The following is a 144,179-nucleotide window of genomic DNA, read 5'->3' as shown; positions in this document are numbered from 1 at the left end:
ATTGTGGAAGTCCAACGTGCACCACTCTGGTCCTCGTCAGTGGTGGCATGAAATTCCTGCTCCAACTCCAGCTGTTCCTCCTCCTCTTCTTCGTCATAGCTGCTGGGGCCAGCGTTCCCTGAGGCGGATGGCCTGATGTTGGTACCATCACGCTGATCGTTTTCTCCTTCAGATTCCCCCAGTTGCATCATGACAGCTGTTTCCTTGATTTTCAACATTGACCTCTTCAGTAAACACAGCAGTGGTATGGTAATGCTGACTGAAGAGTTGTCACTGCTCACAAGCAACGTGGATTGCTCAAAATTTTGGAGGACTTGGCAGCGGTCCAACATGTTGGCCCAATCGGATCCACAGAAGCTTGGCAGCTGTCCGGATGCGCCTCGGTACTGCACCGTCATGTACTGGACCACTGCACTCTTCTGCTCACAAAAGCGGGCTAGCATGTGCAGCGTAGAATTCCAGCGCGTAGGGACATCACACAGCAAGCGATGGTGGGGGAGATTGAAGCGCTCCTGCATCTTGGCGAGTGCCCCCGAAGCAGTACTGGAATTTCTACAATGTTTGGCCACTCGACGCACCTTCAACAGAAGATCGGCCACGCCTGGGTATGTCCTCAGGAACCGCTGAACTACTAGGTTCATCACGTGCGCCAGGCAAGGGATGTGTGTCAGCTTAGCCAACCTTAAAGCGTGAATGAGATTACTCCCATTATCACACACAACCATGCCCGGTTTCAGGTCCAGCGGTGCCAGCCACAACTCCGTCTGTTCCTTTATTCCCTTCCAAATTTCCTCCCCTGTGTGCTGCTTATCCCCAAGGCAGATCAGCTTCAGCAACGCTTGCTGACGCATGCCAACAGCTGTGCTGCACTGCTTCCACGATCCTACTGCTGCTGGGTTAGCGTTTCCGGATGAGGTACAGCTTTGAGATGCGTTGGAGGAGAAGGAGTCAGAGAGGTAGGTGCTGCTGTTGTTATCCAGTGGGAGGGATGGCGGTGCAGCTGTTTGTGGCGTGGGCAACACCCGCGCCGTAGCAGGTGAGGAATCGCTGCCAGGCTCCACAAGGTTCACCCAGTGCGCGGTAAGGGAGATGTATCGACCCTGGCCGAACGCACTCGTCCAGGTGTCAGTGGTGAGGTGAACCTTGCAGGCAACGGCATTCTTCAAGCTTCGGGTTATTTTGCTGACCACGTGCTCATGCAACTCAGGCACTGCAGAGCGTGCAAAGTGGTAGCGGCTGGGAACCACGTAACGTGGGATGGCCACTACCATCATGCCCTTGAAGCTGTTTGTCTCCACCACTCGATATGGCAGCATTTCGCAGGCCAGAAGCTTGGCTATGCTGGCTGTTACTGCCACGGCCCGGGGGTCATTTGCTGGCAATTTCCTCTTGCGCTCAAACATCTCCGACACAGACAACTGAACCGTAGCGCTGCACACGGAAGGGCTGTTGGTTGTTGTGTTTAATGAAGACTGGGAGACCTCAAGAGCACTACTCCGGAAAGTGACAGTGTCAGCGTCGTCTGATGTTTGTGAATGTTGTGAACCATGCATTGGCTGGGCTACCGCTGCTGCTGAGGCGGGTCTGGTGGTGAGTCTGGTGAACCCAAGGGAGGCAGTGTTGCTGGTACCCTGTCCTGCCGAGTTTGCCCACAGAGTGGGATGTTTGGATAGCATGTGGCGGCTCATGCTGGTGGTGGAGAGGTTGTTAATACTTTTCCCCCTGCTCAGGCGGGTCTTGCACACCTTGCAAATCGCCATGGTAACATCCTCAGTGCAGTCTTCAAAGAAAGCCCAGACTTTGGAGCACCTGCCTTGCTGGCGATTTCTGTTTGCTCCTCTTTTGCCTCTCACTTGAACTTCCACGCTTGTGGTGCCTGAAATTGCGCGCCGCCTACCTTGTGGCACAAGGCGAACTCGTGCAGCAGTGGGTTCTTCAACAGACTCATCTGTGCTGCTGCTACGATGGCGATGTTCTCGTTCACAAACAAAATCTGGGTCTCTGTCCACATTGTCCATACCCTCCTCTTCCATCTCCTCAAACTCGTCATATGTCATTGTGGGGGGCCGCCGCCGTGGAGTAGAGCTCCCCAGAACAACCTCTGCGCAGCTCACTCCAACGTCGTCTTCCAGATCTTGTCGGCCGACCTCCTGCAATTGCAACCCCTCCTGCCCAACTTGCTCTGGGATTTGGGTTTCCGAGTCCTCCTCGGACTCGCCTTGTATTTCAGTGCGCGGTGCATTTCCCACAGTTAATGGTTGTGAATCCGGGCACAACATTTCTGGCTGTTCCTCCATTGACCTTTGAAAGGTGGAAGTTTGTTGGGCTGGGAATAGCTCCTGCGAATACCCCATTGTGTCCTGAGGTAATTCATCGGACTGGTTATCTGGCAGTTGTGTGCGTGGTGTCGCTGCCAGTTGTGTCAGCTTTGTGCCCACTGGCTCCTTGTAACTGGCTGAGGACTCGGACCTCGTGCGTGATGTGCTGGTGCTGCTTAACCCACTGCTGGACGCTTGAGAGGTCATCCAAGTAATTATCTGGTCCTGTTCTTTTGGATTTGTGAGGGTTGTTGTCCTGGACAACATGGGCGGTATTGAGTGGGTTTTCTTGGGTGCTCCCCTGTGGCCTGTACGTGAACCGTCAGGGTAAACACCTTTTCCCTTGCCCCTCCCTCTTTCACCGGATTTCTTCCTCATTTCACTTATCCTTACAGTACACGCTGACTGGCAGCAGTACAGTGGCAGTACAGAAATGCTATACAGTACCACTATTCCCAGCAGCGACACAGAGCACAATGCTATACAGTGGCGGGTGAGCGGTGTACCACTATTCCCAGCAGCGACACAGAGCACAATGCTATACAGTGGCGGGTGAGCGGTGTACCACTATTCCCAGCAGCGACAAACAGCACAATGCTATACAGTGGCAGGTGAGCGGTGTACCACTATTCCCAGCAGCGACACAGAGCACAATGCTATACAATGGCGGGTGAGCGGTGTACCACTATTCCCAGCAGCGACACAGAGCACAATGCTATACAGTGGCGGGTGAGCGGTGTACCACTATTCCCAGCAGCGACACAGAGCACAATGCTATACAGTGGCGGGTGAGCGGTGTACTACTATTCCCAGAAGACACAGAGTGGCAGTAAACAGAATGCTATATAGTGTGGCTGAGCGAGGTACACAGAGTGGCAGTAAACAGAATGCTATATAGTGTGGCTGAGCGAGCGGTGTACTACTATTCCCAGCAGACACAGAACAGTAAACAGAATGCTATATAGTGTGGCTGAGCGGTGTATCACTATTCCCAGCAGCGACACAGAGCACAATGCTATACAGTGGCGGGTGAGCGGTGTACTACTATTCCCAGAAGACACAGAGTGGCAGTAAACAGAATGCTATATAGTGTGGCTGAGCGAGGTACACAGAGTGGCAGTAAACAGAATGCTATATAGTGTGGCTGAGCGAGCCGTGTACTACTATTCCCAGCAGACACAGAACAGTAAACAGAATGCTATATAGTGTGGCTGAGCGGTGTACCACTATTCCCAGCAGCGACACACAGCACAATGCTATACAGTGGCAGGTGAGCGGTGTACCACTATTCCCAGCAGCGACACAGAGCACAATGCTATACAGTGGCGGGTGAGCGGTGTACCACTATTCCCAGCAGCGACACAGAGCACAATGCTATACAGTGGCGGGTGAGCGGTGTACCACTATTCCCAGCAGCGACACAGAGCACAATGCTATACAGTGGCGGGTGAGCGGTGTACTACTATTCCCAGCAGACACAGAGTGGCAGTAAACAGAATGATATATAGTGTGGCTGAGCGAGCGGTGTACTACTATTCCCAGCAGACACAGAACAGTAAACAGAGTGCTATATAGTGTGGCTGAGCGAGGTACACAGAGTGGCAGTAAACAGAATGCTATATAGTGTGGCTGAGCGAGCGGTGTACTACTATTCCCAGCAGACACAGAACAGTAAACAGAATGCTATATAGTGTGGCTGAGCGAGCGGTGTACTACTATTCCCAGCAGACACAGAACAGTAAACAGAATGCTATATAGTGTGGCTGAGCGAGGTACACAGAGTGGCAGTAAACAGAATGCTATATAGTGTGGCTGAGCGAGCGGTGTACTACTATTCCCAGCAGACACAGAACAGTAAACAGAATGCTATATAGTGTGGCTGAGCGAGGTACACAGAGTGGCAGTAAACAGAATGCTGAGCGAGCGGTGTACTACTATTCCCAGCAGCGACACAATGACTGGGGGGACCCTGGCTAGCGTGGCTGGAGCGCGAACTACCCTGCCTGCCTACCCAAAGCTAAACCCACAGACAAATGGCGGAAATATGACGTGGTTCGGGTATTTATTTACCCGAACCACGTGACAGTTCGGCCAATCAGAGCGCGTTCGGGTCCGAACCACGTGACCCGTTCGGCCAATCACAGCGCTAGCCGAACGTTCGGGGAACGTTCGGCCATGCGCTCTTAGTTCGGCCATGTGGCCGAACGGTTTGGCCGAACACCATTAGGTGTTCGACCGAACTCGAACATCACCCAAACAGGGTGATGTTCTGCAGAACCCGAACAGTGGCGAACATTGTTCGCCCAACACTACTCTCACTGACCTCACCAAAAAAGGGGCGGACACTTATAACTGGCCAGAAGAAGCACATTCTGCTGTTACATAGTTACATAGTTACATAGTTATTTTGGTTGAAAAAAGACATACGTCCATCGAGTTCAACCAGTACAAAGTACAACACCAGCCTGCTCCCTCACATATCCCTGTTGATCCAGAGGAAGGCGAAAAAACCCTTACAAGGCATGGTCCAATTAGCCCCTAAAGGGAAAAATTCCTTCCCGACTCCAGATGGCAATCAGATAAAATCCCTGGATCAACATCATTAGGCATTACCTAGTAATTGTAGCCATGGATGTCTTTCAACGCAAGGAAAGCATCTAAGCCCCCTTTAAATGCAGGTATAGAGTTTGCCATAACGACTTCCTGTGGCAATGCATTCCACATCTTAATCACTCTTACTGTAAAGAACCCTTTCCTAAATAAATGGCTAAAACGTTTTTCCTCCATGCGCAGATCATGTCCTCTAGTCCTTTGAGAAGGCCTAGGGACAAAAAGCTCATCCGCCAAGGTATTATATTGCCCTCTGATGTATTTATACATGTTAATTAGATCCCCTCTAAGGCGTCTTTTCTCTAGACTAAATAAACCCAGTTTATCTAACCTTTCTTGATAAGTGAGACCTTCCATCCCACGCATCAATTTTGTTGCTCGTCTCTGCACCTGCTCTAAAACTGCAATATCTTTTTTGTAATGTGGTGCCCAGAACTGAATTCCATATTCCAGATGTGGCCTTACTAGAGAGTTAAACAGGGGCAATATTATGCTAGCATCTCGAGTTTTTATTTCCCTTTTAATGCATCCCAAAATTTTGTTAGCTTTAGCTGCAGCTGCTTGGCATTGAGTACGATTATTTAACTTGTTGTCAATGAGTACTCCTAAGTCCTTCTCCAAGTTTGATGTCCCCAACTGTATCCCATTTATTTTGTATGGTGCTAGACCATTCGTACGTCCAAAATGCATGACCTTACATTTGTCAACATTGAATTTCATCTGCCATGTATGTGCCCATATAGCCATCCTATCCAGATCCTGTTGCAATATGACACTATCTTCCTGAGAGTTAATGATTCTGCACAATTTTGTATCATCTGCAAAAATAGCAACATTGCTCACTACTGCATCTACTAGGTCATTAATAAATAAATTGAAGAGCACTGGACCCAGAACAGACCCCTGTGGGACCCCACTGCTAACAGTCTCCCATTTTGAGTATGATCCATTGACCACAACTCTTTGTTTTCTGTCCATTAGCCAGTTCCCTATCCATGAACACAGACTCTTCCCCAGTCCTTGCATTCTCAACTTTTGCACCAGACTTTTGTGGGGAACAGTGTCGAAGGCCTTTGCAAAGTCCAAGTATTTCACATCTACAGCATTCCCAATATCCATATTAGCATTCACTACCTCATAAAAGCTGAGCATGTTAGTCAAACAGGACCTGTCTTTAGTAAACCCATGTTGATGCTGAGAAATAAGATTATTTTCTACTATGAAGTCATGTATAGTATCTCTTAGTAACCCCTCAAATAGTTTGCATACAACTGATGTTAAACTTACAGGTCTATAATTTCCTGGATCAGATTTTTTGCCCTTCTTAAATAATGGGAAAACGTGGGCTGTACGCCAATCCACTGGGACTCTGCCAGTTGCAAGAGAGTCACAAAAGATAAGATAAAGGGGTTTATCTATAACTGAACTTAATTCCCTTAGGACCCGAGGATGCATGCCATCCGGGCCAGGTGCCTTGTCTATTTTTAATTTATTTAGTCTTGCCTTCACTTCTTCCTGCGTTAAGTATTTAATATTACAGTTAGAAGATTGAGACTCTTCCGCCTCTGTAGTTTGCAACAGTGCTGTTTCTTTTGTGAAGACAGAAGCAAAGAAAGCATTTAATAACTCTGCCTTACCTTGGTCATCCACCATTGAGTTCCCATCCTCATCCTTTAGGAGTCCTATACAGTCAACCTTTCTTTTTTTAGAGTTAATGTACTTGTAAAACTTTTTTGGGTTAGATTTGATATCCTTAGCGATTTGTTTTTCAGCTTCAATCTTTGCCTGCCTAATTTCTTTTTTACAATTTTTATTGCACTCCTTATAATTGCTTAGTGCAGCCTCGGTCCCCTCCTGTTTTAAGACCTTATAGGCATTCTTTTTCCTCTTCATTTTATCTTTAACCTTTCTATTCATCCATAGAGGCCTTTTTTTATTCCTAGACATTTTGTTTCCATATGGGATATACATACTACAGTATTGATTGAGTATAAGTTTAAAAGCTTGCCATTTCCCTTCAGTGTCTTCCCCTTGTAGTACATTATCCCAGTTCACCAAACTTAGTGCCTGCCTAATTTGAGTGAACTTTGCTTTTCTAAAGTTCATAGTTTTAGTGGTCCCGCTGCCCCTTGGCCTATCAGTCACCAGCTCAAACGTTATCATGTTGTGATCACTATTTCCCAAATGTTCTTGAACCTGCACATTTGATACATTATCTGGTCTATTAGAAATGATCAGATCCAGTAACGCATTCCCCCTAGTTGGTTCAGTTACCATTTGAGTCAAGTAATTGTCCTGTAGTGCTGCCAGAAATCTGCTGCTTTTACCAGAATGGGTAGCCTCAATACTCCAGTCAATGTCTGGAAAGTTGAAGTCGCCCATAATTATGACCTCATTTTTACCTGCAGCTTTTTCAATCTGCTGTAGTAATCGCAGTTCTGCAGCTTCATTAATAAGAGGTGGCCTGTAGCATACCCCAATAAGCAATTGGCAACTTTTATTTCCACCATGAATATTTACCCAAACGGACTCCACATCTTCGCAATCTTCCTCCATCTCATCGTTGAGGACAGCTGTAAGAGAATTCTTAACAAAGAGACAAACCCCTCCACCTTTTTTCCCTGTTCTATCCCTCCTAAACACATTGTATCCTTTTAAATTAGCTATCCAGTCATGGCTTTCATCCATCCATGTCTCGGTTATTCCCACAATGTCATAGCCTTTGTCATTCAGAATGAACTCTAGTTCGTCTATTTTATTTGCAAGGCTCTGAGCATTGGTTACCATGCACTTTATATTTTTACCACCACATTTACCAATTTTGTTTACATGAAATGGGCTACTTGAATTTTTACCAACCTCCTTAATCTTTACACTGTCCCCACCCCCCTCTCCACCCTCCATAATGATAGGTTCCCACTGTCTTTTTACCTCATCTTGTCTATGTATTGAGACTTTATCCTCCCGCCTCCCCCCAGATCCTAGTTTAAAATCTCCTCCAACCGTTTAGCCATCTTCTCCCCCAATGCAGCTGCACCCTCCCCATTAAGGTGCAGCCCATCCCTGCTGTAGAACCTGTAGCCGACTGCAAAGTCTGCCCAGTTCTCCAGGAACCCAAACCCTTCCTTCCTACACCAATTTCTCAGCCACTTATTTAACTCCCTAAGCTCCCTCTGTCTCTCAGATGTAGCACGTGGCACTGGCAGTATTTCAGAAAACACCACCTTGGAGGTCCTTGCTTTAAGTTTATCTCCAAGTACCTGAAAATCATTTTTGAGGACCTTCCATCTCCCACTAACTTTGTCATTGGTGCCAATGTGTACCATGACAGCCGGGTCTTCCCCAGCCCCACCCAGTAATCTGTCAATTCTTTCCGCTACATGCCGAACCCGAGCACCCGGGAGGCAACAGACTGTACGGCATTCGCGGTTTCTTCGACAGATTACCCTATCTGTGCGCCTAATAATTGAATCCCCTACCACCAGTACCTGTCTAGCCTTAGCTGCACTCCTATTCCCTTTCTCGTTACAGCAGTCTGCCCCTTGGTTGCTAAGGAGCACATCCTGCTGCAGCATTGCTACTCCTGAATCATCCTCCCCAATATTACGCAAACAAGCATACTTATTAGTGAGGGACAACTCGGGACTAGCCTCCCTGCCACTTTTTCCCCTACCCCTTCTAACTGTGACCCAACTAGCGGCTGCCTCTGCTTCTTGGTCTGGCTGTACTCCACCCTCCTCATCTTCAACGGTTCCATCCATGTTTCATCATTAAAAAAATTGTTTTGCTCCTCTCTTATTTTGCGGCATGTGGACGTCACCTGCCCTTTCATTGTAGAGGTGGATGCATCCGAAAATGGGGTTGGAGCTGTGCTTTCTCAGCATTCCGGTTTCCAAGGCAGATTACACCCCTGTGCCTTTTTCTCCCGTAAGTTCTCTCCCGCCGAGAGAAATTACGACATTGGAAACCGAGAACTGTTAGCCATCAAACTCGCGTTTAAGGAAAGGCGTCATTGGCTCGAGGGAGCAGAACACATTATTACGGTCTATACAGATCACAAGAATTTAGAGTACATTGAGGGGGCCAAGAGGCTCAGCCCTGGACAAGCTCAGTGATCTTTATTCTTTTCAAGATTCAGATTCATAATTACTTACAAGCCAGGAAACAAAAACATCAAGGCAGACGCCTTGTCTATATGTTTCGAACCTGAGACAGTACAGCCTCCAACCCCTGAGAACATCCTACCTGAGAAGGTGGTTTTAGCAGCCACTGAAACATGGGAGGATTGGTCACTCACTTTGGGACCCTATCAACAGGATGCTCCAGAGGGTAAACCAGAAGGTGTTTTCTTCATCCTGTTGCACTGGCGCCTGCAAATTTTACAGTTGTTTCATTAGCATAAAAATGCAGACCACCCTGGGCTTGCGAGAACTCAGGATTCGCTCTCCAGATACGTTTGGTGGCCATCTATCACTTTGGATTGTAGGGAATTTGTGAGAGATTTTTCAGTCTGTGCTAGAAACAAGCCCTCTAGACAGGCCCCTGCTGGTACCCTTCAGTCATTGCCAGTGCCTGAATAACCATGGACCCACTTGTCCATGGATTTTGTGGGCGAACTCCCTCCCACAGACAGGACCTTTACGCGGGGAGGAGGCGCGTCAGCTGACCAGCCGGTTGGCTGACGTCAGAGGAGACGCTCACCGCTTACCATTGGCTGATGGGTGGGGGCGTGCCTCAAGGGTCTCCTCCGGCTCTTAAGTCCGGTGGAATCACTCGCAACTTGTCTGCTGTTGCGAATACCTCGTGTTAGCGCTCAGACCTTTGATAGCTGTAATCATAATTATTGAAGACTGTATTGTATTTCTGTGTATGACTTTGGCTCGTTCCTGACTATTCTTCCGCTCTATGCTCTTGTACCTCTGCCCATCTGATCTAGTTGCCAACTCTGCCTGTTAAACCTTCTGTCTCTGCCTTCCGATTTTGTACCTGATCTGTCTGTCTGTTGCCAACCCGATCTGTCTGACCATTCTACTCTCACCAGTGAACTCCTGTCACTGGTGAAGAGCTCTCAGTACTGTTAGTGCCCACTAGCTCCTCTGGTGAGGCATCCCTGTGTTATTATCAGTACTTACTGTTGCACCCAATCACTACCTGTGCATATCAGCTATCACACTTGTCCGCATCACTATACTTGCATTATTGGTGATTCTGCAGACCATCACATAATCAGGTATAATATCTGTATTATTGGTGATACTGCAGATCACCACTTAATCAGAAATGTGTTACTAGCTGACACCAATCGTTACAATTCCCTTTTAAAATCAATAGGTGAATTTTGATTGGCTTTTGTAGGCTCCACCCACTTTTCTGAATATTAATCCCAGTCACCCAGTAACCAACTGTGCAAAGTTTGAGAACCCTGGTGTTGGCTGTGCCCACTTTTCTAACCCTAACACACAATTAATCAATTACTCAATTTCCAAGTTTGTGAGCTTTGCGGCTTTTGACATCAATAATTTGCATTGGAATGAAACAAATCTTATTATTTGTTTGTGGCTCCACCCCCCTTTCTGAAATTGAACCCCAGTCACCCAATGATCAACTGTACCAGGTTTGAGGCTTGTGCCGTTAACAGTGCAAGAAGGGCAGCAATTACATATTCCCTTTGAAAATCAATAGGTCAATTTTGATTGGTTTTTATAGGCTCCACATATTTTTCTGAATATTAATCCCAGTCACCCAACGACCAACTGTGCAAAGTTTGAGAACCCTGCCATTAACCTCCTTGGCGGTAACCCCGTGTGTGACACGGGGTAAGCCGCCGGAGGGTGCCGCTCAGGCCCTGCTGGGCCGATTTTAATAATTTTTTTTTTGCTGGACGCAGCTAGCACTTTGCTAGCTGCGCCAGCACTCTGATCGCCGCCGGCCCCTTTGCGATCGCCGCTATCTGCTGCGGCGCGGGCCCCCCCCCCTCCAGACCCCAGCGCTGCCTGGCCAATCAGTGCCAGGCAGCGCCGAGGGGTGGCCCGGGACTCCCAATGACGTCCCGACGTCAGTGACGTCGGTGACGTCATCCCGCCCCGTCGCCATGGCGACGGGGGAAGCCCTCCAGGAAATCCCGTTCTATGAACGGGATTTCCTGATCGGAGATCGCCGAAGGCGATCGAAGCGGGCGGGGGGGTGCCGCTCAGCAGCGGCTATCATGTAGCGAGCCCTCGGCTCGCTACATGATTAAAAAATTTTTTTTTTTAAAAAAACCTGCTGCGCTCCCTCCTGGCGGTATTTTTCATACCGCCAAGGAGGTTAACAGTGTAAGAATGGCTGCAGTTTACATTTTCCAGTGAAATTTGTATTTGTCTCCACCCCTTTTTGGTTATGGGAATAAAAAGTATCCTATACTTTATTCCAGGTAATGTACTATGTGTGTGCCAAATTTTATTCAAATCCGTTCAGCCATTTTTGAGTGATCGAGTAACAAACATCCAAACATCCGAACATCCGAACTTTCCCATTTATAATACTAGCTGGTCCTCCGGCGTTGCCTGGGTATGTATTTGGCTAGTGTTGTCTCTGCACACTTTTCTAATCCTAACACACATTTACTCAATGATCTAGTTTGTGAGCTTTGCGGTCTTTGGCATCAATGATTTGAATTGAAATGAAATAAATCGAATTGGCTGTGGCTCCTCCTCCTTTTCTGAATTTGAACCCCAGTCACTAAAAAGCCAACTGCACCACGTTTGAGGCTTGTGCCATTAACAGTGCAAGAATGGCAGCAATTAAATATTTCCCCTTGAAAATCAATAGGTGAATTTTGATTAGTTTTTGTAGGCTCTGCCCACTTTTCTGAATATGAATCCCAGTCACCCAATGACCAACTGTACAAAGTTTGAGAACCCTGCCATTAAAAGTGTAAGAATGTCTGCAGTTTAAATTTTTCCAGTGAAATTTGTATTTGTCTCTGCCCACTGCCACTGATGACCTGGAATTTCCTGGGAATGTATTTGGCTGGTGTCAGCTGTACCCACTTTTTCTAAAGGGGCCCATACACCTAATGATTTTCCCGCCAATATACAGCCGTTTCAATCACAGTGATCGAAACGGCTGTGAAATCGCCGCGCACACCGCTGACAGAACGATGGATTTCCGTCCGTCGACTCCCATCGATCCATCTGTGAGGAAGATTTTTTTCGAGCGTCGGCGAGTCGGGAGTGTGTCGATAGCGACCGACACAATACAGCGGCAATACATTACCTGTTCCGCCGGCACAGGTCCCGCTGTCACCGCTGCTCCGTCTCCACGCTGGTCTGGTCTTCGGCATGCTTCACTTCTTCCTGCCCGGCAAGAAGTTTAAACAGTAGAGCGCCCTCTACTGTTTAAACTTCCTGCCGGGCAGGAAGAAGTGAAGCATGCCGGAGACCAGACCAGCGCAGAGATGGAGCAGCGGTGTCCAGGGGACTTGCGCCGGCGGAGCAGGTAATTTATGCGGGGCGGGAAGCGGCGGCAGCACCACCACCACCACCACAGATTGTGAACAGTTCCAGGCTGAAATCGGTTCACAATCTGTTTGCAGTAAAGGTGGCCATACAATGCCTCTCTGATCAGATTCGATCAGAGAGGGATCTATCTGTTGGTCGAATCTGATGGCAAATCGACCAGTGTATGGCCACCTTAACCCTAACACAAAATTACTCAATGACCAAGTTTGTGAGATTTGTGGTTTTGGCATGAATAATTTGCATTGAAATTAACCAAAATCTGATTGGCTGTTTGTGGCTCCACCCCTTTTCTAAATGTTTAACTCCAGTCACCCAATGACCAACTGTACCAGGTTTGAGGCTTGTGCCATTAACAGTGCAAAAATGGCAGCAATTAACCACTTAACGACCAGCTAACGCCCATAGGCGTCAGCAGGTCTTAAGTGGGTTACCATGGAAACGGCCGCTCGATCGAGCGGCCTTTCCATGTCAGTTCACGGAGGGTGTCTCCATGAACAGCCGGAGAGCCGCCGATCGCGGCTCGCCAGCAAAATGTAAACACGCGGGGAAGAAATCCCCGCTGTTTACATCATACGGCACTGCGTAGCAGCGCCGTAAGGCAGATCAGCGATCCCCAGCCTCTGATTGGCATATGATAGGCTGAAGCCTATCCTACAATGCGCAGGACAGATATCCGTCCTGCGCCTCTCACAGGGGGAGGAAGAGGGAGGGAGAGGGACGGAGCGCCGAAAACGCTGTGGAGGGGGGCTTTGAAGAGCCCCCGCTGCAAAGCGCAGTAAGCCAGCGGCGATCAGACCACCCCAGGAGGACATCCCCCTAGTGGGGAAAAAAGGGGGTAAATCTGATCGCCCTGGCATAATCCTGATCTGTGCTGCGGGCTGGAGAGTTAACGCAGCACAGATCAGGCAAACCACCCCTGGTCCTTAAATATTTGCCTTGAAAATCAATAGGTGAATTTTAATTGTTTTTTTGTAGGCTCCACCCACTTTTCTGAATATTAATCCTAGTCACCCAGTGACCAACTGTGCAAAGTTTTAGAACCCTACAATTAATAGTATAAGAATGGCTGCAGTTTACATTTTCCCAGTGAAATTTGTGTTTGTCTCCACCTACTGATGACCTGGCATTGTCCAGTTATGTATTTGGTTAGTGTTCGCTACAGCCCCTTTTTCTCACCCTAACACACAATTACTTAAAGTCTGTAAGCTTTGCAGTCTTTGTCATCAATAATTTTCATTGACATGAAACAAATCTGATTGGCTGCTTGTGGCTCCACCCCTTTTCTGAATTTGAACCCCTGTCACCCAAAGACCAACTGTAACAGGTTTGAGGCTTGTGCCATTAACAGTGCAAAAATGAAAGCATTGAAATATTTCCCCTTAAAAATCAATAGGTGAATTTTGATTGGCTTATGCAGGCTCCACCCACTTTTCAGAATATTAATCCCAGTCACCCAATGACCAACTGTGCAAAGTCTGAGAACCCTACCATTAACAGTGTAAGAATGGCTGCTGTTTACATTTCCCAGTGAAATTTTTATTTGTCTCCACCCACTTTTTAGTTATGGGAATAAAAAGTATCCTATACTTTATTCCAGGTAATGTACTATGTGTGTGCCAAATTTCATTCATATCCGTTCAGCCATTTTTGCGTGATCGAGGAACAAACATCCAAACATCCAAACTTTCCCATTTATAATATTAGTAGGATACAGTGGGATGCGAAAGTTCGGGCAACCTTGTTAACCACTTCCCGACCGCCGTATATACAATTGGCGGCCGGGAAGTGGACGCCGCAAGGACCGCCATAATGACAATTGGCGGCGGTCCTTGTATGGGCATGGGCGGAGCGATCGCGTCATCCGTGACGCGATCCTCCGCCTCCGCCTGGCGCCGCTCACCCGCCGCAACATCCCGCCGGCCATACGGAAGCGCCGGCGGGATGTTAACCCGATGATCGCCGCATACAAAGTGTATAATACACTTTGTAATGTTTACAAAGTGTATTATACAGGCTGCCTCCTGCCCTGGTGGTCCCAATGTCCGAGGGACCACCAGGGCAGGCTGCAGCCGCCCTAGTCTGCACCAAGCACACTGATTTCCCCCCCCCCTGCCCCAGATCGCCCACAGCACCCATCAGACCCCCCCTGCCCATCCCCCAGACCCCTGTTTGCACCCAATCACCCCCCTAATCACCCATCAATCACTCCCTGTCACTATCTGTCAACGCTATTTTTTTTTATCCCCCCCTGCCCCCCGCTCCCTCCTGATCACCCCCCCACCCCTCAGATTCTCCCCAGACCCCCCCCCAAAATGCCAGGGCGGTATAGGAACCCCACAAGTGACCCCATTTTAGAAAAAAAGACACCCCAAGGTATTCTGTTAGGTGTATGACGAGTTCATAGAAGATTTTATTTTTTGTCAAAAGTTAGCGGAAATTAATTTTTATTGTTTTTTTTTCACTAACTTGTGACAAAAAATAAAATCTTCTATGAACTCGCCATACACCTAACGGAATACCTTGGGGTGTCTTCTTTCTAAAATGGGGTCACTTGTGGGGTTCCTATACTGCCCTGGCATTTTAGGGGCCCTAAACCGCGAGGAGTAGTCTAGAAAACAAATGCTTCAAAATGACCTGTGATAAGGACGTTGGGCCCCTTAGCGCACCTAGGCTGCAAAAAAGTGTCACACATGTGGTACCGCCGTACTCAGGAAAAGTAGTATAATGTGTTTTGGGGTGTATTTTTACACATACCCATGCTGGGTGGGAGAAATTTGTATGTAAATGGACAATTGTGTGTAAAAAAATCAAACAATTGTCATTTACAGAGATATTTCTCCCACTTAGCATGGGTATGTGTAAAAATACACCCCAAAATGCATTATACTACTTCTCCTGAGTACGGCGGTACCACATGTGTGGCACTTTTTTACACCCTAAGTACGCTAAGGGGCCCAAAGTCCAATGAGTACCTTTAGGATTTCACAGGTCATTTTGCGACATTTGGTTTCAAGACTACTCCTCACGGTTTAGGGCCCCTAAAATGCCAGGGCAGTATAGGAACCCCACAAATGACCCCATTCTAGAAAGAAGACACCCAAAGATATTCCGTACGGAGTATGGTGAGTTCATAGAAGATTTTATTTTTTGTCACAAGTTAGCGGAAAATGACACTTTGTGAAAAAAAACTATTAAAATCAATTTCCGCTAACTTGTGACAAAAAAATTAAAAAACTTCTATGAACTCACCATACTCCTAACGGAATACCTTGGGGTGTCTTCTTTCTAAAATGGGGTCATTAGTGGGGTTCCTATACTGCCCTGGCATTTTAGGGGCCCTAAACCGTGAGGAGTAGTCTTGAAACAAAAATGACCTGTGAAATCCTAAAGGTACTCATTGGACTTTGGGCCCCTTAGTGCAGTTAGGGTGCAAAAAAGTGCCACACATGTGGTATCGCCGTACTCGAGAGAAGTAGTACAATGTGTTTTGGGGTGTATTTTTACACATACCCATGCTGGGTGGGAGAAATACCTCTGTAAATGACAATCTTTTGATTTTTTTACACACAATTGTCCATTTACAGAGGTATTTCTCCCACCCAGCATGGGTATGTGTAAAAATACACCCCAAAACACATTGAACTACTTCTCCCGAGTATGGCGATACCACATGTGTGGCACTTTTTTGCACCCTAACTGCGCTAAAGGGCCCAAAGTCCAATGAGTACCTTTAGGATTTCACAGGTCATTTTGAGAAATTTCGTTTCAAGACTACTCCTTACGGTTTAGGGCCCCTAAAATGCCAGGGCAGTATAGGAACCCCACAAATGACCCCATTTTAGAAAGAAGACACCCCAAGGTATTCCGTTAGGAGTATGGTGAGTTCATAGAAGATTTTATTTTTTGTCAAAAGTTAGCGGAAATTGATTTTAATTGTGTTTTTTCACAAAGTGTCATTTTCCGCTAACTTTTGACAAAAAATAAAATCTTCTATGAACTCACCATACTCCTAACGGAATTCCTTGGGGTGTCTTTTTTCTAAAATGGGGTCATTTGTGGGGTTCCTATACTGCCCTGGCATTTTAGGGGCCCTAAACCGTGAGGAGTAGTCTTGAAACGAAATTTCTCAAAATGACCTGTGAAATCCTAAAGGTACTCATTGGACTTTGGGCCCTTTAGCGCAGTTAGGGTGCAAAAAAGTGCCACACATGTGGTATCGCTGTACTCAGGAGAAGTAGTATAATGTGTTTTGTGGTGTATTTTTACACATACCCATGCTGAGTGGGAGAACTATCTCTGTAAATGGACAATTGTGTGTAAAAAAAATTAACAAATTGTCATTTACAGAGATATTTCTCCCACCCAGCATGGGTATGTGTAAAAATACACCCCAAAACACATTATACTACTTCTCCTGAGTACGTCAATACCACATGTGTGGCACTTTTTTGCAGCCTAACTGCGCTAAGGGGTCCAAAGTCCAATGAGCACCTTTAGGCTTTACAGGGGTGCTTACAATTTAGCACCCCCCAAAATGTCAGGACAGTAAACACACCCCACAAATGACCCCATTTTGGAAAGTAGACCCTTCAAGGTATTCAGAGAGGGGCATGGTGAGTCCGTGGCAGATTTCATTTTTTTTTTTTGTCGCAAGTTAGAAAAAATGGAAACTTTTTTTTTTTTTTTTTTCCTCACAAAGTGTCATTTTCCGCTTACTTGTGACAAAAAATAATAACTTCTATGAACTCACTATGCCTCTCAGTGAATACTTTGGGATGTCTTCTTTCCAAAATGGGGTCATTTGGGGGGTATTTATACTATCCTGGAATTCTAGCCCCTCATGAAACATGACAGGGGGTCAGAAAAGTCAGAGATGCTTGAAAATGGGAAAATTCACTTTTTGCACCATAGTTTGTAAACGCTATAACTTTTACCCAAACCAATAAATATACACTGAATGGGTTTTTTTTAATCAAAAACATGTTTGTCCACATTTTTCGCGCTGCATGTATACAGAAATTTTACTTTATTTGAAAAATGTCAGCACAGAAAGTTAAAAAAATCATTTTTTTGCCAAAATTCATGTCTTTTTTGATGAATACAATAAAAAGTAAAAATCGCAGGAGCAATCAAATAGCACCAAAAGAAAGCTTTATTAGTGACAAGAAAAGGAGCCAAAATTCATTTAGGTGGTAGGTTGTATGAGCGAGCAATAAACCGTGAAAGCTGCAGTGGTCTGAATGGAAAAAAAGTGGCCGGTCCTTAAGGGGTTGAAAGCCCTAGGTCCTCAAGTGGTTAACTGTCATATTTTCCTGTATAAATCATTGGTTGTTGCAATACAAAATGTCAGTTAAATATATCATATAGGAGACACACACAGTGATATTTGAGAAGTGAAATGCAGTTTATTGGATTTACAGAAAGTGCGCAATAATTGTTTAAACAAAATTAGGCAGGTGCATAACTTTGGGCAACAAAAAAAATAAATGAAATCAATATTTAGTAGATCCTCCTTTTGCAGAAATTACAGCCTGTAAATGCTTCCTGTAGGTTCCAATGAGAGTCTGGATTCTGGTTGAAGGTATTTTGGACCATTCCTCTTTACAAAACATCTCTAGTTCATTCAGGTTTGACGGCTTCCGAGCATGGACAGCTCTCTTTAACTCACACCACAGATTTTCAGTTATATTCAGGTCTGGGAACTGAGATGGCCATTCCAGAACATTGTACTTGTTCCTCTGCATGAATGCCTTAGTGGATTTTGACCAGTGTTTAGGGTCGTTGTCTTGTCGAAAAAATCCTGCCCCAGCGCAGCTTTAGCTTTGTCACTGATTCCTGGACATTGATCTTCAGAATTTGCTGATACTGAGTGGAATCCATTTGTCTCTCAACTTAAACAATATTCCCAGTCCCTGCACTGGCCACACAGCCCCACAGCATGATGGAACCACCACCATATTTTACTGTAGGTAGCAGGTGTTTTTCTTGAAATGCTGTGTTGTTTTTCCTCCATGCATGACGCCCCTTGTTATGCCTAAATAACTTGATTTTAGTTTCATCAGTCCACAGCACCTTATTCCAAAATGAAGCTGGCTTGTCCAAATGTGCTTTAGCATACCTCAATCGGCTCTGTTTGTGCTGTGGGTGGAGAAAAGGCTTCCTCTGCATACAGGATCTCCTTGTGTAAAGTGCGCCGAATGGTTGAACGGTGCATAGTGACTCCAGGTCTTCAGGTCATTTGAGAGTTGTTTTGAGACCCCCATGTTGCTATTCTTCAGAGAAACATAAAAGAGGAGGGAGACTTACAACCCCCTTAAATACTCTTTCTCATAATTGGATTCGCCTGTGTATGTAGGTCAGGGGTCACTGAGCTTACCAAGCCAATTTAAGTTCCAATAATTCGTTCTAAAGGTTTTGGAATAAATACAATGACAACAGTGCCCCAATTTAGGCACCTGCCTAATTTTGTTTAAACCATTATTGCACACTTTCTGTAAATCCAATAAACTTCATTTCACTACTCAAATATTGCAGTGTGTGTCTCCTATATGATATATTTAACTGACATTTTTATCGTAACAACCAACGATTTATACAAAAAATCCTGACAATTCACAAGGTTGCCCAAACTTTCGCATCCCACTGTATATATATATATATATATATATATATATATATATATATATATATATATATATATATATATATACTAGCTGGAAGCCCGGCTTTGCCCGGATATGTATTTGGCTGGTGTTGGATCCGCCCACTTTTCCTAACCCTAACACACAATTACTTAATGACCAAGTTTGTGAGCTTTGCAGTCTTTGGCTTCAATAATTTGCATTGAAATAAAATAAATCTGAATGGATGTGGCTCCACCCCTTTTCTGAATTTAAACTCCAATCACCCAATGGCCAACTGTACCAGGTACAGGTGATTAACAGTGCAAGTAGTAATCAAAAATCAGAAAGCGCTAATGGATAGAACTGTATAGTTACAAAATATAAAACGATAAAATCTTGACCAATGTTAAATCACATGCATGATATTGCACATCTTTAATAATCCTCAATGGTATAAAATCATCAAATAGATAAAACAGATAAAAGTCGTCAAGCTTAATGGAATGGTAACATGTAAGTCTGTGCAATTGGCACTCGGAAGTGGTGATCCACTAATTGGTAGTAGTGCAAACGTTTGCAATTGATTCTCATAAGAAAGTAAAGAGGCGCCTCTCACTGTATGCGTAGTAGATGATGAGCAGTGTATTCCAATCTAATGAGAATAGATCTTGCTCTTTAAAGCACATGTGCACTTTTAAAAGTTTCACTAAGCTTAGCTTATAGAGATGACAATATCAGTGCGGGTAGTTGCTGTTACTCACGATCCCCATGGTAGAAGACACTTGAGCAGCTGGTGTTGTACGGGTGTTGCAGGGGAGCCGCTCGATCTCACTGGCCCCGGCCGGCAGCACAATGAGAGAGACTGGACGTACTGCAGATTGGTAGCTGCAGGGTCGGGCAGACAGCCCGGCTCCCGGGAGAGATGCGCTGTTGCTGGAGATAGATTCCGTTCATCCAACAGTGCGTGCTCACTGTGAGCAGCTTCCTCGTGTTGTGTGACGTCACACGCGATGCCTGAAGCTGACGTTTCAGAAGGAACGCCTCCCTTCGGAAGGAACAATAACCACATTTGTGAGCTTTGGGGTCTTTGGCATCAATAATTTGCATTGAGATTAAACAAATCTGATTGTCTGTTTGTTGCTCCACCCCTTTGTCTGTATTTGAACCCCAGTCACCCAATGACCAACTGTACCAGGTTTAAGGCTTGTGCCATTAACAGTGCAAGAATGGTAGCAATTACATATTCCCCTTGAACATCAATAGGTGAATTATGATTGGCTTTTGTAGGCTCCACCCACTTCTCTGAATATTAATCCCAGTCACTCAGTGACCAATTGTGCAAAGTTTGAGAACCCTACCATTAAAAGTGTAAGAATTGCTGCAGTTTACATTTTCTCAGTGAAATTTGCATTTGTCTCCGCCTACTGATGACCCGGCATTGCCCGATTATGTATTTTGCAGGTGTTGGCTATGCCCACTTTTCCTAACCCTAACACACAATTAATCAATGACTCAATGACCAAGTTTGTGAGCTTTGCGGTCTTTGGCATCAATAACCTGCATTAAAATGAAACAAATCATATTGGCTGTGTGTAGCTCCACCATGTTTTATGAATGTAAACCCCAGTCACGCAATGATCAACTGTACCAGGTTTGAGGCTTGTGCCATTAACAGTGCAAGAATGGCAGCAATGAAATATTCCCCTGAAAAATCAATAGGTAATTTTTGATTGCCTTTTTAGGCTCCACCCACTTTTCTGAATATTAACCCCAGTCACCCAGTAACCAACTGTGCAAAGTTTGAGAACCCTACCATTAGCAGTGTAAGAATGGCTGCTGTTTACATTTTCCCAGTAAAATTTGTATTTGTCTCTGCCCACTTATGACCCGGCGTTGCCCGCTTATGTATTTGGCTGGTGTTGGCTGTGCCCACTTTTCTAACCCTAACGCACATTTAATCAATTACTCAATTACCAAGTTTGTGAGCTTTGCGGTGTTTGGCATCAATAATTTGCATTGCAATTAAACAAATCTAATTGGCTGTCTGTGGCTCCACCCCCTTTCTGAAATTGAACCCTAGTCACCCAATGATCAACTGTACCAGGTTTGAGGCTTGTGCCATTAACAGTGCAAGAATGGCAGCAATGTAAATATTCCCCTTGAAAATCAATAGGTGAATTTTGATTGGCTTTTATAGACTCCACCCACCTTTCTAAATATTAATCCCAGTCACCCAACGACCAACTGTGCAAAGTTTGAGAACCCTACCATTAACAGTGTAAGAATGGCTGCAGTTTACATTTTCGAGTGAAATGTGTATTTGTCTCCGCCCCCTTTTTGGTTATGGGAATAAAAAGTATCCTATACTTTATTCCAGGTAATGTACTATGTGTGTGCCAAATTTCATTCAAATCCGATCATCCATTTTTGCGTGATCGAGTAACAAACATCCAAACATCCAAACATCCAAACATCCGAACTTTCCCATTTATTATATTAGTAGGATTAGTAGGATATATATGTAGCAGCATGCATGAATAATCCATGATTTATAAATGTTTGCTATGGAGTGATAAAGGCTTTCTATTCTGCAGATCAGTTATGGGGCCACAGACTACTCTCTAACCAACAGGCATCTTTATCCTCGTGTATTCCGCATGGTTCAGAATGACCATGTCCACTATCTGCCTGTAGTTAAGCTGCTGAAACACTTTGGCTGGACCTGGGTTGGAATAATCACATCACAGGATGAGGCTGGAGAGAGAGAAAAAGATCTAATGAGGAAGTATCTACATGAAAATTGCATTTGCGTTGAGTTTACAATGACAATATCAAATATTAACATTCACAAAAATATGGAAAATATGAACATTTTCACGCTTGAAAAATCTTTTAGTAAAGTTATTCTTCTATATGGAACTTTTCTTCACTTATGGGCTTTGAACCGAGATTTTGCTCCATTTTTACATGATAAAACATGTATTTTTCCTCCTGTGTTGGATTCTATTAATACACAATATTTAGGCTATTTTGTGGCATTGAATGGTTCTTTGGCTGTGGAGTTAAACCCTTTATTGATCCCAGATAAAGAACATTTGTTTGACGGCATTGAGAAGCAGAATAGCTTGCACACAGTAGGAAATACTCAATATTTCATCAATGCATTGAAACGAATGGCTAAGCAGAAGAGGGAAAAGGCTCTAAAATCCGATGTACCTTTTTGTGACTTTTTTGAAGAGTCTTACATAGAGCTTGGCATTTCACCACGAGTGTATTACGCAGTAGAAGCCATGGCTAGGGTTCTTCACAATACACTTGTATTATCTAAAGGAAGGCTTATGTACAAGCAGCATAAACAGCAGGTACAACACAAAGCCCAGCTAGGACGTATAGTAGGGTCCAGAGCTGTAAGAGGGCTTCAACTGCTTCTACGTCACTCCCTATGATAAAGGGGTCCATTCTTCAGATCAGGTGTTTTGTGGCTAGTGGCTACGTTTGTTATGGGTGTGCAGATTATAATGTCCACACTTATTTTATGACCTTTGCAAGGTGGACTCCAAGGCTGTGAGGGTCACAGGGGTAGACAAGGGAAAGGGTGTGATTTGGGGAAGGGAAGGGCATGCTTTGAAGTTACGCCACTGCTGGGGAGCGACTTGTCATAGAATCTGAAAGCCTGAAGGGGGCAGCAAGATACCAGCCAGCACACATGGAAAATTGAGTATTCCAATGAAAGGTTAAGAATTAAAAGTAAAACACGCACACATATGAAGGAGGAAATTGCTTTAAGACAGTCAGGAACACAAGCTGTAAGAGTAGCCAAGTCAGGAGCCAAGATGTTGATTTGGGTGTTGTCAGCATATAGATGGTACTGTAAACCAAAGAAACTAACAAGCTGACCAATGCCATAAGTGTAGCTAGAGAAAAGGAGAGGTCCAAGGACTGCACCTTGGGGAACTCCAACCATGAGGGGACGGGGAGAAAAAGGTGTTGCCAGAGTGAGATGATCCTGAAAGTCCTATCTGCAAGCAAGGGGAAAATCAGGAAAGGTCAATACCCTTAATGCACAAGGATGTGAGGATTTGGAGAAGGAAAGTAAAGCCACTGTGACAAAGCTGAGTAGAGATCTAGGATGATGAGAATAGAGTACAAGCCTTTAGATTTATACAATTGGTAAGTCATAGGTTACTTCCACTATGGCAGTTTTGTTTGAGTGGAATCCAGATTGGAGGATATCAGACAAAGAATTAACTGTGATGTGACAGACTAAGTCTGAGTAAATGTGCCGTATAAGTAGCTTGGAAGAGAAGGGTAGGAGAGAGATAGGATGGTAGCAATGTTGCTTGCAAATTTTCACCAAATTTTCACATTGAAAATGCCATTTTTGTTTGAGATTTTTTTCCATGCAAATACGGTTAAATTTGCACATTTTTCGCTTTCGAGATTTTCATGTAAATTTGCAAAAATTTTTGCACTTTTGCCTAATGGCTGCCGACTTTCGCGGCTAATACCAAAGCCCCCTGAACAGCTAGAATCACCAAATTTGCAGGCTATGTTAAGGTGAAGTGGGTATAAGATGAAAAAAAATATATATTATAAAAAAAGACCTTACACTTTTGGAGAAAAAAAAGATTTTAAAATTATGAAAGGAATAAAGTAAACATGTAAATGTGGTAAATGACAGATAATGTATCAACATACCGGTAGTGTAAATTTACATAAATCAAAAGAAAGAGCAATTCATTTCATGATGGGGCTTCCAGGGGGTCCGTACTAGTGATGTCGCAAACCTGAAATTTTCGGTTCACAAACGCAAATTTTCGCAAATCAAGTGAACCGCCATAGACTTTAATGGGCAAGTGAATTCTAAAACCTAGAGGGACTTTTTCTGGCCACAAAAGTGTTGGAGAAGTTGTTTAAAGGGGCCTAACACCTGGACCGTGGCATGCCCGGAGGAGGATCCATGGCAAAAGAAACACGAAAAATTACATAGCTGACCCAAAATTGTGTTTTAATCTCTAAAGGGCAGTTATCACATTACATTCCTAAATTTGTGAAATAAAGTGCTTTAAAACGTCCAGCATTACCAGGGATCTTTATACAGCCATATTGCGGCCAAAGCTTCCACTTCCATGGAGTTACCAGGGGGTCCATATGCAGTTATCACTAAAGCTCTTTGCGGTAGTTTGTGGTGCGGTAAATGTGGCGTTCTGTCTGTCAGTGTAAACCAGCCCTAACCCTTACACTACCTGATCAACGTGTACACATGCTGGACACTTAGCCACTTCAGGATCACAAGTTTTTTCCCTTAAAAACCAAAACAATTTTCACATTTCAGCACTCCTCCCATTCATTCACCAATAACTTTATTGTTGTTTATCACACTGACATGATCTATATATTGTTTCCTTCGCCACAAATTAGGCTTTCATTGGGTGGTAGTTTTTGCTATGAATGATTTTATTTTATATGCATTGTAAAGGGAATAATGAGAAAAAAAAAAGACAAAACAATCATTATTTCTCAGTTTTCAGCCATTATAGTTTTAGCATGTGCTTCAATACATTAAACATACACATTTTATTTGCCCATTTGCCCCGGTTATTACGTATAAATTGTGTCCCTAGTACAATGTATGAGGATAATATTTTATCTGGAAATAAAGGAGCATTTTTTCCATTTGGACATTTTAATACTATTTCGCTTATTACAAGATTTTTTTTTGCAAAATTAACAGTAATATACTCTCATGGCATACATATTAGAAAAGTCCTTAAGGTAACTATTAATGTAAAAAAAATGTTTACATGTAGCAAAAAAAGTAATGGTCCGCACCAACTTCATGGAAAAAAACTTCATCTGTTTATTAAGGTAAAGACATACTCGATCACGCAAAAATGGCTGAATGGATTTGAATGAAATTTGGCACACACATAGTACATTACCTGGAATAAAGTATAGAATACTTTTTATTCCCATAACCAAAAAGGGGGCGGAGACAAATACAAATTTCACTGGAAAATGTAAACTGCAGCCATTCTTACACTGTTAATGGTAGGGTTCTCAAACTTTGCACAGTTGGTCATTGGGTGACTGGGATTAATATTCAGAAAGGTGGGTCTATAAAATCCAATCAAAATTAACCTATTGATTTTCAAGGGGAATATTTACATTGCTGCCATTTTTGCACTGTTAATGGCACAAGCCTCAAACCTGGTACAGTTGATCATTGGGTGACTAGGGTTCAATTTCAGAAAGGGGGTGGAGCCACAAACAGCCAATTAGATTTGTTTCATTGCAATGCAAATTATTGATGCCAAACACCACAAAGATCACAAACTTGGTAATTGATTAATTGTGTGTTAGGGTTAGAAAAGTAGGCACAGCCAACACCAGCCAAATACATAAGCGGGCAACGCAGGGTCATAAGTGGGCGGAGACAAATACAAATTTTACTGGGAAAATGTAAACAGCAGCCATTCTTACACTGTTAATGGTAGGGTTCTCAAACTTTGCACAGTTGATTACTGGGTGACTGGGATTAATATTCAGAAAAGTGGGTGGAGTCTATAAAAGCCAATCAAAATTAACCTATTGATTTTTAAGGGGAATATTTACATTGCTGCCATTCTTGCACTGTTAACTTGGTAATTGAGTAATTTAATAATTGTGCGTTAGGGTTAGAAAAGTGGTCACAGCCAACACCAGCCAAATACATAATCGGGCAATACAGGGTCATAAGTGGGCGGAGACAAATACAAAGCCTCAAACCTGGTACAGTTGATCATTGCGTGACTGGGATTTACATTCATAAAACAGGGTGGAGCCACAAACAGCCAATATGATTTGTTTCATTTTAATGCAGGTTATAGGTGCCAAAGACTGCTAAGCTTACAAACTTGGTCATTGAGTAAATAATTAATTGTGTGTTAGGGTTAGGAAAAGAGGGCGCAGCCAGCACCTGCAAAATTGCTGCCATTCTTGCACTGTTAATGGAACAAACCTTAAACCTGGTACAGTTGGTCATTGGGTGACTGGGGTTGAAATTCAGACAAAGGGTGGAGCCACAAACAGACAATCAGATTTGTTTAATCTCAATGCAAATTATTGATGCCTAAGACTGCAAAGCGCACAAACTTGGTCATTGAGTAATTGTGTGTTAGGGTTAGAAAAAGTAGGCGGAGCCAACACCAGCCTAATACATACCTGAACAATGTTAGGAAATCAGTGGGTGGAGAAAAATACAAATTTCATTGGGATAATGTAAACTGCAGCCATTCTTTCACTGTTAATGGTAGGGTTCTCAAACTTTGCACAGTTGGTTACTGGGTGACTGGGATTAATATTCAGAAAAGTGGGTGGAGTCTATAAAAGCCAATCAAAATTAACCTATTGATTTTTAAGGGGAATATTTAATTGCTGCCATTCTTGCACTGTTAATCACCTGTACCTGGTACAGTTGGCCATTGGGTGATTGGGGTTCAAATTCAGAAAAGGGGTGGAGCCACATCCAATCAGATTAATTTTATTTCATTGCAAAATATTGATGCCAAAGACTGCAAAGCTCACATACTTGGTCATTAAGTAATTGTGTGTTAGGGTTAAGAAAAGTGGGCAGAGCCAACACTAGCCAAATACATACCCGGGCAACGCCGGGCGTCCAGCTAGTCCTACTAATATAATAAATGGGAAAGTTCGGGTGTTTGGATGTTAGGATGTTTGGATTTTTGGATGTTTAGATGTTTGTTACTCGATCACGCAAAAATGGCTGAACGGATTTGAATGAGATTTGGCACACACATAGTACATTACCTGGAATAAAGTATAGGATACTTTTCATTCCCATAATCAAAAAGAGGGCGGAAACAAATACAAATTTCCCTTAGAAAATGTAAACTGCAGCCATTCTTACACTGTTAATGGTAGGGTTCTCAAACTTTACACAGTTGGTCATTGGGTGACTGGGATTAATATTCAGAAAAGTGGGAGGAGCCTACAAAAGCCAATCATAATTCACCTATTGATTTTCAAAGTGAATATTTACATTGCTGCCATTCTTGCACTGTTAATGGCACAAGCCTCAAACCTGGTACAGTTGATGATTGGGTGACTGGGGTTCAATTTCAGAAAGGGGAGGAGCCACAAACAGCCAATTAGATTTGTTCCATTCCAATGCAAATTATTGATGCCACACACCGCAAAGCTCACAAAATTGGTAATTGAGTAATTGATTAATTGTGTGTGAAGGTTAAAAAAGTGGGCACAGCCAACACCAGCCAAATACATAAGCGGGCAACACGGGGTCATAAGTGGGTAGAGACAAACACAAATTTTACTGGGAAAATGTAAACTGCAGCCATTCTTACACTGTTAATTGTAGGGTTCTCAAACTTTGCACAGTTAATTACTGGGTGACTGGAATTAATATTCAGAAAAGTGGGTGGAGCCTACAAAAACCAATCAAAAACTTCCTATTGATTTTTCAGGGGAATATTTCATTGCTGCCATTCTTGCACTGTTAATGGCACAAGCCTCAAACCTGGTACAGTTGATCATTGGGTGACTTGGGTTTGAATTGATAAAAGGGGATGGAGCCACAAACAACCAATCTTATTTGTTTCATTTTAACGCAGGTTATGGATGGCAAAAACCGCAAAGCTCACAAACTTGGTTATTGAGTAATTGTGTGTTAGGGTTAGAAAAAGTAGGCGGCGCTAACACCAGCCACATTCATACCCTAACAATGTCAGGAAATCAGTAGGTGGAGACAAATACAAATTTCACTGGGTAAATGTAAGCAGCAGCCATTCTTACACTGTTAATGGTAGGGTTCTCAAACTTTGCACAGTTGGTCACTGGGTGACTGGGATTAATATTCTGAAAAGTAGGTGGAGCCTACAAAAGCCAATCACAATTCAACTATCAATTTTCAAGGGGAATATGTAATTGCTGCCATTCTTGCACTGTTAATGGCACAGGCCTCAGACCTGGTGCAGTTGGTCATTGGGTGACGGGGGTTCATATTCAGAAAAAGGGTGGAGCCACAAACAGCCAATCAGATTTGTTTCATTTCAATGCAAATTATTCATGTCAAAGACCACAAATCTCACAAACTTGGTCATTGAGTAATTGTGTGTTAGGGTTAGAGAAAGTGGGCACAGCCAACACCATCCAAGTACATTCATAGGAAACGCCGGGTCATCAGTGGGTGGAGACAAATACAAAATTCACTGTAAAAATGTAAACTGCAGCCATTCTTACACTGTTAATGGCAGGGTTCTCAAACTTTGCACAGTTGGTCACTAGGTGACTGGAATTAATATTCAGAAAAGTGGGTGGAGCCTACAACAGCCAATCAAAATTAACCTATTGATTTTCAAAGGGAATATGTAATTGCTACCATTCTTGCACTGTTAATGGCACAAGCCTTAAACCCGGTACAGTTGGTCATTATGTGACTGGGGTTTAAATTCAGAAAAAGGGTGGAGCCACAAACAGCCAATCAGAACACCAGTCAAATACATACTCAGGGAACATCAGGACATCAGTGGGTGGAGAAAAATACAAATTTCACTGGCAGAATGTAAATTGCAGCCATTCTTACATTGTCAATGGAAAAGAGATCTCAGTCTTTGCACAGTTGGTCACTGGGTGACTGGGATTAATATTCAGAATAAGTGGATGGAGATTACAAAAGGCAATCAAAATTCACCTATTGATTTTCAAAGGAAATATTTCATTGCTGCCATTCTTGCACTGTTAATGGCACAAGCCTCAAACCTGGTACAGTTGGCATTTTGGTGACTGGGTTCAAATTCAGAAAAGGAGCTGGAGCCACAGCCAATTAGATTTATTTCATTTCAATGCAAATTATTGATGCCAAAGACCACAAAGCTCACAAACTAGGTCATTGAGTAATTGAGTAATTGTGTGTTAGGATTAGAAAAAGTGGGCACAGCCAACACTAGCCAAATAAATACCCGGGCAACGCTGGGCGACCAGCTAGTATATATATATATATATATATATATATATATATATATATAGTGGCTTGCAAAAGTATTCAGCCCTGTTGAACTTTTCCATATTTTGTTACATTACTGCCACAAACATTAATCAATTTTATAGGAATTCCACGTTAAAGACCAATACAAAGTGGTGTACAAGTGAGAAGTGAAATGAAAATCATACATGATTCCAATTTTTTTTTACAAATAATAAACTGCAAAGTGGGGTGTGCGTAATGATTCTGCCCCCCCCCCCCCCCCCCCCCCCCGAGTCAATACTTTGCAGAACCACCTTTTGCTGCAATTAAAGCTGCCGGTCTTTTAGGGTATGTCTCTACCAGCTTTGCAAATCTAGAGACTGAAATCCTTGCCCATTCTTCTTTGCAAAACAGCTCCAGCCCAGTAAGATTAGATGGACAGTATTTGTGAACAGCAGTTTTCAGATCTTGCCACAGGTTTTCGATTGGATTTAGATCTGGACTTTGAATGGGCCATTCTAACACATGGATATGTTTTGGTTTAAACCATTCCATTGTTGCCCTGGCTTTATGTTTAGGGTCGTTGTCCTGCTGGAAGGTGAACCTCCGCCCCAGTCTCAAGTCTTTTGCAGACTCCAAGAGGTTTTCTTCCAAGATTGCCCTGTATTTGGCTCCATCCATCTTCCCATCAACTCTGACCAGCTTCCCTGTCCCTGCTGAAGAGAAGCACCCCCCGAGCATGATGCTGCCACCACCATATTTGACAGTGGGGATGGTGTGTTCAGAGTGATGTGCAGTGTTAGTTTTCTGCCGCACATAGCGTTTTGCATTTTGGCCAAAAAGTTCCATTTTGGTCTCATCTGACCAGAGCACCTTCTTCCACATGTTTGCTGTGTCCCCTACATGGCTTGTGGCAAACTGCAAATGGGACTTCTTATGCTTTTCTGTTAACAATTACTTTCTTCTTGCCACTTTTCCATAAAGGCCAATTTTGTGCAGTGCATGACTAATAGTTGTCCTATGGACAGATTCCCCCATCTGAGCTGTAGATCTCTGCAGCTCATTCAGAGTCACCATGGGCCTCTTGACTGCATATCTGATCAGCGCTTTCCTTGTTTGGCCTGTGAGTTTAGGTGGAAGGCCTTGTCTTGGTAGGTTTACAGTTGTGCCATACTCCTTCCATTTCTGAATGATCACTTGAACAGTGCTCCGTGGGATGTTCAAGGCTTTGGAAATCTTTTTGTAGCCTAAGCCTAACCACTTGCCGACCAGGGCTTTCTGCACTGATCAGTGCTGCGTGGGCTCTCCAGCCCGCAGCACCGATCAGGAGTGAGCCTTGGCGATCAGACTACCCCCCTTTTTTCCCCACTATGGGGATGTCCTGCTGGGGGGGTCTGATCGCCGCCGGCTTGCTGCGCTTTGCGGGGAGGGGCTCTTCAAAGCCCCCCTCCGCAGCGTTTTCGGCGCTCCGTCCCTCTCCCTCCCTCTCCCTCCCCCTGTGAGCTGCGCAGGACGGATTTCCGTCCTGCGCATTGAAGGATAGGCTTCAGCCTATCATATGCCGGCGATCCCCGGCCAATCAGTGGCCGGGGATCGCCGATCTGCCTTACGGCGCTGCTGCGTAGCAGCGCCGTATGATGTAAACAGCGGGGATTTCTTCCCCGCCTGTTTACATTTTGCCGGCGAGCCGCGATCGGCGGCTCTCCGGCTGTTCAGGGAGACACCCTCTGTGAACTGACATGGAAAGGCCGCTCGATCGAGCGGCTGCTTCCATGGTAACCCGCAGACGACCAGTTTACGCCAATCGGCGTTAGCTGGTCATCAAGAGGTTAAATTTCTCAATAACTTTATCCCTGACCTGTCTGGTGGGCTTTTTGGACTTTACGGTGTTGGGTTTTATAGGCTGCACCCACTTTTCTGAATATTAATCCCAGTCACCCAGTGACCAACTGTGCAAAGTTTGAGAACCCTACAATTAACAGTGTAAGAATGGCTGCAGTTTACATTTGCGCAATTAAATTTGTATTTTTCTCCACCCACTTATTTCCTAACATTGTTCAGGTATGTATTTGGCTGGTGTTGGCTCCGCCTACTATTTCCCTAACACACAATTACTCAATAACCAAGTTTGTGAGCTTTGCGGTCTTTGCATTGAGATTAAACAAATCTGATTGGCTGTTTGTGGCTCCACCCCTTTGTCTCAATTTGAACCCCAGTCACCAATTGACCAACTGTACCAGGTTTAAGGCTTGTGCCATTATAATAATAATAATAATACGAACATTTGTATAGCGCTTTTCTCCTGTCGGACTCAAAGCGCTCAAGAGCTGCAGCCACTGGGACGCGCTCAAGAGGCCACCCTGCAATGTTAGGGAGTCTTGCCTTGAACTCCTTACTGAATAGGTACTTGACCTAGCCAGGATTTGAACCCTGGTCTCCCATGTCAAAGGCAGAGCCCTTAACCAGTACACTATCCAGCCATCCCATTAACAGTGCAAGAATGGTAGCAATTACATATTCCCCTTGAAAATCAATATGTGGATTTTGATTGGCTTTTGTAGGCTCCACTCACTTCTCTGAATATTAATTCCAGTCACCCATTGACCAACTGTGCAAAGTTTGAGAATCCTACCATTAAAAGTGTAAGAATTGCTGCAGTTTACATTTTCTCAGTTAAATTTGCATTTGTCTCCACCTACTGATGACCCGGCATTGCCCGATTATGTATCTTGCAGGTTCTGACTGTGCTCACTTTTCCTAACCCTAACACACAATTAATCAATGACTCAATGACCAAGTTTGTGAGCTTTGCGGTCTTTGGCATCAATAACCTGCATTAAAATGAAACAAATCATATTGGCTGTGTGTGGCTCCACCCTGGTTTATGAATGTAAACCCCAGTCACGCAATGATCAACTGTACCAGGTTTGAGGCTTGTGCCATTAACAGTGCAAGAATGGCAGCAATGAAATATTCCCCTGAAAAATCAATAGGTAATTTTTGATTGCCTTTTGTAGGCTCCACCCACTTTTCTGAATATTAACCCCAGTCACCCAGTAAGTAACCAACTGTGCAAAGTTTGAGAACCCTACCATTAACAGTGTAAGAATGGCTGCAGTTTACATTTTCCCAGTAAAATTTGTATTTGTCTCCACCCACTTATGACCCGGCGTTGCCCGCTTATGTATTTGGCTGAAGTTGTCTTTGCCCACTTTTCTAACCCTAACGCACAATTAATCAATTATTCAATTACCAATTTTGTGAGCTTTGCGGTGTTTGGCATCAATAATTTGCATTGGAATGAAACAAATCTAATTGGCTGTTTGTGGCTCCACCCCCTTTCTGAAATTGAACACTAGTCACCCAATGATCAACTGTACCAGGTTTGAGGCTTGTGCCATTAATAGTGCAAGAATGACAACAATGTAAATATTCCCCTTGAAAAACAATAGTTTAATTTTGATTGGCTTTTATAGACTCCACCCACTTTTCTGAATATTAATCCCTGTCACCCAGTAACCAACTGTGCAAAGTTTGAGAACCCTACCATTAACAGTGTAAGAATGGCTGCAGTTTACATTTTCCCAGTAACATTTGTATTTGTCTCCGCCCACTTATGACCCCGTGTTGCCGCTTATGTATTTGGCTGGTGTTAGCTGTGCCTACTTTTCTAACCCTAACACACAATTAATCAATTACCAAGTTTGAGATCTTTGCGGTGTTTGGCATCAATAATTTGCATTGCAATGAAACAAAGGATTTGGGCCCAGGTATCCGGGAATCCGAATTCGGGCGGATAGCTGAAAACGGTTCGGATATCCGGGTTACCCGGATATCTGGAATCCGGTTGAGCAACACTGAATTTAAACATACAAGAAAGGTCAACCTGAGATAGCACACACCAAATAGAACTGGAACTCTACTTTTCCGTCAGGGAGATTTTATATGCATTTGTGTTTGAATAGTGTATATGCATCTGTACAGGACTCATAAGCATTGTTTAACGTGTTTTATATTTATTCATTTTAGCATTTAACAAACACCTTTGGCTGAAGCGCTTTCTTATATATTTTTGATAACACCTGAAATCTTTACATATTTGAAGAAATTTACACATTTGATACTATGTAGAGGAAAGGCGTCAAGCTGTGTCCTCTGATGTGGGGTTGTGCATTTAGTTTTTTTATGTATAAACTAGCTGGTTGCCCGGCGTTGCCCGGGTATGTATTTGGCCAGTGTTGGCTCTGCCCACTTTTTCTAACCCTAACACACAATTACTCAATTACTTAATGACCAAGTTTGGGAGCTGTGCAGTCTTTGGCATCAATAATTTGCATTGAAATAAAATAAATCTGATTGGCTGAGGCTCCACCCCTTTTCTGAATTTGAACCCCAATCACCCAAAGGCCAACTGTACCAGGTACAGTTGATTAACAGTGTAAGAGGCTTGTGCCATTAACAGTGCTAGAATGGAAGCCATTAAATATTCCCCTTGAAAATCAATAAGTGGATTTTGTTTGGCTATTGCAGGCTCCACCCACTTTACTGAAAATTAAGTCAGTCACCCAGTGACCAACTGTGCAAAGTTTAAGAACCTACCACTAACAGTGTAAGAATGGGTTCAGTTTACATTTTCCAAATGTAATTTGTATTTTTCTCTGCCCACTGATTTCCTGACATTGTTCAGGTATGTATTTGGCTGGTGTTGGCTCTGCCTATTTTTTCTAACCCTAGCACACAATTACTCAATGACCAACTTTGTGAGCTTTGTGGTCTTTGGCATCAATAATTTGCATTGAAATGAAACAAATATTTTAGGCTGTCTGTGGCTCCACCCCTTTTTCTGAATTTGAACCCCAGTCACCCAATGACCAACTGTACCAGATTTAAGGCTTGTGCCATACAGTGCAAGAATGGCAGCAATTATGTATTACCCTTGAAAATCAATAGGTGAATTTTGATTGTCTTTTTTAAGCTCCACCCACTTTTCTGAATATTAATCCCAGTCACCCAGTGACCAATTGTGCAAAGTTTGAGAACCCTATCATTAACAGTGTAAGAATGGCTGCTGTTTACATTTTCCCAGTGAAATGTGTATTTGTCTCCGCCCACTGATGACATGGCATTGCCCGATTATGTATTTGGCAGGTGTTGGCTGCGCCCACTTTTCCTAACCCTAACACACAATAATCAATTACTCAATGACCAAGTTTGTGAGCTTTGAAGTCTTTGGCATCAATAACTTGCATTAAAATGAAACAAATCAGATGTAACTGTTTTTGGCTCCACCCCTTTTATCAGTTTAAACCCCAGTCACCCAATGATCAACTGTACCAGGTTTAAAGCTTTAATTGTGCAAGAATGGCAGCAATGAAATATTCCCCTGCAAATTCAATAGGTATTTTTTTAAGAATGGCTGCAGTTTACATTTTACCAGTAAAATTTGTATTTGTCATCTGCCCACTTATGACCCGGCATTGCCCAACTATGTATTTGGCTGGTGTTGGCTGTGCCCACTTTCCTAACCCTCACACACAATTGCTCAATTACTCAGTTACCAAGTTTGTGAGCTTTGCAATGTTTGGCATTCATAATTTGAATTGGAATGAAACAAATCTGATTGGCTGTTTGTGGCTCCACCCCCTTTCTCAATTTGAACCCCAGTCACCCAATCATCAACTGTACCAGATTTGAGGCTAGGGTCATTAACAGTGCAAGAATGGCAGCAATGTAAATATTCCCCTTGAAAATCAATGTGAGCACCAATGTGAATAATCGAAAATGGTGTGCCACGGTCCCACCCCAGTACTCAAGGGGTCACAACCAGTGGTGCTCAGCAGAGCTCGAATATTCGAGTAGCTCGAATATTCGAGCTCTTTTCCAGCTATTCGAGCTCGGTATTCGAGCTCCGAATAGCTGTAGCTATTCGAATGGGCTATTCGAGTACACTCGAATAGCCCATTCACTATTCGAGCTATTCGAGCAAACGGCGCTATTCGAGCTCGGTACCGAGCTCGAATAGCGTCATAGCCCAGATTGATGTCCTTAGAGCCAATCAGAGGGCTCCCAGGCCCTCTGACGGCAGCCAATCACAGAGGGGGACCCTGGCCAGCCCCTACCCTATAAATAGCGGCCGCCATGTTACGTTTCTCCGTCCTTGCCTGAGACTTGCATAGAGAGAGAGTTGCTCCTTTGTGCTTTGGCTTAGCAAGAGCTTTATTGTGGTCATTTACCTAGCGTTTTTGCTCACATACACCTCCTATACACACCTATATTGTTGTTAGTTAGTTAGACATTGTATTTTAGTTAGTAGCTTTTGTGTTACATACTAGACAGAGACAGCTGCTGCAAGCTTACAGCTTTAGGCCTCAGGGCCTGCCTGTGTGGGCAGCTGTTCTCTCCTGTCCTCTCTGTTTATTTCTCTCTATTCTATACCAGTATTTCTGCTGTCCTTTACTACTGATTGTATTAGTATTGTAGTTATATACTGTAACTGTACTAGGACACTCACTGTCACTGTTCATAGGCTACTAGCTGCTCCTGCGTGTGTGCACTCACTGTCTGTGTACACACTACACACACTCTATTTCCAAGTTCTGATAACTGATTGATTATTGTAATTGAATATTGTAATTAGTTAGTTGTACTCACTGTTACTACTTACTGTACTAGGAGTCTAGGACACTCAGTCACTGTTCATAGGCTACTAGCTCCTGCGTGTGTGCACTCACTGTCTGTGTACACACTACACACACTCTATTTCCTTCTGATAACTGATTGATTATTGTAATTAGTTAGTTGTACTTACTGTTACTACTTACTGTACTAGGAGTCTAGGACACTCAGTCACTGTTCATAGGCTACTAGCTCCTGCGTGTGTACACTCACTGTCTGTGTACACACTACACACACTCTATTTCCTTCTGATAACTGATTGATTATTGTAATTAGTTAGTTGTACTTACTGTTACTACTTACTGTACTAGGAGTCTAGGACACTCAGTCACTGTTCATAGGCTACTAGCTCCTGCGTGTGTGCACTCACTGTCTGTGTACACACACTACACACACTCTATTTCCTTCTGATAACTGATTGCTTATTGTAATTAGTTAGTTGTACTTACTGTTACTACTTACTCTTACTGTACTAGGAGTCTAGGACACTCAGTCACTGTTCATAGGCTACTAGCTCCTGCGTGTGTGCACTCACTGTCTGTGTACACACACTACACACACTCTATTTCCTTCTGATAACTGATTGATTATTGTAATTAGTTAGTTGTACTTACTGTTACTACTTACTCTTACTGTACTAGGAGTCTAGGACACTCAGTCACTTTTCATAGGCTACTAGCTCCTGCGTGTGTGCACTCACTGTCTGTGTACACACTACACACACTCTATTTCCTTCTGATAACTGATTGATTATTGTAATTAGTTAGTTGTACTTACTGACTGTTACTACTTACTTACTTACTGTACTAGGGACACTCACTCAGTCACTGTTCATAGGCTAGCTCCTGCGCGTGTTTGCGCGTGCGTGCACTCACTGTCTGTAGTGTACACACACTAAATTTACTTGTGATTACTACTGATTATTGTAACTGCTAGTTGTACTTCCTGACTGTTACTACTTACTTACTGTACTAGGGACACTCACTCAGTCACCTCACCCACCAACCCACTCCATTAAAGTACCCCACTTTTCACCCGCCCTTTTAAAAAACTTTTGTCTATACGCCCAAAACATCGAAGATGTCTGGAAGTGGCAGCCAGCGCGGTTTGGGCAAGGGGAAGGGCAGCAAGGGAATCAGGAGGAGAGGGAGCAGCATTGTGGCAAGCTGCGGGCGCGGGCGCGCCACCATGCACAGTTCCGCAGCAGCAGCGTCAGTGGCTAACATTCCTCCCATAGCCACTGGCCGTGGACGCCTTGGGCGCCGCCCAGCAGGAGCATCTGCAACTCACGCTGCAGAGACACAGCAGCAGCAGCGTGTAGCACCTGCTCCGATTTTCCTCCAGCCGGGTCGGAAACGTCCCATTGAGGAAAAGCATGCAGACACTGTGGTGCAACTCATGACGGAGGATGAGCAGCCCGCCATCAGCTCTGCATCTGAGGCCTCCACCCTCACCACCACCACCCCTGTTCGCAGCAGCCGCCCAGCAGGGTCTGGGGAGGAGGCCAGTTCACCGTCACTCGCCGACCTGTCATTCAGCAGTCTTTTGACCCCAGGCATCATGAGTAAATTGTCTGCTGTTGTTGGCGATCTTGAGGAGGAGATGCTGATGGGCACTTTGTGGGATTAGGGATTGGACAGCAAGACTGTGGCGACAGTCAAGCAGCCCATCCATGCATCAGGAGAGGAGTTTGGGGGGTCCTCATCCCAGCAGGACATGTTTCAGGAGGGGGAGGATGTTGATGACCCGGTGACAGACAGAGACTGGGTGCCACCACCTCCAGGGGATGTCGCCCTCAGCAGCTCTGAGGAGGAGGAGGAGGATGCTCTTGTGGGCCTTGCAAGGAGGCGCATCATTGCAAGCATTGGCAGCAGCAGTAGGCAGGTCCCACAGCCTGCTGGTGTCTCAGGCTCAGCAGCAGCAGCAGCAGCATCTGCCAGTACCACCACCAGCCGCACCCAAGCCCCCCAAGCCCCCCCCCCCCCAACCACCACAGGGAGACAGGCAGCAGCGCTTCCATGCCGTTGGGGGATGTTTCTGTCACCAATCTGGCGCTTTTTCACCATGCCCACAGTGTACAGCAAGTACGCCACTTGCAACCACTGTCAGCGGAAGTTGAGCAGAGGTGCAGACCCCTTAAAGTTCTGCACCAGCTCGCTCATCAACCACCTTGCTGCGAAACATTTCCACCAGCATCAGGAGTTCCAGAGGCTGAAGGCATCTGGTGCTGGCAGTGGCACCACACCCATCACTGCACAGCCTTCAGCAGCAGCAGCAACAGCAGCCACCCGCCCTCCTGCTCCTCCAGCAGCACCAGCAGGAGTGCGGAAACGCACTGCTCCTCCCCCCTCTGCAACTCCTGCCGCCGACACTGAGGCCTGTTCTGGCAGCCAGTCCTCAGTGGCCTCCTCCGCTGTGTCTGCTGATTCCCGTGCCAGCAAAAGGCCACGCCAGAGCCTTTTGAGCGAGTCCTTCCAGGGGGTGGTTAGGGCTCTGCCTCCCAGCAGCCGTCGCGTGCGGCAGCTGAACGGCTTGCTGGCACGGGCCATGTGCTCCCGACTCCTGCCGTACACGCTCGTGCAGGAGGGGAGCGACATTCGTGCGCTGCTTGCTTGCGCAGCCCCAGACTGGCAGCTCCCCAGCAGACACTTTTTCTCCCGCAAGGCCATTCCTGCACTGCACCGCTTTGTGATGGCCAATGTGGAGCGAGGGCTGGAGCACGCGGTTGGTGAAAGGGTCCACGTCACCATGGACTCCTGGAGCAGCCGCTTCGGGACAGGCCGCTACCTGTCCTTCACTGTCCACTGGGTCAGCTTGGTGGAAGGGGGTGAGGATGGGAGAGCAGCAGCGGGCACAGCAGCAGCAGCAACACAGTGGGTGGTGCCACCCCGCAGGGTCAGGGGAACTGCAGCAGGTTCCTCCGATCCTCTGCCATCCTCCGGCACACCTGGCCAAACCCCCCGCCTCAGCAGCAGCGTGAAGGCCCGCCACTGCCAAGCGCTGCTGCACTTGGTCAGCCTTGGGAAGACCAAGCTGACGGCAACCCATGTGTTGGCCAAACTCCAGGAGCAGGAGAGGATTTGGCTGACCCCCAGAGGCCTCAGAGTCGGAGAGGTGGTGGCCGACAATGGGGCCAATCTGGTTGCCGCAATAGACAGGGGAAACCTGACCCACATCCCCTGTCTTGCCCACGTGCTGAACCTGGTAGTGCAGAAGTTCTTGCGCACCTACCAGGGGATGGGCGAACTGCTGGAAACGGCAAGGAACGTTGTGCGTCACTTCCGGCGCTCGGCTGCAGCCTGTGCGAGCCTGGAAGACGTGCAAAAGGAGCTGGATCTGCCACGCCATCGGCTGATCCTTGACGTTCCAACTCGCTGGAACTCCACCGCTGGAACTCCTCCATGTTGGAGCGTCTGGTTGAACAGAAGCACGCTGTCAACCAGTACCTTGCCCTGGCCACAGTTTCCGTCCCTCAGAGAAGGGACAAGACCAGCAACATCCCGTCCATCGTCCCCGATGATGACTGGAGGCACATGCAGCAGGTGTGCTTAGTGCTGGCTCCCTTTCTGCAGGCCACTAACATGGTGAGCAGGGACCATGCTATGGTCTGCGAGTGGGTGCCCCTGGTTTGTCTGCTGAACAGGGCCCTCGATGCTTTGCTGGAACAGGGAGCGGCAGCCTTGGACCAGCAGGAGCGGCAAGCAGCTGCACAGTCCACCTCTGAGGGGGAGGAGGAGGAGGACTTGGTGGAGGTCCCTGACCTTGCTGCTGATGAGGGGGAGCAGCACAGTGCAGCTGAGTTGGTGAGGGGGTGGAGAGAGGATGAGGCTGACGAGGCAGATGAGGAGGATGAGGACAGCAGCACTGCCGTCGATGTGCCAGCAGACGTGGCCCGCCTCTTCCCAATGGCAGCGCACATGCTGACGTGCCTGCGCAGAGACCCCAGGGTGATCCAGATGAAGCAGAGGGAGGACATCTGGATCAGCATGATGTTGGACCCACGCCTCAAGGGGAAGTTGAGCCAGTTCCTGCCGCCTGCAGGAGGAGACCCAGCGCAACAAATAAGGAGCTTGCAGCAGGCCCTTGTTGAGTGCTTGGAGGAAGCCTTCCCCCAGCCTTCCACCCCCACTGTCCAGCAGCCAGCACAGAGGCAGCAGCAGGTGCCTGCATCCAGCAGCAAGCGCCCCACAGACCTGCTGTCTCTCAGCCACGAGCTCTACAGGACTGTAGAGGCTCCGGCAGCAGTGACTAGAGAGGAGGTGCATGCAGCAGCATCCTCCACCGGTCACAGCCAGCGCCTGACCCGCATGGTGGCTGACTACATGGGGTCCTACAGCGGGCTTGACAGCGATGCCCCTGTTGATCCCATGGAGTATTGGGTCAAGCGCCTGGAGATCTGGAGCGAGCTGGCGCAGTACGCCCTGGAAGTGCTGTCCTGCCCCCCTTCCAGCGTGCTGTCCGAGCGCTGCTTCAGTGCAGCTGGTGGTGTGGTCACCGAGAAACGCTCACGTCTGTCTCACAAGTCTGTGGACAGACTGACGTTTCTCAAGATGAACCAGGCGTGGGTGGAAGGCGAGTTCCTGGCCCCTGTTGTCGGCGAGAGGGGGACATGAACTGGCTAAGATCCATCGTTAATGTGCCTTACCACCCTTTACCACCTCCTGGCTCCTGCTCACTAAGCCAGCTTGGTTCACTTTGACTATTACGTCGCCTGCAGCCACACATTTTACACCTACAGTGGGCTGCTGTGTACTGCCCTTCTGCTGTCTGTCTGTGTTTCCCACTGCCAGGGTACACAGATTTACCTTCTGCTGCCACTCTGCCACCAGCTATTACGTCAAACAATAGCTATATATCTGTGTAATTTGTTTTACAAACAAAACCAAAAAACCATAAAAAAAAAAAAAAGGTTTAATTTTTCTGAGGTGCCCGGGTTGAAAACTGTGTTGTCCCAGTTGTGTATTGGACACGATGTGGGCTGCACGACCGCTGTCTGGGACCTCCTGTTGTGTTCATTTACGGCCTGGTATCACCGCTAGGTACCAGGGCTATTATGTCACGCTGCCTGCCTGCTGCCACACTCACACTACTCCTCCATTCCTCCTGCTGATGCTGCTGTCTGTCTGTGTTTCCCAACGCCAGGGTACACAGATTTACCTTCTGCTGCCACTCTGCCACCAGCTATTACGTCAAAAAATAGCTATATCTGTGTAATTGGTTGTAAAACCAAAACTACAAAACCATAAAAAAAAAAAAAAAAAAGGTTTAATTTTTCTGAGGTGCCCGGGTTGAAAACTGTGTTGTCCCAGTTGTGTATTGGACACAATGTGGGCTACACGACCGCTGTCTGGGACCTCCTGCCTGCTGTGTTTATTTACAGCCCTGGTATCACCGCTAGGTACCAGGGCTATTATGTCACGCTGCCTGCCTGCTGCCACACTCACACTACTCCTCCATTCCTCCTGCTGATGCTGCTGTCTGTCTGTGTTTCCCAACGCCAGGGTACACAGAATTACATTCTGCTGCCACTCTGCCACCAGCTATTACGTCAAAAAATAGCTATATCTGTGTAATTGGTTGTAAAACCAAAACTACAAAACCATAAAAAAAAAGGTTTAATTTTTCTGAGGTGCCCGGGTTGAAAACTGTGTTGTCCCAGTTGTGTATTGGACACAATGTGGGCTACACGACCGCTGTCTGGGACCTCCTGCCTGCTGTGTTTATTTACAGCCCTGGTATCACCGCTAGGTACCAGGGCTATTATGTCACGCTGCCTGCCTGCTGCCACACTCACACTACTCCTCCATTCCTCCTGCTGATGCTGCTGTCTGTCTGTGTTTCCCACTGCCAGGGTACACAGAATTAGCTTCTGCTGCCACTCTGCCACCAGCTATTACGTCAAACAATAGCTGCTCACATTACTCCTCCATTCCTCCTGCTGCTGCTGCTGCTGTCTGTCTGTCTGTGTTTCCCAACGCCAGGGTACACAGATTTACCTTCTGCTGCCACTCTGCCACCAGCTATTACGTCAAAAAATAGCTATACCTGTCTGTGTAATTTGTTGTAAAAACAAAACTACAAAACCATAAAAAAAAAAAAAGGTTTAATTTTTCTGAGGTGCCCGGGTTGAAAACTGTGTTGTCCCAGTTGTGTATTGGACACAATGTGGGCTGCACGACCGCTGTCTGGGACCTCCTGCCTGCTGTGTTTATTTACAGCCCTGGTATCACCGCTAGGTACCAGGGCTATTATGTCACGCTGCCTGCCTCATTGACTGCCTGCTGCCACACACTCATCCTCCTCCTCCTGCTGCTGAATTTACCTCCTGCTGTCTGTGTGTTTCCACTGCCAGGGAGCACATACAATGGCGCTTCCAACATGCGTGCGCCACCAGCTATTTGTTACGCTCAAAAATAGCTGCATTTCTTTAAAAAAAAAAATTTGAAAAGAGAAATAAGTGAAGAAGAAGACGATATAGAAGAAGATGAAGAAGATGAAGAAGAAGAAGATGAAGAAGAAGAAGAAGAAGATGAAGAAGAAGATGAAGATGATGAAGAAGAAGAAGATGAAGAAGATGAAGAAGATGAAGATGAAGAAGATGAAGAAGATGAAGAAGAAGAAGATGATGAAGAAGAAGAAGAAGATGAAGAAGAAGATGAAGAAGATGAAGAAGATGAAGAAGAAGAAGAAGATGAAGAAGATGAAGATGAAGAAGATGAAGAAGATGAAGAAGAAGAAGATGAAGATGATGAAGAAGAAGAAGATGAAGAAGAAGATGAAGATGATGAAGAAGAAGAAGATGAAGAAGATGAAGAAGATGAAGATGAAGAAGATGAAGAAGATGAAGAAGATGAAGAAGAAGAAGATGATGAAGAAGAAGAAGAAGAAGATGAAGAAGAAGATGAAGAAGATGAAGAAGATGAAGAAGAAGAAGAAGATGAAGAAGATGAAGATGAAGAAGATGAAGAAGAAGAAGAAGAAGAAGATGAAGAAGATGAAGAAGATGAAGAAGAAGATGAAGAAGATGAAGAAGAAGATGAAGAAGAAGATGAAGAAGATGAAGAAAAAGAAGATGAAGAAGAAGAAGATGATGATGAAGAAGATGAAGAAGATGAAGAAGAAGAAGAAGACAATATAAAAGAAGAAGAAGATATAGAAGAAGATATAGAAGAAGAAGATATAGAAGAAGAAGATATAGAAGAAGAAGAAGAAGAAGAAGATATAGAAGATAAAGAAGAAGAAGAAGAAGTATATACAGTACTGAACAAATTTCTGGACACAACTTCTCTTTTCAACTTTTTTTTTTTAAAGGAACATCCCCACATAATCACTTGCTGTTGTTACTTGGAAAAAAAGAGGTTTCTTGCATCATTCACCCTCAAAACAAGTGTTGGACGCTATTTAAGGCCATTTCGAATAGTCAGCTCGAATAATGAGCTCGAATACCGACTCGAATAGTGAGCTCGAATTCCGAGGTCGAATCGAATAGTAAAAATTATTCGACTCGAATATTCGACTGATCTCGAATAATTTACTATTCGAATTCGACCTAACTCGAATTTTGAAAAGGGGTATTTGAGCACCACTAGTCACAACAGTTTCCAACTCACGGACCGGCACCACACAAGGCAAAGTAAACTCAATTACTTTATTCCCATAAAGACAGCAACAACAGACGCTGTTTCGGCCACAGGGCCTTTCTCAAGTTCTTCTTCTGAGCAACTTGAGAAAGGCCCTGTGGCCGAAACAGCGTCTGTTGTTGCTGTCTTTATGGGAATAAAGTAATTGAGTTTACTTTGCCTTGTGTGGTGCCGGTCCGTGGTACCATTAACAGTGTAAGAATGGCAGGTGGATTTTGATTGGCTTTTGTAGGCTCCACCCACTTTTCTGAATTTTAATCCCAGTCACCCAGTGACCAGCTGTGCAAAGAATGAGAACTCTACCATTGACGGTGTAATAATGGCTGCAATTTACATTCTGCCAGTGAAATTTGTATTTTTCTCCGCCCACTGATGTCCTGATGTTTTCTGGGTATGTATTTGGCTGGTGTTAGCTGTGGCCACATTGTCTTAGGGTTGGTTCAGATGGACGTTTGGAGGCGTCGCGTTCGTTGGCGTCACGGTGGCAATGCGGTCGGGCTTTCAGCAGCGTTCGCATTGCGTTCGGATGCAGTTGCGTTTTTTCTTCCCCTAGGGGAACATTACCCGTCGCGGTTAACCGCCCCTGGAAGCAACATGTAGCTTCCAGGGGCTCCTTAAATGCCATTGAAAATCGGGACCCAAATGCCGCGTTCGTGTAAATGCGCGTAAAAGCTTGGTACAAACGCTCCCATTCACTTGAATGGGAGCGTTTAACGCCAAGCCCCGAACGCTGGCGGTAAACGCTGCACAAACGTCCGTCTGAACCAGCCCTAACCCTAACACACAATTACTCAGTAACCAAGTTTGTGAGACTCGTGGTTTTTGGCATGATGATGTTGCATTGAAATGAAACAAATCTGATTGGTTCTTTGTGGCTCCACCCCCTTTTCAGAATTTGAGCCCCAGTCACCCAATGACCTACTGTAGCAGATCTCAGGCTTGTGCATTAACAGTGCAAGAATGGCAGCAATTAAATATTTCCCTTGAAAATCAATAGGTGTATTTTGAATGGCCTTTGTAGTCTCCACCCACTTTTCTGAATGTTAATCCCAGTCACTCAGTGACCAACTGTGCAACATTTGAGAACCCTACCATTAACAGTGTAAGAATGGCTGCAGTTTACATTTTCCCAGTGAAATTTGTATTTGTCTCCACCCACTGATGACCCGGCATTTCCTTGGAATGTACATAGCTGGTGTTGGCTGTGCACACTTTTTCTAACCCTAGCACACAATTACTCAATGACCAGGTTTGTGAGATTTGTGGTCTTTGTCATGAATAATTTGCATTGAAATGAAACAAATCTGATTGGCTGTTTGTGGCTCCACCCACTTTTCTGAATTTAAACCCCAGTCACCCAATGACCAACTGTACCAAGTTTGGAGCTTTTGCCATTTACAGTTCAAGAATGGCAGCAGTTACATTTTCCCTTGGAAATCAATAGGTGAATGGTGATTGGCTTTTGTAGGCTCCACTCGCTTTTCAGAATATTAATCCCAGTCACCCAACGGCCAACTGTGCAAAGTTTTAGAACGAACCCTACCATTAACAGTGTAAGAATGGCTGCAGTTTAAATTTCCTGGTGACATTTGTATTTGTCTCCACACCTTTTTTGGTTATGGTAATAAAAGGTATCCTATACTTTATTCCAGAAGTCAGGACGATGATGGAGGCTGGCACATCCAGATAAAAGCTCTTTATTATGAAAACATTAAAAGCAGTGGTAATACAGCGACAGCCCGCTGTTTCAGGTGTCAGCCCTTTCTCAAGCTGTTTCAACCACAAGTCCTGAGTCAAACATGCATGTATATATACTGCCCGCCCTCAGCAACATCCAATGGATTCAAATCCCCAACAGCCAATCAGTTACCTGTATTGTTCTGCGGACCTGAGTGGAAACATGTCTCTAACATGCAAATGCAGCCGCTATGGCATTCACCGGAGGCTCTGTGTCGGCATCACGCCCAACAGACACACCATCCGGCTTCCTATTCGCCGATGTAGGTACACGTGACACACTATCACGTGGCGTCACCACGCTGGCGCCACGTAGGGTGCGCTCATGCGTATTGAATACTACGCTGAAAACAATACACGTAACTGGATGCCGCCCACTGGGCGGGACTATCCACACGTAACTTGTAAACACAAGACTGCCCTATCAGCGGCAGTCTTAGCAGGCGAACCCAAACGTAGCGTCCCCATGGCAACTCCACATATAAATATAAACAACCTCACCATGTTCCTCAGCGGCGAATCAGATGTCAGTAAGTTTGTAACCCCACAGTCCCCAGATACAGGAAACCAAAAGCTCTAAAAAAAAAGAGCAAAATAAACATCAGAACATACGGCATCAAATTGACTAAACATTAAATACAGAAACCCAACTCATACTCACGATTGAGACCTCCATTCCCCAAAACCCACAACCTTCTTATCCACCCCGCCTCCCTCCGCAACAGTTCATTGGTCCTACTGTGTTTCCCCCTCCATGAGCCTGGTACCCCATCAATAATTTGTATTTTCAGTTGTGATACACTGTGACCCATCTGTGTAAAGTGAGACGAAACTGCTTGCTTCATATCACCATTACGGATGGCACTTTTATGGGAACAGATCCTGTCCCTGACCTTTTGTGTAGTCATGCTCACGTAGCCTAAGCCACATTCGCATTTCAAATAGTAAACTACAAAGCTGGATACACAAGTATATAAATCCCTAATCCTATATTTAGTGCCTTTTGTAGGATGAAAAAATTCAGGGCCCTTATTAATATGTCCACATAAGTGACAACCCATACAGGGATAAGTACCCACTCTCCTGTTGGACTGCTGTTCCACAGGGGAGTTATAAAAAACCTTATCCCTGATAGTAGGTGGTCGTTTGAAAGATTGAAGAGGGGGATACCTAAATTCTGGAATATTGGGGAAGGCGCCACTTAAAAGATGCCAATGGCGTCTAATGATTTTACCAACCTGGGCACTACAGGTATTATATGTTGACACAAATGGGAGGTGGAATTGATTATTACATTTTTTCTTTTTTAGTCTAGTACTGGGTGTTAAAACTTGCTGAGGATATCCCCTCTGCTGGAATTTATAGGACATATCCCTATGTCGTTCCTTACGGCTCTCTGGGCAAGTTACTATTTTGTCTAATCTGGTATATTGACCTTTGGGGATTGCATCTTTGACATGGGGAGGGTGAAAGCTATTATAATGCAATAAAGAGTTGCAATCTGTGTTTTTCACATACACATCAGAAATCAGCACATTGTCTTTTTTAGTGATCATAGTATCCAAAAAGGTTACCTGATCATTGCTCACATGGCTGGTAAGTCTAATTTCCCTGCAGCATTGGGACAAGTCAATGAGGAACTGATCCAGGGCCGAACGTGGCCCCGCCCATACGCAGAAAATATCATCGATAAATCTATACCAACATTTTGCATATCGCTGATAAAGACAATTTGAGTAGACAAAAGCCTCCTCGAAGAGTCCCATGTACAAATTAGCATACGACGGGGCCACATTCGACCCCATCGCCGTGCCCCGCAGCTGCAGGAAAAAGTCGCCCTGAAATGTAAAGTAATTAAGACGTAAGACAACATTCAGTAATTCAAGCACAAACAATCGCTGATCATGAGAGAGATCAGACCTTGTCATGAGGAACCAATCGATAGCCTCCACACCCCCATCATGTGGGATGAAGGTGTAGAGGCTCTCAACATCGAAAGTGACCAGGAGGAGATCATCTCCTCCCACGTCAAGGCCCCCAATCTTTTGCAGAAACATGCCCGTGTCCTTGATATAAGAATCAAGTGTCATAACTAGGGGCTGCAATAACTTATCAATAAATTGTGCAATTGGAACAAATACTGAACCCGTGCCGGCCACAATGGGTCTTCCCGGTGGACGGCACGGGTTCTTATGTATCTTAGGTAGAGTGTAAAATTTAGGCGTCATAGGATTTTCCTGTACAAGAAATGTCATAAGATTATCATCAATCACCCCTCGAGTTTTAGCTTTCTCAATTATGCCTTTAATTTTCTGTTGAATAGAAACTATCGGATCCTGTGCAATTTTACAATACACCTCAACCTGATCTAATTGGCTTCTGATCTCATCCTCATAGTACTTAGTGTCCAACACCACAACGGCCCCGCCCTTATCGGCGGGTTGTATCGTGAGTTCAATTCTTTTTTTAAGATTCTCAAGTGCAAGATATTCATCCTTAGTAAGATTAAACTGTACTCTTTTAGTCTGTTGCTCCTTCTCCAATGCCCCAATATCTTCCATCACCAATTTACAAAAATTCTCAATAATAGTATTCCCAGATGGCATAAAGGTGCTCTTGTTTCTCAGTCCCAGATTTTTTATGGGATTGAGAAAGCTAAAACTCGAGGGGTGATTGATGATAATCTTATGAAATTTCTTGTACAGGAAAATCCTATGACGCCTAAATTTTACACTCTACCTAAGATACATAAGAAGCCGTGCCGTCCACCATGGAGACCCATTGTGGCCGGCACGGGTTCAGTATTTGTTCCAATTGCACAATTTATTGATAAGTTATTGCAGCCCCTAGTTATGACACTTGATTCTTATATCAAGGACACGGGCATGTTTCTACAAAAGATTGGGGGCCTTGACGTGGGAGGAGATGATCTCCTCCTGGTCACTTTCGATGTTGAGAGCCTCTACACCTCCATCCCACATGATGGGGGTGTGGAGGCTATCGATTGGTTCCTCATGACAAGGTCTGATCTCTCTCATGATCAGCGATTGTTTGTGCTTGAATTACTGAATGTTGTCTTACGTCTTAATTACTTTACATTTCAGGGCGACTTTTTCCTGCAGCTGCGGGGCACGGCGATGGGGTCGAATGTGGCCCCGTCGTATGCTAATTTGTACATGGGACTCTTCGAGGAGGCTTTTGTCTACTCGAATTGTCTTTATCAGCGATATGCAAAATGTTGGTATAGATTTATCGATGATATTTTCTGCGTATGGGCGGGGCCACGTTCGGCCCTGGATCAGTTCCTCATTGATTTGTCCCAATGCTGCAGGGAAATTAGACTTACCAGCCATGTGAGCAATGATCAGGTAACCTTTTTGGATACTATGATCACTAAAAAAGACAATGTGCTGATTTCTGATGTTTATGTGAAAAACACAGATTGCAACTCTTTATTGCATTATAATAGCGTTCACCCTCCCCATGTCAAAGATGCAATCCCCAAAGGTCAATATACCAGATTAGACAAAATAGTAACTTGCCCAGAGAGCCGTAAGGAACGACATAGGGATATGTCCTATAAATTCCAGCAGAGGGGATATCCTCAGCAAGTTTTAACACCCAGTACCAGACTAAAAAAGAAAAAATGTAATAATCAATTTCACCTCCCATTTGTGTCAACATATAATACCTGTAGTGCCCAGGTTGGTAAAATCATTAGACACCATTGGCATCTTTTAAGTGGCGCCTTCCCCAATATTCCAGAATTTAGGTATCCCCCTCTTCAATCTTTCAAACGACCACCTACTATCAGGGATAAGGTTTTTTATAACTCCCCTGTGGAACAGCAGTCCAGCAGGAGAGTGGGTACTTATCCCTGTATGGGTTGTCACTTATGTGGACATATTAATAAGGGCCCTGAATTTTTTCATCCTACAAAAGGCACTAAATATAGGATTAGGGATTTATATACTTGTGAATCCAGCTTTGTAGTTTACTATTTGAAATGCCCATGTGGCTTAGGCTACGTGGGCATGACTACACAAAAGATCAGGGACAGGATCTGTTCCCATAAAAGTGCCATCCGTAATGGTGATATGAAGCAAGCAGTTTCGTCTCACTTTACACAGATGGGTCACAGTGTATCACAACTGAAAATACAAATTATTGATGGGGTACCAGGCTCATGGAGGGGGAAACACAGTAGGACCAATGAACTGTTGCGGAGGGAGGCGGGGTGGATAAGAAGGTTGTGGGTTTTGGGGAATGGAGGTCTCAATCGTGAGTATGAGTTGGGTTTCTGTATTTAATGTTTAGTCAATTTGATGCCGTATGTTCTGATGTTTATTTTGCTCTTTTTTTTTAGAGCTTTTGGTTTCCTGTATCTGGGGACTGTGGGGTTACAAACTTACTGACATCTGATTCGCCAGCTGAGGAGCATGGTGAGGTTGTTTATATTTATATGTGGAGTTGCCATGGGGACGCTACGTTTGGGTTCGCCTGCTAAGACTGCCGCTGATAGGGCAGTCTTGTGTTTACAAGTTACGTGTGGATAGTCCCGCCCAGTGGGCGGCATCCAGTTACGTGTATTGTTTTCAGCGTAGTATTCAATACGCATGACGCATGAGCGCACCCTACGTGGCGCCGGCGTGGTGACGCCACGTGATAGTGTGTCACGTGTACCTACATCGGCGAATAGGAAGCCGGATGGTGTGTCTGTTGGGCGTGATGCCGACACAGAGCCTCCGGTGAATGCCATAGCGGCTGCATTTGCATGTTAGAGACATGTTTCCACTCAGGTCCGCAGAACAATACAGGTAACTGATTGGCTGTTGGGGATTTGAATCCATTGGATGTTGCTGAGGGCGGGCAGTATATATACATGCATGTTTGACTCAGGACTTGTGGTTGAAACAGCTTGAGAAAGGGCTGACACCTGAAACAGCGGGCTGTCGCTGTATTACCACTGCTTTTAATGTTTTCATAATAAAGAGCTTTTATCTGGATGTGCCAGCCTCCATCATCGTCTTGACTTCTGGATAGGATTCCTGGATGCGAGGATCCATTGAGGCTTGGGCACCCATTCCTCCAGCCAAGAGTGCCACTCTTTTTACCAGTGTATTGGGATACTTTATTCCAGGTAATGTACTATGTGTGTGCCAAATTTCATTCAAATCCGTTCAGCCATTTTTGCGTGATCGAGTAACAAACATCCAAACATCCAAACATCCGAACTTTCCCATTTATAATATTAGTAGGATTGTCTCTCCTCACGTATGAATGTAATGTTCTCATTTTTTTTGTCCAGATGTATCATCAGCTAAAACTGATACGACATTTGTTTGAGTCAAATAAACGTATGCCTTTATTTAATGAACAAGGAGAGTTTGTTTATCACTACAGAATATCAAATGTGATACATGAAAATGAACGTTCTGCCACTGTGAAGACTGTAGGTGTATTTATCCCCTGGGCTTCTGAGGATCAACAGCTTCATATCAACAGAACGGCCATAGGATGGAAATTCACCACAAAGGTAGAGCTGTAATGTCAACTGGGAACTGAAGTCAAACCATAGAAAATGTCATATGTCGGCTTTTACCTCATCACCCCCTGACTTCTTGTTGTGCTCCTCATCATCTGACACTCCTATACCTTGTCTTCCTCCTCCTCATCGCTCAGTGACACAGTAACCACCATAAAATGGAAAAAGTGGGATAAAACTCTGACATAGCATTCAATAAAAATGTGTTTTCCTAATTTTTATTAACCACACAGTTATCATATTTGCTTTTGTGCACAAGTAATATTGTTTGTTTACAAATTCCCAAAGTACTGTTTATCTGCTCTGAAAGCGGTCATTGCAATTTATTGTATAGCTGCTCTATTTACAGCATATATTCAAATCTATTTATTGATAACTTCTCAGCTGCAGACATACTAGAAGCAGAGAGAGCTCAGATTTAGCGTTTTGCTAATGTTTACTAATTGTATCTGACAAAGGAAAATACACAAAAAATGTTATCACCTCTTCGGATGTGGCCAGAAGCTTTCCACTGAAGAACAAAGTGCTATGTTAAACTGAATGTTGTTCTGCTACAATTGTTTTTTTGTTGTTGTTGTTGTTTTGTTTTTTGGAAGGGAGCTGGTAGCAGATTTTATGCTGTAAAGAAAGTTTCTTGTACCAAAATGAAATGCAACAAATTCAAACAGATGAGAACAGATACTATGCAAAGCATAGATCTGTTTGTTCCGCTCTAACAAACGGAATGCAAGTTTAAACGCCCACACAGAAATATGAACAGATGGTGGCCCAGGGTAATCCTCATACCAGGATGTCTCCATTGAGGGAAGATAGCTGGTAAACATATGTAAGTAAAGGGGAAAAAAGGACAAAAGAAAGGACAGGACTTAAAGACGGCAACCTCCTAAGTCCCAACCCCTAGAATGCACATTTTAGTTCCGGGAACAAATACATTGGTCAGTTTATTATGCCCATCTCCAGGAGATTTTATCATTAGAATTCCTAAGAAGGCCCTACAATTGTTGGGCGAACAGTGTTCGCCACTGTTCGGGTTCTGCAGAACATCACCCAGTTCGGGTGATGTTCGAGTTCGACCGAACACCTGATGGTGTCCGGCCAAACCGTTCGGCCATATGGCCGAACTAAGAGCGCATGGCCAAACGTTCGGCTAGCGCTGTGATTGGCCAAACGGGTCACATGGTTCGGACCCGAACGCGCTCTGATTGGCCGAACGGGTCACGTGGTTCGGGTAAATAAATACCCGATCCACGTCATTTCTCCGCCATTTGTCTGTGGGTTTAGCTTTGGGTAGGCAGGCAGGGTAGTTCTCTCTCCAGCCAGGCTAGCCAGGATCCCCCCAGTCATTGTGTCGCTGCTGGGAACAGTAGTACACCGCTCACCCACACTATATAGCATTGTGTTTACTAGTGATGCTCGGATACCCCTTTTTATTATTCGAGTTTGGTCGAATTTGAATAGTAAATTATTCGAATTCAGTCGAATATTCGAGTCGAATATTTTTTACTATTCGATTCGACCTCGGACTTCGAGCTCACTATTCGAGTCGGTATTCGAGCTCATTATTCGAGCTGACTATTCGAATTGACCTTAAATAGCTTCCAACACTTGTTTTGAGGGTGAATGATGCAAGAAACATCTTTTTTTCCAAGTAACAACAGCAAGTGATTATGTGGGGATGTTCCTTTAAAAAAAAAAAAGGTGGAAAGAGAAGTTGTGTCCAGAATTTTGTTCAGTACTGTATATACTTCTTCTTCTTCTTCTTCTTCTTCTTCTTCTTTTTTATCTTCTATATCTTCTTCTTCTTCTTCTATATCTTCTTCTTCTATATCTTCTTCTTCTATATCTTCTTCTATATCTTCTTCTTCTTCTTCTATATTGTCTTCTTCTTCTTCTTCTTCTTCTTCTTCATCTTCTTCCTCTTCATCTTCTTCATCTTCTTCATCATCATCTTCTTCTTCATCTTCTTCTTCATCTTCTTCATCTTCTTCTTCTTCTTCATCTTCATCTTCTTTTTCTTCTTCTTCATCTTCTTCATCTTCTTCTTCATCATCTTCTTCATCTTCTTCTTCTTCATCTTCTTCATCTTCTTCATCTTCTTCATCTTCTTCTTCATCTTCTTCATCTTCTTCTTCTACATCTTCTTCATCTTCTTCTTCTTCATCTTCTTCATCTTCTTCTTCATCTTCTTCATCTTCTTCTTCTTCATCTTCTTCATCTTCTTCTTCTTCATCTTCTTCTTGTTCATCTTCTTCTCCTTCTTCTTCATCTTCTTCTTGTTCATCTTCTTCTCCTTCTCCTTCTTCTTCTTCTTCTTCTTCTTCTTCTTCTTCTTCTTCTTCTTCTTCTTCTTCTTCTTCTTCTTCTTCTTCTTCTTCTTCTTCTTCTTCTCCTTCTTTTTCTATATCGTCTTCTTCTTCTACACTTATTTCTCTTTTATATTTTTTTTTAAAAGAAATGCAGCTATTTTTGAGCGTAATAAATAGCTGGTGGCGCACGCATGTTGGAAGCGCCATTGTATGTGCTACCTGGCAGTGGAAACACACAGACAGCAGGAGGTAAATTCAGCAGCAGCAGCAGGAGGAGGCGGATGATTGTGTGGCAGCAGGCAGTCAATGAGGCAGGCAGCGAGACATAATAGGCTGTGTGGTACCTAGCGGTGGTACCAGGCCGTAAATACACAGCATGAGGTTCCAGACAGCGGTCGTGAAGCCCACATCATGTCCAATACACAACTGGGACAACACAGTTTTCAACCCGGACACCTCTAAAAATAATATCACACAGTATTAATAAAAAGTATATATAATTTTTTTGTTTTTTTAAAGAAATGCAGCTATTTTTGAGTGTAACAAATAGCTGGTGGCGCACGCATGTTGGAAGCGCCATTGTATGTGCTCCCTGGCAGTGGAAACACACAGACAGCAGGAGGTAAATTCAGCAGCAGGAGGAGGAGGATGAGTGTGTGGCAGCAGGCAGTCAATGAGGCAGGCAGCGTGACATAATAGCCCTGGTACCTAGCGGTGATACCAGGGCATAAATAAACACAACAGGAGGTGGCATAGTGGCAGCAGAAGGTAAATCTGTGTACCCTGGCGTTGGGAAACACAGACAGACAGCAGCAGCAGCAGGAGGAATGGAGGAGTAATTATGTGAGCAGCTATTGTTTGACGTAATAGCTGGTGGCAGAGTGGCAGCAGAAGGTAATTCTGTGTACCCTGGCAGTGGGAAACACAGACAGACAGCAGCAGCAGCAGGAGGAATGGAGGAGTATTGTGAGTGTGGCAGCAGGCAGGCAGCGTGACATAATAGCCCTGGTACCTAGCGGTGATACCAGGGCGTAAATAAACACAACAGGAGGTCCCAGACAGTGGTTGTGCAGCCCACATTGTGTCCAATACACAACTGGGACGACACAGTTTTCAACCCGGGCACCTCAGAAAAATTAAACCTTTTTTTTTTTATGTTTTTTTGGTTTTGTTTGTAAAACAAATTACACAGATATATAGCTATTGTTTGACGTAATAGCTGGTGGCATAGTGGCAGCAGAAGGTAAATCTGTGTACCCTGGCATTGGGAAACACAGACAGACAGCAGCAGCAGCAGGAGGAATGGAGGAGTAATTATGTGAGCAGCTATTGTTTGACGTAATAGCTGGTGGCAGAGTGGCAGCAGAAGGTAATTCTGTGTACCCTGGCAGTGGGAAACACAGACAGACAGCAGCAGCAGCAGGAGGAATGGAGGAGTATTGTGAGTGTGGCAGCAGGCAGGCAGCATGACATAATAGCCATGGTACCTAGCGGTGATACCAGGGTGTAAATAAACACAACAGGAGGTCCCAGACAGCGGTCGTGCAGCCCACATTGTGTCCAATACACAACTGGGACAACACAGTTTTCAACCCGGGCACCTCAGAAAAATTAAACCTTTTTTTTCTGTTTTTTTGGTTTTGTTTGTAAAACAAATTACACAGATATATAGCTATTGTTTGACGTAATAGCTGGTGGCATAGTGGCAGCAGAAGGTAAATCTGTGTACCCTGGCGTTGGGAAACACAGACAGACAGCAGCAGCAGCAGGAGGAATGGAGGAGTAATTATGTGAGCAGCTATTGTTTGACGTAATAGCTGGTGGCAGAGTGGCAGCAGAAGGTTATTCTGTGTACCCTGGCAGTGGGAAACACAGACAGACAGCAGCAGCAGCAGGAGGAATGGAGGAGTATTGTGAGTGTGGCAGCAGGCAGGCAGCGTGACATAATAGCCCTGGTACCTAGCGGTGATACCAGGGCGTAAATAAACACAACAGGAGGTCCCAGACAGCGGTCGTGCAGCCCACATTGTGTCCAATACACAACTGGGACAACACAGTTTTCAACCCGGGCACCTCAGAAAAATTAAACCTTTTTTTTAATGTTTTTTTGGTTTTGTTTGTAAAACAAATTACACAGATATATAGCTATTGTTTGACGTAATAGCTGGTGGCATAGTGGCAGCAGAAGGTAAATCTGTGTACCCTGGCGTTGGGAAACACAGACAGACAGCAGCAGCAGCAGGAGGAATGGAGGAGTAATTATGTGAGCAGCTATTGTTTGACGTAATAGCTGGTGGCAGAGTGGCAGCAGAAGGTAATTCTGTGTACCCTGGCAGTGGGAAACACAGACAGACAGCAGCAGCAGCAGGAGGAGGAATGGAGGAGTATTGTGAGTGTGGCAGCAGGCAGGCAGCGTGACATAATAGCCCTGGTACCTAGCGGTGATACCAGGGCGTAAATAAACACAACAGGAGGTCCCAGACAGCGGTCGTGCAGCCCACATTGTGTCCAATACACAACTGGGACAACACAGTTTTCAACCCGGGCACCTCAGAAAAATTAAACCTTTTTTTTTTATGTTTTTTTGGTTTTGTTTGTAAAACAAATTACACAGATATATAGCTATTGTTTGACGTAATAGCTGGTGGCAGAGTGGCAGCAGAAGGTAAATCTGTGTACCCTGACAGTGGGAAACACAGACAGACAGCAGAAGGGCAGTACACAGCAGCCCACTGTAGGTGTAAAATGTGTGGCTGCAGGCGACGTAATAGTCAAAGTGAACCAGGCTGGCTTAGTGAGCAGGAGCCAGGAGGTGGTAAAGGGTGGTAAGGCACATTAACGATGGTTCTTCAGTTCATGTCCCCCTCTCGCCGACAACAGGGGCCAGGAACTCGCCTTCCACCCACGCCTGGTTCATCTTGAGAAACGTCAGTCTGTCCACAGACTTGTGAGACAGACGTGAGCGTTTCTCGGTGACCACGCCACCAGCTGCACTGAAGCAACGCTCGGACAGCACGCTGGAAGGGGGACAGGACGGCACTTCCAGGGCGTACTGCGCCAGCTCGCTCCAGATCTCCAGGCGCTTGACCCAATACTCCATGGGATCAACAGGGGCATCGCTGTCAAGCCCGCTGTAGGACCCCATGTAGTCAGCCACCATTCGGGTCAGGCGCTGGCTGTGACCGGAGGAGGATGCTGCTGCATGCACCTCCTCTCTAGTCACTGCTGCCAGAGCCTCTACAGTCCTGTAGAGCTCGTTGCTGAGAGACAGCAGGTCTGTGGGGCGCTTGCTGCTGGATGCAGGCACCTGCTGCTGCCTCTGTGCTGGCTGGACAGTGGGGGTGGAAGGCTGGGGGAAGGCTTCCTCCAAGCGCTCAACAAGGGCCTGCTGCAAGCTCCTTATTTTTTGCGCTGGGTCTCCTCCTGCAGGCGGCAGGAACTGGCTCAACTTCCCCTTGAGGCGTGGGTCCAACATCATGCTGATCCAGATCTCCTCCCTCTGCTTCATCTGGATCACTCTGGGGTCCCTGCTCAGGCACACCAGCATGTGCGCTGCCGTTGGGAAGAGGCGGGCCACGTGTGCTGGCACATCGATGGCAGTGCTGCTGTCCTCATCCTCCTCCTCTGCCGCCTCATCCTCTCTCCACCCCCGCACCAACTCAGCTGCACTGTGCTGATCCCCCTCATCAGCAGCAAGGTCAGGGACCTCCACCAATTCCTCCTCCTCCTCCCCCTCAGAGGTGGACTGTGCAGCTGCTTGCCGCTCCTGCTGGTCCAAGGCTGCCGCTCCCTGTTCCAGCAAAGCATCGAGGGCCCTGTTCAGCAGACAAACCAGGGGCACCCACTCGCAGACCATAGCATGGTCCCTGCTCACCATGTTAGTGGCCTGCAGAAAGGGAGCCAGCACTAAGCACACCTGCTGCATGTGCCTCCAGTCATCATCGGGGACGATGGACGGGATATTGCTGGTCTTGTCCCTTCTCTGAGCGGCGGAAACAGTGGCCAGGGCAAGGTACTGGTTGACAGCGTGCTTCTGTTCAACCAGACGCTCCAACATCGCCAGGGTGGAGTTCCAGCGAGTCGGAACGTCAAGGATCAGCCGATGGCGTGGCAGCTCCAGCTCCTTTTGCACGTCTTCCAGGCTCGCACAGTCTGCAGCCGAGCGCCGGAAGTGACGCACAACGTTCCTTGCCGTTTCCAGCAGTTCGCCCATCCCCTGGTAGGTGCGCAAGAACTTCTGCACCACCAGGTTCAGCACGTGGGCAAGACAGGGGATGTGGGTCAGGTTTCCCCTGTCTATTGCGGCAACCAGATTGGCCCCATTGTCGGCCACCACCTCTCCGACTCTGAGGCCTCTGGGGGTCAGCCAAATCCTCTCCTGCTCCTGGAGTTTGGCCAACACATGGGTTGCCGTCAGCTTGGTCTTCCCAAGGCTGACCAAGTGCAGCAGCGCTTGGCAGTGGCGGGCCTTCACGCTGCTGCTGAGGCGGGGGGTTTGGCCAGGTGTGCCGGAGGATGGCAGAGGATCGGAGGAACCTGCTGCAGTTCCCCTGACCCTGCGGGGTGGCACCACCCACTGTGTTGCTGCTGCTGCTGTGCCCGCTGCTGCTCTCCCATCCTCACCCCCTTCCACCAAGCTGACCCAGTGGACAGTGAAGGACAGGTAGCGGCCTGTCCCGAAGCGGCTGCTCCAGGAGTCCATGGTGACGTGGACCCTTTCACCAACCGCGTGCTCCAGCCCTCGCTCCACATTGGCCATCACAAAGCGGTGCAGTGCAGGAATGGCCTTGCGGGCGAAGAAGTGTCTGCTGGGGAGCTGCCAGTCTGGGGCTGCACAAGCAAGCAGCGCCCGCATGTCGCTCCCCTCCTGCACGAGCGTGTACGGCAGGAGTTGGGAGCACATGGCCCGTGCCAGCAAGCCGTTCAGCTGCCGCACGCGACGGCTGCTGGGAGGCAGAGCCCTAACCACCCCCTGGAAGGACTCGCTCAAAAGGCTCTGGCGTGGCCTTTTGCTGGCACGGGAATCAGCGGACACAGCAGAGGAGGCCACTGAGGACTGGCTGCCAGAACAGGCCTCAGTGTCGGCAGCAGGAGTTGCAGAGGGGGGAGGAGCAGTGCGTTTCCGCACTCCTGCTGGTGCTGCTGGAGGAGCAGGTGGGCGGTGGCTGCTGTTGCTGCTGCTGCTGCTGCTGAAGGCTGTGCAGTGATGGGTGTGGTGCCACTGCCAGCACCAGATGCCTTCAGCCTCTGGAACTCCTCATGCTGGTGGAAATGTTTCGCAGCAAGGTGGTTGATGAGCGAGCTGGTGCTGAACTTTAAGGGGTCTGCACCTCTGCTCAACTTCCGCTGACAGTGGTTGCAAGTGGCGTACTTGCTGTACACTGTGGGCATGGTGAAAAATTGCCAGATTGGTGACAAAAACAACCCCCTACGGCATGGAACCACTGCTGCCTGTCTCCCTGTGGTGGTTGGGGGGGGGGGGCTTGGGTGCGGCTGGTGGTGGTACTGGCAGATGCTGCTGCTGCTGCTGCTGAGCCTGAGACACCAGCAGGCTGTGGGACCTGCCTACTGCTGCCAATGCTTGCAATGATGCGCCTCCTTGCAAGGCCCACAAGCGCACCCCCCTCCTCCTCCTCAGAGCTGCTGATGACGACATCCCCTGGAGCTGGTGGCACCCAGTCTCTGTCTGTCACCGTGTCATCATCATCCTCCCCCTCCTGAAACATGTCCTGCTGGGATGATGACCCCCCAAACTCCTCTCCTGATGCATGGATGGGCTGCTTGACTGTCGCCACAGTCTTGCTGTCCAATCCCTCCTCCCCCAAAGTGCCCATCAGCATCTCCTCCTCAAAATCGCCAACAACAGCAGACAATACCCTGATGGTGCCTGGGGTAAAAAGACTGCTGAGTGACAGGTCGGCGACTGACGGTGAACTGGCCTCCTCCCCAGGCCCTGCTGGGCGGCTGCTGCGAACAGGGGTGGTGGTGGTGGAGGCCTCGGATGCAGAGCTGATGGCGGGCTGCTCATCCTTCGTCATCAGTTGCACCACAGTGTCTGCATCCTTTTCCTCAATGGGACGTTTCCGACCCGGCAGGAGGAAAATCGGAGCAGGTGCTACACGCTGCTGCTGCTGTGTCTCTGCAGCGTGAGTTGCAGATGCTCCTGCTGGGCGGCGCCCAAGGCGTCCACGGCCAGTGGCTATAGGAGGAATGTTAGCCACTGACGCTGCTGCTGCGGAACTGTGCATGGTGGCGCGGCCGCGCCCGCGGCTTGCCACAATGCTGCTCCCTCTCCTCCTGATTCCCTTGCTGCCCTTCCCCTTGCCCAAACCGCGCTGGCTGCCACTTCCAGACATCTTCGATGTTTTGGGCGTAAACACAAACGTTTTTTAAAAGGGCGGGTGAAAAGTGGGGTACTTTGATGGAGTGGGTTGGTGGGCGAGGTGACTGAGTGAGTGTCTAGTACAGTAAGTAAGTAGTAACAGTCAGGAAGTACAACTAGCAGTTACAATAATCAGTAGTAATCACAAGGAAATAGAGTGTGTGTACACTACAGACAGTGAGTGCACGCACGCGCAAACACGCGCAGGAGCTAGCCTATGAACAGAGACTGAGTGAGTGTCCCTAGTACAGTAAGTAAGTAGTAACAGTCAGGAAGTACAACTAGAAGTTACAATAATAAGTAGTAATCACAAGGAAATAGAGTGTGTGTACACTACAGACAGTGAGTGTACGCACGCGCAAACACGCGCAGGAGCTAGCCTATGAACAGTGACTGAGTGAGTGTCCCTAGTACAGTAAGTAAGTAGTAACAGTCAGGAAGTACAACTAGCAGTTACAATAATCAGTAGTAATCACAAGGAAATAGAGTGTGTGTACACTACAGACAGTGAGTGCACGCACGCGCAAACACGCGCAGAAGCTAGCCTATGAACAGAGACTGAGTGAGTGTCCCTAGTACAGTAAGTAAGTAGTAACAGTCAGGAAGTACAACTAGAAGTTACAATAATAAGTAGTAATCACAAGGAAATAGAGTGTGTGTACACTACAGACAGTGAGTGCACGCACGCGCAAACACGCGCAGGAGCTAGCCTATGAACAGTGACTGAGTGAGTGTCCCTAGTACAGTAAGTAAGTAGTAACAGTCAGGAAGTACAACTAGAAGTTACAATAATAAGTAGTAATCACAAGGAAATAGAGTGTGTGTACACTACAGACAGTGAGTGCACGCACGCGCAAACACGCGCAGGAGCTAGCCTATGAACATTGACTGAGTGAGTGTCCCTAGTACAGTAAGTAAGTAGTAACAGTCAGGAAGTACAAATAGAAGTTACAATAATAAGTAGTAATCACAAGGAAATAGAGTGTGTGTACACTACAGACAGTGAGTGCACGCACGCGCAAACACGCGCAGGAGCTAGCCTATGAACAGTGACTGAGTGAGTGTCCCTAGTACAGTAAGTAAGTAGTAACAGTCAGGAAGTACAACTAGCAGTTACAATAATCAGTAGTAATCACAAGGAAATAGAGTGTGTGTACACTACAGACAGTGAGTGCACGCACGCGCAAACACGCGCAGGAGCTAGCCTATGAACAGTGACTGAGTGAGTGTCCCTAGTACAGTAAGTAAGTAGTAACAGTCAGGAAGTACAACTAGCAGTTACAATAATCAGTAGTAATCACAAGGAAATAGAGTGTGTGTACACTACAGACAGTGAGTGCACGCACGCGCAAACACGCGCAGGAGCTAGCCTATGAACAGAGACTGAGTGAGTGTCCCTAGTACAGTAAGTAAGTAGTAACAGTCAGGAAGTACAACTAGAAGTTACAATAATAAGTAGTAATCACAAGGAAATAGAGTGTGTGTACACTACAGACAGTGAGTGCACGCACGCGCAAACACGCGCAGGAGCTAGCCTATGAACAGTGACTGAGTGAGTGTCCCTAGTGCAGTAAGTAAGTAGTAACAGTCAGGAAGTAAAACTAGCAGTTACAATAATCAGTAGTAATCACAAGGAAATAGAGTGTGTGTACACTACAGACAGTGAGTGCACGCACGCGCAAACACGCGCAGGAGCTAGCCTATGAACAGTGACTGAGTGAGTGTCCCTAGTACAGTAAGTAAGTAGTAACAGTCAGGAAGTACAACTAGCAGTTACAATAATCAGTAGTAATCACAAGGAAATAGAGTGTGTGTACACTACAGACAGTGAGTGCACGCACGCGCAAACACGCGCAGGAGCTAGCCTGTGAACAGTGACTGAGTGAGTGTCCCTAGTACAGTAAATAAGTAGTAACAGTCAGGAAGTACAACTAGAAGTTACAATAATAAGTAGTAATCACAAGGAAATAGAGTGTGTGTACACTACAGACAGTGAGTGCACGCACGCGCAAACACGCGCAGGAGCTAGCCTATGAACAGTGACTGAGTGAGTGTCCCTAGTACAGTAAGTAAGTAGTAACAGTCAGGAAGTACAACTAGCAGTTACAATAAGCAGTAGTAATCACAAGGAAATAGAGTGTGTGTACACTACAGACAGTGAGTGCACGCACGCGCAAACACGCGCAGGAGCTAGCCTATGAACAGAGACTGAGTGAGTGTCCATAGTACAGTAAGTAAGTAGTAACAGTCAGGAAGTACAACTAGAAGTTACAATAATAAGTAGTAATCACAAGGAAATAGAGTATGTGTACACTACAGACAGTGAGTGCACGCACGCGCAAACATGCGCAGGAGCTAGCCTATGAACAGTGACTGAGTGAGTGTCCCTAGTACAGTAAGTAAGTAGTAACAGTCAGGAAGTACAACTAGCAGTTACAATAATCAGTAGTAATCAGAAGGAAATAGAGTGTGTGTACACTACAGACAGTGAGTGCACTCACGCGCAAACACGCGCAGGAGCTAGCCTATGAACAGTGACTGAGTGAGTGTCCCTAGTACAGTAAGTAAGTAGTAACAGTCAGGAAGTACAACTAGCAGTTACAATAATAAGTAGTAATCAGAAGGAAATAGAGTGTGTGTACACAGACAGTGAGTGCACGCACACGCAGGAGCTAGCCTATGAACAGTGACAGTGAGTGTCCTAGTACAGTTACAGTATATAACTACAATACAAAATACAATCAATCAGTAGTAAAGGACAGCAGAAATACTGGTATAGATGAGAAATAAACAGAGGACAGGAGAGAACAGCTGCCCACACAGGCAGGCCCTGAGGCCTAAAGCTGTAAGCCTGCAGCAGCTGTCTCTCTCTATGTAACACAAAAGCTACTAACTAAAATACAATGTCTATCTAACTAACAACAATATAGGTGTATATAGGAGGTGTATGTGAGCAAAAACGCTAGGTGATTGACCACAATAAAGCTCTTGCTAAGCCAAAGCACAAAGGAGCAGATCTCTCTCTGTACAAAGTCAGGCAAGGACGGAAAAACCGAACATGGCGGCCGCTATTTATAGGGTAGGGGCTGGCCAGGGTCCCCCTCAGTGATTGGCTGCCGTCAGAGGGCCTGGGAGCCCTCTGATTGGCTCTAAGGACATCAATCTGGGCTATGACGCTATTCGAGCTCGGTATTCGAGCTCGAATAGCGCTGTTTGCTCGAATAGCGCGAATAGTGAATGAGCTATTCGAGTTTACTCGAATAGCCCATTCGAATACCTGCAGCTATTCGGAGCTCGAATACCGAGCTCGAATAGCTGAAAAAAAGCTCGAATATTCGAGCTACTCGAATATTCGAGCTCTGCTGAGCACCACTGGTGTTTACTGCCACTCTGAGTACACCGCTCACCCACCACTGTATAGCATTGTGTTTACCGCCACTCTGTGTCTCTGCTGGGAACAGTAGTACACCGCTCACCCGCCACTGTATAGCATTGTGCTCTGTGTCGCTGCTGGGAATAGTAGTACACCGCTCACCCACCACTGTATAGCATTGTGCTCTGTGTCGCTGCTGGGAACAGTAATACACCGCTCACCCACCACTGTATAGCATTGTGCTCTGTGTCGCTGCTGGGAACAGTAGTACACCACTCACCCACCACTGTATAGCATTGTGCTCTGTGTCGCTGCTGGGAATAGTAGTACACCGCTCACCCACCACTGTACAATCAATTTTCTCAAAAACTATAAGCTCTTTTTCAAATATTTTTTTTCCTCTTGTACCCACTCCCAAGGTGCACATACCCTGCTAATTTGGGGTATGTAGCATGTAAGGAAGCTTTACAAAGCACGAAAGTTCGGGTCCCCATTGACTTCCATTATGTTCGGAGTTCGGCGCGAACACCCGAACATCGCGATTCGCGGCCATGTTCGGCGAACGTTCGCGAACCCGAACATCCAGGTGTTTGCCCAACACTATACAATTCTAAGCAGGTGGTTTCAGCTTACGGTGCTAAGCACCGGGCAACAAACCAAGTGCCCCTTAGCAGCAATGGTATGCTATGTGGGGCACGTTAGAGAGTATTTTGGGGCTCCAGCAATTCCTGAACCCTGAATTACACCTCCCTCTGAGTTGCGACCACTCGGAGAGGGAATAGTATTTAATGCAGCTGGGGAGTTTAGCGGCAGCAGGGAGAGCCGTCATTCGGCTTTCCCGGCACCCAACTCACCGACGGCACACTGATAGGTACACCTACCATTCTCTGAGCTTCCAGGAAGTCTATAAAATTAGTCACACCACGTGTCCACGTCACCTGGTGCGTATTGCGCCTGTGCATAACTACTGCGCAGGAACAGTACATGTCGGATGACGTGGACACATGGATGTTCCTAGTGTCCTTGGAGTTTGGGGCACCTGTGGGCACTAGGTGGGGGGGGGTATATGAATGGGCGTTGCCATGCAGTGAGTGGGCGTGGCCATGGGTGGGACCAAATGTACATGAACTTAGCAGCGGTGTAAGCTACAGATAATGGGCCTGCCCATCGAAATATTGGATGTAGCCCCCTGTCCTTTATTTAGATAATTTACATTCAGTATAGGCATAGATCAAAGATGTATACGCACATACAATTTGGCTTGGTCAATCACTGACCAATTTTACCACCCCCATGCAGTAAGTGGGCCAACAGACAATGAATTTGATGGACAGAGCTAAAAATGGCTAATCAAAATTGTATGTGTGTACCAGGCTTTACAGATAATACTGTAAATACTGAAAGTAGCAGGGATCAGCATACAATACAGCTAGTTTACAATCAGTAAAGGCACAGAGTAACACCTTATACTGTACACACTGGAGGTAGGTCAGCACACACTGGAGGTAGATCAGCACATCAGCAAAATATGAGGGTTACCTTGTGCTGCGTGTGGCCATGAACCAGAATGTGGGTGTGGTCACCGGTGGGGACAAATTTACATGAATTTAGCAATGGTGGGACATTAGATTAGGACAGTGGTGGCGAACCTTTTGGAGGCCAAGTGCCCAAACAGCAACCCAAAAGTCACTTATCTATCGCAAAGTGGCAACAGCAATTTAAACTAAATACTGTACAAACGTTTTAACTTATACATGAACATTATGAAAAATCCGAGTTGAAAATAAACTGTGAAGATAAACAATTTCATCCATCCTACTCCTGAAAAATGTATTAATTTTTTTTAGAACCTCCCAGTTTTATTTTCGGTTTTAAAAAGCTAAAAAAATAGGTTAAATGCTATTGTCTGATATGATGATGATTCAGCTTTTCCCATAGTCTCGCAGTTAGCAATCATGTGACCCCCAACAAGACAAATTCAGCAATCTTGAGTCCCCTATCAAGGCAAATTCAGCAATCATGAGGCCCCCAACAAGATAAATTCAGCAATCATGAGGCCCCAACAAATCATGAGGCCCCCAACAAGACAAATTCAGCAGTCATGAGGCACTTAAATACAAAGCATTTCACATAAATAGGCAGAATGCCCCCTTAACCTCCTGAGCGGTATGGACGAGCTCAGCTCGTCCATCACCGCCGGAGGCTGCCGCTCAGGCCCTGCTGGGCCGATTTTCTTCAAATAAAGTGCAGCACACGCAGCCGCCACTTTGCCAGCCGCGTGTGCTGCCTGATCGCCGCCGCTCTGCGGCGATTCGCCGCGAGCAGTGGCGAAAGAGGGCCCCCCTAGCCGCCTGAGCCCTGCGCAGCCGGAACAAAAAGTTCCGGCCAGCGCTAAGGGCTGGATCGGAGGCGGCTGATGTCAGGACGTCGGCTGACGTCCATGACGTCACTCCGCTCGTCGCTATGGCGACGATCTAAGCAAAACAAGGAAGGCCGCTCATTGCGGCCTTCCTTGTTTATTCTGGGCGCCGGAGGCGATCGGAAGAACGCCTCCGGAGCGCCCTCTAGTGGGCTTTCATGCAGCCAACTTTCAGTTGGCTGCATGAAATAGTTTTTTTTTAATTAAAAAAAAACCCTCCCGCAGCCTCCCTGGCGATCTCAATAGAACGCCGGGGAGGTTAATATGGTAGACACCTCTCACCTGGCTTCTGAATTCTCCTCTACTGGCTGCTGTGCCTGGCAATACTGTTTTTTGGCTGGGTTGGGGATGATGTGTGGGCTGAAAGGCTTGGCATTGATGCTGTGGCCTGGATGGCGGTGATGCTGTGGCCGATGCTGTGGCTAGTTTGACTGGCGGTGATGCTGTGACCTAGCTGGCGGTGATGCTCTGGCCTGGCTGGCGGTGATGCTGTGGCTGGGTTGGTTGGTGGTGATGCTGTGACCTGGCTGGCAGTAATGCTGGGCTGTGCTTGGCTGGTTGAAGTAAATGCTGGCCTGACTGGTGATGATGCTGTGGCCTTTTTGAGAGTGATTCTGGGCTGGTTGGCTGGTGGTGATGCTGGGCTGTCTGGCCTGGATAGTTAAGGTAGTGACAGGTGCCCCCTTGTTAAGGTAGCACCAGGAGTCCCCCAGTTTAGGTAGTGACAGGAGCCCCCAATGTTCAGGTAGTGACAGGAGCCACCCAGCTAATTTAGTGACAGGAGCCCCCCAGTGTATGTAGGGACAGGAGCCCCCAGTTTGGGTAGAGACAGGAGCCCCCCAGTTTAGGTAGTTACAGACAGCCCCCAGGTTAGGTAGTGAGTGACAGGGACCCCCAGGTTAGGCAGTGAGTGACAGGTGCCCCCCAGGTTAGGTAGTGAGTGACAGGGACCCCCAGGTTAGGTAGGGAGTGACAGGGACCCCCAGGTTAGGTAGTGAGTGACAGGCGCCCCCCCAGTTCAGGTAGTGAGTGACAGGGACCCCAGGTTAGGTAGTGAGTGACAGGCGCCCCCCAGGTTAGGTAGTTAGTGACAGGGACCCCCAGAATAGGTAGTGAGTGACAGGGACCCCCAGGTTATGTAGTGAGTGACAGGGACCCCCAGGTTAGGTAGTGAGTGACAGGGACCCCCAGGTTAGGTAGTGAGTGACAGGGACCCCCAGGTTAGGTGGTGAGTGACAGGTGCCCCCCAGGTTAGGTGGTGACAGGGACCCCCAGTTAGGTAGTGAGTGACAGGCGCCCCCCTCACTTGACAGCCAGAAGCGTCAGACCTCAGTATCAGCCGGCGACCAGTTAGAGTGGGCGCACAGACCCACCACTCTGTATATGCGGAAGTGATGTCACTTCCGCATATCAGTGCGGTGTCAGCTAGGTCCTAGCGCCCACACTAGTGGGCACCGGCTGATCGAGGTCTGACGCACGCTGGGCTGTCTGGCAGCAGGGACGTCCGGGGGGGGGGGGGGGGGGGGGGGGACAGCGGGGTTGGGGCACCCCTGTAAATAGATTGGGGGCACCCTAGGACATGTGAGGGGCACGGCCCCCCTAAAATAGTGCTAGCGATGCCCATGCATGGACGTGCACCTTTGATAAGTGTATGCTATGCTGATAGGATCAGTAAAATTAACCCACTTTGAGCAGTTTGTACTGAATAAAGAAAACATATTGAGAATCCCTCAGAATATCCAATCTTTGCATTGGTCATGATTGGTGGCTGGATTTCACTAAAGGTCAGCAGTACACAGATTGGGGTCACAATATTCTCTAGAGCTCCAGGTGCAAGCTATTTCTGTGGATAAATATAATGTGGTACAAGATTAGATTTGTGCTTGTTGAATTTTTAGTGTGTTCAGAAATTCAAACTGTTGTGCTTCAGTATGTATTTCTGTGTCTGTTTTTCAGCCTCCAGTATCTCGATGCTCTGACCCCTGTTTGCCTGGAAGCAGAAAAAAGCTTGGATCTTCAATGCACATTTGTTGCTATGAGTGTGTCCTGTGTCCTGATGGCCACATCTCCAACACAACTGGTGACCTTTCTATGTTTAGCTGTAACTAACTGTTTTTGTTGTAGTAGCCAGGGGGTAATTTTTGATTTAGTGGTGCACATTTATGTAATTATGATGTAACTGGTGGGTTTCTAAGGAACAACCACAATTCTAGCATTTAAAATGCTTTGTTAAAGGGAACCAGAGATGAACGATTCACACAAAATAAACTTATCGGTCGATAGCTTGTAAAGAATAAATGCTCTACCTGATAATTTTGCCACTCTGGTGTGCCTTTTTAAATGTTTTTTATCCATTATTGCTCCAAGAAATATTCAATATGGCCGCCAGCTCATATCCCTTCTGCTTCCAGGTTATAAGCTGTTCTGGATGTGCTGTCTAGCCTCTATGAGACTATAGACAAGCAGGGCTGCTGCAGGCTTTCATCTGTTTGCTTTCAACTGTATTATTCTGGTATGCTGTGTGGCTGCCTGTAGGAAGTGTATCTCATAGGAATGAAACTGCATACAGTAGATAATGACTGGCTGCACAACGCACACAGATACACTTGTCTGTTTCAGAGCTTCTGTCTCAGCAGCAGCAGCCCCTCCCATGTCAACAGCTCTGAATAGGAAATCTGAGCCAGGAGGGGGCAGGCTTGGGCTTGAAAAGACTCCACAGAAGAGTGACTCAGCTATAATGATTCCAGGTCAAACCTAGACTGAATCAGTCAGTGGATTCTTATCACAGCTGATAACAGATAGATTAGACTGAGAAGAATAAAACTAAAAGCATGATAGGTGTTTACTGTCATGTTCCCACTGATAAATGTAATAAAATACATGAGGGTGCTTTGTGTCTGGTTCTCTTTAAATGTAAGTAAAATCAGAATGTGATGATGATTTCCGATGGATCAGTTGCTCTGGGACGTTCAGCTGCCCAACTTAGACCGCAATGTAATGTGCACACTCCAGGTGCTTGATTTATGCTCCAAGATTTGGTGAATGAATTGCTAATGGGAATGCACATTCGGATTCTATGGAATTAAAATGTCCACTATTTCTGATCAGAGATTATGATTTTGGATTGGAACACAGAAATCGGAAAACAGAACCCAGAAATCAGATTTCCACGGAAATCCAATTTACCCCAACTCAGCAATTTTAGCCCAATCACAGAACTCTGAAACATTGCACCAATCAGAGAATGTAGACGTTTTCAGAGTCAACTCAAAATTATTTATCCAACCAGAAAATGCAAAAAACAACAAAAAAAAAAATAAATAAAAACTTGGTAGCCTAATGTCCTCCCATATTATGATGATGTATTTACTGTATATAGCTCTGACATCTTCTGCAGCACATTACAGAGTATGTAACCGTGCTACTGACTGTCCTCAGAGGTAGTGTTGGGCGAACAGTGTTCGCCACTGTTCGGGTTCTGCAGAACATCACCCTGTTCGGGTGATGTTCGAGTTCGGCCGAACACCTGACGGTGCTCGGCCAAACCGTTCGGCCACATGGCCGAACTAAGAGCGCATGGCCGAACGTTCCCCGAACGTTCGGCTAGCGCTGTGATTGGCCGAACGGGTCACGTGGTTCGGGCCCGAACGCGCTCTGATTGGCCGAACGGTCACGTGGTTCGGGTAAATAAATACCCGAACCACGTCATATCTCCGCCATTTGTCTGTGGGTTTAGCTTTGGGTAGGCAGGCAGGGTAGTTCGCTCTCCAGCCACGCTAGCCAGGGTCCCCCCCAGTCATTGTGTGTCGCTGCTGGGAACAGTAGTACACCGCTCGCTCAGCCACACAATATATAGCATTGTTTACTGCCACTGTGTACCTCGCTCAGCCACGCTATATATATAGCATTGTGTTTTCTGACACTCTGTGTACACGGCTTAGCCTGACTAATATAGCATTGTGTGTACTGCCACTGTGCACCTCGCTCAGCCACGCTATATATAGCATTGTGTGTACTGCCACTGTGCACCTCGCTCAGCCACGCTATATATAGCATTGTGTGTACTGCCACTGTGCACCTCGCTCAGCCACGCTATATATATAGCATTGTGTTTTCTGACACTCTGTGTACACGGCTTAGCCTGACTAATATAGCATTGTGTGTACTGCCACTGTGCACCTCGCTCAGCCACGCTATATATAGCATTGTGTGTACTGCCACTGTGCACCTCGCTCAGCCACGCTATATATAGCATTGTGTGTACTGCCACTGTGCACCTCGCTCAGCCACGCTATATATAGCATTGTGTGTACTCCCACTGTGCACCTCGCTCAGCCACGCTATATATATAGCATTGTGTTTTCTGACACTCTGTGTACACGGCTTAGCCTGACTAATATAGCATTGTGTGTACTGCCACTGTGCACCTCGCTCAGCCACGCTATATATAGCATTGTGTGTACTGCCACTGTGCACCTCGCTCAGCCACGCTATATATAGCATTGTGTGTACTGCCACTGTGCACCTCGCTCAGCCACGCTATATATATAGCATTGTGTTTTCTGACACTCTGTGTACACGGCTTAGCCTGACTAATATAGCATTGTGTGTACTGCCACTGTGCACCTCGCTCAGCCACGCTATATATAGCATTGTGTGTACTGCCACTGTGCACCTCGCTCAGCCACGCTATATATAGCATTGTGTGTACTGCCACTGTGCACCTCGCTCAGCCACGCTATATATAGCATTGTGTGTACTGCCACTGTGCACCTCGCTCAGCCACGCTATATATAGCATTGTGTTTTCTGACACTCTGTGTACACGGCTTAGCCTGACTAATATAGCATTGTGTGTAATGCCACTGTGCACCTCGCTCAGCCACGCTATATATAGCATTGTGTTTTCTGACACTCTGTGTACACGGCTTAGCCTGGCTCTATAGCATTGTGTGTACTGCCACTGTGCACCTCGCTCAGCCACGCTATATATAGCATTGTGTTTACTGCCACTCTGTGTACACCGCTCAGCCAGACTATATACCGTTGTTTACTGACACTCTGTGTACACCGCTCAGCCAGACTATATACCATTGTTTACTGACACTCTGTGTACACGGCTCAGCCTGACTATAAAGCATTGTGTGTACTGCCACTGTGCACCTCGCTCAGCCACGCTATATATAGCATTGTGTTTTCTGACACTCTGTGTACACGGCTTAGCCTGGCTATATAGCATTGTGTGTACTGCCACTGTGCACCTCGCTCAGCCACACTATATATAGCATTGTGTTTACTGCCACTCTGTGTACACCGCTCAGCCAGACTATATACCGTTGTTTACTGACACTCTGTGTACACCGCTCAGCCAGACTATATACCATTGTTTACTGACACTCTGTGTACACGGCTCAGCCTGACTATAAAGCATTGTGTGTACTGCCACTGTGCACCTCGCTCAGCCACGCTATATATAGCATTGTGTTTTCTGACACTCTGTGTACACGGCTTAGCCTGACTATATAGCATTGTGTGTACTGCCACTGTGCACCTCGCTCAGCCACGCTATATATAGCATTGTGCTTTCTGACACTCTGTGTACACGGCTTAGCCTGACTAATATAGCATTGTGTGTACTGCCACTGTGCACCTCGCTCAGCCACGCTATATATAGCATTGTGTTTTCTGACACTCTGTGTACACGGCTTAGCCAGACTATATAGCATTGTGTGTACTGCCACTCTGTGTACACCGCTCAGCCAGACTATATAGCATTGTGTTTACTTCCACTCTGTGTCTGCTGGGCCTGGGAACAGTAGTACACCGCTCACCCGCCACTGTATAGCATTGTGCTCTGTGTCGCTGCTGGGAATAGTGGTACTGTATAGCATTTCTGTACTGCCACTGTACTGCTGCCAGTCAGCGTGTACTGTAAGGATAAGTGAAATGAGGAAGAAATCCGGTGAAAGAGGAAGGGGCAAGGGAAGAGGTGTTTCCCCTGACGGTTCACGTACAGGCCACAGGGGAGCACCCAAGAAAACCCACTCAATACCGCCCATGTTGTCCAGGACAACAACCCTCACAAATCCAAAAGAACAGGACCAGATAATTACTTGGATGACCTCTCAAGCGTCCAGCAGTGGGCTAAGCAGCACCAGCACATCATGCACGAGGTCCGAGTCCTCAGCCAGTTACAAGGAGCCAGTGGGCACAAAGCTGACACAACCGGCAGCGACACCACGCACACAACTGCCAGATAACCAGTCCTATGAATTACCTCAGGACACAATGGGGTATTCGCAGGAGCTATTCCCAGCCCAACAAACTTCCACCTATGAAAGGTCAATGGAGGAACAGCCAGAAATGTTGTGCCCGGATTCACAACCATTAACTGTGGGAAATGCACCGTGCACTGAAATACAAGGCGAGTCCGAGGAGGACTCGGAAACCCAAATCCCAGAGCAAGTTGGGCAGGAGGGGTTGCAATTGCAGGAGGTCGGCCGACAAGATCTGGAAGACGACGTTGGAGTGAGCTGTGCAGAGGTTGTTCTGGGGAGCTCTACTCCACGGCGGCGGCCCCCCACAATGACATATGACGAGTTTGAGGAGATGGAAGAGGAGGGTATGGACAATGTGGACAGAGACCCAGATTTTATTTGTGAACGAGAACATCGCCGTCGTAGCAGCAGCACAGATGAGTCTGTTGAAGAACCCACTGCTGCACGAGTTCGCCTTGTGCCACAAGGTAGGCGGCGCGCAATTTCAGGCACCACAAGCGTGGAAGTTAGAGTGAGAGGCAAAAGAGGAGGAAACAGAAATCGCCAGCAAGGAGGCAGGTGCTCCAAAGTCTGGGCTTTCTTTGAAGACTGCACTGAGGATGTTACCATGGCGATTTGCAAGGTGTGCAAGACTCGCCTGAGCAGGGGGAAAAGTATTAACAACCTCTCCACCACCAGCATGAGCCGCCACATGCTATCCAAACATCCCACTCTGTGGGCAAACGCGGCAGGACAGGGTACCAGCAACACTGCCTCCCTTGGGTTCACCAGACTCACCACCAGACCCGCCTCAGCAGCAGCAGTAGCCCAGCCATTGCGTGGTTCACAACATTCACAAACATCAGACGACGCTGACACTGTCACTTTCCGGAGTAGTGCTCTTGAGGTCTCCCAGTGTTCATCAAACACAACAACCAACAGCCCTTCCGTGTGCAGTGCTACGGTTCAGTTGTCTGTGTCGGAGATGTTTGAGCGCAAGAGGAAATTGCCAGCAAATGACCCCCGGGCCGTGGCAGTAACAGCCAGCATAGCCAAGCTTCTGGCCTGCGAAATGCTGCCATATCGAGTGGTGGAGACAAACAGCTTCAAGGGCATGATGTCAGTGGCCATCCCACGTTACGTGGTTCCCAGCCGCTACCACTTTGCGCGCTCTGCAGTGCCTGAGTTGCATGAGCACGTGGTCAGCAAAATAACCCGAAGCTTGAAGAATGCCGTTGCCTGCAAGGTTCACCTCACCACTGACACTTGGACGAGTGCGTTCGGCCAGGGTCGATACATCTCCCTTACCGCGCACTGGGTGAACCTTGTGGAGCCTGGCAGCGATTCCTCACCTGCTACGGCGCGGGTGTTGCCCACGCCGCAAACAGCTGCACCGCCGTCCCTCCCACTGGATAACAACAGCAGCACCTACCTCTCTGACTCCTTCTCCTCCAACGTATCTCAAAGCTGTACCTCATCCGGAAACGCTAACCCAGCAGCAGTAGGATCGTGGAAGCAGTGCAGCACAGCTGTTGGCATGCGTCAGCAAGCGTTGCTGAAGCTGATCTGCCTTGGGGATAAGCAGCACACAGGGGAGGAAATTTGGAAGGGAATAAAGGAACAGACGGATTTGTGGCTGGCACCGCTGGACTTGAAACCGGGCATGGTTGTGTGTGATAATGGGAGTAATCTCATTTGCGCTTTAAGGTTGGCTAAGCTGACACACATCCCTTGCCTGGCGCACGTGATGAACCTAGTAGTTCAGCGGTTCCTGAGGACATACCCAGGCGTGGCCGATCTTCTGTTGAAGGTGCGTCGAGTGGCCAAACATTGTAGAAATTCCAGTAATGCTTCGGGGGCACTCGCCAAGATACAGGAGCGCTTCAATCTCCCCCACCATCGCTTGCTGTGTGATGTCCCTACGCGCTGGAATTCTACGCTGCACATGCTAGCACGCTTTTGTGAGCAGAAGAGTGCAGTGGTCCAGTACATGACGGCGCAGTACCGAGGCGCATCCGGACAGCTGCCAAGCTTCTGTGGATCCGATTGGGCCAACATGTTGGACCTCTGCCAAGTCCTCCAAAATTTTGAGCAATCCACGTTGCTTGTGAGCAGTGACAACTCTTCAGTCAGCATTACCATACCACTGCTGTGTTTACTGAAGAGGTCAATGTTGAAAATCAAGGAAACAGCTGTCATGATGCAACTGGGGGAATCTGAAGGAGAAAACGATCAGCGTGATGGTACCAACATCAGGCCATCCGCCTCAGGGAACGCTGGCCCCAGCAGCTATGACGAAGAAGAGGAGGAGGAACAGCTGGAGTTGGAGCAGGAATTTCATGCCACCACTGACGAGGGCCAGAGCGGTGCACGTTGGACTTCCACAATTCAGTGCGAATGGTCAGCAGAAGCAGACCAGGAGGAAGGTGACGACTATGATGCATCACAACAACTATCACAACGCTCACAAGAGGATGATGAGGATTCTGGTAGGACTCTTGCACACATGGCTCAATTCATGCTAGACTGCATTGAACGCGACCCACGCATTGTGCGCATTCTGGACAACACCAATTACTGGGTTTATACCCTTCTGGATCCACGGTACAAACACAATGTTCCAAAACTGCTTGAAGAAAGAGTCAGACAGGTCAAAATGGAAGAATACCAGCAGGCCCTTGTGGAGACTTTAGAGAGGAGATTGACATCCTCCCCCTCCTCTAGCCAGTTGTACGCCGACAGACTGACTTCCGCAAACCCAGGACGACCAGGAGGGAAGCAAACAACGCAAGCCGCAGCTAGTGCCCAAAAGGGAATGGTATCGGCAGTGTCCTTGGAGTGGGAAAATTTTCTGACACCCATGCAGCAGCAGCCCACTGAACAGGAAGCGTGCAGATCCACCTCCAACACCGATCGCCTGGAGAAGATGGTCAAGGACTACATGTCAGATGACGTAGCTGTGTCGAACAATCCATCTGCACCCTTCAACTATTGGGTATCGAAGCTAGACACCTGGCACGAACTGGCAATGTACGCAATAGAGGTGCTGGCTTGCCCGGCAGCCAGCGTTATGTCGGAACGCTGTTTCAGTGCTGCCGGAGGCATCGTCACAGATCGGCGTATCCGCCTCTCCACAGAAAATGCAGACCGTCTGACTCAAATTAAAATGAATCAATCCTGGATTGGAAACGACTACGCAACACTCCAGGACCCCAACCAAGTAACATGACCAATGAACATCTGGGATGGTGTAGCGTTACCGGTCCCTGTTTATTGAACCTCTCATCTGTATTACATTTATGACTGCATGGCGGCAAAAAGCATTGCTGCTATATCTGCACGCTTTTTGTCCTCATGCAAGGCCTGGGTTGTTGTGTCTCAAAAAGCATGGCCTTCTCCTCCTGCGCCTGCTCCTGTTCCATCACGTGTGCTGCTGCTGCTGCTGGGTTAGCGTTGCCGGTCCCTGTTTATTGAACCACTTATCTTTATTACATTTATGACTGCATGGCGGTACAAAGCATGCTATCCGCACGCTTCTTGTCCTCATGCAAGGCCTGGGTTGTTGTGTCTCACAAAGCGTGGCCTTCTCCTCCTGCGCCTCCTCCTGTTCCATCACGTCTGCTGCTGCTGGGTTAGCGTTGCCGCGTGGTCCCTGTTTATTGAACCACTTATCCTTATTACATTTATGACTGCATGGCGGTACAAAGCATGCTATCCGCACGCTTCTTGTCCTCATGCAAGGCCTGGGTTGTTGTGTCTCACAAAGCGTGGCCTTCTCCTCCTGCGCCTCCTCCTGTTCCATCACGTCTGCTGCTGCTGGGTTAGCGTTGCCGCGTGGTCCCTGTTTATTGAACCACTTATCTTTATTACATTTATGACTGCATGGCGGTACAAAGCATGCTATCCGCACCCTTCTTGTCCTCATGCAAGGCCTGGGTTGTTGTGTCTCACAAAGCGTGGCCTTCTCCTCCTGCGCCTCCTCCTGTTCCATCACGTCTGCTGCTGCTGGGTTAGCGTTGCCGCGTGGTCCCTGTTTATTGAACCACTTATCTTTATTACATTTATGACTGCATGGCGGTACCTCATGCAAGGCCTGGGTTGTTGTGTCTCACAAAGCGTGGCCTTCTCCTCCTGCGCCTCCTCCTGTTCCATCACGTCTGCTGCTGCTGGGTTAGCGTTGCCGCGTGGTCCCTGTTTATTGAACCACTTATCTTTATTACATTTATGACTGCATGGCGGTACCTCATGCAAGGCCTGGGTTGTTGTGTCTCACAAAGCGTGGCCTTCTCCTCCTGCGCCTGCTCCTGTTCCATCACGTGTGCTGCTGCTGCTGCTGGGTTAGCGTTGCCGGTCCCTGTTTATGGAACCTCTTATCTTTATTACATTTATGACTGCATGGCGGTACAAAGCATGCTATCCGCACGCTTCTTGTCCTCATGCAAGGCCTGGGTTGTTGTGTCTCACAAAGCATGGCCTTCTCCTCCTGCGCCTCCTCCTGTTCCATCACGTCTGCTGCTGCTGGGTTAGCGTTGCCGCGTGGTCCCTGTTTATTGAACCACTTATCTTTATTACATTTATGACTGCATGGCGGTACAAAGCATGCTATCCGCACGCTTCTTGTCCTCATGCAAGGCCTGGGTTGTTGTGTCTCACAAAGCGTGGCCTTCTCCTCCTGCGCCACCCTCCTCCTGTTCCATCACGTGTGCTGTTGCTGGGTTAGCGTTACCGGTCCTTTTTCCTGGAACCTCTTATTTGTATTACATTTATGACTGCATGCCGACAAAAAGCATGTTACCTGTGCAAAGAAAACAGACATTTCCCGCATTTAAAAGACAGTTTTCCCTTTGAAACTTTAAAATCGATTTTCTCAAAAACTATAACCTCTTTTTGCTAAAAAAAAATTTCCTCTTGTACCCACTCCCAAGGTGCACATACCCTGTAAATTTGGGGTATGTAGCATGTAAGGAGGCTTTACAAAGCACAATAGTTCGGGTCCCCATTGACTTCCATTATGTTCGGAGTTCGGGTCGAACACCCGAACATCGCGGCCATATTCGGCCTGTTCGGCCCGAACCCGAACATCTAGATGTTCGCCCAACACTACTCAGAGGAGCTCACAATCTAATCCTAGTACTAGTCATAGTCTAATGTCCTACCATACTATTATTATTATCATTATTACTAGTAGCTGATGGCCCGGCATTGCCCGCTTATGTATTTGGCTGGTGTTGGCTGCGCCCACTTTTTCTAACCCTAACACACAATTACTCTGTTACTCAATGACCTGGTTTGCAAACTTTGCGGTCTTTGGCATTAAAAATTTGCATTGAGATTAAACAAATCTGATTGGCTGTGGCTCCACCCCTTTTTCTAAATTTGAACCCCAGTCACCCAATGACCAAGTGTTCCAGGTTTGAGGCTTGTGCCATAACAGTGCAAGAATGGCAGCAATTACATATTCCCCTTGAAAGTCAATAGGTGAATTTTGATTAGCTTTTGTAGGCTCCAACTACTTTTCTGAATATTAATCCCAGTCACCCAGTGATTAACTGTACAAAGTTTATGAACCTTATCATAGACAGTGTAAGAATGGGTGCAGTTTACATTTTCCCAATAAAATTTGTATGTATCTCCACCCACTGATGACCGTTGCCCAGGTTTGTATTTAGCTGATGCTGACTGCACCCATTTTTTCTAACCCTAACACACAATTACTCAATGACCAAGTTTGTGAGCTTTGCCATCTTTGGCATGAATAATTTGCATTGAAATGAAACAAATCTGATTGGCTATATGTGGCTCCACGCCCTTTTTGGAATTTGAACCCCCAGTCACCCAATGACCAACGGTACCAGGTTTAAGGCTTGTGCCATTAACAGTGCAAGAACGGCAGCAATGTAAATATTCCCTTTGAAAATCAATAGGTGAATTATGATTGGCTATGTAGGCTCCACCCACTTTTCTGAATATTAATTCCAGCCACCCCGTGACCAACTGTGCAAAGTTTGAGAACCCTACCATTAACAGTGTAAGAATAGCTGCAGTTTACATTTTCCCAGTGAAATTTGTATTTGTCTCCGCCCCCTTTTTGGTTATGGGAATAAAAAGTATCCTATATGTTATTCCAGGTAATGTACTATGTGTGTGCCAAATTTCACTCAAATCCGTTCATCCATTGTTGCGTGATCAAGTAACAAACATCCAAACTTTTGCATCCTACTAATCCTACTAATATAATAAATGGGAAAGTTCAGATGTTTGGATGTTTGGATGTTTGTTACTCGATCACGCAAAAATGGCTGAACGGATTTGAATGAAATTTGGCACACACATAGTACATTACCTGGAATAAAGTATAGGATACTGTTTATTCCCATAACCAAAAAGGGGGCGGAGACAAATACAAATTTCACTGGGAAAATGTAAACTGCAGCCATTTTTACACTGTTAATGGTAGGGTTCTCAAACTTTGCACAGTTGGTCATTGGGTGACTGGGATTAATATTCAGAAAGGTGGGTGGAGTCTATAAAAGCCAATCAAAATTAACCTATTGATTTTCAAGGTGAATATTTACATTGCTGCCATTGTTGCACTGTTAATGGCACAAGCCTCAAACCTGGTACAGTTGATCATTGGGTAACTAGGGTTCAATTTCAGAAAGGGGGTGAAGCCACAAACAGCCAATTAGATTTGTTTCATTCCAATGCAAATTATTGATGCAAAACACTGCAAAGCTCACAAACTTGGTAATTGAGTAATTGATGAATTGTGTGAGGGTTAGACAAGTGGGAACAGCCAACACCAGCCAAATAAATAAGCGGGCAACGCCGGGTCATAAGTGGGCGGAGACAAATACAAATTTTACTGGGAAAATGTAAAAATCAGCCATTCTTACACTGTTAATGGTAGGGTTCTCAAACTTTGCACAGTTGGTTACTGAGTGACTGGGATTAATATTCAGAAAAGTGGGTGGAGCCTACAAAAGCCAATCAAAAATTACCTATTGAAATTTAAGGGGAATATTTCAATGCTGCCATTCTTGCACTGTTAATGGCACAAGCCTCAAACCTGGTACAGTTGATCATTGGGTAACTAGGGTTCAATTCTAGAAAGGGGGTGGAGCCACAAACGGCCAATTAGATTTGTTTCATTTCAATGCAAATTATTAATGCCGAAAACCGCAAAGATCACAAACTTGGTAATTGATTAATTGTGTGTTAGGGTTAGAAAAGTAGGCACAGCCAACACCAGCCAAATACATAAGCGGGCAACGCCGGGTCATAAGTGGGCGGAGACAAATACAAATGTTACTGGGAAAATGTAAACTGCAGCCATTCTTACACTGTTAATGGTAGGGTTCTCAAACTTTGCACAGTTGGTCACTGGGTGACTGGGGTTAATATTCAGAAAAGTGGGTGGAGTCTATAAAAGCCAATCAAAATTAATCTATTGATTTTCAAGGGGAATATTTACATTGCTGCCATTCTTGCAATGTTAATGGCACAAGCCTCAAACCTGGTACAGTTGATCATTGGGTAACTAGGGTTCAATTCTAGAAAGGGGGTGGAGCCACAAACAGCCAATTAGATTTGTTTCATTTCAATGCAAATTATTGATGCCAAAAACCACAAAGATCACAAACTTGGTAATCGATTAATTGTGTGTTAGGGTTAGGAAAAGTGGGCGCAGCCAGCACTTGCAAATTACATAATCGGGCAATGCCGGGTCATCAGTAGGAGGAGACAAATGCAAATTTCACTGAGAAAATGTAAACTGCAAACTGCAGCAATTCTTACACTTTTAATGGAAGGGTTCTCAAACTTTGCACAATTGGTCACTGGGTGACTGGGATTAATATTCAGAATAGTGGGTGGAGCCTATAAAAGCCAATCAAAATCCACCTATTGATTTTTAAGAGGAATATTTAATTGCTGCCATTCTTGCACTGTTAATCACCTGTACCTGGAAAATTCAAAATATATAAATACTGTTGCGCTCCTCACACCTGTGCCTTCAACTTTGCAATAAAACTTTATCCTTGACCTGCAAAAAAAGCTTCACATAGGGTGATACCGTTCTGTAACATTAAAACAATCTCTTCACTTTGCATGCACGTTAGCCCAAGTGACAATTCACATCCGTGTCAGGTGCTCTCATTCAGTGCTCACTCCGTGACAATCCCCGACTGATATATGCCAAAATGCTCACCAAATGTAGCCCACCTCGAATTGCAGGTGGAGAAATCACTTTTGGCCCACTGCCAGTAAATCCCATAACACCAAATCGTCATAAGTCTTCATTTATTCCAATATGAAACAGCTTCATAAAACGACATAAAACATAACATAGCGTAATCCTGTTAAACAGACACTCCGGGCGCATCTATGATTGCACTTACGCGTCCCGGTGTTAAAAGCGCATGTAGTAATGTCCTTTGCCAATGCCCATTCGCCTGAAGTGTGGGTAGGATGTCCGCGAGGAAACCGCTCCTAATCCTCCCTCTAGCCGCAGGGTGTATGCCGCTTGTGCGCACTGCTCAATCCCGACCGGCCGGTCAGCTTACTTCCGCGTGTACGTCACTTTGCTCTGCCCTACGTACGTTTCGTCCTCACTTCCGGACTCATCAGGGGCTCCGCCTCCCGTCGCAACGTCGCTTGACATACTGCCTGCTCGCTAGTGATTGGTTGAATCACTTAACATCGGCGAATGGGCGTTGTTTACACATGCTTCCCATAATTTTAAAACATTACTATATTAAAATCTCCTCCTAACTCTCTCCTGCTAAAATTAAACATACATCCATAAATTAAAATTAAGCATTACCCCATCTAGTGGTATATTTACATCCTTCTCCATACCTAGCCGTATAACAGGCTTGTGTCTGGTGCTGTGCTGTACCCCTGCCATCCAGTGGTCATTTTCTATATAATTGTTTACTAGTCTACATTATATCTCACTTCCCCTGTGGTGATAATGAATACAAAGCCCTGTACTTTCCTGTCATAGCATAACTGCGGCTCCATTTTCGAGATTGTCACTCTCATTTGGAACTACATTCCTCTACATATACTGTGCTTCAGTCATTAGAAATATGGCAATTTAAATCAAACTCTATATTGAGTCCTCCTGGGTTAAGAGAGTTCAAATTATAGATCCATTTTCCTTCAGTCTTAGAAATTTCTTTTGTGAGATTGGAGCCTCTCCACTTCTTAATATATTTTTCTACCCCCATAAATTTCAGGCCTGCTGGATCTTGATTGTGATGTGTCTTAAAGTGCTTGGAAACACTATGGGCCTCCAAGCCCTTTTTAATATTATTTACATGTTCTCTAATCCGCTTGTACAGTTCCCTAGTTGTTCGCCCAACATATTCTAGCCCACATGGGCACCTCAGGATGTACACCACACCTTTGCATCTACATGTGATGCATTGCTGGATCTTCCACGTTTTTCCTGAGTTCCTTGAGATCACCTGATTTCCCCTAACTCCTGTGGACACTCTGCACCCCATGCAACTCCTGCATGGGAAGAACACCACCTGTCCCAATAGGTCTCCCCCTGTGGTCCTGGGTGGTTCAATATAACTCTTGACCAAAGTTGATTTGAGTGTTGGGGCCCTCCTATAGATAAATTGTGGTCTTTCTGGTAACACTTTATTCAACACACCATCAGTTTTTAGAATATTCCAGTTTTTCCTAATAATCCTTTCCATATCCCTGTGTTTATAATCAAAGATGATAGCAAAATCCCTCTTTTCTCTCACCACTCTGGATTTATTCAACAGTAATTCTTGTCTGGGGAGTTCCGCCACCTGGGCTGCTTCTGTTCTCAATTCGCTTGCTTCATATCCCTTTTCCCAAAACCTATTAATAAGTGTTTCACTCTGCGTAACATAATCTTCCATATGGGTACAATTCCGCCTAATCCTGACAAATTGACCTCTAGGAATGTTCCTCAACCAATTATTATGATGGCAACTTTGCCTTGGAATGTACCCATTCCTATCTGTACTTTTGAAATAGGTTTTGGTGGTGAGTACGTTCTTTTCCTTCTTAATCTGTAAGTCCAGAAAGTTCACTTGTTCTTTACTCACAGTTACTGATATCTTCAATTCAGACCAGATCAAATTTAAATCGTCACAGATACTACTTTTAGAGGGAGAAAAGGAAAGGATTATCACGACAGACGAATTTAAATATCTCCTTCCGAACACCCCGAGAATTCCTGTTATATACTGCAACCCTAAAATACATAAAGATCTACAACAACCCCCAGGGCGACCCATAGTGAGTGGGGTGGGGTCCCTCACGCAGAGAGTAGGAGAATATATAGATTTTTTCTTGCAGCCGAACCGAACCTTTTAAAAGATACGAAACATATGTTACAGCGTTTGGGAGAATTGAAAGTGCAGGAGGGAGACTATCTTGTCACCGGAGATGTGGCCTCACTGTATACGGTCATTCCCCATGCCAAAAGTGTGCAAATCATCAGCAATAGCTTGAAGGAAGATGAAACTCTTAAAGAGGCCCAGATTGAATTTATCATAAAATTATTACAATATTCTTTAGATCATAATTACTTTTGGTACGGAGGCACATATTATGTGCAACAAACAGGCTGTGCCATGGGGGCAAAATTTGCTCCCAGCGTGGCAAACCTCTATATGGAGGAATGGGAAAGGCAAGTACAACAGCTAGAGGCCTACACACAGCTGGTATCCTGGTCAAGGTTTATAGATGACCTGTTTTTTTTATGGAGAGGCCCAGAGAGCGCATTAGCACAGTTCTGTGACAATTTAAATTTGATCTGGTCTGAATTGAAGATATCAGTAACTGTGAGTAAAGAACAAGTGAACTTTCTGGACTTACAGATTAAGAAGGAAAAGAACGTACTCACCACCAAAACCTATTTCAAAAGTACAGATAGGAATGGGTACATTCCAAGGCAAAGTTGCCATCATAATAATTGGTTGAGGAACATTCCTAGAGGTCAATTTGTCAGGATTAGGCGGAATTGTACCCATATGGAAGATTATGTTACGCAGAGTGAAACACTTATTAATAGGTTTTGGGAAAAGGGATATGAAGCAAGCGAATTGAGAACAGAAGCAGCCCAGGTGGCGGAACTCCCAAGACAAGAATTACTGTTGAATAAATCCAGAGTGGTGAGAGAAAAGAGGGATTTTGCTATCATCTTTGATTATAATTCACAACACAGGGATATGGAAAGGATTATTAGGAAAAACTGGAATATTCTAAAAACTGATGGTGTGTTGAATAAAGTGTTACCAGAAAGACCACAATTTATCTATAGGAGGGCCCCAACACTCAAATCAACTTTGGTCAAGAGTTATATTGAACCACCCAGGACCACAGGGGGAGACCTATTGGGACAGGTGGGGTTCTTCCCATGCAGGAGTTGCATGGGGTGCAGAGTGTCCACAGGAGTTAGGGGAAATCAGGTGATCTCAAGGAACTCAGGAAAAACGTGGAAGATCCAGCAATGCATCACATGTAGATGCAAAGGTGTGGTGTACATCCTGAGGTGCCCATGTGGGCTAGAATATGTTGGGCGAACAACTAGGGAACTGTACAAGCGGATTAGAGAACATGTAAATAATATTAAAAAGGGCTTGGAGGCCCATAGTGTTTCCAAGCACTTTAAGACACATCACAATCAAGATCCAGCAGGCCTGAAATTTATGGGGGTAGAAAAATATATTAAGAAGTGGAGAGGCTCCAATCTCACAAAAGAAATTTCTAAGACTGAAGGAAAATGGATCTATAATTTGAACTCTCTTAACCCAGGAGGACTCAATATAGAGTTTGATTTAAATTGCCATATTTCTAATGACTGAAGCACAGTATATGTAGAGGAATGTAGTTCCAAATGAGAGTGACAATCTCGAAAATGGAGCCGCAGTTATGCTATGACAGGAAAGTACAGGGCTTTGTATTCATTATCACCACAGGGGAAGTGAGATATAATGTAGACTAGTAAACAATTATATAGAAAATGACCACTAGATGGCAGGGGTACAGCACAGCACCAGACACAAGCCTGTTATACGGCTAGGTATGGAGAAGGATGTAAATATACCACTAGATGGGGTAATGCTTAATTTTAATTTATGGATGTATGTTTAATTTTAGCAGGAGAGAGTTAGGAGGAGATTTTAATATAGTAATGTTTTAAAATTATGGGAAGCATGTGTAAACAACGCCCATTCGCCAGTGTTGAGTGATTCAACCAATCACTAGCGAGCAGGCAGTATGTCAAGCGACGTTGCGAGTCGGGAGGCGGAGCCCCTGATGAGTCCGGAAGTGAGGACGAAACGTACGTAGGGCAGAGCAAAGTGACGTACACGCGGAAGTAAGCTGACCGGCCGGTCGGGATTGAGCAGTGCGCACAAGCGGCATACACCCTGCGGCTAGAGGGAGGATTAGGAGCGGTTTCCTCGCGGACATCATACCCACACTTCAGGCGAATGGGCATTGGCAAAGGACATTACTACATGCGCTTTTAACACCGGGACGCGTAAGTGCAATCATAGATGCGCCCGGAGTGTCTGTTTAACAGGATTACGCTATGTTATGTTTTATGTCGTTTTATGAAGCTGTTTCATATTGGAATAAATAAAGACTTATGACGATTTGGTGTTATGAGATTTACTGGCAGTGGGCCAAAAGTGATTTCTCCACCTGCAATTCGAGGTGGGCTACATCTGGTGAGCGTTTTGGCATATATCAGTCGGGGATTGTCACGGAGTGAGCACTGAATGAGAGCACCTGACACGGATGTGAATTGTCACTTGGGCTAACGTGCATGCAAAGTGAAGAGATTGTTTTAATGTTACAGAACGGTATCACCCTATGTGAAGCTTTTTTTGCAGGTCAAGGATAAAGTTTTATTGCAAAGTTGAAGGCACAGGTGTGAGGAGCACAACAGTATTTATATATTTTGAATTTTCCTGGACTGGACTTTCTGTAGCGATCTTACATACTGGTGCAGACATTTACATGTTATAAGTTTAACTGTGGCGCGGTGTTGTTTTTTCTAATCACCTGTACCTGGTACAGTTGGCCATTGGGTGATTGGGGTTCAAATTCAGAAAAGGGGTGGAGCCACATCCAATCAGATTAATTTTATTTCATTGCAAATTATTGATGCCAAAGACCGCAAAGCTCACATACTTGGTCATTAAGTAATTATGTGTTAGGGTTAGGAAAAGTGGGCAGAGCCAACACTAGCCAAATATATACCCGGGCAATGCCGGGCGTCCAGCTAGTATAATAAATGGGAAAGTTCGGATGTTTGGATGTTTGTTACTCGATCACGCAAAAATGGCTGAACGGATTTGAATGAAATTTGGCACACACATAGTACATTACCTGGAATAAAGTATAGGATACTTTTTATTCCTATAACCAAAAAGGGGCAGAGACAAATACACATTTCACTGAGAAAATGTAAACTGCAGCCATTCTTACACTGTTAATGGTAGGGTTCTCAAACTTTGCACAGTTGGTCACTGGGTGACTGAGATTAATATTCAGAAAGGTGGGAGGAGCCTACAAAAGCCAATCATAATTCACCTATTGGTTTTCAAGGGAAATATTTACACTGCTGCCATTCTTGCACTGTTAATGGAACAAGCCTCAAACCTGGTACAGTTGATCATTGGGTGACTGGGGTTCAATTTGAGAAAGGGGGGGTGGAGCCACAAAGAGCCAATTAGATTTGTTTCATTCCAATGCAAATTATTGATGCCAAACACCGCAAAGCTCACAAACTTGGCAATTGAGTAATTGATTAATTGTGTGTGAGGGTTAGAAAAGTAGGCACAGCCAACACCAGCCAAATACATAAGCGGGCAGTTAGAGGTAGTTAGATGCAGTGAGGTTGGTTCACTCAACACAACAGCTATGTATATGCGGTGATGTGGGTTCACTGAACACAAAAGGTAGTTAGATGCAGTGAGGTGGGTTCACTCAACACAAAAGGTAGTTAGATGCAGTTAGGTGGATTCATTCAAGACAAAAGGTAGTTAGATGCAGTAAGGTGGCTTCACTCAACACAACAGCTAGGTATATGCAGTGAGGTGGGTTCACTGAACACAAAAGGTAGTTAGATGCAGTGAAGTGGGTTTACTCAACACAACAGCTAGGTATATGCAGTGAGGTGGGTTCAGTGAATAAAAAAGGTAGTTAGATGCAGTGAGGTTGGCTCACTCAACACAACAGGTACTGGGTAGTTAGATGCAGCGAGGTGGGTTCACTGAACAGTAAAGGTAGTTAGATGCAGTGAGCTAGGTTCACTCAACACAACAGCTAGGTATATGCAGTGAGGTGGGTTCACTAAACACAAAAGGTAGTTAGATGCAGTGAGGTGGGTTCACTCAACACTAGGGATGCTCATTTGGATTCCGCAGAAATGCAATTTCCGAAATTCCGATCGGAAATTGCATTTGCGCATCGGAATGCGGAAATCGGTAATGCAAGTGTGTTAGGCAGATTTCCGCCGGAAATCGCGGAAATTTCCGCCGGAAATCGCGAAGATTCTGCCCAACTTTAACATTGATTTTCTCAAAAACTATAAGGTCTTTTTGAAAACTTCTTTTGCATCTTGTTCACAAGACTCAGTTTAATAACCTCTGGAAATTTGGTGTTTCTAGGACTTAAGGGGGCTTTGCTATTAACCGCTAAAGTCGGTGGATTTTTACTGTAATGTAAAATTTAGAAAATCTGCCTCTGCCTATTTTCTGCATTTACATTACAGAAAAAATCCGCCAACTTTAACGGTTAATAGCAAAGCCCCGGTACGTCCTAGAAACACCAAATTTTCAGGGTTTATTAAACAGAATGTTCTGAACAAGATGCAAAAGAAAGTTTTCAAAAAGACCTTAGAGTTTTTGAGAAAATCGATGTTAAAGTCGGGCGGGATTTCCGCGATTTCCGGCGGAAATTCCGCATCGGAATGCGGAAATTGGTAGCGGAAAGCGGAATCGGTATTTGGCAATGGCGGAATGTGGAATTACCGCGGAATCAGAAATTGGCATTTCCGACCATCCCTACTCAATACAACAGCCAAGTATATGCAGTGAGGTGGGTTCAATTAATACAAAAGGTAGTTAGATGCAGTGAGGTGGGTTCACTCAACACAGCAGCTAGGTATATGCAGTGAGGTGGGTTCACTGAACACAAAAGGTAGTTAAATGCAGTAAGGTGGGTTCACTCAACACAAAAGGTAGTTAGATGTAGTGAGGGGGGTTCACTCAACACAACAGCTAGGTATATGCAGTGAGGTGGGTTCACTGAACACAAAAGGTAGTTAGATGCAGTGCGGTGGGTTCACTGAACACAAAAGGTAGTTAGATGCAGTGAGGTGGGTTCACTCAACACAACAGCTAGGTATATGCAGTGAGGTGGGTTCACTGAACACAAAGGTAGGTATATGCAGTGATGAGGTGGGTTAACTAAGCACAACAGGTACTAGGCATATGCAATACTGGGTATTACAATGTGCAGCTCCCTGTCACACACACAGGTAGTCACTGAATGTGCTGCTGCTGCTGCTGGCAGTGGCACACACACAGTATGAATTAGCAAGGCTGTCTATGCAACACAAAGTGTCAGTTTGACACACAGAAAAGAAAAAAATAGACCACAAGAACAGGATTAGCTCTGAAAAGAGCTGTTGAGGGGTGCTATTAAAGCAATAAGATTCAGCCAGGAGCAAGCTAACAAGCCAAGAGCCTAACTAATCTTTCCCTAGGAGAAAAAAATCTGCAGCAGCTTGCCCTACTCTGACTACTAGCAGGCACACGAGTGAGTGTAATGGCCGGCAAGCCTGCCTTATATAAGGGGGGGTGGGGCTCCAGGGCTGAGTGTAGCCTTATTCGCTACAATGTGCCTGCTGACTGTGATGTAGAGGGTCAAAGTTGACCCTCATAGAGCATTATGGGGTGAATCGAACTTCCGGGAAAGTTCGGCTTAGCCGGCGAAGGCGAACCACCCGAAGTTCGCCTGGAACCGTTCACCGGCGAACCGTTCGGGCCATCTCTACCCACACACAGTGCCTGCACGCCGTGTGACTGCCTGCCCCAAGACTAAGTTGGTCCCCACACAGCATCTCTGCCTGCAGGCCACTTGACGGCCTTCTCCGCCACCACCAACAGGGTCCAGGCCTCCAGGCGGATTCCTGAATTTTTAAGGCCGCTGCTATCAGCGGCCACTATAATAATTTTTCTGGTGCGTGTACATGCCTGCCTAATTTTTCTGGCTGCACTGCAGCTGCAACAACAAAACAAAAGACAAGTACATGTGCCAATTCCCTTGCATGATCGTTACCTTGCCATGGTGAAGGGGCTTGCGTATCACAATGAAGCAATGACCGCCGGCTTTATGAGTGTCTGGGCGGGGGGGCACACCCAAGATAATACGGTCATTGCTTTATTGTGGACAGACCAAATTCGATCAGCTGGACAGTCACTGTTGTTGTATCATTGAGCTACCACAGTCCGGCGACCATATAGGCTTGAAAACCGCCACAGCCTGCACTCTCACCATGGTGCGCACCAGTCCAGCAGGACCATCACTACACAAACAACGGTTTGCGGTGCGTTACACAGTGAGTTTGGTGTGTCAGTGTAAAGCAGTACTCTAATTACACTCCCTGATTGATGTATACACATGCAAGATGTGTGAAAGCACTTTAGGCCTGCAATTTAGCATTCAATGTGATTTCTGCCCTTAAAGCGCTGCTTTGCATCAAATCCAGATTTTTCCCCGGGACTTTTGGCATCTATCCCACTCCTCCATGCAAAAACTCAGATGTTAGACCCCTTGAAACATCTTTTCCATCACTTTTGTAGCCAGCATAAGGGCGCGTTTCCACTTGAGCGGCACGCAGCTCTTTTGGGTCTGCGGGGAAAGCAGGCGAATCCCATCAGCCGTGCCATGCACAGCTATGGGATCCGCATCCTCCCGCGCCAATTTGGATGGAAAAGCCGGCCGAATCGCTAGCGGTAGTGATTCGGCCGGTGTTACCATTGCACCCTATGGCAGAGTTTCCCCACACTATTCGCCTGCGGGGAAACGCTGCGGATTTGCGGCGGTTTCTGCTCAAGTGGAAACATGCCCTTAATGTTTCTAGTTTTCAAAGTTCGCCTCCCCATTGAAGTCTATTGTGGTTCACAAAAACTCGCAAGTTCGCAAACATTTGCGAAGGTTCGCGAACCCGCTTTGCAAACCTAAAATCGGAGGTTAAGGCCATCTCTATTAGCTAATAGGAAATTTCTGTGGTATCTGGCTATTAATAAAGCCTCTAACTGGTCCCAGAGGGGTTTGTCTGTGGCTTTCCGCCATGCTTAGAGATCTGTAAGATTATAAACAAGGTAGCCCCAGTCCCCCTTTGGGATAATAAGATTTTTGATTGTTGATTGCCTTCACCCCATATGTATGATAGGATAATTTTGTTAAGATCTATATATTAACTGTCCAGAATATATTTGTTACTAGCTGGACGCCCGGCGTTGCCCAGGTATGTATTTGGCTGATGTTGGCCCCGCCCACTTTTCCTAACCCTAACACACAATTACTTAATTACTTAAGGACCAAGTTTGTGAGCTTTGCGGTCTTTGGCATCAATAATTTGCATTGAAATAAAATTAATCTGATTGGCTGTGGCTCCACCACTTTTCTGAATTTGAACCCTAGTCACCCAATGGCCAAGTGTACCAGGTAAGGGTGATTAACAGAGGCCTGTGCTATTAACAGTGCAAGAATGACAGTAATTAAATATTCCCCTTAAAAATCTATAGTTGGATTTTGATTGGCTTTTGTATGCTCCACCCACCTTTCTGACTATGAATCCCAGTCACCCAGTGACCAACTGTGCAAAGTTTGAGAACCCTACCATTAACAGTGTAAGAATGGCTGCAGTTTACATTTTCCCAATGAAATTTGTATTTTTCTCCACCAAACACTATGTCTGAAAAGACAAACCCTATGGGTAAAAAATAGGAGGTAACATAAACTCCAAGGTAAAAACACCAAATGGTGCTAAAATAGGCCCTCCAGCGGTACGGGGCCTATACAGTGTGTTGCCCTAATAGCGTAGAAGGGTCGCACCCGTGCCAATGTAGAGGGTCTTTGCTGATCCCCCCCCCCGTTTGAAAAAGAACGGGGTGTAGCTATCTCGCAAATGGCGGGTGCTAACACACTGAGATAGCAATGCAGGGTGTGGGATACCACCACTGGCCAGCTGTGCGTCAGTATTGACCAGAGGGGCACCCAGAGTACTAACCGGCACTGCTAATCCCAACAATGGGGAAGTGGACGAAGGGTGGAAAAGTGCACAGTGCTATACATCAGTGAATCACCCTAATATGAACATATTTCACCCTAACAGGCTTCCTCAGAAGGTGCTATACAATATATACAATGCTGTACACGCTATATACAGAGCGACCCCCCAGTCACAACCCCAATAGCTTAAGTCAAAGCTTTTCCACCCTTCGTCCACTTCCCCATTGTTGGGATTAGCAGTGCCGGTTAGTACTCTGGGTGCCCCTCTGGTCAATACTGACGCACAGCTGGCCAGTGGTGGTATCCCACACCCTGCATTGCTATCTCAGTGTGTTAGCACCCGCCATTTGCGAGATAGCTACACCCCGTTCTTTTTCAAATGGGGGGATCAGCAAAGACCCTCTACATTGGCACAGGTGCGACCCTTCTACGCTATTAGGGCAACACACTGTATAGGCCCCGTACCGCTGGAGGGCCTATTTTAGCACCATTTGGTGTTTTTACCTTGGAGTTTATGTTACCTCCTATTTTTTACCCATAGGGTTTGTCTTTTCAGACATAGTGTTTGGTATATTTTCCCTGGTAACTATTCGGCTAGTGTGTGTCCCTATTTTTCTCCACCCACTGATTTCCTGGCATTGTTCGGGTATGTATTTGGCTGTTATTGTCTCTGCCTACTTTTTCTAACCCTAACACACAATTACTCAATGACCAAGTTTGTGTGCTTTGCGGTCTTTGGCATTAATAATTTGCATTGAGATTAAACAAATCTGATTGGCTGTTTGTGGCTCCACCTCTTTGTCTAAATTTGAACCCCAGTCACCCAATGACCAACTGTACCAGGTTTAAGGCTTGTGCCATTAACAGTGCAAGAATGGCAGCAATTACATATTCCCCTTGAAAATCAATAGGTGAATTTTGATTAGCTTTTGTAGGCTCCACCCACTTTTCTGAATATTAATCCCAGTCACCCAGTGATCAATTGTGCAAAGTTTGAGAACCCTACCATTAACAGTGTAAGAATAGCTGCAGTTTACATTTTCCCAGTGAAATGTGTATTTGTCTCCGCCCACTGATGACCCGGTATTGCCCGATTATGTATTTGGCTGGTGTTGGCTGCGCCCACTTTTCCTAACCCTAACACACAATTACTCAATTACTCAATGACCAAGTTTGTGAGCTTTGCGGTTTTTGGCATCAATAACCTGCGTTAAAATTAAACAAATAGGATTGACTGTTTGTGTCTCAACCCCCTTTTATCAATTCAAACCCAAGTCACCCAATGATCAACTGTACCAGGTTTGAGGCTTGTGCCATTAACAGTGCAAGAATGGCAGCAATAAAATATTCCCCTTGAAAAATCAATAGGTAATTTTGATTGGCTTTTGTAGGCTCCACCCACTTTTCTGAATATTAATCCCAGTCACCCAGTAATTAACTGTGCAAAGTTTGAGAACCCTACCATTAACAGTGTAAGAATGGCTGCAGTTTACATTTTCCCAGTAAAATTTGTGTTTGTCTCCACCCACTTATGACCCCGTGTTGCTCGCTTATGTATTTGGATGGCGCTGGCTGTGTCCACTTTTCTAACCCTCACAAACAATTAATCAATTACTCAATTACCAAGTTTGTGAGCTTTGCGGTGTTTGGCATCAATAATTTGCATTGGAATGAAACAAATCTAATTGGCTGTTTGTGGTTCCACCCCCTTTCTGAAATTGAATCCCAGTCACCCAATGATCAACTGTACAAGGTTTGAGGCTTGTGCCATTAACAGTGCAAGAATGGCAGCAATGTAAATATTCCCCTTGAAAATCAATAGGTGAATTTTGATTGGCTTTTGTAGGCTCCTCACACCTTTCTGAATATTAATCCCAGTCACCCAGTAACCAACTGTGCAAAGTTTGAGAACCCTACCATTAACAGTGTAAGAATGGCTGCAGTTTACATTTTCCCAGTGAAATTTGTATTTGTCTCCACCCCCTTTTTGGTTATGGGAATAAAAAGTATCCTATACTTTATTCCAGGTAATGTACTATGTGTGTGCCAAATTTCATTCAAATCCGTTCAGACATTTTTGCGTGATCGAGTAACAAACATCCAAATATCCAAACATCCAAACATCCGAACTTTCCCATTTATTATATTAGTAGGATTATGGGGAGAACAAACATTTTAAAGGCTTCTAACCTTCCTACCCAGGAGAGCTGATGCAGATGCTTGGAGAGATCTTGGAGTTCCTTTTAAACAAAGTGTAATACTGGGGAAAAGTTGAGATTAAATAGTTTGTTGGAGGAGTTTGCTAATTTAATCCCTAGGTCTTGGATTGTCTCCTTGGACCACAGGAAAGCATATTTTGATTGTATTTGGTTTTGGACAGTGGGTGGTGTGTTAGATCCCAAGATTTAGGATTTAGAGTTGCTTATCTTGTAATAGGAGACCTTGAAGAAGTGGTTCAACTATATCTTTCCTTCAAGCCTGGTGTGACAGACCCAACTTTAACTATAAACGCCTGCTTACGTGAACTACAGCAATGGATGAATGACAACTGGCTGAAACTAAATGCAGACAAAACTGAAGTCCTTCTGATAGGAGGGCAGAGCATGATAACAAAACAACTTAACTTGCAGTCTTCACCACTGGGAATAGGAGGCACGGATCTGCGCAGCTCTGATCATGTGCGTAGCCTGGGAGTTCTAATTGATTGGGATTTAAACTTCAGAACTCAAATCTCTGCTGTGGTGAAATCATCCTATTTTCACCTGAAGAACATTGCAAAAATCAAGCACCTCATTCCCCCAGAAGATCTGCCAACCTTAGTCCACGCCTTCATCACATCCCGACTGGACTACTGCAATGCTCTCTACACTGGCCTTCCAAAAAAGGACTTGTACCGACTACAGCTGATACAGAATACTGCTGCCAGACTGCTAACCAACCAACCCCGTCACTGCCACATAACGCCAGTCCTGCACTCCCTTCACTGGCTACCTATAGAATGGAGGGTCCTATTCAAGATCGGCCTACTGACATTTAAATCCCTGAATAATTTAGGCCCTGGATACATGAAAGATATGTTGCAGCTGCGTAGCAATCCCCGCATTCTCAGATCAAAAGGTTCTAATAATCTAGTCATACCCAGAGTCCACTTGGAAACTTTTGGTCCCAGAGCCTTCTGTCATGCTGCCCCTACGTTTTGGAACTCCTTACCTCAACAGATCAGGACAGCTCCATCCCTGGACATATTTAAATCCAGACTGAAAACCCACCTGTTTAGTTTGGCATTTGCAGAAATATAACTTTTGTTGTGTGAATACTTCATCCTACTAATTACTGAATCTGAGAGAGCCTAAGCGCTTTGAGTCCTATGGGAGAAAAGCGCTATATAAATGTTATTGTATTGTATTGTATTGTAGTAAGTGTAAAGAGCATAATGGGTCAGAGATGCCAAGTATGGTGTTGTCCGCGAACAGCCCTATTTTGTTTTCCAGACATTTACATGTAATGATCTTTGAATTTTCTCTATTTTTTGGGCCATAGTTTTATGGGGTAAATATGACAGGAGAAAAGGGACACCCCTGATGGGTGCTATTTGTTATATTAAACACCTTAGACTGGAAGCTAGACTACACCACTGTGGCTGAAGGGAAGTACAAAGAGCCATAATCCCCCTTTGAACATCACCAGTTAGGTCAAAGCTGTTTAGAGTTCCTCTAAGAAAATCCCAGTTTACTTGGTCAAATTCCTTCTCTGCATCCAAGGATAGGTACAGAGAAGGCACCCGACCAAGTACAGTGAAATGAAGTAATTTTATAAATCTACAGGTACCATCCCCAGTTTGTCTCCCTTTGGTGAATCCTACCTGATCTGGATTTTTAATTTTGGTCAACACATTGAGCAAATGTGCAGCAATAATTTTTGCATATAGTTTCAGGTCTCCATTCAGGAGCGATATGGACCATTAGTTGTAGGGGCTACTAGAGTCCTTCCCAGCTTTAGGTAAATTTGTGATTTTGGTTGCTAAGAATTCTCGAGGGATTAGACTTGTTGTTAGAAAAGAGTTATAGAGTGTATGTAGTCTAGGAGCTAGTACAGTAGAAAAAGCTTTAAAGTACTAATTTCCAAATCCAACAGGACCTGGAGCTTTGTTAGTCTTTTGTGAATTGATACCCTGGGATATTTTGAGTAAATGTGGTTTATTTAAGTTTTCCAAATCAGAGGCTGAGATTTGGGGGTGGGTAATTGAGTTTAGAAATTGAGAGACAGAATGTTGAGTGGGTTGTATAGTTTCAGTATCCTTGTTGATATTATAAAGAGCACTATAGTAGTCACTGAATGGGATTACTATATCTTTATGGTTGTATAATTTAGCTTTGGTGGGAAATTAACAATCATTTTAATACTGGATTAGGCTTGTCAGTTTTTGATAATATTGGCAAATTTTTATTGGCTTTGTTACCTTGGGAATAATGGGAGAGTTCATATTCCCTTTGCAGTGTAATTCTCGGCTCTTGTCTAATGCTGGGGATACACGGTACGTTTCCCCCCTTATCAATCGAGCCGCTGATGGCTGGATTGATAATTTCCGACAGGTCTGACGACCCCGCTTTCTGTTTCTGCTTTTTTGTGGCTCCTAATAAGACCCTTAAGTGAGCCTTGTGGTAGGCCCATAATGCAGCCGCTCCAACCTCACCATTATTTAGGTTAAAAAATTCAAGCAAAGTATTACTAATCAGATCTTTGTTAATTTTAGGGGATAATAATAGAGTTGAGCCGAAATTTTCATCATTTTGTGTTTTCTTAATTACAGATGTAAATTTTGCCGCTACGGCACAAATTTTTAATTTCGTAATTGCCATACAAATCGTAATTCGGAATTCCGTAAGCAAAATTTCTGTTTTGTCATTTCCTGTTTCGGCGCAAATTTGCATTTAACTTTCGAAATTTTGTGTTTTCTATAGAAACAAAGTTATTTTAATTATGAAAATAGACGTAATTTTGTTTCTTATACTAACAATGCACATTTAGGTAATGACTAAACTCAGGAAAGTCACTCATTGTTTGCAATTACTGATGATGCAAAGGTTCCTGCTTGTGCTGTAACTTTTAATGTATCAGCAGGCTCTACTTGCAGCCACTTCTAAAGGGGCCCATACACTCAGACAATTTTTTGGCCGTTCAATCGATCAAAATCGATCAATCAACTGGTCGATTGCAAATCGATTGACCAATCGACCGATTTGCGGCCGATTTCAATCGATTTTGATTGATTTCAATCGATCTCACAGGCTGGAAAATCTAGGTCGATCTGTTGAGATTGCTTATCATTTTGCATTGGCCCTAATGGAAATCTTATGGCAAAAAAAATGCCATCAGATCGATTTTCAATAGATTTCAAACTGAAATCTATTGGAAATCAGTTCCTAGTAAAAAATGTTCCTAAACACATCAGATAGATCAGAAATCTATCTGCTGATCTATCTGCTGCTAATCTAACCAGTGTATGGCCACAGGTGCTCTTTGTCACGGTTCACTTAGCAGTTATGCATGCTGAAACACTTGGTTTTGGGCCTTGCAATATCTGATAATGCAAGTGCTGTAGTAGGAGGCTCTGGACCGAAACACAATTTCGAGAACGGACGGATTTCCATGTTAAACATGAAATTCTGATTTGTTTGTGTTATGTAAACAATTGTAATTATGAAAAACTATTGTAATTATGAAATTTCCTATAAACGCAAAATTTTGTGAAATTCACAAAATTACGATTACAGCCGTATTCGTCATTTAGTGAATTATTCAAAAATTTGCGGAATCGTAGTTAGGTCATTACGCTCATCACTAGATAATAATGAAGTATTAAGTCTCCAGGCTGGTCTATCAAGCGATGGGCCTGAGATGCCTAAAGTTAGTGAGACTGGAGCATGGTCCGACCAGGTAAGAGGATGTATTTTCACATTTTTTATTTTTTTTTATATTTTGAAGGGAGCATTGATCTAGTAAGAATAGATCTATCCTGGACCAAGATTTGTGAACTCGGGAATAAAAGGAAAAATCCCTCTTGCATCAAATAATTGTTTGTGGTGTAACATTCCCTGTAGCTAAGGTACAGAATGCGCTTAGTCTAATTTAGGGTCTACACACGTTTATGTCTCCTCCAAGTATAATTGATTTGTGATGGTGTTGATAATTGGTCTTCGAGAGTTTGGCTTTGATGAAGTTAAGTTACTTGCTTTTAGTAGCATACATGTTTACTATGGTAAATTTGTGATTATTTATTTTGCAAAGCACCATTATAAAGCGTCCTTGTATGTCCTTTATAACGTTTTGTATAGAAACCGATAAGTTCTGATGAAAAGCAATTAAAGGAAACATCCAAACAAAAAATACCCCTTACCTGGGGCTTCCTCCAGCCCCTAGCAGCTGTCCTGTGCCCTCGCCGTAGCTCCCGGTGTCCTTTGCTGCAGAAGCCGACCTCGCCAGGTCCGGTTACGGGTCGGCATCTTGTGCGCTCCATGGCGCTATTCACGTGGTCCCGCTGACGTCATCAGGTCTGTACTGTGCAGGCGCAGTAGTTCTGCATCTGCGCAGTAGAGACCTGATGACGTTGGCGGGACCACATGACCAGCGCAATGGAGCGCACAAGAAGCCGACCCGGAACCCGACCTGGCGAGGTCGGCTTCCGCAGCGAAGGACACCGGGAGCCATCGGCGTGCGGCGAGGGCACAGAACGGCTGCCAGGGGCTGGAGGAAGCCCCGGGTAAGTGGATTTTGATTTTATTTTTTGCTTGGACCATTCCTTTAACAGGGAACCCCAGAGGCTTGAAGTAATGTTGTGTTGAATCAAGCAGGTGGGTCTCCTGCTGTAGGAGTAAGACATCTGGCTTTATTCTCTGTATTTCATTGTTGAGGGAGAATCTTAATCGGGGAATTCAATCCATTAACGTTAAGTGTCAAGAAATTGAATGCCATGGTCGTAGTAGGAAAATAGCTTGGAAGTCATGGACTAAATAGACATAAGTAGGAGATCTAAATATAGGAGACAGACTGGTCAAAACCTTTGAAGACATATAAAAGTACTTACAAACAAATGTAGTTGAATACTCAAAAAACAAACAAACATTTCTCTGAGGATCTCACCATGTTGACAGGTGGTGAGAAAGATGTTGGGGGTAAAGTGTTGCTGCTAGTAAACTGCAATATTTGAAACAAAATGCAGCATGAGGACAAAATAAGCTGAAAACCAATATTGGATGGCTGTGATCTTCAGGCCCTCAAACAGCCGTGAATTAAAAACAGAAAGAATCACATATTTTCTATATGGTCTCAGGCACCCTTGTATAAACTATTGTTTTGTACAGCAGGAGACATTGGCAGTGCTTCCAAACAGAGGCTGCATCTGAATTGACTACCTGCAATAGATGTGCAGAGCTCCACAATATGGACTAAAATACACAACTTGCATTCAAAACAGGTACAGCAAAGGAGGACATTAGCTTCAGTATAAATTATATGTGCACAAATTATTCCCTACTAGACTTCCCCACGGCGATGACGGGTCCTCTCAGGGAAGAACTACCACTAGTCTAACGATAAAAACATGATTTTTTCTAGTGATGCTAATCATAAAATGGTATACACATTTCTTTAAACAGACATCAAACAAATGACAGCGCTCATAGGCTGCAACTGAATTTTAGACCAACAGAGGCATGCAGAGCTCCACAGGGGCTAAATACATGCCTTGAATGCAAATCAGATGCAAATCATGTACTAGACCTAATCTATAATTTGAATGCAAATTGAAGCACATGGATGCAGCTAGCCATAGGTATACTTACATAAGTTTTGTACAGCAGGAGACGTTGGCAGCGCTTCCAAACAGAGGCTGCACCCGAATTGACTACCTGCTGTTCCTGTTTTGAATGCAAGTTGTGTATTTTAGTCCACATTGTGGAGCTCTGCACATCTATTGCAGGTAGTCAATTCGGGTGCAGCCTCTTTTTGGAAGCGCTGCCAATGTCTCTTGCTGTACAAAACTCATGTAAGTATACCTATGGCTAGCTGCATCCATGTGCATCCATTTGCATTCAAATTATAGATTAGGACTAGTACATGATTTGCATCTGATTTGCATTCAAGGCATGTATTTAGCACCTGTGGAGCTCTGCATGCCTCTGTTGGTTTAAAATTCAGTTGCAGCCTATGAGCGCTGTCATTTGTTTGATGTCTGTTTGAATAAACTATTGTTTGCAGACACTGATGGGACAAAGTTGCATCCTCAATTGTAGGTTCAAAAAACACTACCGTGCAAAGAAGAAACAAGGATACATGATTTAGAAATTCATTTAAGTTGGATGGAAGAGAAGTGAAAACCCATATTTCAGTCTAATGAATAAAAAATGTGTAATTCTGGACAATGCATCCTCTCAGCTAGAGAAAGACCATTTACCTTGTTATTAGCATGCTTAAAGGTTTTTAGAAGCCTCCGACTGTGTCACTGTGCCCTGCCCCAAGCTCAGCAGCCACCAATCAGGAGGCGGCAGCCGCGTCCTGATTGGTGGATGCCGAGCTGGAGGCAGGCCGCGGCCATGCAGGTGGGTATGCACAAAGCCCTAGTGGCAAATTGAAAAAATATTGCCCAGGCCTGTTCTAACAGGGAGGTGGAGCCATCATCCCCCAAATCCTCCATCATGCAGACAGAGCCTGCCTTTACAGGTTCTGTCTGTTTTCCCTGAAAGTACTCTTTAAGTGTTGCAGGAGTGGAGGCAGAACATACCATTGGGATCATCTAGCTGGACACAGAGTGGGACGTTTAAGCACAGTCATGCAGTTAATTAGTTGGGCTTTCCTAGTGTGTACTTGGATCTTCTGCTACAGGGGGCCTAACTGTTCTGGCCTGTATACCATGTAGTAGGATTTAATCACTGGGAATCTATAGTTGAGTGTCTGTGCTATGGAAGACTTACAAACTAGCATGCATGTGTGCATATGCTATTACATGAGCACCTAGTGATAACATATTGCCGTAGGCATACATTAGTTCTACAATGCCCCCTTTGGGTTGACAAAGCAGGTTACTGCGATGCACTGCGCTCAGCAATGCTATGATGCAAGAGTACTTTGGGGATCCAGTGATCGCCAGACTTCAAATTACATCTTCCTCTGAGTTACTTCAACTCACAGGAGAAAAAGTATTTAACGTCGCCGAGGAGTTTAGTGCCAGCAGGGAGAGCCGTCAATCGGCACACCCTGTGCCCAGCTCACCGGTGGCCGTGCCATATGTACACTATTTTGAAGGTCTACAATATGTCTGCATTAACTCATGCATTAAAGTATAGCAGAGCAGAACTATTACATAGTGATGCTCAAATACCCCTTTTTAAAATTCGAGTTTGGTCGAATTCGAATAGTAAATTATTCGAGGTCAGTCGAATATTCGAGTCGAATAATTTTTACTATTCGATTCGACCTCGGACTTCGAGCTCACTATTTGAGTCGGTATTCGAGCTAACTATTCGAGCTGACTATTCGAATTGGCCTTAAATAGCTTCCCAACACTTGTTTTGAGGGTTAATGATGCAAGAAACATATTTTTTTCCAAGTGACAACAGCAAGTGATTATGTGGGGATGTTCCTTTAAAAAAAAAAAAAGGTGAAAAGAGAAGTTGTGTCCAGAATTTTGTTCAGTACTGTATATACTTCTTCTTCTTCTTCTTCTTTATCTTCTATATCTTCTTCTTCTTCTTCTATATCTTCTTCTTCTTCTTCATCTTCTTCTTCTTCTTCTTCATCTTCTTCATCTTCATCTTCTTCATCTTCATCTTCTTCATCTTCTTCATCTTCATCTTCTTCATCTTCTTCTTCATCTTCTTCATCTTCTTCATCTTCATCTTCTTCATCTTCTTCTTCATCTTCTTCATCTTCATCTTCTTCATCTTCTTCTTCTTCATCTTCTTCATCTTCATCTTCTTCATCTTCATCTTCTTCATCTTCTTCTTCTTCTTCTTCTTCATCTTCTTCTTCATCTTCTTCATCTTCTTCTTCATCTTCTTCATCTTCATCTTCTTCATCTTCTTCTTCTTCTTCTTCTTCTTCTTCTTCTTCTTCTTCATCTTCTTCTTCATCTTCTTCATCTTCTTCTTCATCTTCTTCATCTTCATCTTCTTCATCTTCTTCTTCATCTTCTTCATCTTCTTCATCTTCATCTTCTTCATCTTCTTCTTCATCTTCTTCATCTTCATCTTCTTCATCTTCATCTTCTTCATCTTCTTCTTCTTCTTCTTCTTCTTCTTCTTCTTCTTCTTCTTCTTCTTCTTCTTCTTCTTCATCTTCTTCTTCATCTTCTTCATCTTCTTCTTCATCTTCTTCATCTTCATCTTCTTCATCTTCATCTTCATCTTCATCTTCTTCATCTTCTTCTTCATCTTCTTCTTCTTCTTCTTCTTCTTCATCTTCTTCTTCTTCTTCTTCTTCTTCTTCTTCTTCATCTTCTTCTTCATCTTCTTCATCTTCTTCTTCATCTTCTTCATCTTCATCTTCATCTTCATCTTCTTCATCTTCTTCTTCATCTTCTTCATCTTCTTCATCTTCATCTTCTTCATCTTCTTCTTCATCTTCTTCATCTTCATCTTCTTCATCTTCTTCTTCTTCTTCTTCTTCTTCTTCTTCTTCTTCATCTTCTTCTTCATCTTCTTCTTCATCTTCTTCTTCATCTTCTTCATCTTCTTCTTCATCTTCTTCATCTTCTTCTTCATCTTCTTCATCTTCTTCTTCTTCTTCATCTTCTTCTATATCGTCTTCTTCGTCACTTATTTCTCTTTTCATTTTTTTTTTTTTAAAGAAATGCAGCTATTTTTGAGCGTAACAACAAATAGCTGGTGGCGCACGCATGTTGGAAGCGCCATTGTATGTGCTCCCTGGCAGTGGAAACACACAGACAGCAGGAGGTAAATTTAGCAGCAGGAGGAGGAGGATGAGTGTGTGGCAGCATGCAGTCAATGAGGCAGGCAGCGTGACATAATAGCCCTGGTACCTAGCGGTGATACCATGGCTGTAAATAAACACAACAGGAGGTCCCAGACAGCGGTCGTGCAGCCCACATTGTGTCCAATACACAACTGGGACAACACAGTTTTCAACCCGGGCACCTCAGAAAAATTAAACCTTTTTTTGTAATGGTTTTGTAGTTTTGGTTTTACAACCAATTACACAGATATATAGCTATTTTTTGACGTAATAGCTGGTGGCAGAGTGGCAGCAGAAGGTAAATCTGTGTACCCTGGCGGTGGGAAACACAGACAGACAGCAGCAGCAGCAGGAGGAGGAATGGAGGAGAGTAATTATGTGAGCAGCTATTGTTTGACGTAATAGCTGGTGGCAGTGTGGCAGCAGAAGGTAATTCTGTGTACCCTGGCAGTGGGAAACACAGACAGACAGCAGCAGCAGGAGGAATGGAGGAGTAGTGTGAGTGTGGCAGCAGGTAGGCAGCGTGACATAATAGCCCTGGTACCTAGCGGTGATACCAGGGCCGTAAATAAACACAACAGGAGGTCCCAGACAGCGGTCGTGCAGCCCACATTGTGTCCAATACACAACTGGGACAACACAGTTTTCAACCCGGGCACCTCAGAAAAATTAAACCTTTTTTTGTAATGGTTTTGTAGTTTTGGTTTTACAACCAATTACACAGATATATAGCTATTTTTTGACGTAATAGCTGGTGGCAGAGTGGCAGCAGAAGGTAAATCTGTGTACCCTGGCGGTGGGAAACACAGACAGACAGCAGCAGCAGCAGGAGGAGGAATGGAGGAGAGTAATTATGTGAGCAGCTATTGTTTGACGTAATAGCTGGTGGCAGTGTGGCAGCAGAAGGTAATTCTGTGTACCCTGGCAGTGGGAAACACAGACAGACAGCAGCAGCAGGAGGAATGGAGGAGTAGTGTGAGTGTGGCAGCAGGTAGGCAGCGTGACATAATAGCCCTGGTACCTAGCGGTGATACCAGGGCCGTAAATAAACACAACAGGAGGTCCCAGACAGCGGTCGTGCAGCCCACATTGTGTCCAATACACAACTGGGACAACACAGTTTTCAACCCGGGCACCTCAGAAAAATTAAACCTTTTTTTTTTTTAATGGTTTGTTTGGTTTCGGTTTTGCAACCAATATAGCTATTGTTTGACGTAATAGCTGGTGGCAGAGTGGCAGCAGAGGAAGGTCATTCTGTGTACCCTGGCAGTGGGAAACACAGACAGACAGCAGAAGGGCAGTACACAGCAGCCCACTGTAGGTGTAAAATGTGTGGCTGCAGGCGACGTAATAGTCAAAGTGAACCAGGCTGGCTTAGTGAGCAGGAGCCAGGAGGTGGTAAAGGGTGGTAAGGCACATTAACGATGGTTCCGGCAGCCAGTTCATGTCCCCCTCTCGCCGACAACAGGGGCCAGGAACTCGCCTTCCACCCACGCCTGGTTCATCTTGAGAAACGTCAGTCTGTCCACAGACTTGTGAGACAGACGTGAGCGTTTCTCGGTGACCACGCCACCAGCTGCACTGAAGCAGCGCTCGGACAGCACGCTGGAAGGGGGGCAGGACAGCACTTCCAGGGCGTACTGCGCTAGCTCGCTCCAGATCTCCATGCGCTTGACCCAATACTCCATGGGATCAACAGGGGCATCGCTGTCAAGCCCGCTGTACGACCCCATGTAGTCAGCCACCATGCGGGTCAGGCGCTGGCTGTGACCGGAGGAGGATGCTGCTGCATGCATCTCCTCTCTAGTCACTGCTGCCGGAGCCTCTACAGTCCTGTAGAGCTCGTGGCTGAGAGACAGCAGGTCTGTGGGGCGCTTGCTGCTGCTGGATGCAGGCACCTGCTGCTGCCTCTGTGCTGGCTGCTGGACAGTGGGGGTGGAAGGCTGGGGGAAGGCTTCCTCCAAGCGCTCAACAAGGGCCTGCTGCAAGCTCCTTATTTGTTGCGCTGGGTCTCCTCCTGCAGGCGGCAGGAACTGGCTCAACTTCCCCTTGAGGCGTGGGTCCAACATCATGCTGATCCAGATGTCCTCCCTCTGCTTCATCTGGATCACCCTGGGGTCCCTGCGCAGGCACGCCAGCATGTGCGCTGCCATTGGGAAGAGGCGGGCCACGTCTGCTGGCACATCGACGTCAGTGCTGTCCTCATCCTCCTCCTCTGCCGCCTCATCCTCTCTCCACCCCCGCACCAACTCAGCTGCGCTGTGCTGATCCCCCTCATCAGCAGCCAGGTCAGGGACCTCCACCAAGTCCTCCTCCTCCTCCCCCTCAGAGGTGGACTGCGCAGCTGGTTGCCGCTCCTGCTGGTCCAAGGCTGCCGCTCCCTGTTCCAGCAAACCATCGAGGGCCCTGTTCAGCAGAGAAACCAGGGGCACCCACTCGCAGACCATAGCATGGTCCCTGCTCACCATGTTTGTGGCCTGCAGGAAGGGAGCCAGCACAAAGCACACCTGCTGCATGTGCCTCCAGTCATCATCGGGGACGATGGACGGGATGTTGCTGGTCTTGTCCCTTCTCCGAGCTGCGGAAACAGTGGCCAGGGCAAGGTACTGGTTGACAGCGTGCCTCTGTTCAACCATACGCTCCAACATCGCCAGGGTGGAGTTCCAGCGAGTCGGAACGTCAATGATCAGCCGATGGCGTGGCAGATCCAGCTCCTTTTGCACGTCTTCCAGGCTCGCACAGGCTGCAGCCGAGCGCCGGAAGTGACGCACAACATTCCTTGCCGTTTCCAGCAGTTCGCCCATCCCCTGGTAGGTGCGCAGGAACTTCTGCACCACCAGGTTCAGCACGTGGGCAAGACAGGGGATGTGGGTCAGGTTTCCCCTGTCTATGGCAGCAACCAGATTGGCCCCATTGTCGGACACCACCTCTCCGACTCTGAGGCCTCTGGGGGTCAGCCAAATCCTCTCCTGCTCCTGGAGTTTGGCCAACACGTGGGCTGCCGTCAGCTTGGTCTTGCCAAGGCTGACCAAGTGCAGCAGCGCTTGGCAGTGGCGGGCCTTCACGCTGCTGCTGAGGCGGGGGGTTTGGCCAGGTGTGGCGGAGGATGGCAGAGGATCGGAGGAACCCGCTGCAGTTCCCCTGACCCTGCGGGGTGGCACCACCCACTGTGTTGCTGCTGCTGCTGCTGCTGTGCCCGCTGCTGCTCTCCCATCCTCACCCCCTTCCACCAAGCTGACCCAGTGGACAGTGAAGGACAGGTAGCGGCCTGTCCCGAAGCGGCTGCTCCAGGAGTCCATGGTGACGTGGACCCTTTCACCAACCGCGTGCTCCAGCCCTCGCTCCACATTGGCCATCACAAAGCGGTGCAGTGCTGGAATGGCCTTGCGGGAGAAAAAGTGTCTGCTGGGGAGCTGCCAGTCTGGGGCTGCACAAGCAAGCAGCGCCCGCATGTCGCTCCCCTCCTGCACGAGCGTGTACGGCAGGAGTTGGGAGCACATGGCCCGTGCCAGCAAGCCGTTCAGCTGCCGCACGCGACGGCTGCTGGGAGGCAGAGCCCTAACCACCCCCTGGAAGGACTCGCTCAAAAGGCTCTGGCGTGGCCTTTTGCTGACACGGGAATCACCAGACACAGCGGAGGAGGCCACTGAGGACTGGCTGCCAGAACAGGCCTCAGTGTCGGCGGCAGGAGTTGCAGAGGGGGGAGGAGCAGTGCGTTTCCGCACTCCTGCTGGTGCTGCTGGAGGAGCAGGAGGGCGGGTGGCTGCTGTTGCTGCTGCTGAAGGCTGTGCAGTGATGGGTGTGGTGCCACTGCCAGCACCAGATGCCTTCAGCCTCTGGAACTCCTCATGCTGGTGGAAATGTTTAGCCGCAAGGTGGTTGATGAGCGAGCTGGTGCAGAACTTTAAGGGGTCTGCACCTCTGCTCAACTTCCGCTGACAGTGGTTGCAAGTGGCGTACTTGCTGTACACAGTGGGCATGGTGAAAAAGCGCCAGATTGGTGACAGAAACATCCCCCTACGGCATGGAAGCGCTGCTGCCTGTCTCCCTGTGGTGGTTGGGGGGGGGGCTTGGGTGCGGCTGGTGGTGGTACTGGCTGATGCTGCTGCTGCTGCTGCTGAGCCTGAGACACCAGCAGGCTGTGGGTCGCTGCCAATGCTTGCAATGATGCGCCTCCTTGCAAGGCCCACAAGCGCATCCTCCTCCTCCTCCGAGCTGCTGAGGACGACATCCCCTGGAGGTGGTGGCACCCAGTCTCTGTCTGTCACCGGGTCATCAACATCATCCTCCCCCTCCTCAAACATGTCCTGCTGGGATGATGACCCCCCAAACTCCTCTCCTGATGCATGGATGGGCTGCTTGACTGTCGCCACAGTCTTGCTGTCCAATCCCTCATCCCCCAAAGTGCCCATCAGCATCTCCTCCTCAAAATCGCCAACAACAGCAGACAATTGACTCATCATGCCTGGGGTCAAAAGAGTGCTGAATGAGAGGTCGGCGACTGACGGTGAACTGGCCTCCTCCCCAGACCCTGCTGGGCGGCTGCTGCGAACAGGGGTGGTGGTGGTGGTGGTGGTGAGGGTGGAGGCCTCGGATGCAGAGCTGATGGCGGGCTGCTCATCCTCCGTCATGAGTTGCACCACAGTGTCTGCATCCTTTTCCTCAATGGGACGTTTCCGACCCGGCTGGAGGAAAATCGGAGCAGGTGCTACACGCTGCTGCTGCTGTGTCTCTGCAGCGTGAGTTGCAGATGCTCCTGCTGGGCGGCGCCCAAGGCGTCCACGGCCAGTGGCTATGGGAGGAATGTTAGCCACTGACGCTGCTGCTGCTGCTGCGGAACTGTGCATGGTGGCGCGCCCGCGGCCGCGGCTTGCCACAATGCTGCTCCCTCTCCTCCTGATTCCCTTGCTGCCCTTCCCCTTGCCCAAACCGCGCTGGCTGCCACTTCCAGACATCTTAAATGTTTTGGGCGTATAGACAAAAGTTTTGTAAAAGGGCGGGTGAAAAGTGGGGTACTTTAATGGAGTGGGTTGGTTGGTGAGGTGACTGAGTGAGTGTCCCCTAGTACAGTAAGTAAGTAGTAACAGTCAGGAAGTACAACTAGCAGTTACAATAATCAGTAGTAATCACAAGTAAATTTAGTGTGTGTACACTCAGACAGTGAGTGCACGCACGCAGGAGCTAGTAGCCTATGAACACAGTGACTGAGTGTCCTAGACTCCTAGTACAGTAAGAGTAAGTAGTAACAGTAAGTAGAACTAACTAATTACAATAATCAATCAGCGATCAGAAGGAAATGGAGTGTGGGTGGTGTGTGTACACTCAGACAGTGAGTGACCGCACGCAGGAGCTAGTAGCCTATGAACACAGTGACTGAGTGTCCTAGACTCCTAGTACAGTAAGAGTAAGTAGTAACAGTAAGTAGAACTAACTAATTACAATAATCAATCAGCGATCAGAAGGAAATGGAGTGTGGGTGGTGTGTGTACACTCAGACAGTGAGTGACCGCACGCAGGAGCTAGTAGCCTATGAACACAGTGACTGAGTGTCCTAGACTCCTAGTACAGTAAGAGTAAGTAGTAACAGTAAGTAGAACTAACTAATTACAATAATCAATCAGCGATCAGAAGGAAATGGAGTGTGGGTGGTGTGTGTACACTCAGACAGTGAGTGACCGCACGCAGGAGCTAGTAGCCTATGAACACAGTGACTGAGTGTCCTAGACTCCTAGTACAGTAAGAGTAAGTAGTAACAGTAAGTAGAACTAACTAATTACAATAATCAATCAGCGATCAGAAGGAAATGGAGTGTGGGTGGTGTGTGTACACTCAGACAGTGAGTGACCGCACGCAGGAGCTAGTAGCCTATGAACACAGTGACTGAGTGTCCTAGACTCCTAGTACAGTAAGAGTAAGTAGTAACAGTAAGTACAACTAACTAATTACAATAATCAATCAGCGATCAGAAGGAAATGGAGTGTGGGTGGTGTGTGTACACTCAGACAGTGAGTGACCGCACGCAGGAGCTAGTAGCCTATGAACACAGTGACTGAGTGTCCTAGACTCCTAGTACAGTAAGAGTAAGTAGTAACAGTAAGTACAACTAACTAATTACAATAATCAATCAGCGATCAGAAGGAAATGGAGTGTGGGTGGTGTGTGTACACTCAGACAGTGAGTGACCGCACGCAGGAGCTAGTAGCCTATGAACACAGTGACTGAGTGTCCTAGACTCCTAGTACAGTAAGAGTAAGTAGTAACAGTAAGTAGAACTAACTAATTACAATAATCAATCAGCGATCAGAAGGAAATGGAGTGTGGGTGGTGTGTGTACACTCAGACAGTGAGTGACCGCACGCAGGAGCTAGTAGCCTATGAACACAGTGACTGAGTGTCCTAGACTCCTAGTACAGTAAGAGTAAGTAGTAACAGTAAGTAGAACTAACTAATTACAATAATCAATCAGCGATCAGAAGGAAATGGAGTGTGGGTGGTGTGTGTACACTCAGACAGTGAGTGACCGCACGCAGGAGCTAGTAGCCTATGAACACAGTGACTGAGTGTCCTAGACTCCTAGTACAGTAAGAGTAAGTAGTAACAGTAAGTAGAACTAACTAATTACAATAATCAATCAGCGATCAGAAGGAAATGGAGTGTGGGTGGTGTGTGTACACTCAGACAGTGAGTGACCGCACGCAGGAGCTAGTAGCCTATGAACACAGTGACTGAGTGTCCTAGACTCCTAGTACAGTAAGAGTAAGTAGTAACAGTAAGTAGAACTAACTAATTACAATAATCAATCAGCGATCAGAAGGAAATGGAGTGTGGGTGGTGTGTGTACACTCAGACAGTGAGTGACCGCACGCAGGAGCTAGTAGCCTATGAACACAGTGACTGAGTGTCCTAGACTCCTAGTACAGTAAGAGTAAGTAGTAACAGTAAGTAGAACTAACTAATTACAATAATCAATCAGCGATCAGAAGGAAATGGAGTGTGGGTGGTGTGTGTACACTCAGACAGTGAGTGACCGCACGCAGGAGCTAGTAGCCTATGAACACAGTGACTGAGTGTCCTAGACTCCTAGTACAGTAAGAGTAAGTAGTAACAGTAAGTAGAACTAACTAATTACAATAATCAATCAGCGATCAGAAGGAAATGGAGTGTGGGTGGTGTGTGTACACTCAGACAGTGAGTGACCGCACGCAGGAGCTAGTAGCCTATGAACACAGTGACTGAGTGTCCTAGACTCCTAGTACAGTAAGAGTAAGTAGTAACAGTAAGTACAACTAACTAATTACAATAATCAATCAGCGATCAGAAGGAAATGGAGTGTGGGTGGTGTGTGTACACTCAGACAGTGAGTGACCGCACGCAGGAGCTAGTAGCCTATGAACACAGTGACTGAGTGTCCTAGACTCCTAGTACAGTAAGAGTAAGTAGTAACAGTAAGTACAACTAACTAATTACAATAATCAATCAGCGATCAGAAGGAAATGGAGTGTGGGTGGTGTGTGTACACTCAGACAGTGAGTGACCGCACGCAGGAGCTAGTAGCCTATGAACACAGTGACTGAGTGTCCTAGACTCCTAGTACAGTAAGAGTAAGTAGTAACAGTAAGTACAACTAACTAATTACAATAATCAATCAGCGATCAGAAGGAAATGGAGTGTGGGTGGTGTGTGTACACTCAGACAGTGAGTGACCGCACGCAGGAGCTAGTAGCCTATGAACACAGTGACTGAGTGTCCTAGACTCCTAGTACAGTAAGAGTAAGTAGTAACAGTAAGTAGAACTAACTAATTACAATAATCAATCGGCGATCAGAAGGAAATGGAGTGTGGGTGGTGTGTGTACACTCAGACAGTGAGTGACCGCACGCAGGAGCTAGTAGCCTATGAACACAGTGACTGTCTGACTGAGTGTCCTAGACTCCTAGTACAGTAAGAGTAAGTAGTAACAGTAAGTACAACTAACTAACAATAATCTATCAGTAATCAGAAGGAAATAGAGTGTGTGTACACACAGACAGTGAGTGAGTGCACACACGCAGGAGCTAGCTAGTAGCCTATAAACAGTGACAGTCAGTGAGTGTCCTACTCCTAGTACAGTATAACTACAATACTATTAGTAAAGGACAGCAGAAATACTGGTATAGATGAGAGAAATAAACAGAGGACAGCTGCCCACAGAGGCAAGGCCCCCCTGAGGCCTAAACCTGTAAGCTTGCAGCAGCTGCCTGTCTCTAATGTAACACACAAGCTACTAACTAAAATACAATGTCTATCTAACTAACAACAATATAGGTGTATATGGCAGGTGTAGGTGAGCAAAAACGCTAGGTAAATGATCACAATAGAGCACTTGCTAAGCCAAAGCACAAAGGAGCAACTCTCTCTCTGTACAAGTCTCAGGCAAGCATGGAGAAACGTAACATGGCGGCCGCTATTTATAGGGTAGGGGCTGGCCAGGGTCCCCCTCTGTGATTGGCTGCCGTCAGAGGGCCTGGGAGCCCTCTGATTGGCTCTAAGGACATCAATCTGGGCTATGACGCTATTCGAGCTCGGTACCGAGTTCGAATAGCGCCGAGTTGCTCGAATAGCTCGAATAGTGAATGGGCTATTCGAGTGTACTCGGATAGCCCATTCGAATAGCTCCAGCTATTCGGAGCTCGAATACCGAGCTCGAATAGCTGAAAAAGAGCTCGAATATTCGAGCTACTCGAATATTCGAGCTCTGCTGAGCACCACTGCTATTACATAGTCAGTATTGCTGCCAGAACAAGTAATGGAACTTCCCATACTTCAGCAGGAGTATTTCAGACTTTTCTGCACACTAGCAAATGCTGTGAAGACATAATTATTTTCTCAGACATTTAAGTAGATATGTTGATTGTGTTTCTTTATCTCTGCCTGCAGACAGTGAGGACTGCATGAAATGTCCAGAGGATGAATGGCCAAATGAGAGGAAGGATCTCTGTGTTCCAAAGCTGGTGGAATTTCTGTCCTACACCGAGGATCCTATTACTTCAGTATTTTTATCGGTCTCTGCTTTGTGTTGTCTTCTGGCTGGTTTGATATTGTGGATTTTTGTACTTCACCAGGACACCCCCATTGTTAAAGCTAATAACAGGAGCCTGAGCTATCTTCTCCTGGTCTCCATCATGCTGAGCTTCCTCTGTGTCTTCTTGTTCCTTGGCCGGCCATCAAATATAACCTGCAGGCTACGTGTGACATCTTTTGGTGTCATCTTCTCTGTAGCCATCTCTTCTCTACTGGCCAAAAGTATCATGGTTTTCATTGCTTTTAAAGCTACCAAACCTGGAAGTTTCTGGAAGACATGGTTGGGAGCCAAACTATCAAATTCTATCATTTCTGTGTGTTCATTGGTTCAAATAATAATCTGTGTCACATGGTTGTCTACTTGTCCTCCTTTCCAGGAACAAGATCTTCACTCTTTTCAGGACATAATTGTAACTCAGTGTAATGAAGGGTCAGTTATTGGATTTTACTCTGTCCTGGGTTATATGGGGATTCTGGCAAGTATTAGTTTCATTATAGCTTTCATAGCCAGGACATTACCGGACAGATTTAATGAGGCCAAGTACATCACGTTCAGCATGCTGGTGTTCTGCAGTGTCTGGATTGCCATGATCCCGGCCTATCTCAGCACCAGAGGGAAATACATGGTGGCTGTGCAGGTGTTTGCTATTATGACATCAAGTGCTGGACTCCTTGTTTGTATATTTTTTCCAAAATGTTACATAATTTTGCGTAGACCTGAACTTAATACAAAAAGAGGTTTACTTGAAAACAGAGATAAATAAAATTTGTATAATGAATATTCTTATTGGAACATATAAAAATGACATATAGAATTTGAGAAGAAGAGCTGTGCCAAATAAAGATTACCTTTTGGGGTAGTAGTACAGTCATGCCCTTATTACTTGGAAAGACTAAAGCTGGCCACGTACCATACAATTAAAAGATCAAAGTTTTCACCAATTAAATAATTTTGATCAGTTGTCCTGAAAAATCAAGAGCTTTTCTTTGTTTTCGATTGATAAATCCGAACAATTTTTTTTTTCATTTTTTGGAGATTGGACATGTTTGAAATTTCAGTTTATTCACTTCACTTCACTTCAGTTTATTCACTTTATCAATAATTTTATCGTGTGTGATGGATTGTCAATTATTTGATGTACAATTCCAATCAAATTTTTCCAAGCTTTCAATTATTTTATTCGTCATTGGGGAAAAATTTGACATAGGTGTGTGTGGTACATTGGTCAGATTTTTGAATTGTTACAATAAGTCGGAAAAATTATTTACTATTCTGAATTGAACAGATATTTTTAAAAATTGTATGGTGTGTGGCCACCTTAAAAATATTAGTGAATTTGCTAGCAAAATAAACAGGAGTAATGTTGGTTGTGATCAGTGGTGCTCATCTGAGCTAGGACATCCGAGGTACTTGGATATCCTAGCTCTTTTTTCACTATTCAAGCTCGAATACCGAGCTCGAATAGTATTAGCTATCCGGGCTGTGCTATCCGAGCGCACCCGGATAGCAATCAGCTATCCAGAGATATCCTAGCTATCCGAGTTCGGATAGCGTCACGAGCTCGGATAGCGTCACGTCTGACGTCACCTCGAGTCCTCACAAGCGAATCAGAAGGCTCCCAGCCCTCTGATTGCAGCCAATCAAAGAGGCAAACACGATGGAGGCTGGCACTTCCAAAAATGTAAAGCTCTTTATTGAAACATCAAATTAAAAATCAATAAAAAAATTGATTTTTTTATTGATTTTTAATTTGATGTTTCAATAAAGAGCTTTACATTTTTGGAAGTGCCAGCCTCCATCGTGTTTGCTACTACTGGGATCCAAAGGTGTGAGGACCCGTTGAGGCTTAGGCACCCTCTTTTTCCCTTGTCAAAGTGAAGTGCTACTCTTTTTACCATTTGGCCAATCACAGAGGGGGAGCCTGGCCAAGCCCCCCTCTATAAATAGCGGGCGCCATCTTGCCTCACTTGTCCTGCTTGCGACTTACTGACTGATTGTACTGAGAGATTGCTCCAGTGCTTTTTGTCTGTGTACAAGTGCATTTATATTGTTCTAAACCAAGCGTTTTTACATTCCAACACTTTATATTAAACTGTATTGCTTTGTATTGTAGATAGATTGTATTTTAGGCAGTTTAGTTTGTGTGATTAGGGACTAGGGAGGGAGACTGTCACTGGTGCAGCTGCAGCCAGCAGCTAGGCCCTGTGCCTAAGCAAGGCAGCCTGCCCTGCTCTGTGCTCTAGTCTCTACCTTACCTGTGCTCTCACCTGTCCTACTCCTGTACTACTTCTGTGTTAGATAGATTTGTACTATTTTGTAGTTAGCAGGCCCAGCTTTACTGCTATACCTGTCCTGTATCTGCTCTCTGTAATCTAGTCACACCTGTTCTATTATTTAGCTAGATTCTTCTATTGTTTAGTTAGTACTGTAGTGTACTCTAGTCTGTGTATAGGGACCGTCCGTCACCGCGTTACCTAGGGTCTTTGTGTGCGCAGTGCACGTCTGCGCTGTCCACACCCTCTCGTTAGTGCTACACCTGTCCTATTGTTTATATTACTTCTATTGTGTATTCACTGAATTGTACTGTAGTCTGTGTATAGGGACACCGTCAGTCAGCGTCAGCTAGGGTCTTTGTGCACGCAGTGCACGTTTGCGCTGTCCGCACCCTCTCGTTAGTGCTACACCCGTCCTATTGTTTATATTACTTGTATTGTGTATTCACTGAATTGTACTGTAGTCTGTGTATAGGGACACCATCAGTCAGCGTCAGGTAGGGTTTTTGTGTGCGCAGTGCACGTCTGCGCTGTCCGCACCCTCTCGTTAGTGCTACACCCGTCCTATTGTTTCTATTACTTCTATTGTGTATTTGCTGACTTGTACTGTAGTCTGTGTATAGGGACACCTTCAGTCAGCATCAGCTAGGGTCTTTGTGTGCAGTGCACGTCTGCGCTGTCCGCACCCTCTCGTTAGTGCTACACCCGTCCTATTTTTTTCTATTACTTCTATTGTGTATTTGTTGACTTGTACTGTAGTCTGTGTATAGGGACACCGTCAGTCAGCTTCAGCTAGGGTCTTTGTGTGCGCACTGCACACTCTCGTTAGCGCTACACCGATCTCTGCTGTAGAGTACACCAGTCCGTCACCTCACACACCCACCACCACCAGTCCCACCCCATTAAAGTACCCCACTTGTCACACCCGCCTTTACATACATACTTTTTTTTTTCATTTGTACAATATTAAAAATATACGATGTCTGGCACTGGCAGCCGCAGTTTGGGCAGGGGCAGCAAGGGCAGCAAGGGCATCGCCAAGAGAGGAGGTCGTGGGCGTGGCAGCCACGCCACCACCACCATGCGCAGTTCTGCGTCTTCACCAGTGGCTATTCCGCCATTAGCCACTGGCCGTGGACGCCTTGGCCACCCAACAGCTGGGAGTAACGCTGCAGAGACACAGCAGCAGCAGCGTGTGGCGAAAATTTTCCTCCCACCGCCAGGTCGTAGCCGTCCTATTGAGGAGAAGGACGCAGACTCTGTGGTTGAACTGATGGTAGATGAGCAGGCCACCATTAGCTCTGGAATCGAGTCCTCCACCCCCGCCACCACTCCTGTTCGCAAGAGCAGCAGCAGCCGACCAGCACTGCCTGGGGAGGAGGAGGAGGAGTGCAGTTCTCCAGCCCCAGCGGGCGACACCAGCACCCTGTCACTCAGCACCTTCTTATTCCCAAGCACAGTGGGGTTATGGAGTGCTGTTGCGGCAGAATTGGAGGAGGAAGGAATGCTGATGGGCACTTTGGGGGATGATGCTTTGGACAGTCAGACAGTGGTGACTGTCCATCCGCCCATGCATGCAGAAGGGGAGTTTGTGGGATCCCAGCAGGACATGTTTGCGGAGGGGGAGCTTGATCATGACAGGGTGAAGGACAGAGACTGGGTGCCAGGTCCTGGGAGTGGGGATGTTATCAGCTCTGAGGAGGAGGAGGATGCGTCTGTGGGCCTTGCTAGAAGGATCAGCATCGCAGGCATGGGCAGGATCACAAGTGGGCGTGGTATGCAGGCCACACAGCGTGCTGATCCAGAGACGAGTTCTGCCAGTGCCGCCAACAGCCGCACCAAGAACCCCCCCAACCACCACAGGGAGACCAGCGGCAGCAGCACCTTCCAGCCAAAGGGGCACCTCTCCAATATGGAATTTTTTCACCCTGCCAAATGTGGAGTGCAAGTATGCCACCTGCAACCAGTGCCGCCAACAGCTCAGCAGAGGGAAGGAGCCCTCTGCATTTGGCACCACCTCTCTGGTCAACCATCTTGCAGGGAAACACTTTCATGAGCATGAGGAGTTCATGAAGTTGAAGGAAGCTGGCAGTGGCAGTGGCAGACCCGCCACCACTGCGAAGCCGTCAGCAGCAGCCACCCGCCCTCCTCCACCTCCTCCAGCAGCACCAGCAGGAGTGCGTCAGCAACGCACTGCTCCTCCTCCCTCTGCAACTCCTGCCGCCGACACTGAGGCCTGTTCTGGCAGCCAGTCCTCAGTGGCCTCCTCTGCTCCCTCCACTGATTCCCGTGCCAGCAAAAGGCCTCGCCCAACCCTGCTCAGCGACACCTTCGAGGGGGTGGTCAGGGTTATGCCTCCCAGCAGCCATCGCGTGCGTCAGCTGAACGGCTTGCTGGCACGGGCCATGTGCTCCCAACTCCTGCCTTATTCCCTTGTGCAGGAGGGGAGTGACATGCGTGCGCTCCTGATGTGTGCAGCCCCCGATTGGCCAATCCCCAGCCGACATTTTTTTGCATGCACGGCCATCCCTGCACTTCACCGCTCTGTGATGGCCAATGTCGGGAGAGGGCTGAAGCACGTGGTGGGTCAACGGGTCCACGTCACCATGGACTCGTGGAGCAGCCGGTTTGGGACAGGCCGCTATCTGTCCTTCATCGTGCATTGGATCAGCTTGGTGGAAGGGGGTGAGGATGGGGGAGCAGCATCGGGCACTGTCAGAGCAGTAGCAGCACCAACAACGCAGTGGCTGGTACCACCATGCAGGGTCAGCGGAATTGCAGCAGGTTCCTCTGATCCGCTTCCATCCTCCAGCACACCAGCCCAAACCCCCCACCTCAGCAGCAGCGTGAAGCCCCGCCACTACCAAGCGCTGCTGGAATTGGTCAGCCTGGGGAAGACCAAACTGACGGCGAACCATGTCCTGGCCAAACTCCGAGAGCAGGAGAGGAATTGGCTGACCCCTAGAGGCCTCAGAGTCAGAGAGGTGGTGTCCGACAATGGGGCAAACCTGGTTGCTGCAATCAGCAGGGGAGACCTGACCCACATCCCCTGCCTGGCGCACGTCCTGAACCTGGTAGTCCAAAAGTTCCTGCGGACCTACCAGGGGATGGACCGACTCCTTGAGGCGGCAAGGAAGGTTGTGCGTCATTTCCGGCTCTCGCCTGCAGCCATAGCGAGCCTGGAAGAGGTGCAGAAGGAGCTGCACCTGCCACAGCACCGGCTCATGATCGATGTTCCAACTCGCTGGAACTTCACCCTGGCGATGTTGGAGCGTCTGGTTGAACAGAGGCAGGCTGTCAGCCAGTACCTTGCATGAGCCACAGTTGCCTTCATCACTGCAACTGGGAGTGCCGCCACCAACCTCCCGTCCATCATCTCCACGGAGGACTGGGGGCACATGCAGCAGGTGTGCTCAGTCCTGGCACCCTTCCTGCAGGCCACCAACATGGTAAGCAGGGACCATGCAATGGTGTGCGAGTGGGTCCCCTTGGTGTATGTGCTGGACAGGGCCCTGTATGCACTGCTGGAAGAGGGAGCGGCAGCCTTGGACCAGCAGGAGCTGCAGGCAGCTTCACAGGCCACCTCTGAGGAGGAGGGCTTGGAGTTGGTGGAGGTCCCTGACCTTGCTGCTGATGAGGGGGAGCAGCAGAGCGCAGCTGGACTGGTGCGGGGGAGGAGAGAGGATGAGGTGGAGAAGGCAGAGGAAGAGGAGGACAGCACTGTCGGCTCTGGGGCTGCCGATGATGTGCCAGCAGATGTGGCCAGACTCTTCCCAATGGCAGCGCACATGCTGAGGTGCCTGCGCAAGGACCCAAGGGTGATCCAGATGAAGCAGAGGGAGGACATCTGGATCTGCATGATGCTGGACCCACGTCTGAAGGGGAAGCTCAGCCAGTTCCTGCCTGCAGGAGGAGACCGTGCGCAACAAATGAGGGATTTGCAGCTGTCCCTTGTTGAGCGCTTGGAGGAAGCCTTCCCTCAGCCATCCACCCCCACTGTCCAGCCAGCACAGAGGCAGCAGCAGGTGCCTGCATCCACCAGCAGCAAGCGCACGCGCACCACAGACCTGCTGTCTCTGACCCAAGAGCTCTACATGAGTGTAGAGCTGCCAAGGACTAGAGAGGAGGTGCCTGCAGCAGCATCCTTCTCCAGTCACAGGCAGCACTTGACCCGCATGGTGGCTGACTACATGGGGTCCTTCAGCGGGCTTGACAGCGTGGCCCCTGTTGATCCTATGGAGTATTGGGATAAGCACCTGCCGATCTGGAGCGAGCTTGCGCAGTACGCCCTGGAAGTGCTCTCCTGCCCCCCTTCCAGCGTACTGTCAGGGCGTTGCTTCAGTGCAGCCGATGGAGTCGTCACTGAGAAGCGATCTCGTCTGTGTCACAAGTCTGTGGACAGACTGACGTTTCTCAAAATGAACCAGGCTTGGGTGGAAGGCGAATTCCTGGCCCCTGTTGTCGGCGAGAGGGGGACATGAAGTGGCGCACACACATTACACCTGCTGCTGCTGTATTTCTTCCTGCTGTCTGTGTCTCTCCACTGCCAGGGAACACATTGCAAGGTGCTGCTGCCCATGCGCCACCAGCTATTACATTTAAAAATAGCTGCCTGCCCTGCATTATTTATTTTGAAAAAAAAAAAATTAAATTATTTTAGAGGTGTCCGGGTTGAAAACTGTGCTGTCCCAATTGTGTATTGGACACAATGTGGGCTTCACGACCGCTGTCTGGAACCTCATGCTGTGTATTTATGGCCCTGGAACCACCGCTAGGAACCAGGGCCTATTATGTCTCACTGCCTGCCCTCCTGCCTGCTGCCAGTCTGCCACACACTCAACCTCCTCACGCTGCCTGCTGTTGTATTTCCTCCTGCTGTCTGTGTCTCCACTGCCAGGGAACACATTACAAGGTGCTGCTGCCCATGCGCTACCAGCTATTACGCTCAAAAATAGCTGCATCCATTTGAAAAAAAAAAAATTGTAATTAATTTAGAGGTGTCCGGGTTGAAAACTGTGCTGTCCCAATTGTGTATTGGACACAATGTGGGCTTCACGACTGCTGTCTGGAACCTCATGCTGTGTATTTACGGCCCTGGAACCACCGCTAGGAACAAGGGCCTATTATGTCTCGCTGCCTGCCCTCCTGCCTGCTGCCAGTCTGCCACACACTCAACCTCCTCACGCTGCCTGCTGTTGTATTTCCTCCTGCTATCTGTGTCTCCACTGCCAGGGAACACATTACAAGGTGCTGCTGCCCATGCACCACCAGCTATTACGCTTAAAAATAGCTGCATCCATTTGAAAAAATAATAATAATTGTAATTAATTTAGAGGTGTCCGGGTTGAAAACTGTGCTGTCCCAATTGTGTATTGGACACAATGTGGGCTTCACGACCGCTGGAGCCTCATGCTGTGTATTTACGGCCCTGGAACCACCGCTAGGAACCAGGGTCTATTATGCCTCGCTGCCTGCCCTCCTGCTGCCTGCTGCCAAATGCCAGTCTGCCACACACACTCATCCTCCTCACGCTGCCTGCTGTTGTATGTCCTCCTGCTGTCTGTGTCTCCACTGCCAGGGAACACATTACAAGGTGCTGCTGCCCATGCGCCAACAGCTATTACGCTCAAAAATAGCTGCCTGCCCTGCATTATTTATTTTGAAAAAAAAATTAAATTATTTTAGAGGTGTCCGTGTTGAAAACTGTGCTGTCCCAATTGTGTATTGGACACAATGTGGGCTTCACGACCACTGTCTGGAACCTCATGTTGTTTATTTATGGCCCTGGTACCACAGCTCGGAACAAGGGCCTATTATGTCAGTCACATCACACTGCCTGACACACACGACTCCTCCTCCTGTAGCTGCACTGAGCTTCTGCTGTCTGTGTGCTGCTACCACTGCCAGGAAGAACAGAAGAAGAACTATTTTCTGCTGCCACCTGCCCACCCACTCTCCTTCTGACAGCTATTACCACACTACAATAGCTGCAACAAGCCTGCAACTACTTCCTCCTCCTGTTGATGTCTGTGTTTTACCACCACCAGGGTACACAGAAAAAGGCGCTGTGGCTTGCAATGTGCCACTACCTACCTATTATGCCATCAACACAAATATAACTATGGTGTTGTTATTAAAATAAAATATTTCCACAAATGAAGTAAAAAAAAAATATTACAAAAGAAAGGAAAACCAAGACACTTAATATAATGATAGAGAAGAAGAGGAAGAAGAAGATGATATAGAAGAAGAAGATATAGAAGAAGAAGATATAGAAGAAGAAGATGAAGAAGATATAGAAGAATATGCTTGGAAGAACAAAGAGAAATCGAGAGCCCGATATGGTGTAGTATTGTTAAGTTGGTTGTGGTTAAAAGCAAAATATTTAGATATACTCACAAACATGGGTTACCCATAGGCAACCACTTCAAGCGCAGGTGGGGAGTATGAGAACCTGACCCCACTCAGGTTTTTAAGATGTCGCTCTCTGTAGATAGGAAACAAGGTAGCACCCCTCCACCGAGGGTGGACTCAAGATTTCAGCAAGGCTTGGTGTACAGAGGCGCCAGAGTAGAATAAAAATGTTTAAAAACCGTCTAAAAGAGGGGGATGTTCAGGTGGACTTACCTCCCTCAAAAATATAAAACTCAATTGAGTCACAATATATCAATACAAAAATATTTTATTGAACTCCACTTAGTGCAACACGTTTTGCAGGTGTGGTCCTGCTTCATCAGGCAAACAGGAGTATAACTCAATGGGTCTAGATACAGAAGTGAACGCCTCTCAGAGGCGCTCACTTCTGTATCTAGACCCATTGAGTTATACTCCTGTTTGCCTGATGAAGCAGGACCACACCTGCAAAACGCGTTGCACTAAGTGGAGTTCAATAAGATATTTTTGTATTGATATATTGTGACTCAATTGAGTTTTATATTTTTGAGGGCGGTAAGTCCACCTGAACATCCCCCTCTTTTAGACGGTTTTTAAACGTTTTTATTCTACTCTGGCGCCTCTGTACACCAAGCCTTGCTGAAAAGATATAGAAGAAGAAGACAAAGAAGAAGAAGATATAGAAGAAGAAGAAGATATAGAAGAAGAAGAAGATATAGAAGAAGAAGAAGATCTAGAAGAAGAAGATCTAGAAGAAGAAGAAGAAGACGAAGAAGAATATATAGACGAAGAAGAAGAAAAAGATATAGAAGAAGAAAAAGATATAGAAGAAGAAAAAGATAATTGAAGAAGATACAAGAAATAGAAGATGAAGAAGATTCGAGTAGAAGAAGATATAGAAGTAGAAGAAAAAGAAGAAGATATAGAAGAAGAAGATGAAAACGACGTAAATTAAGACTTACAACTTACAACCATTTTGGACACACCTTCTCATGCAAACACTTTTCATGAAGTTAATTTACTATTTTTGATACCTTTTTTATAACTACTACATTACCACATAATCACTTGATGTTTTTCTTCATAAAAAAGGTGGTTTCATGCATCATTGACCTCCAATACAAGTTTTACGAGCTATTTAAGGCCAGCTCGAATATTTTACTCGAATACAGACTCGGATAGTGACGTCGGATATCCGAGGTCGAATCGGATATTCGATTAACTCGGATATTGAACTTCGAGTGAATTCGGATAGTTTACTATCCGAATTCGACCAAATTCGAATAGGATAATGAGGTATCCGAGCAACACTGGTTGTGATGGGTAATTTACTTGTCATTAATCTCCACGTAATTTTTGCAATTACAATTTAGAACATAATTACTAGTGTTGATTGTAATGAGTAATATCATTTTTGTAAAATTTTGCATAATTTTTGCAATGACAATTGTTATTACAATGTCCTGTGTAATCTTGCTTTTGTTTATTTTTGACTACATTTTGCATAAATGCATAAGGCATAAGAAAACAAATGTATGCACATGAGGAAAAACAATTTTGCATAAATGATTTAAAGTCTATGGGCATGAGAAAGTTATATTTTCACAAAAGTTATGCATCATTATGCATCCTAATCAGTGCTGCTTGAATATCCCTTTTCAAAATCCGGATTGGATCCGGATCCGGATACCCAGATATCTGATCCGGGTCGGATATCTGAGTTCAAATTTTTCTGATCTGAATTCGAATCGGATATCCGACCTCAGTATCCAGGGTATCTGGCCGTATTCGGATATCTGGATAGAAAAACCGGAAGTGGCCTTACATTTCTTTAAAAATGTTTTTTAGGGTAAATGAGGCACATGGCACTTTGCACATGGCAATTTGCACGTGGCACTTTGCATGTGGCACTTTGCACGTGCCACGTGGCACTTTGCACGTAGCACTTTGCATGTGCCACATGGCACTTTGCACATGGCACTTTGCATGTGCCACGTCGAACTTTGCATGTGCCACGTGGCACTTTGCACGTGACACGTGCCATGTGCAAAGTGCCACGTGCAAAGTGCAAAGTTCCACATGCCAAGTGCAAAGTGCCACATGCCAAGTGCCTAGTGCCACTTGCCAAGTGCCAAGTGCAAAGTACCAAGTGCCACGTGCCACGTGCAAAGTGCCAAGGGCCACGTGCCAAGTGCCACGTGCCAAGTGCCAAGGGCCAAGTGCCAAGGGCCATGTGCTGAGTGACAGTCAGACAGCAGAGGAGAAGACACTAACTGTCACACTGGTACTGCTCAGCAGCACAGCAGTTCTGTAGTAAGCTAACACATTAGTACTACTACTCTAACAACTACTAGCGCTGACTGCAGTACTACATTACAAACTAGTAACGACTCGGTAACACAGTAATCCTATTCCCTAATCCCTAACCTAACCTATACCATAGCTAGCTAAGGCTAATAGCTGGCCAGCAGGCAGCAGCTGGCCTGGTCTGTGCACAGCACACACACAGAAACATAGCAGCTGCAGCAGCCCTGCAGTACACACTCTGACTGTCACACAATGAAATCAAGCTAATTAACAATACAACAATAGTGTAGTGATAGTGAAGGGGTTAATCACTGAACAGCTTTAGGTTTATCACTGTATACAGCACTTGCTAGGCCAGCAGCACTGGAGCACACACTCTGACTGTGACTCACTGAATTAAATCAAGCTAGCTAGTCTAATTAACAATATAACCATAGTGTAGTGATAGTGAAGGGATTAATCACTGATCAGCTTTAGGTTTATCACTGTATACAGCACTTGCTAGGCCAGCGGAACTGGAGCATGTCTCTCAGTGAGCATTCACAAGCAAGGACGATATGTTTCATCATGACAGCCCTCCTTATTATACAGGGGGGCTGGCCAGGATTCCTTTCTGTGATTGGGTGCCAGGGTTTAGGCTGGGAGCCCTCTGATTGGCTCAATGAGGTCAGATGGGGCTGGCCTGGGTACCCTTCTGTGATTAGTTGCTAGGGCTTCTGCTGGGAGCCCTTTGATTGGCTCAATGATGTCATCTCCTTAGTTACAGTATTTCAATAGTCGTATTTCTGTGGATATCCACGGATATCCGCGGATATCCGGATTGCCTGCCAATTATCCACAGATAGCTATTCGGATCTCCACAGAAATCTGGAATCTGAATCCAAATCGGATAGCTGAAAAATGTTTAGATATCCGGGTTACCCGGATATCCGGAATCCGGATGAGCACCACCGTGAAGCAGTACTCTAATTACACTCCCTGATTGATGTATACACATGCAAGATGTTAAAATTTTAAAGCCCTTTAGGCATGCAATTTAGCATTCAATGTGATTTATTCCCCTAAAACGCTGCTTTGCGTCCAATCCGTATTTTTCCCGGGGACTTTTGGCATGTATCCCACTCCGCCATGCCCCCCTCCAGGTGTTAGACCCCTTGAAACATCTTTTCCATCACTTTTGTGGCCAGCATACATTTTTCTAGTTTTCAAAGTTCGCCTCCCGATTGAAGTCTATTGCGGTTCGCGAAAGTTCACGCGAACGGAACTTTTGCGGGGAGTTCACGAACTGAAAATCGGAGGTTCGGGCCATCTCTACTATAGAGAAGGTAACTTAACTACAGAAGAGGTAACTTAACTACAGAAGAGGTAACTTAAGGAACAGTGCTGCTCGGATACCCCTTTTCAAAATCCGTATTGATCCGGATCGGGATACCCAGATATCCGGATCCAGATCGGATATCCAAATTTGACCTTTTTGGTATCCAAATAGAATCGGATATCTGACCCCAGTATCCGGAATATCCGGGCAAATTCGGATATCTGGGTAGAAAAACCGGAAGTGGCCTTTAAATTGCATTAAACATGTTTTTTAGGGTAAATGAGGCATGTAGCATCATTATTTTTTTAAAGGGAAACAATAATTTAGGATGTGGGGCCTTAAAATCCCCCCCCCCCCTCAAAAAAATTTCCACAGAAATCCGGAATCTTGAAACAGAATCGGATAGCTGAATAGCAGAATCGGATAGCGGAAAGAATTGACAGATTATTGGGTGGGGCTGGGGAAGACCCGGCTGTCATGGTACACATTGGCACCAATGACAAAGTTAGTGGGAGATGGAAGGTCCTCAAAAATGATTTTCAGGTACTTGGAGATAAACTTAAAGCAAGGACCTCCAAGGTGGTGTTCTCTGAAATACTGCCAGTGCCACGTGCTACATCTGAGAGACAGAGGGAGCTTAGGGAGTTAAATAAGTGGCTGAGAAATTGGTGTAGGAAGGAAGGGTTTGGGTTCCTGGAGAACTGGGCAGACTTTGCAGTCGGCTACAGGTTCTACAGCAGGGACGGGCTGCACCTTAATGGGGAGGGTGCAGCTGCATTGGGGGAGAAGATGGCTAAACGGTTGGAGGAGATTTTAAACTAGGATCTGGGGGGAGGCGGGAGGATAAAGTCTCAACATATAGACAAGATAAGGTAAAAAGACAGTGGAAGCCTAACATTATGGGGGGTGGAGAGGGGGGTGGGGACAGTGTAAAGATTAAGGAGGTTGGTAAAACTTCAAGTAGCCCATTTCAGGTAAACAAAATTGGTAAATGTGGTGGTAAAAATATAAAGTGCATGATAACCAATGCTCGGAGCCTTGCAAATAAAATAGATGAACTAGAGTTCATTCTGAATGACAAAGGCTATGACATTGTGGGAATAACCGAGACATGGATGGATGAAAGTCATGACTGGATAGCCAATTTAAAAGGATACAATGTGTTCAGGAGGGATAGAACAGGAAAAAAAGGTGGAGGGGTTTGTCTCTTTGTTAAGAATTCTTTTACAGCTGTCCTCAACGATGAGATGGAGGAAGATTGCGAAGATGTGGAGTCCGTTTGGGTAAATATTCATGGTGGAAATAAAAGTTGCCAATTGCTTATTGGGGTATGCTACAGACCACCTCATATTAATGAAGCTGCAGAACTGCAATTACTACAGCAAATTGAAAAAGCGGCAAGTAAAAATGAGGTCATAGTTATGGGCGACTTCAACTTTCTAGACATTGACTGGGGTATTGAGGCTACCCATTCTGGTAAAAGCAGCAGATTTCTGGCAGCACTACAGGACAATTACTTGACTCAAATGGTAACGGAACCAACTAGGGGGAATGCGTTACTGGATCTGATCATTTCGAATAGACCAGATAATGTATCAAATGTGCAGGTTCAAGAACATTTGGGAAATAGTGATCACAACATGATAACGTTTGATCTGGTGACTGATAGGCCACGGGGCAGCGGGACCACTAAAACTATGAATTTTAGAAAAGCAAAGTTCAATCAAATCAGGCAGGCACTAAGTTTGGTGAACTGGGATAATATACTACAAGGGGAGGACACTGAAGGGAAATGGCAAGCTTTTAAACGTATTCTCAATCAATATTGTAGTATGTATATCCCATATGGAAACAAAATGTCTAGGAATAAAAAAAGGCCTCTATGGATGAATAGAAAGGTTAAAGATAAAATGAAGAGGAAAAAGAATGCCTATAAGGTCCTAAAACAGGAGGGGACCGAGGCTGCACTAAGCAATTATAAGGAGTGCAATAAAAATTGTAAAAAAGAAATTAGGCTGGCAAAGATCGAAGCTGAAAATCAAATCGCTAGGGATATCAAATCTAACCCAAAAAAGTTTTACAAGTACATCAACTCTAAAAAAAGAAAGGTTGACTGTATAGGACTCCTAAAGGATGAGGGTGGGAACTCAATGGTGGATGACCAAGGTAAGGCAGAGTTATTAAATGCTTTCTTTGCTTCTGTCTTTACAAAGGAAACAGCACTGTTGCAAATTACAGAGGCGGAAGAGTCTCAATCTTCTAACTGTAATATTAAATACTTAACGCAGGAAGAAGTAAAGGCAAGACTAAATAAATTAAAAATAGACAAGGCACCTGGCCCGGATGGCATGCATCCTCGGGTCCTAAGGGAATTAAGTTCAGTTATAGATAAACCCCTTTATCTTATCTTTTGTGACTCTCTTGCAACTGGCAGAGTCCCAGTGGATTGGCGTACAGCCCACGTTTTCCCATTATTTAAGAAGGGCAAAAAATCAGATCCAGGAAATTATAGACCTGTAAGCTTAACATCAGTTGTATGCAAACTATTTGAGGGGTTACTAAGAGATACTATACATGACTTCATAGTAGAAAATAATCTTATTTCTCAGCATCAACATGGGTTTACTAAAGACAGGTCCTGTTTGACTAACATGCTCAGCTTTTATGAGGTAGTGAATGCTAATATGGATATTGGGAATGCTGTAGATGTGATATACTTAGACTTTGCTAAGGCATTCGACACTGTTCCCCACAAAAGTCTGGTGCAAAAGATGAGGATGCAAGGACTGGGGAAGAGTCTGTGTGCTTGGATAGGGAACTGGCTAATGGACAGAAAACAAAGAGTTGTGGTCAATGGATCATACTCAAAATGGGAGACTGTTAGCAGTGGGGTCCCACAGGGGTCTGTACTGGGTCCAGTGCTCTTCAATTTATTTATTAATGACCTAGTGGATACAGTAGTGAGCAATGTTGCTATTTTTGCAGATGATACAAAATTGTGCAGAATCATCAACTCTAAGGAAGATAGTGTTATATTGCAACAGGATCTGGATAGGATGGCTATATGGGCACATACATGGCAGATGAAATTCAATGTTGACAAATGTAAAGTCATGCATTTTGGTCGTACCAATGGTCTAACACCATACAAAATAAATGGGATACAGTTGGGGACATCAAACTTGGAGAAGGACTTAGGAGTACTCATCGACAACAAGTTAAATAATCGTACTCAATGCCAAGCCGCTGCAGCTAAAGCTAACAAAATTTTGGGATGCATTAAAAGGGAAATAAAAACTCGAGATGCTAGCATAATATTGCCCCTGTTTAACTCTCTAGTAAGGCCACATCTGGAATATGGAATTCAGTTCTGGGCACCACATTACAAAAAAGATATTGCAGTTTTAGAGCAGGTGCAGAGACGAGCAACAAAATTGATACGTGGGATGGAAGGTCTCACTTACCAAGAAAGGTTAGATAAACTGGGTTTATTTAGTCTAGAGAAAAGACGCCTTAGAGGAGATCTAATTAACATGTATAAATACATCAGAGGGCAATATAATAGCTTGGCGGATGAGCTTTTTGTCCCTAGGCCTTCTCAAAGGACTAGAGGACATGATCTGCGCATGGAGGAAAAACGTTTTAGCCATTTATTTAGGAAAGGGTTCTTTACAGTAAGAGTGATTAAGATGTGGAATGCATTGCCACAGGAAGTCGTTATGGCAAACTCTATACCTGCATTTAAAGGGGGCTTAGATGCTTTCCTTGCGTTGAATGACATCCATGGCTACAATTACTAGGTAATGCCAATGATGTTAATCCAGGGATTTTATGATCAACAGGGATATGTGAGGGAGCAGGCTGGAGTTGTACTTTGTACTGGTTGAACTCGATGGACGTATGTCTTTTTTCAACCAAAGTAACTATGTAACTATGTAACTATGATATCCGGGTTACCCGGATATCCAGAATCCGGATAAGCAGCACTGTTAAGGAATGAAGAGATAAGATAACTCTCTCACTGTGTGGTGGCAAGTTTACTCTTGCCTTATTATCTCCAGCATGCTCTTAGTGAATTGAGGCCAATATTGTCCGCAAGTATCAGGATTGGAGACAATTCTAGCGACTCAGGCAAACTGACCCTGTGGAATATACTCTCTAACGGATTTAGGATGAAAACTAGAGAATTCAAGGAGAATGTTCCTGTCTGTTGGTTTCAGAAACTAGGTGGTAATAAACCAACCCTGATCACGTATGACCATGGTATTCTCAAGCTCCTCAACAAATGAATTGTGCTCCAATAGTGACCCCCTCCAAATGCAAAATATATCATCAATAGATCTCCATTGATTTGGGTGCAGCTGGCGCCACCATAGGCCATAATAGGAATTATGGCTATAACAGTGCACAGTGAGTAATTTGGGTGCCATCAAAAGATGGATCACAAATTACTACAAGAACACTGTAATTTGGCCACCAGCAATAGCTGTAAGCTAAATTACATCTTTCCCCCACTATTCATGGTGGCCTGGAGGGGGAAATCTATATATATAATAGAGTAAGTGCCTCAACCTTTAAGCAAGAGTAAGAAGTAGCGCCCTGCCCCCAGGCCGTGCCTCAACCTTGAACCCAGAAGAAGAAGTACTTTCCATGAGAAAAGTTATGCATGCTCAAACACCAAGTTTAACCCTAGCAAGTCTGGCTTTGCAATTCTGGCCTAATTGGCTATTCATGAGGCAATGCTCATGCACATATGCATTTGCTTTCGCATGCCAAACTATGCAGGTGTGAGGAAACGCGGAAAAGCCGCCGCAAGGGCTCAGAGTGAGGCGGCTGTTTCCGCGTCTAACATGGCGACACAACGCGAAGAAACCGCCGCATGGGCAGAGCGGTGGAGTCCGCGTTGGAGGCGGCGGATTGTATGCATGGCAAAGCAGCTGGCATTGTGCCTGGACGCGGGGAAACCGCCGCTCGCTTGAATCAGTGATCACATTACAAGACATGTCTGGTGTGGCTGGGACTGCTAGTCCACACAGGTTCAGAAGGACGCGCGCGCGCGCTGAGAGGCAGAGCTTATATGACAGCCAGAAAAGGGTCCGCTGGCATTTTCACCACCTGCCATTGGTCCAGCACTTAGAGGTGGCGCTGGAGAGCGCTTTGCTATATATACTGGGTGCTGGTCATTCTCTGGTTGTCTGCCGTTGCGATCACTACGTGGTAGCACTCAGACCTTGTCTGTATCTGTGTTCTAGCATAGTTTCCAAAGGTGTTGACGATCAAGGAACTCACACCTTAGCATTAGGAATATTGAACTGTATTTTTTGTTATGACCTTTTGCCTTTCTGACCACTCCTCTGAACTCTGATTCTGTACCTTGCTATTTCTGTTGCCCTGTTGCCAATCTCTGCTTGTTCCTGGACTCTGTATTGGCTTTCTGATTCTGTACTGTGCTATTCTGATACTCCGTTGCCAAACCCTGTCTGTTTATTGGATTCTGTATCTGCCTCCTGAATCTGTACCTTATCTGTCCGTGTGTTACGACCTGGCTTGCCGACCTCGAGAACTGGCCTTACTGTTAGAGGCAGTTCCCAGACCTGTTAGTGACACCCTCCCTCTTGGGTGTCACTCACGCTCTGTCCTTCCTCCCCTCAGCCTAGCTCCTCCCCCCTGAAGAGTCTAGGCCAGAGGAAGGAACATACTTCTGGAGAAGTACTCAAAGTATACTGTTGCATCTAAACACTCACTTGTTATATCAGGTGTCCAGAGGTTAGTAGATATATCTGATTATCGGTGATACTGCAGATCACCAATAATCGGGTATATTCTGTATTCTCGGTGATACTGCAGTTCACCGGTAATCAGACCCTCTCTGTGTTACACCGATCGTTACAGCAGGGTCCAAAAACCAATACAGCAAAGCAGTCGCCCTGCAGGAATTAGTTCATGCTACATTAGCACTATCCAGGAGCGCCACGGGGAGGCTTCCCAATGCCTCCATACCACTGGGGGGACCGTGGGGTCCCAGGCTCTCTCACTGCCTGGGAACCACAGCGGCACCCCGGAGGGGGAGGCTCAGTGGCGCAGCCGACCGCCCCAAGCGTGGCCAGCACCGGGGAGAGCTGTCTGCATCCACCTCCCAATATTAAAAACAGGCACTTACCTTAACATCCATTGCGTTCCATAACTTTTCTCATGGAAAGCCTACTTCTTCTTTTTGCTTCAAGGTTAAGGCACGTACTCTATTAGATAGATAGTAGATAGATAGATAGATAGATAGATAGATAGATAGATAGATAGAAGATGGCTGCTGCTTTACATGTCTTTCATGGAAACCACATTTCCTTCAATGTTATACAAATTCCTGCGTGAGGTAACTATTTGTTTCTAATGGTCGCATACTTCTGGAAAAATGTCATTGAAGAAACTGTTGCTCTCGAACTTCACAACATGGCTGTGAACTATGTTTACTAACATTGGGATTACTTAGGCGATGTGCTGTCCGTTGTTCTTAGCCACGGAAACATTGTCATACAGTCGGCGCAACACTATGTTGACTACATGAGCACTTCTGGTGTTTATGGTGGGGAGGCAAAAATTGTCGCTATGTCCCAAATACCGTATTTTTCGGACTATAAGACGCACTTTTTCTCCCCCAAAAGTAGGGAGGAAAAGTAGGTGCGTCTTATAGTCCGAATGTGCCCCTGTGTAGCAAATGCAGATAGCGCAGAAGAAGTGGTTACCTATCTGCGCGCTTGGTGCTCAATGTCTCCAGCTAGTTTAATGATCCTGGCATGGCAGGGCAGCAGCAGCGCGATCCGACATCCCATCATTCAGCCCTCGATCTTCCAGTGTGGCTGCAGCGGCTGTCGTTATGTGTTGCGGTAGTGGGACAGAAGAGGGGCGATCACTGGGAAGCTGCAGGGGCTGTCCTCTTAACTTGCACTTGCGGTGGCATCGGCGGCGGGGCAGATAACGGGATATCCCAGCGGTAGTTGTGATTACTGAAGTGTCTGAACTTCCTTCTCCCTTATGACTCAGCCGCGTGTGTGTCGCACGTCATCAGGGGGCGCACGTAAACAAGGAAGTTCAGACACTTCAGTAATCACAACTACCGCTGGTATATCCTGTTATCTGCACCATCGCCGCTGCCACCACAAGTGCAAGTTAAGAGGACAGCCCCTGCAGCTTCCCAGTAATCGCTCCCTCTTCTGTCCCACTACTGCAACACATACGGATCAACGACAGCTGCTGCAGCCACACTGGAAGATGGGGGCTGGATGATGGGATGACAGCCGCTGCAGCCACCCTGGAATAGTCCTTAATCTGCTCCACCTCAAGTGCAGGAAGATCGAGGGCTGGATGATGGAGATGACAGCCGCTGCAGCCACAATGGAATGGTCCTTAATTTGCTCTACCGCAAGTGTAGAAAAATGGAGGACTGGATGTTGGGATGTAAGATCACACTGTTGCTGCTGCCCCTCTGCATCAGGATGATCAAATCTGCTGGATAATACAGTACACGAGCACATGGATGGACACCTGGATAGGTGAGATCATCCACTTTGAAGTTGTAGTGTTTAGTTATTGTAGCTGGTGGGGAGGCAGGGGGTTAGTTTAATGTACTTTAGTGTTACTGGAGGGGCAGCAGGAGTAGGCTAGTGTAGTGTGTAGTGTAGCATAGAAACTTATGGGGGTATCAGGCACTAGAGTAAGGTAGTGTAGTGAAGTGAAGTGTAGCATAAGGTTATTGGTGGGGCATCAGGGTTTAGTGTAGGGTACTCTAGCTGGTGGGGGCAGCAGGAGTTAGTGTAGCTGGGCACTGAAGCTAAGTTATTGTAGCTAGTGGTGACAGCTTTTTTTGTGAAAAAGGTCTACAAGACGTCCCTGAACCATGGACGCATCCAGGTTTATTATATTTTTTTCCTAATTTTTGTCCTCTAAACCTAGGTGCGTCTTATAGTCCGCTCCGGACTAGGTGCGTCTTATAGTCTTATAGTCCGAAAAACACGGTACTTCCCGCAACTATCACCATTCACTTCAGAGAACGTCCGTGCCTCTCCTCGAGTTTACAATCCCGGCCAACGTCTCTCCATCTCCCTGCTCTTTAGCAGCCTGTTGGATCATGGCCATTACGAAGTTCTCTTGCCTCTTACAATCACACGTGATGACGTTCTGCTGCCATCTATTGACAACATCGGTACTGAACAACCACATTCCACACAGGACTTTCAATGCAACATTTGTTCGAAAACCTTTCCGACTGCAGAGATATCTCAAAGCACATTTAGAAACTCATTCCACTGAACAAACACATGAATGCATTATTTGTTCCAAAACATTCCGACAGCAGAGATATTTCAACACACATTTCAAAAGCCACTCCACTGAACAAATGATACAATGTGAACATTGCCACCAATGCTTCAAAACTACTCGCACTCTCAAGAACCACTTACAAACTCATTCCAGTCACACCTTCTACTGCACATTCTGTAACAAACACTTTACGGCTCACGTGGATCTCCTCAACCATGTCAAAATACATACAACAAATATATTTGTATGCAGCATTTGCGACAAACACCTTAACGCACGCACATCTATTACCAAGCATGTCAAAACACATTCTGTGACTAAGTTCTTTCAGTGTGAACACTGCAGTCAATGCTTCCAAACATCATTTCTTCTCAACAAATATACGAAAACACATTCCCAAAACACAATCTTTCAATGTGTACATTGCAAAACCTCTTACAAAAGCTCACATCTTCTCGCAAACCACATGCGCAGTCACTTCATTCAACTGTCTGCTGCTTTCCAAGAAGATACCGCCATTCCCGTCCAGGAACATAACATTGGCCTACCTACCGCACTATGTACTGCTCTTCAATGCAGTGCTCTTCATTGGCCATCAGAGGTCAACAAATCGGGACATTACACTAAGGGCCATATGCAATTCACTTTTTCTCCTGAGTTTTCTCCTAGGAGATAATTTTAAACTTGTTAATAAAATGCATTTTAAGCCACCAGAATACAAGAAAATACTCAAAATAATTTTGAGAGTACTTTTTCACCTACTTTTTGGTACTTTTTTAGTTGAAAAGTGCTGGAAAGTTATTTTAAATTGAAGATGAAAAATTATCTCCTAGGAGAAAACTCAAGTGAAAAAGTGAATTGCATATGGCCCTAAGTGTTGTCATAACGGCAAGGTGTGTTTGCCATCCCTATCGCAACCTCCTGTTTTATTACAAGACCTCTTGACTGGCAAGAACCCGTTGTCCCGAAATTTCTGTGATCATATCAGGGAATACAACTCTGCTTTAGCTTTTGCTTCAATGGGCGCCCACATTGCTCAACCACCTGGCCATGGACCGTACGTTTTCAGAATCCACGGTCAAATTTATCACCAAGTCTCTCCTTTATACGTATACCAATCCTAACACATCACCACAATATGGTCAGTTATATATCTTTGATTCCGCTGAGGCTACCACTCAACGTTTGCAAAACAAATGTAACAGCGCTTGCAAGGATCTTGTGTTGATGAAACTAAAGAAAATGATACGACAGGTTAATCCCTTCGCTAAGTCTTACATGCAAATGCATGACATTATCAGTCACAGTAAATCTGTTGCTGCTGTACCAATGGTATTCATGGAGAAACCAAGTCTGGATATCAGAAGGTATAACGCCCCATCCTGTCAAACTGATGCTGCTGCTATCTTTGTAGTGCCCAACGCTCCCATCAACAAGATTTGCGTGTAGTAATACAGGGGACTGCTTGATGCTGTCGCTGCTAAAGCACAAGACCATAACCTCCGCCTTGGACGATTGATCATTCTTCCCTCTACCTTTCAAGGGAGTCCAAGCTACATGCAACAGAATTACCAAGATGCAATGGCAATTGTCCGCAAATGTGGAAAGCCTGACTTATTGCTAACCTTCACCTGCAATCCTACTTGGCCGGAAATGTTAAACACCATTTCTCCTCATGACCGACCAGAACACAGACCCGACATCTTTGCCCGCGTTGTTCATATCAAACTGCGAGAATTCCTAACAGATATTCTCGACAAGAATATTGTTGGCAATGTTATCACTTACATATACGTCATTGAGTTCCAAAAACGAGGAATGCCTCATTGTCATATGTTACTTACACTTGACTCACAATCCAAAATAAGGACCAAAGATGACATAGACAAGTATGTCTGCGCTGAGCTTCCAAATCCCCAAATACACCGTCGACAAATTGTCACTAAATGCATGGTCAACTCATCTTGCATGAAAGAGGCACGTGTACCAAAAGTTTCCCAAAGGACTTCAACACTGAGACACAAGAAAATACACAAGGATACCCCATATACCACCGAAGACAGGGGAGAACTGCCATTGTAGGCAAATACGATAGCGACAACCGTTGGATAGTTCCTTACAATCCCTGGCCTTCTCAGAAATTCAATGCGCATATTAATGTTGAAGTTTGTGCCTCCATTTAATGTATCAAGTACCTGTATAAGTATGTGTACAAAGGACATGACGCTGCATCCATTGCACTTCACAAGGAGCCAGCCGATGGTGTTTTCCAACATGACGAAATACAGACTTTTCTTGACGGTAGGTATGTTAGTGCTCCGGAGGCTATGTGGCATTTGAACGAACACAGTCTTTCCCGAAAAATTGCATGTTATTACACAATTACCGGTTCATTTGCCAGAACAACAAGTCATCTTCTTTCATGAAGATCACGAGAAACAAGCGCTACAAAGACAAGCTAACAAAAACACTATGCTCTTAGCATGGTTTGAACTGAACAAGACAGATCCCGAATCTGTGGACTTACATTACACGGATGTTCCACAACATTACACATTCCAACAGTTGTCTGGAAAATGGAAAAAGAGAATCAGAGGAGGCACTAGTGTTGGGCGAACACCTGGATGTTCGGGTTCGCGAACGTTCGCCGAACATCGCCGCGATGTTCGGGTGTTCGCGCCGAACTCCGAACATAATGGAAGTCAATGGGACCCGAACTTTCGTGCTTTGTAAAGCTTCCATTCCTTTTTGGGCACTAGCTGCAGCTTGCGTTGTTTGCTGTGACGCCACGGTGGAGGCGGGTTTTCACGTATGTATGCAGTGGCGAGGCGGCGCCGGCTTGCAGTGGAACACGGCGTGACCAAGCGTCCAGGAGGACGCGAAACGGCTGTCGCTAGGCCCACATCAGTCCCTCACTCCCACCTCCTACACTGACTGGCCCACACAAGGAGCCGTAAGGTACTATATATGCGCAATACTATGCAGATTTTGTATGCAGTTATGGAATATGCCATGCACAGAATACAATGTTGATGTATAACACTGGCAATAAATCTACATGCTTAAGACGGAAGATGCACGCTATCTGTTTCTATATGCATAATGTTCAAGCCTCTTCCTTCCTAATTGTGGAGCGGAGCACACGTCTGGTATAAGCAATTGTCTATAAGCATATGAAAGTATAGCCTGTCAGCTAATATATTGACCACCTTGGGCACACCGTACTCGCACCAAGACTGGAAGCAACGCACCCCTTAAAGGAGAAGTGCCACGCCATCCTGTTCCCTTCTATATAACGAAAAAAAGCATGTTACCTGTGCAAAGAAACATGACATTTTCCACATTTAAAAGACAGTTTTTCCTTTGAAACTTTACAATCAATTTTCTCAAAAATTATAAGCTCTTTTTCAAATATTTTTTTTCCTCTTGTACCCACTCCCAAGGTGCATATACCCTGCCATTAGGCCTTAATGACAAGGTGGAGCTTGCAAGCACTTTGGACCCATAAATTTTGGGTTGAGCGACATTAATTGGGGTACCGATTTATGAGGAAATGGGGTGTTGCAGAGTTTGTGCCGAGGCTAGTATCAATTGTTAGTGTTAGGCATGAGTATGCTGCTGACGAGTGCTCTATATGATTGTTCAGTCAATATGTATATATCCAGTGGTTCGCATTTGAGTGTAAAATATATATATGTCTGAGACGGCCAGTGATGGCCGATATATCTCCCCCCTATCCCTTTTCCATTCCGCTTTTTGGTCTGCTTGAAGTTACGGGTTACACGAGTAGATGTAACGGTCCAAGGTAATAATGAATGCAATTGTGAAAGCCCTGCTCCTCAGTCTCAGTAATTAATTTTAATGGTGTGACACACTATCACTAATTTTATTTTTTCCACCGGTGGATGAGCTGGAGGCGCCTACCTAATGGTAACAGAAATATATGTGCCAGTTGTCTGCGATGTGCCGGCTGAAGAAAGGACACACAGCGTTGGCGCTCTCTACTGGTGATCTTTCATCCAGTGCATGAGCCCTCCGGCGGTGCGTGTGATTTACGCATGCGCTGGAGGTGAGCCGCGTGAGACGCGTCATTAATGACGTGTGTTTATGCGACAGTTTGTCCGCTTGTATTGGTCCTCGCCGGGCACCGTCCGCATGGTGTAGCTCCTCTGGCTCCCCCATTGGTGGAAACTTGAGCCCCAATCACAGCCGGCGCTGTGACGCCACGGTGGAGGCGGGTCTTCCCGTATGTATGCAGTGGCGAGGCGGCGCCGGCTTGCAGTGGAACACGGCGTGACCAAGCGTCCAGGAGGACGTGAAATGGCCGTCGCTAGGCCCACATCAGTCCCTCACTCCCACCTCCTACACTGACTGGCCCACACAAGGAGCCGCAAGGTACTATATATGCGCAATACTATGCAGATTTTGTATGCAGTTATGGAATATGCCATGCACAGAATACAATGTTGATGTATAACACTGGCAATAAATCTTCATGCTTAAGACGGAAGATGCACGCTATCTGTTTCTATATGCATAACATGCTTTTTTTCGCCATGCAGTCATAAATGTAATACAGAGAAGAGGTTCCAGGAAAAGGGACCAGTAACGCTAACCCAGCACCAGCAGCAGCACACGTGATGGAACAGGAGGAGGCGCAGGAGGAGAAGGCCACGCTTTGAGACACAGCAACCCAGGCCTTGCATGAGGACAAGAAGCGTGCGGATAGCATGCTTTGTACCGCCATGCAGTCATAAATGTTATAAAGATAAGTGGTTCAATAAACAGGGACCACGCGGCAACGCTAACCCAGCAGCAGCAGACGTGATGGAACAGGAGGAGGCGCAGGAGGAGAAGGCCACGCTTTGTGAGACACAACAACCCAGGCCTTGCATGAGGACAAGAAGCGTGCGGATAGCATGCTTTGTACCGCCATGCAGTCATAAATGTAATAAAGATAAACGGTTCAATAAACAGGGACCATGCGGCAACGCTAACCCAGCAGCAGCAGACGTGATGGAACAGGAGGAGGCGCAGGAGGAGAAGGCCACGCTTTGTGAGACACAACAACCCAGGCCTTGCAAGAGGACAAGAAGCGTGCGGATAGCATGCTTTGTACCGCCATGCAGTCATAAATGTAATAAAGATAAGTGGTTCAATAAACAGGGACCACGCGGCAACGCTAACCCAGCAGCAGCAGACGTGATGGAACAGGAGCAGGCGCAGGAGGAGAAGGCCATGCTTTTTGAGACACAACAACCCAGGCCTTGCATGAGGACAAAAAGCGTGCGGATAGCATGCTTTGTACCGCCATGCAGTCATAAATGTAATAAAGATAAGAGGTTCCATAAACAGGGACCGGCAACGCTAACCCAGCAGCAGCAGCAGCACACGTGATGGAATAGGAGCAGGCGCAGGAGGAGAAGGCCATGCTTTTTGAGACACAACAACCCAGGCCTTGCATGAGGACAAAAAGCGTGCGGATATAGCAGCAATGCTTTTTGAAGCCATGCAGTCATAAATGTAATACAGATGAGAGGTTCAATAAACAGGGACCGGAAACGCTAAACCATCCCAGATGTTCATTGGTCATGTTACTTGGTTGGGGTCCTGGAGTGTTGCGTAGTCGTTTCCAATCCAGGATTGATTCATTTTAATTTGAGTCAGACGGTCTGCATTTTCTGTGGAGAGGCGGATACGCCGATCTGTGACGATGCCTCCGGCAGCACTGAAACAGCATTCCGACATAACGCTGGCTGCCGGGCAAGCCAGCACCTCTATTGCGTACATTGCCAGTTCATGCCAGGTGTCTAGCTTCGATACCCAATAGTTGAAGGGTGCAGATGGATTGTTCGACACAGCTACGTCATCTGACATGTAGTCCTTGACCATCTTCTCCAGGCGATCGGTGTTGGAGGTGGATCTGCACGCTTGCTGTTCAGTGGGCTGCTGCTGCATGGGTGTCAGAAAATTTTCCCACTCCAAGGACACTGCCGATACCATTCCTTTTTGGGCACTAGCTGCAACTTGCGTTGTTTGCTGCCCTCCTGGTCGTCCTGGGTTTGCGGAAGTCAGTCTGTCGACGTACAGCTGGCTAGAGGAGGGGGAGGATGTCAATCTCCTCTCTAAAGTCTCCACAAGGGCCTGCTGATATTCTTCCATTTTGACCTGTCTGACTCTTTCTTCAAGCAGTTTTGGAACATTGTGTTTGTACCGTGGATCCAGAAGGGTATAAACCCAGTAATTGGTGTTGTCCAGAATGCGCACAATGCGTGGGTCGCATTCAATGCAGTCTAGCATGAATTGAGCCATGTGTGCCAGAGTCCTACCAGAATCCTCATCATCCTCTTGTGAGCGTTGTGATAGTTGTTGTGATGCATCATAGTCGTCACCTTCCTCCTGGTCTGCTTCTGCTGACCATTCGCGCTGAATTGTGGAAGTCCAACGTGCACCGCTCTGGCCCTCGTCAGTGGTGGCATGAAATTCCTGCTCCAACTCCAGCTGTTCCTCCTCCTCTTCTTCGTCATAGCTGCTGGGGCCAGCGTTTCCTGAGGCGGATGGCCTGATGTTGGTACCATCACGCTGATCGTTTTCTCCTTCAGATTCCCCCAGTTGCATCATGACAGCTGTTTCCTTGATTTTCAACATTGACCTCTTCAGTTAACACAGCAGTGGTAAGGTAATGCTGACTGAAGAGTTGTCACTGCTCACAAGCAACGTGGATTGCTCAAAATTTTGGAGGACTTGGCAGAGGTCCAACATGTTGGCCCAATCGGATCCACAGAAGCTTGGCAGCTGTCCGGATGAGCCTCGGTACTGCGCCGTCATGTACTGGACCACTGCACTCTTCTGCTCACAAAAGCGGGCTAGCATGTGCAGCGTAGAATTCCAGCGCATAGGGACATCACACAGCAAGCGATGGTGGGGGAGATCGAAGCGCTCCTGCATCTTGGCGAGTGCCCCCGAAGCAGTACTGGAATTTCTACAATGTTTGGCCACTCGACGCACCTTCAACAGAAGATCGGCCATGCCTGGGTATGTCCTCAGGAACCGCTGAACTACTAGGTTCATCACGTGCGCCAGGCAAGGGATGTGTGTCAGCTTAGCCAACCTTAAAGCGCGAATGAGATTACTCCCATTATCACACACAACCATGCCCGGTTTCAGGTCCAGCGGTGCCAGCCACAAATCCATCTGTTCCTTTATTCCCCTCCAAATTTCCTCCCCTGTGTGCTGCTTATCCCCAAGGCAGATCAGCTTCAGCAACGCTTGCTGACGCATGCCAACAGCTGTGCTGCACTGCTTCCACGATCCTACTGCTGCTGGTGCTGGGTTAGCGCTCCACAAGGTTCACCCAGTGCGCGGTAAGGGAGATGTATCAACCCTGGCCGAACGCACTCGTCCAGGTGTCAGTGGTGAGGTGAACCTTGCAGGCAACGGCATCCTTCAAGCTTCGGGTTATTTTGCTGACCACGTGCTCATGCAACTCAGACACTGCAGAGCGCGCAAAGTGGTAGCGGCTGGGAACCACGTAACGTGGGATGGCCACTGACATCATGCCCTTGAAGCTGTTTGTCTCCACCACTCGATATGGCAGCATTTCGCAGGCCAGAAGCTTGGCTATGCTGGCTGTTACTGCCACGGCCCGGGGGTCATTTGCTGGCAATTTCCTCTTGCGCTCAAACATCTCCGAGACAGACAACTGAACCGTAGCGCTGCACACGGAAGGGCTGTTGGTTGTTGTGTTTGATGAAGACTGGGAGACCTCAAGAGCACTACTCCGGAATGTGACAGTGTCAGCATCGTCTGATGTTTGTGAATGTTGTGAACCACGCAATGGCTGGGCTACTGCTGCTGCTGAGGCGGGTCTGGTGGTGAGTCTGGTGAACCCAAGGGAGGCAGTGTTGCTGGTACCCTGTCCTGCCGCGTTTGCCCACAGAGTGGGATGTTTGGATAACATGTGGCGGCTCATGCTGGTGGTGGAGAGGTTGTTAATACTTTTCCCCCTGCTCAGGCGGGTCTTGCACACCTTGCAAATCGCCATGGTAACATCCTCAGTGCAGTCTTCAAAGAAAGCCCTTTGAAGCCCTGCCTTGCTGGTGATTTCTGTTTGCTCCTCTTTTGCCTCTCACTTGAACTTCCACGCTTGTGGTGCCTGAAATTGCGAGCCGCCTACCTTGTGGCACAAGGCGAACTCGTGCAGCAGTGGGTTCTTCAACAGACTCATCTGTGCTGCTGCTACGACGGCGATGTTCTCGTTCACAAACAAAATCTGGGTCTATGTCCACATTGTCCATACCCTCCTCTTCCATCTCCTCAAACTCGTCATATGTCATTGTGGGGGGCCGCCGCCGTGGAGTAGAGCTCCCCAGAACAACCTCTGCGCAGCTCACTCCAACGTCGTCTGGTTATCTGGCAGTTGTGTGCGTGGTGTCGCTGCCGGTTGTGTCAGCTTTGTGCCCACTGGCTCCTTGTAACTGGCTGAGGACTCGGACCTCGTGCGTGATGTGCTGGTGCTGCTTAACCCACTGCTGGACGCTTGAGAGGACATCCAAGTAATTATCTGGTCCTGTTCTTTTGGATCTGTGAGGGTTGTTGTCCTGGACAACATGGGCGGTATTGAGTGGGTTTTCTTGGGTGCTCCCCTGTGGCCTGTACGTGAACCGTCAGGGGACACACCTCTTCCCTTGCCCCTCCCTCTTTCACCGGATTTCTTCCTCATTTCACTTATCCTTAAAGTACACGCTGACTGGCAGCAGTACAGTGGCAGTACAGAAATGCTATACAGTGGTGGGTGAGCGGTGTACCACTATCGCCAGCAGCGACACAGAGCACAATGCTATACAGTGGCGGGTGAGCGGTGTACTACTGTTCCCAGCAGACACAGAGTGGCAGTAAGCAATGCTATATAGTCTGGCTGAGCGGTGTACACAGAGTGGCAGTACACACAATGCTATATAGTGTGGCTGAGCCGTGTACACAGAGTGGCAGTACACACAATGCTATATAGTCTGGCTGAGCGGTGTACACAGAGTGGCAGTAAACAATGCTATATAGTGTGGCTGAGCCGTGTACACAGAGTGGCAGTAAACAATGCTATATAGTCTGGCTGAGCGGTGTACACAGAGTGGCAGTACACACAATGCTATATAGTCTGGCTGAGCGGTGTACACAGAGTGGCAGTACACACAATGCTATATAGTGTGGCTGAGCGGTGTACACAGAGTGGCAGTACACACAATGCTATATAGTGTGGCTGAGCCGTGTACACAGAGTGGCAGTACACACAATGCTATATAGTCTGGCTGAGCGGTGTACACAGAGTGGCAGTAAACAATGCTATATAGTGTGGCTGAGCGGTGTACACAGAGTGGCAGTAAACAATGCTATATAGTCTGGCTGAGCGGTGTACACAGAGTGGCAGTACACACAATGCTATATAGTCTGGCTGAGCGGTGTACACAGAGTGGCAGTACACACAATGCTATATAGTCTGGCTGAGCGGTGTACACAGAGTGGCAGTAAACAATGCTATATAGTCTGGCTGAGCGGTGTACACAGAGTGGCAGTACACACAATGCTATATAGTCTGGCTGAGCGGTGTACACAGAGTGGCAGTACACACAATGCTATATAGTCTGGCTGAGCGGTGTACACAGAGTGGCAGTACACACAATGCTATATAGTCTGGCTGAGCGGTGTACACAGAGTGGCAGTAAACAATGCTATATAGTCTGGCTGAGCGGTGTACACAGAGTGGCAGTACACACAATGCTATATAGTCTGGCTGAGCGGTGTACACAGAGTGGCAGTACACACAATGCTATATAGTCTGGCTGAGCGGTGTACACAGAGTGGCAGTACACACAATGCTATATAGTGTGGCTGAGCTGTGTACACAGAGTGGCAGTAAACAATGCTATATAGTGTGGCTGAGCCGTGTACACAGAGTGGCAGTAAACAATGCTATATAGTCTGGCTGAGCGGTGTACACAGATTGGCAGTACACACAATGCTATATAGTCTGGCTGAACGGTGTACACAGAGTAGCAGTACACACAATGCTATATAGTCTGGCTGAGCGGTGTACACAGAGTGGCAGTACACACAATGCTATATAGTCTGGCTGAGCGGTGTACACAGAGTGGCAGTACACACAATGCTATATAGTCTGGCTGAGCGGTGTACACAGAGTGGCAGTAAACAATGCTATATAGTCTGGCTGAGCGGTGTACACAGAGTGGCAGTACACACAATGCTATATAGTCTGGCTGAGCGGTGTACACAGAGTGGCAGTACACACAATGCTATATAGTCTGGCTGAGCGGTGTACACAGAGTGGCAGTAAACAATGCTATATAGTCTGGCTGAGCGGTGTACACAGAGTGGCAGTACACACAATGCTATATAGTCTGGCTGAGCGGTGTACACAGAGTGGCAGTACACACAATGCTATATAGTCTGGCTGAGCGGTGTACACAGAGCGGCAGTACACACAATGCTATACAGTCTGGCTGAGCGGTGTACACAGAGTGGCAGTAAACAATGCTATATAGTCTGGCTGAGCGAGGTACACAGTGGCAGTACACACAATGCTATATAGTCTGGCTGAGCGGTGTACACAGAGTGGCAGTAAACAATGCTATATATAGTGTGGCTGAGCGAGGTACACAGTGGCAGTAAACAATGCTATATATAGTGTGGCTGAGCGAGCGGTGTACTACTGTTCCCAGCAGCGACACACAATGACTGGGGGGGGACCCTGGCTAGCGTGGCTGGAGAGCGAACTACCCTGCCTGCCTACCCAAAGCTAAACCCACAGAGAAATGGCGGAGATATGACGTGGTTCGGGTATTTATTTACCCGAACCACGTGACCGTTCGGCCAATCAGAGCGCGTTCGGGTCCGAACCACGTGACCCGTTCGGCCAATCACAGCGCTAGCCGAACGTTCGGGGAACGTTCGGCCATGCGCTCTTAGTTCGGCCGTGCGGCCGAACGGTTTGGCCGAGCACCATCAGGTGTTCGGCCGAACTCGAACATCACCCGAACAGGGTGATGTTCTGCAGAACCCGAACAGTGGCGAACACTGTTCGCCCAACACTAGGAGGCACCAAAGTAATCGATAGAATGCCTGTTGTTGCTATTAACGACACAGAACGCTATTATCTCAGACTTCTCCTTACCCGTTCCGTAGGCGTCAAAAGTTTTCAGCATCTACAAACTGTCAACGGCGTCCAATGTAACACTTTCAAAGAAGCGTGCCAACAATTAGGTCTTCTTAAAGACGACAAGATATGGGATGATACTCTTACAGAGGCATCCCAAATATAAATGCCATTCTTCTTGCAACAACTTTTCGTTTTTGTCTGCGTCTTCGGTGAACCCCACAATGTTCCACACCTTTGGGACACGCATAAACTCTCCCTTTGTGAGGACCTTCTCACAACATACTCCCCAGCCACCGCTTCCATGTATGCTCTCGTGGAAATTAACAACATGCTCCAACCACATGGCCTCAACCTGCGCAAATTACACCTACCAACCACTGACATTCTTCCCCTGTGTCATTCATCTGTCACCATCGACGCTCAGGTTGAACGCTTGAACGCTATGAAGCACTACGTTAAATTCAACACAGAACAAAAAGTCACTGTTGACTCTGTTTTACGCGCTGCATATAGTGATGCCTATCCGCGACAAACATGCTTTTTCTTAGACAGTCCTGCAGGAACAGGGAAAACCTTTGTCTACAAAACTCTGATTCATACCATCAGAGGGAAGGAGGGAGACATTCCCACAGCCGTAGCATCTACCGGAATTTCTGCAACATTGTTACCGGGTGAACGTACTGCACATTGCATTTTAAAAATACCTTTGAAGCTGACTAATGCTTCCACATGCAACATCAAACCTACCTCAGCACATGCTTAACATCTGCTGCAATCGAAATTGATAATATTAGGCGAGGCGCCAATGACACATGCATATGCATTCCAGGCTGTTGACAGGTTATTACGTGACCTCACGGGTGAGACGCAACCATTTGGAGGGAAAACAATACTATTCGGGGGAGATTTCAGACAAATATGTCATTATGCGTGTCTCCCGAGCACTTACTGTTGCCAGTTGCATTAGCAAACAACCTTTGTGGCATCACATGCATGTACTTACACTGACGACAAATATGAGAGCGCTCCCTCACGAAAAATATATCGCAAAATGGTTCCCCGATGTTGGAGACGGAAAAACCGGAACAGCTGTAACATTGCCTACAGATTGTTTTCCTCTGACTGATCAACTTCTCAACTGTCACTCCTGAAATGCTGAGTACCAAAGCTATATTAAACGTCACCAACGACGACTCGCTACACCTTAATGAACAAGTACTGAAACATATCCCTACCCACGAAGTAACTTTCACCAGTGTTGACTCCATTGTCACAGACTTTCACCAGTGTTGTGTGAGAAAACGCGGAAAAGCCGGCGCATGTGCTCAGAACAAGGTGGCTGATTCCGCATCCAACGTGGCGGTTTGCACGCGTAGGTCTACATCTGCCAGTATGGCTGAACACCGAGAAACCGCCGTATGCCCTGATAGCGGTGCGGCTGGTTCCGCGTCCAGCGTGGCGGGTGGTACGCAACACATGTCTGGTGTGGCTGGGACTGATAGTCCACACAGGTTCAGAAGGACGCGCGCGCACGTGCTGAGAGGCAGAACTTTTATGACAGCCAGAAGGGAGTCAGCTGACCAAGCCGGTCAGCTGACGATTCAACCAGTTCCCATTGGTCCAGCACTTAGGGGAGGCGTTGGAGAGCGCTGGGCTACATATACCGTGTGCTGGTCATTCGCTGGTTGTCTGCCATTGTGATCACTACGTGGAAGCACTCCGACCTTATTGTCAGAATCTGTGTTACCATTCTGTTATACTTCAGACTAGTTCCAGGGTGTTGATGATCAAGGACCTCACACCCAAGATTAGGGACTTGTGTTACCATTCTGTTATACTTCAGACTAGTTCCAGGGTGTTGATGATCAAGGACCTCACACCCAAGACTAGGGACTTGTGTTATCATTCTGTTATATGTCAGACTAGTTCCAGGGTGTTGATGATCACGGAGCTCACACCCAAGACTAGGCATTGTTTATTATCTGTTATGACTTACTGCTTTCCTGACCACTCTTCTGTTCACTGATTCGGTACTTCGCTATATCTGATACTCTGTTGCTAAACCCTGCGTGCCTTAGGATTACCGAATCAGCCTCCTGTCTTTGTACTTTGTATGTCCGTGTGTTGCCGACCTGGCTTGCCCGACCACGAGAACTATCTCCTCAGTTTAGAGATAGTTCACAGATCAGTCAGTGACATCCTCCCATTGGTGACACTCACGCTCTGGTCCTTCCTACTCCTAGCCTGGCTCCTCCCTGTGGGAGATTCTCAGGCTGCTGAAAGGTACTCATTCTCTAGTGCAGTATTCCTTACTGCCTTTGTACCTGTCCTCCAGATATTGTTCTCAAAGTATTACTGTTGCACCAAACACTCATATCACTCAGGTGTCCAGAGGTTAGAGATATATCTGATTATCGGTGATACTGCAGATCATCAATAATCAGGTATATATCTGTATTTTTGGTGATACTGCAGATCACCAATAATCAGACCCTCTCTGTGTTACACCGATCGTTACATGTTGACTCCATTGTCACAGATGATCCCGCAGATCAACTTTCATTCCCAGAAGAATTTCTTAACAGTCTTACACCCACTGGCATGCCTCCGCATAAACTGAAAATTAAAATTGGCGCAGTCATTATGCTTCTCAGAAACCTAATTCCAGCAAGAGATCTGTGCAATGGCACTAGACT

General features: G+C 46.2%; 1 protein-coding gene and 1 pseudogene across 1 annotated transcript; both read left to right on the top strand.

Annotated features, from left to right (window-relative positions):
- The first annotated feature begins 47,939 nt into the window (after positions 1-47,939).
- On the top strand, positions 47,940-110,469 carry LOC137514110 (vomeronasal type-2 receptor 26-like). Its single transcript, XM_068234221.1, has 4 exons — positions 47,940-48,455; positions 50,396-50,623; positions 67,069-67,192; positions 109,562-110,469. Exons 1-4 carry the CDS (start codon positions 47,940-47,942, stop codon positions 110,467-110,469), a joined length of 1,776 nt encoding a protein of 591 aa, XP_068090322.1.
- Positions 110,470-119,240: 8,771 nt separating this feature from the next.
- Positions 119,241-141,646, top strand: LOC137512561 (uncharacterized; annotated as a pseudogene).
- Positions 141,647-144,179: the final 2,533 nt, after the last annotated feature.

The sequence above is a fragment of the Hyperolius riggenbachi genome, chromosome 1 (genome assembly GCF_040937935.1).
Source record: "Hyperolius riggenbachi isolate aHypRig1 chromosome 1, aHypRig1.pri, whole genome shotgun sequence".
In the NCBI taxonomy this organism is placed as follows: Eukaryota; Metazoa; Chordata; class Amphibia; order Anura; family Hyperoliidae; genus Hyperolius; species Hyperolius riggenbachi.
This window is presented reverse-complemented; position numbering and strand designations above follow the sequence as displayed.

Excerpts from the sequence above, each read along its gene's own strand:
- LOC137514110 (XM_068234221.1), top strand. The coding sequence starts at position 47,940 with ATGACACTTGATTCTTATATCAAGGACACGGGCATGTTTCTACAAAAG. Across the intron at positions 50,624-67,068 it reads GATGGAAATTCACCACAAAG|CCTCCAGTATCTCGATGCTC; the intron begins GTAGAGCTGTAA and ends TCTGTTTTTCAG. Across the intron at positions 67,193-109,561 it reads CCACATCTCCAACACAACTG|ACAGTGAGGACTGCATGAAA; the intron begins GTGACCTTTCTA and ends CTCTGCCTGCAG.